At 39.2% G+C, this 144179-nt stretch overlaps 3 protein-coding genes across 8 annotated transcripts; 1 reads left to right on the forward strand and 2 right to left on the reverse strand.

Moving 5' to 3' along the window:
- Positions 1 to 395: 395 nt before the first annotated feature.
- TMEM67 (transmembrane protein 67) lies at positions 396 to 35439 on the reverse strand. 2 transcript variants are annotated; one of them, XM_056332590.1, is made up of 28 exons: positions 35085 to 35437; positions 33014 to 33102; positions 31476 to 31569; positions 29887 to 29986; positions 29358 to 29427; positions 29193 to 29267; positions 27900 to 27962; positions 25329 to 25483; positions 25100 to 25208; positions 23413 to 23499; positions 21367 to 21432; positions 19248 to 19404; positions 18736 to 18859; positions 17487 to 17592; positions 15453 to 15509; positions 15265 to 15363; positions 14679 to 14777; positions 14227 to 14313; positions 13394 to 13493; positions 13153 to 13292; positions 10549 to 10689; positions 10009 to 10089; positions 8716 to 8832; positions 7442 to 7558; positions 7255 to 7359; positions 6801 to 6903; positions 4109 to 4251; positions 396 to 3621 (listed from the first exon to the last, which is right to left on the reverse strand). In XM_056332590.1, exons 1-28 carry the CDS (start codon positions 35284 to 35286, stop codon positions 3541 to 3543), a joined length of 2967 nt encoding a protein of 988 aa, XP_056188565.1. In that variant the 5' UTR covers positions 35287 to 35437; the 3' UTR covers positions 396 to 3540. The 2 variants fall into 2 exon arrangements, with proteins under 2 accessions (XP_056188565.1, XP_056188566.1); XM_056332591.1 differs by lacking the exons at positions 396 to 3621; positions 4109 to 4251 and adding an exon at positions 4263 to 5510 and having other exon boundaries at positions 35085 to 35439.
- Positions 35440 to 37252: 1813 nt separating this feature from the next.
- RBM12B (RNA binding motif protein 12B) lies at positions 37253 to 43871 on the forward strand. 3 transcript variants are annotated; one of them, XM_056330257.1, is made up of 3 exons: positions 37253 to 37392; positions 40408 to 40453; positions 41153 to 43871. In XM_056330257.1, exon 3 carries the CDS (start codon positions 41181 to 41183, stop codon positions 43278 to 43280), a length of 2100 nt encoding a protein of 699 aa, XP_056186232.1. In that variant the 5' UTR covers positions 37253 to 37392; positions 40408 to 40453; positions 41153 to 41180; the 3' UTR covers positions 43281 to 43871. The 3 variants fall into 3 exon arrangements, with proteins under 3 accessions (XP_056186232.1, XP_056186235.1, XP_056186233.1); XM_056330260.1 differs by lacking the exon at positions 40408 to 40453 and having other exon boundaries at positions 37286 to 37392; XM_056330258.1 differs by lacking the exon at positions 37253 to 37392 and having other exon boundaries at positions 37399 to 40453.
- A 3856-nt stretch (positions 43872 to 47727) lies between these two features.
- On the reverse strand, positions 47728 to 69343 carry CIBAR1 (CBY1 interacting BAR domain containing 1). 3 transcript variants are annotated; one of them, XM_056330263.1, is made up of 9 exons: positions 69247 to 69343; positions 67010 to 67244; positions 64384 to 64452; positions 59974 to 60075; positions 56252 to 56356; positions 54978 to 55091; positions 53259 to 53378; positions 48445 to 48540; positions 47728 to 47864 (listed from the first exon to the last, which is right to left on the reverse strand). In XM_056330263.1, exons 1-9 carry the CDS (start codon positions 69276 to 69278, stop codon positions 47859 to 47861), a joined length of 879 nt encoding a protein of 292 aa, XP_056186238.1. In that variant the 5' UTR covers positions 69279 to 69343; the 3' UTR covers positions 47728 to 47858. The 3 variants fall into 3 exon arrangements, with proteins under 3 accessions (XP_056186238.1, XP_056186237.1, XP_056186236.1); XM_056330262.1 differs by having other exon boundaries at positions 48445 to 48543; XM_056330261.1 differs by having other exon boundaries at positions 47728 to 48540.
- Between the last annotated feature and the right edge of the window lie 74836 nt (positions 69344 to 144179).

Here is a 144179-nt window from a genome sequence, read left to right on the forward strand (position 1 = left end):
CATTAAGATGCACGCTGTAGTAAAATACAAAGTCCTCACTAGTAAATGAAATTGTGAATTTAAGAAGTATTCTTGAAATTACTGCAGCTTGCCTGTATATACAAGTTCTAATTATTTGTGGAATTAACTGTTTTGGTATCTGACCCCTAAGACACTTGGCAAAAAGCAGCCATCTCATTCCATTAGTTGTGGCTATCCAAAACCATACCCTCCATCGCCACACTGACTGCAAAATCATTTCCTTATACTTGTCCTGACAGAACTTCTCTGGACTGCAAAGCCAGATCCAGCCTCCTGAGGTTCCAGAGGTTACTCTGAAACCCCTCATGTTCATGGACGGAAAAGGGTGTTGCAGGCTTGGGCGAACTGATTTAACAAGTGCAAAAAACCTCCAATCCTTGAAAATTGTTTATTGCCCAGAGGGACAGATACAAGAGTTTGAAATACCATGTAATTAAATAGAACATTTAGAAACTTGAAAGACACTCGTATGAACAACACATTGTAGCTGCATATTAATTTTAAAAAAGGAAAAACATTAAGTTTTATCACAAGAAGTATTATCTTGAACAATATCAAGCAACAGGAGAACCAAGTGCAGTCAACCCAGTTCAAGCGTTCAATGGACAGCAAGAATGAAGAAAAGCTTCTATGAATTCCTGGAGCTTTTGACTCTTATAATTATTTCCTAAATCATGTAGAGTGCCTACATTAGCTGTATTAACATTTTTAGGTAAATGACCTGGAAAAATAAACCACAACAGAGTAGTGTGTGCACCGAGGAGAAAGAGGGGCCCAAGTGACTGAACTGTTTTGACAGGACATTTTTAGATTAATTTACCATTTATCTGTAATGAGAGTTGCCCTTAGCAGTAGTTCTTGCAAATTGCAAGGTCATTAGAGCTTTCACATGCCCTTCTGAGCAGCAGATAATTAAAGGCACATCTAAAGCAGACTCAAAGCGTGACTCTTGCATGGAAAGGTGTACCTGGTTAGCAAAAGCATTGAGAACAGGGTACAGAACGAGCCCACATGCTGAAACATCTCCATTTCTGCTGGTACTGGTCTAATTAAAACTACACGTCTGTGTCTAAAGATGGCACAACCGCACCTTCATTTTGCTTGCAGATATTCCCTGGTTTACCTGGGTCCGGTTACTACATTTTAGTTATTCTGAGTGAAGTTGGGTCATAAATCAGACTGTTCTGGAGGAGGGGTGTTTGAAGTGTGGTTCCATTCCCTACAATAGCTTCATGATATGAACAACACATCATCAGAATTCACGCTGAGAAGAAGATTGTCCCTCTTGTTATTGAGAATGACGCACAGTACTACTGCTGGAAAGTGACAATAAGAAAAGTCCTGTATTAGGGTGAGCCGTTAGGGTCATACTTGCTCACTTACGGACCACAGCAACTTTCTATACCCCTTTAGTCGTATCAGTCACCTTACATAAATATGGTCACATGAGAAAGACTGTATTACCTTGTGTACACTGACATTGCAGTAGGACTTGTGAGATCTGGAAAGTTTAGTTAAGTTTAGTTAAGCTATGCAAAGATATCAACCAAAGAAATAACACGGGCACCATGTAAGCCTAACACTGCCTTGCAAATGTCCTACTGCAGACCATTTTTCAGATGGCTCCTTAGCTTAATTTACAGTTTTGGCACTCAGCAGATTACTGACAAGAAACATGACAGAATCCTCGCAGCTAGTGAAGTCATACAGTTGGTACTCTGTGGAAATACGATTTTTGGTTGTTTTAACAGATCCAGAACCTAATGGACACTCTAATTACTACATTTACTATAAAGGCAACAACATTGATTTTATTTATAGTGGATGTTTCACTCTGTTGGAAGTTTTGTGTTCACACCTTTTTTGAGGCATAGTGTGTACCAACAAACTAAGAACTGTGCACATAAGCAGACAGAAGTAAGGAAAGCATGACACTGAAATGCCCATGTTAAACCGATTATTAATACATGGATGTCCCACTGAAAATCAACTCTTCAGTTATCTACCTTCTCACAGCCTTACTGGCAGACACGTTCTGTCACTTAATAGCAACTACATTGGACTAGCAAGCCACACAGGTTTTGCAACACCAAAAGCAAATGCATTACAGCAATAGTGACCCTGAGATTTATGTCCGTGTTACTGTAAGTTTAATACCATGGTACGGTATGAGAACATGTTCGTCTTTATGCAGCCAAGAAACACCTGAAACAAAAAGCTTCTTCAGCGCAGATAAGCATGTCTGCACTGCGTATCTGCTAGGTCCAACTAGTTACGTCCTCAGTCTCTGTTTCAGAACAAGCTTGCTAAGCATGACTTACATTTTTATGGTGTTTTTGCTGGTGAAAGTCCCTTGTTGAATCATCTAAAGACAACAGCTATAAAACTAGCAAACACTATTCATGTTTGACCATTTACTGAAAAACATGATTTTAAAAAGGTAGGGAGACTTTTCTGAGATACAAACGGGAGGTAAACACCTCACTATAAGGTGTTTTGAAGGCCATTCATAATCTCCCTTAATACTTAATAAATGGCACTTGTATAACTATTAACTTGTCTAAATTCCAGAAATAGGATGATGGCAAAATTATTATGGTCTCTGTGTTATATCTAAAGATAATAAAGCCAGAAAATTAAGAGAGACAGAGGTACATGAGCATATATAGGCACCTGTGAAGACACTTCTGAAAAGATAAGAACAATGGCTTCTATTTCACTTGTGTGGAAACAGCACAGAAGAATTCCTGTTGTTTCCCTGGGCACCTCGCATCAGATGACAGAAGATCAGGAACAATCCCTAAATACCTACAACCACCTCCTCTGCTCTATCATAACTAGCCCATTTTTCTGCATTGCTGTAACGCTACTGTATCTCAAGCGCAAGGAAACTTTGTCATGTGTAGTCCACACCCAAGAAAAACAATGATAAACTCCAAGAGAAGAGACAAAAGCATACAACATTATGACACAATAAAGAAAAGTTAAAATTTCAAGTTGGAATCACTGTAAATAAGTAATCTCTAAAAAGTCCTCTTGAAATATTAACTTAATTCAGACCAAATCCTGTGCTGAATAAAACCGGAAAGATGTTTGCTAAACATTAAACTTCAAAACAAATTAAAAAGAAAAAAATGTAAAGGATTTTCAAGAGAACTTGAGGTGACAACCTCTCCTGCCAACCAGAATCGCCTCAAAGTGAGCAGTTCCTATCTTATCAAAAGCCATTAAATAATTTTTATCTTATTCTAATAATAACAACAGTAAGTTTACTTCTGTTTTATTTTTGTGTACCTTTCCTTTTAAAGGCCTATGGCTTAGTGTTCACAAATTAAAAAAATGTTTCTAAATACACAATAATAAAGCTTAACAGCATACAATATAAAAATGATGAATTTCAAAACCATTACATTATTATTATTGAAAAGTGCACAAGAATTAATCTGTGGGTCAGAGGTGCTTTGATTATGGACATAATTTCCACATTTAACTTCTCAACGAAGCTTTTCATCTTCTTAATTAAATGAGAAATCTTTCATCCACCAAGGTTTTGGATGCCAAATTCTTCTGCCCAAGTGTATTACGAATAAACCTAAATATCTAAGAACATTTCAGAAAAAAATGTTTTAATGAAGAAATACTTAAACTAGTATGTTTCAGTACCTAACATAAAATATTATATTTTCATAATATCTTTAAAATCATATTATATTTAAAATTAATTTTATCTTAAAATCATAAATGAGTGACTTAGGGGCTTAACTCCCTTTAGCATTTTTGAAACATTTTCCAATATTTTTCCACCCTGAAATATGACGTAATTATGTGTGATTAACTGTAACAGATATTTGTGTTTTCTTTTGAAAGTTATTTGTAGCTTCTTTATTCATGACAGATGTGTGAATAACATTTATGCCTCACAAACCTATTTGACAAAAAAAGGCAAAAAACTTATTCTATAAGCTCAGTATAATCTTCTGTCACCACATACAGCTAACTTACTGCTTTAAATATCTAGTTATCTATATAAACTTCCATACTAACCCATATTTTCAAAATATTACTTTGTCCTTAAATTGAAATTTACCTCTTGTTGCAAATATGTTAGAATAGCTGCTAAAACAAAACTCTGGGAAGCCAGATCCACAACAGAGAAAAACAGGATATCAAAGATGAGCAGCGTTGTCTCATTGCCATAATAGAGAACATCACTGAAAGACTGTCCTTCATCTACAGAAAGAAAATAATTTTTGAAAAATAATTGTTTCTGTGAAGTGCAAGTTTGTAGAGCTCATCAGTCCAGCTGAGAAAACTGGTAAGAAAAAGGAAAGTCAGAGCAGGATCTAGTTACGGCATTCTATTTAAGCAAAATAATTTTTTTTGTGATTTGTGATAAAAGTGAAAAAAAAACCTTTTCATTTATAAAATGGCTTAATACTGAGAGAACACAATTGAAAAAGCCCACGTACCACATGCACTCATTCTGAAATGCATTCATTTCTGAAATCTCAATCAGTTTGTTTAAAAAAGGCTGCTTTGAACAATAAGCAGATATAGCTTCCTTGTCACTGAATTTTTTCAAGCGTTAACTCTGGCCCAAACTCAACAGAACAATAAAACCCATATGCTTTAAAGCCTTACTTAGGAGGAGCTTCACAGCTCATCATTATCTTTGTACGCTGGTTAACAGTTTCCCAGAAAATGGGTCTTTTAAGCTGAAAATATCTTCTTCATAGTCAAAATAGTCTAGACCACTTATCCCCTTATTTTATCAAAAAGCACCACTTTCTAAAGAGAAAAGAACACTTAATTACAGAAAATAAGATTCTTGTCTCTTTTCTACTTTTCCAGAAAAATGTCTAATGCAAGTTTTATTTGAAACAGCCTATTTTCATTACAAATTGTATACGTCCTAATCTAAACTTTTGGGAATTATGGCAGTCTAAACCATCAAACAATATATTTATAGCAATGCTTATGATTACGAACTTTGGAACAGTGGCAGTCAAAAGCCCAGACCATTGTTGAATACTGCACAATCTGGAGACATCACATCATGCTTATACACTTAATTCTAACTCAGACATCGCATACCTGACAATATTTATGGCTGAGCAGACCCAGGGTTTAGAATAGGGTTTTGGAATGACTGATATCACAAAGTGTGGAATCACCGACTGAGGCTTAAGAAAGTCCTAGTTACAGTTTTAAAGCAGGTACTGGCTATCTGGCAACATTTATGACTAAAGCTAGTGCTTTGCCATGACAGGAGGAGAGCCCAAGCATTTAAGGAATTAGGTGTGGCTCAGACATTTGGACTGAGCAAAAATATCAGACTACAACCTTGGCTAGCTGGAAAGCACGTGCTGCATTCCTGATTACGTAAGTAAGGTTTGAGACTCAAATCAGGCTTCAGCTTTTGCAGTCCTGGTGTCATAGAACAGGAAGGGTTCTGCACAGCTCGGTGATGTCATCTGTGGATTGCTATTCTATAAGAATAATGACATATTTAGGATGTGTAATGGTCATCTGCTAATATCTATAGATTGCATTACAGTTCTGATAAGGTTTAGAGTTTCTGAACAGTGAGGCTGGAGAGCCAAGTACTTGAGGAAAGAAAATTGGGGCTTGCAGCATCTTGGATTGCTAGTAAATGTTTAGTTTTCATGTAGGTGATGGCCATGTTTATGGCTAGGGGTAGAATCAGGATCTGAAGTAAGGTTTTCAAAGATAATTTTTGATGGATTCTGTACAGCTCAGGGACTGACAAAGCAGACTGGTAAGTTCACAGCTCGTATTTCATTGCAGTGTGGATACTGGTCCCCAGACTGTACCTGTTAACAGGAGGAGACCAGGACTCAGGGTTTCAGAACCTTGGAAATCGAGAAAGTAGAGGACCTAACACCGGATGAGGAGCCCAGTGGTGCAGATATTGGTCACCTGGCAGTAATTCTGAATAGGTTAAGGTTTTTAGAGCCTTAGTGTTCCACAGCACCAATCTTCCTGGGATTCTGATTTAGGAACTTAGGTTGACAGTTGAAATGTAGTCAAGAACTTTCACTAAATCTATTTTTAACACATGTACGTGTACTGGTCACTTGGAAATATCTATGGCTAGGTTTAGCATGGGCTTGGGATTCAGTATGATGCACTGGAGAACCCAAGTCTGACTGATTTTGCATAGTTCCAGGGACCAGAATCAGAACTGGTGTCACGCCTGTTTCTGCTGGAATACTCATTTTTGCTGTAGGTATTGGCAACACTTAAAAAGTTCAAAATAAAAAATTCAAGAAAACAAATGACTTAGTGGAGTCTTCATAGATGACTGGTGTATTAACATCAAGTATTCCCCTAAAACATCCTCATTGTGATCAATATCCTCTTTAAAGAAATTGCCTTTCTGTACTTCTAGTTGTTTCGTAAGAAATTTGGTTCTGTATTAAAAAAAATAAACAGCATGGCACTATTTAAATATTGTGGGTCTTCCTTCCATTTACAAAGTGGATATTGGAGCAAAGGAGTACTTTGTAAACTCATGCACATCTCTACACAGTATCCTTTCAGTTGCCTAAAAGAAAAAACACTGCAGTCAAGTGACAAATTACAAATAGGATTTCTGTAACCTGAAGAACTTCTCTTAAGTACCTCCCTCACAAGCGGTCATTTAATGACCCCTCCTGCTGTAAAGTCCAGTTTAGATTGTACATCCTGGAAAGAAATCTACACAGAAACCTACATACTTATCACAGTACAAATACCGAGTCACAGATCTTTTTTACCATTGTAAAAAATGCTTTTCTCTATTGGTTCCATGAACTCCATGCCAAGAACCCGTTCAAGCAGCAACTTATCTTTAACAATATAATCCATTTCTTTATGAACCTATAAGAAAAGGAAAAACAATACTTCCTGTTTTATGATTTCAAAGAAAAAGTACTTGTTACAAAGTAAAGTACAGCTACTTAACCTTTATGAATGAAAAAAAGCATTGGTCTATTCCAAGACAAAAATAAGTACATAATAAAGGATTTGTCATTTTTAATAGGATACACTGTTGGACAGTACTCCTATGTTTTTTTTAAAATGAAGCACTGTTCCAGTTGCCATACAGTCTTTAACAAGTTTTTAAGGACATATGCCTAATGAGAAATTACAGTCTTTCAGATTTACAATTTCTGTTCTCTAGTTACAAAAATTATATTTTCCTTAATATAGTCATGTCAGTATACATACGTGATCAATAAAAGAACTGAGAAATTTGTTCATGGCATTGTATGCCCTTGTGCTTTGTTCAAAAGTATTTGCAGATGAGTCCAAAAGCCTTGCAGGACCACGTTTCTGAAATACAATATGACCACAACTTCAGTAGGAAAATTACATATTTTAAGTACCATTATCAGAATACAAATATCTCACTTACTTTTATCAGGGTTTCATGAATCCTGTCATAGTGCAGTCGCATTTTTCTTGAAATGGAAATCTGAAATGTCTGGCAATCTGTGTTTGGTATCAAACCTCTCTGACTACATAGATTTTCCTATATAATCAAAACAATTGTAAATTAAAATTATTAATGTCATTCATAGATCCTCTCTTTCATCTACACTTAGTATCTCTGAATATTTGAATCCACTGCACTCTGGGTTCTAGCATAGCAAGATTTTCTTAGGACATGAAATCCTGACCCCCGCTGTCACAAAGTCTTACTGCTCTTTTCAGCCGTGTTCAGTTCATTACCTTCTAATACACCTTTTGACATTCACTCTGAAGCCCTTTCTTTAATGTTTATAATTTATTTTTGTGCTTTGGATTCCTGACTTTTTCCATATGTTTTAAGGTCACATTTATTACATCTCAAAACTCCCAAGAAAACAGAAAATTCGACATCCTCATAGGGAAAAAACCTGCTTTTCCCAAAATTGCATTAAAATAAGCAATTAGCAATAAATTACATCAACAGATAGTATTATTCAAAATAAAAAATATGATTCAAAAGACTCCTCTACATCTCAGTGTTTGAGATTTAATTTTCACATGGTTATGGGTTTTTCTGTACACTTATCATTGAGATAACAATATCCTTTGTTTAAGGTACTTTCTTCCTACTTGTTCCTACAAAGACACAAGCTGTCATGAAGTTTAGTGCAATGTGCTGCAGTCTTATATTAGACATTTTACTTTTGCCTGATCTTGCAGCAAAGATACAACATATGACAAACTAGAAAAAATACTTATTCAAATTAATTTCTGAAAAGAATAGGTTATATCATTACAGGAGAAGAGATAGAATAAAGCAATTTATTGGAAGAGTAGATGTTTATTAGGAGTTTTTCAGATCTGTCTCTTTGTGAAAGCTTTTTGATGCGCACCTTTTTGAACGTGGCCATGAGCTCATGAAAAGCTTCAATATCAAAAAGAAGGTTCTTAAATACATGAAAAAACTTTTTAGAAAACCAGGAATTTTATACCTATGAAATCTGAAGACATAACAGAGAAGACAGGAAAGAAGAAGAAAGATGAAGAATTAGTTAAAAGAAATACTGTCATATATTTACACACCAACAGCTGGTATCTTTTAAGTACCATAATTTTGTGCAATGTAATGTACAAGTGCAGATCCATAATGCAAAGGTGTGGGATTTTTTAATAAAATAAATAATCAGAGCAGGTATAAACTTTAATACTTTCACTTACAGCTTCCCTCTTTAGGTTCATATTAATTTCTTCCATATTTGTATCTGCATGTCCATGCACAGAGCGACCATGGATGTAATAACCAAAGCAGCTGTGTGACAAGAGAAACACTGAAATCTAAAAGAGATGGAGGAAGAGAAGGATACTTTAACAAAACATTATAATTTTATTTTTGAACTTTTGAATTCACAGTGGAGATTGGCAAGACCAGCCCTTCCACAAATACAAAGTAGGCAGGTCCAAAAATAAACATGGCAGAAAAATATTTAATAACTCTTTTACTGATTAGTTTTTATCTATGTTTAACTAGAAACATATACCAGCTTTGTTTAGTTTATCGATGGCAAGGATCACTACTTAATTCCACAGAGCCAAAAAATTAAAGCAAAGTTATTAGCTTTTATTTTGATTCAAAAGTTATTTCTGTGATATATAATACATATGCATGATTCCAGCTGGGTTCCTAGGAGACTGTATTTAATAGAATTTCATTCAGTATCATACAATGCTTATATATCACATAAACCCCCAAATTAACTCTCTCTATAACCCATGCACTACATGGGTCTTTCACGGGAAGAGGAACAACGAAGGCTGGAAAGGCTGATAAAAGGGGTTGATCTCTGTATTTTTTAAAAAAAAGTTCTGGACAAATGAGCTAATCCAACCAGTTCTGATCGCACTCTGGTTAAAAAGGAATTCCTGAAGTACAAAGTTTGAAGACCCATATTTAAACTGGAGAAAGGGAAGTAATTCAGATATAAGTAAGTGAAAATGCATGGAAAAGGTGGTAACTGTCCAAGAGGGACAACCACAAAGTTCAGCAGTTGAGGGACAACCACAAGGTAGGAGCAGAAACTGAACATAAAAACATTAAATAAAACGAAGATAGCTGTGTCTCTAAGACAAAAGTACTACAGTGCAGCAGACAGAACAGCAGCAAATGGTTCCACAACAAATTTCTGTCATGATTTGTTACTTTTTAATTCTGTATGAGCATATGTAACCAATGTAACTTCACAAAACAACCTAAAAATCATACGTCTAGAAGAACATATTGACACCTATGGTTCCAGAATCTTTTTACCATTAAAGCTTAACCGAAATCTTCTTGTAGATTGCACCAATAAAGTGAGCTGAAAGAAACATTGGCCTTAGCTGTTAGCCAGTAATCTGTTTTTAATTAAATTAAATTAAATTACATGAAAAATTATTACCTAATAATCTAAAAACCATCTTACGTATTATTCTATTAAAGATGCCACTGTACAGATGAGACAAAGAAATACTTACATTGCTCATGCAACACAAATCAACAAATTGGCTTATCTTATCTTCAACAAATCTTTCATAAAACACAGAAAAGACCATAATCTGAAATAAATCAACCAGATTTTTTTTTTATTAGTTCATCAGATTTCATTTTATTAAGCAATTAATTTCACAGTGTAACACCCACAAATTACAGACTTCTGTAGTGGCCACTATTACATTGGACTCTATGAAATGGGACTGACATCTTTCCTCCAAGTTGTAGCGATAACCTGCTTTTCATTTTGAACTTGGAGATGCTTCAAAGTTGTTTAAAACAAAACAAAGTAGTTGCATAAACTCACATCTTTGAGAGAATTAAAATTCTGACTACAAAGTAAGATGTCTCACAGCTCAGAAGACACGTTTTGAGTTCTAAAGCAGCTGAAAGTCTAGATCCAGCAGAACAGCTAAGACTATACCCAATGCCATGATATGTGGTATAGATGGCCTAGTGATACATTCTAGCTTCCATGATCCAGCCTGAAAATGGTAATTCAGTATGTCATGTGTTTCACATACCTGTAAGAAGGCAATGGCTAGCCAGAGTGCAGCAGACACACCGAATCTTAAAATGCGGCTCCAAGGAGCTATGTAACTCTCACTGCTTCTCGTAAGGCTGGAAGAAGAATCCATTAAAGCGAGGTTTGAAAATCCCACCACCTGAAGAGATTAGAAAGTCAATAGAACAACATGAGGCAATGAATAATATTCACGATGTCCATGTTTTTTCCATCATAACAGGAGGTAAGAAGAAAAAATTAGGAAAAATGGGCGTGGGAATAGTAGCATGTTCACTATAATTAAGTCCAATTGTGTGATCCAGTGTTACCGCTCAGAAACAGAATTAAAAACATAAACTGTACCTATATGTGTTGATACATAAATTCAAAACCGTATGTAGACAAATCTCATGAAAAGTCAACATTGATTTTTACTGAAAAACTCCAAAAGTCACTACAGTTAGTCTGCATAATGGCATTATTTCTGCCAATTACCAGCTTTTTGGTCCAATAAATATATTCCAGTGATAAAAAAAAAATATCTGTTTTGCAGTGTAAGAAAATTATTTTTTTTTGTTTTATTGCGCAGAAATACATTTCCCTCCACTGTCTTTATGGCCCAATCTAATTTAAATAAGCAATCTAGAAAAAGTTTCCAAATAAAAAAAAGATGAGAGAAACAGTATGTCTTGAAACACTTAAGAGGTGAAAATTGTGCGGAAATCATTCAGAACTGAAGCTGCACCAGAAACATTTGTGGTGGGTTGACCTCCACCACAGGAAAAATAAAAGCAAGACAACTTGTGGGTCAAGATAAAGACAGTTTAATAAAGCAAAGAAAAGGGAAGAAGGTGGTGGAAAAAGCCTCCACAAGTGAAGCAAAGGCAATCACTACCTCCCTCCCACAAGCAGACTGCTGCCCAGCCAGTCCCCAGAAAATTCCCTCCCCTGCATTTTTATTGCTGAGCATGATGGTATATGGTATGGAACACCCCTTTGGTCAGCTCTTCTGCTTGTGTTCACTTCCCAGCTTCTTGTGCAGCCCCAGCCTACTCACTGGGGGCCTTGATGCTGTGCAAGCGCTGCTCGGTAACAGCCAAAACACTGCCATGTTAACAGCCCCTTTTTAGCCACAAATCCAAAACACAGCACCCTATGGACCGCTATGAAGAAAATTAGTTCCATCCCAGCCAGATCCCGTACAGTATTGAAAAGCTCCGTTTTGCTGCCAGAGCGCTATCTGCACCAGCCAGGTAAACAACACTGCCATGACGGCCAGTGCCGGCCAGCGGCTGCTTCCGTGCCAGACGTGAGGCCTGAGGGGAGGGAGACTTCTCTGCTTTCCAGCTTCCTCCAGCTATTACTTTTCCTGGCTCGTTTTCTACTACTCTGCAGCCTGTCACCATGACTAATGAGAACTGAACAGTCACTTTATCAAAATTGCTAACCCAAGACACAGGTTTTGAGTCATGCAGAAGTTCCCCCTTGTAGCGAGCTGCTGATTGCCATATCTGCGTGCATTCCCTTCCAGGGAAACTGCATTTCAAACACCAGCATGACAATGAAAGTTACAAAGATTATCCAAGGTTTTCACAAACACCAGTTTTAGCCTATTTAGGTGTCTTTCATGACTTTCTCCACTATCAGGGGCAAGAAAGGGCTTCTCCAGAGGGAAACTGACAGCAGAAGTTGTAGAGCAAGATGTTAATCACTCTCTACTAAGAGCAGTTTCTCCCTTCTAGTAATATCAGGAGCCTATGAAGAGTAACCTGAGGAGATTAGTTAGTTTTGGGAATACGTGCTCTCTTTTCCCCCATTCTGTCCTTGTAACATGGCACCTAAGTTAGTCCTGGTCCATATTTACCAACAGCAGAAATACTGATGTAGTGAATGAGGAGCCTGGGGTTTTTAACTGTCTTTAATTTAAAAGAAAAGTAGGAAACTTAAAAACATAAATATAAAAATTAATAAGAGTATTAAAAATATGTAAAAGAATGTCACAGAAACAATTATACGCTACACAATTTAAGAATACTTCCCAGAATAGAAGTACTTACCAAACTACATAAGAAACAAACCAAAATGTTTTTTAAAACCTAAAGTGTAATTTCTCACATACCCTTAAGCTGTAACTGAAGGCACACTGCCTTGTGTTATGTCAACAGGAGCAGAACTGGCATATTTCATTTCCTGCTTTATAAAAGTCACTTATAGCAAATTAGCAGGAAGGAAGCTCAGTTCAGAGAAATATGAAACCAGAAATAAAGCTGTAGACTATGGCAGAAGGGAGCCAGTAGGCAAATAAAGAACTGTGTACACAGATTTATCGATCTATTAAGCTATTTAGATTAAGTCATTCCCTTAAAAAAATCCCCCCCCAAATTAACAAAGATCTTTAAGGTACTTGTTTTTTGTTTAAGTCTTCCTTAATGAAATATTGCAATGACCTACACATACATACATATAAATTTAAAAAATATTAAAATAATTATTTTACTAAATTACATGTTTTCAAGTGAACTTGAAGGTCATCCATTATTACCACAGAGAATACAAGAATTAAAAAACAGACCCTTATGTTACACTATGGCTGTTAATCATAAACAATTAATAACAATAATACCTCCAGAAAAAAAAGAACTGCAAGCACTTGAAAGAGGGGATTTATCTTCCTCATTGTCTGAATTTCATTCCATTCATTTGCTATAAAATATGTTCTCCATATGCTCACAGGTGCAGCAGCACTTTTAATAACACCTTCACCTAAAAAGAATACATACAATAAAGCCCTGAAATTTAATACTTGGGAGTAATATCCAAATTTAACCAAAACTTTTTATACAAGCAAGCACAGTTTGAGTTACCTTCAACTGCTTTAAGAACTTTGCCCTTAGGTCTTTCCCAGTCAATAAAGAAAATATCTATACTAAGTTGTGAAACCAGCAATTGTAAGAGCTGTAGAGCCTAAGAAAGAAAAAGGAGAAATATAACAAGGATGGACAGCAACAGCATATAGACAAAGATGAGGAAACAGTCATTGCACATGTCATTCATTAAACATAACAAGTAATATATTTGACTGTAATTGAGAATGCAACTTTGTTACCAACTTTTTATAGTTTGGTTACGGTTTTTTTTAAATTTAAAAGCTTGGAATAATGGTAAGCCATGTGATGATGTCCACAGTTATAAAAATACGGCAAAGTAACAAATTCCAAAAAATGGCTAGAGTATTTTCCCATAAGATATTAACCCGTATTATGAATACCAATCCAATATAATACGGATAATTAATAAAATAATCGTATGTCCCATAAAGACAGAATACTAATCTCCAAATTCTAAAAGTATATTTGAACATAATTATTTTAATCTGTCATCTTTTTAATCAGGAACTGACAGCAATTACATTCTGCTTCAAAAGAAAGCACTTGCTTTCTTGATATGGTTTTCTTTACACCTTTATCCTTGAAAGAATAATTTTCCATAGATCATCCTCCTTAGACATTTGTTTCCCTATAAACACTCCACAAAATAAATTTCTACGGAAAAATTACTTAGTTTTTGGAATACAATAATTGTTTCCATCTCTACACTAATAAAATGAACTGTACTAGATGTTTAAAAACAAACCAACTAAAAATACACAAAAGCATATGTTGAAATGTCTTTAATGCCTGAGGAAAAAAATATTTACCTTTAAACTAAACGCACATGCTATGTACGTAACAAAATCTTCTTCCTGAGATGGAAGTGGTAAAAGGACTGAGACAAACTGCTGAGCCTGTAATTGAGAAATTACATTGAAATAGTATGAATGGCATATGTAACAACATATGCTAAGTGCTTAAGAGTGAATTATGTTTTGCAGAAAACGATCAGTATTTAATGTGCGATCAGTTTAAATTTGTAAAATATTTTAAGTGACTATTAAGCAGACTGCAAGTACAACGAATCCTAAGGAAAAGAAACAGGTGAACACAAAAATCTAAGCACACAAAACAAATACGATACAGAACTTGCCTCAATAGACTGACCAGAAGGGGCGAGGGGGTGGGGGAGAAAGAAAAAAGAAAAATGAATTTTTGTTTAAAAATGTATGCAATATTAACAGGTTTTCATAACACCCAAATTTGGAAAAACACTTACTTTGAAGAACACAAGCCAATAAATCCCTTTGCCCACTGTGACGATAAAGAAAACGTTGGCAAGGTCTCCAGCATAAAACAGTATGAACTTCAAAACTGTCTGCAATTATAAAAACACACTGTAGAGATCTGTAAAACTAATTATGTAGTACATATATACATGCATATAAAATGTTATGCAGCTCACACTACAGGAACCCAATATACTGAAAAGTAGCCTCAAACAAAACTTTTCTACTGTGGTCATGTATTTATGGTATATTCAGTATCTGAAACTTCTACTTGTTAGTCTTTGTGCAAAGGAGAATTAATCTGAAAATTAAGTCCACTTAACCAATCAGAACAGCTCTGTAAATACCTTTATTTTTAGCAAAAGTATTTCCTAAATGACAACGTCAGAATCCCCCCAAAATGCAAAAAGCCTACTTCTTCAAGTAAGCTAACTTCAGGTCACAGTTCTATGTAGCTAGGCTAGAAATTATTTCAGTTACCTTAAGAAACAGAATAGTTACATCACAAGGAATGATAGCAAAGGTCCCTTAAAGAAAAGAGGACACATCCCTTTTTAGATTGCCAGCTGTTTATACCTGCAAGTCAATTATAGAGCTTCCCGTACGCCTCTTCCAGCCTGCAGTCTTGAGAAGGGACCATAATACTGCGAGCCCACCCAACACACCCAACGTGATCTGAAGAGAATGAAAAATTATTTGCAGATATTTTTAAAAAACACAAAATAAATCATTATCTTGACAAATTCAAAAGAAATAAAACTTACATCAGTCTGAATCTGAGCCTCTGACTGATTCATCTCATAACTGACTGAGAAGGAAACCTGAATATTAAGACAGAAAAAGTGAATATGCATAGTAATTCTGAAATGCTACAACCATTATAGATAGTAGTAGTTTTCCCACTTTTAGTGGGTAGGAATTCCCATCAAGGGCTACTACACAAGTACATGTACCTTCTTCTACCGTACACATCTGACCTGGTGTGCCACAGTGCCAGGCTTAGTACTAGCACAAGCTCTGCTAACCTTAGTGCGGATCTTAGCAACTGTAATGCTGGGAATGGATGCCTGCTATCTGCAAGTTACTCGCTGTAACTAGCTGATTATAATCTTTTCAAATGTGCATAATATTTTTCCTTCTGAAAGAAGAGAGCAAATGTTTGATACTTTCCCCTTTATCAGTGTTGATTAAAAGGAACTTTAATGTAATTACAACAATATGCAAAATCATAAAGTGAGTTCTTACAAAGCTCAGACACTGATTTTTTTCCCCAGCTTGAATAAAATAAAAATTGTCATGTAGGATCAAAACTGCTCCCTCTAGCTTAAATATCTATCTAACCTAAGACCTATTTTGACTTTTGTCTGAAAGATTTGTACAAGGAAGAGAAAATGTTTGTCTCTTTGTCACTGCAAGGCTAAAGTTAACACAAATATAAAGAACAGTATTTTTTAAATTGAGTTTAAATAAAGGACAAAACCCTGCAAAACCAACCCTTCCTCCCCCTACCTTGGCTTCCCAAAATGTTTGTTCCTGCTAGAGCTCATTCTATCACCTCACCTGGATTTAAACTGAAATACGCTTAGTCACTAGAAGCTCAGTGTTTACAACACTTGGAATGAAATTCAATGTTTCTTTTTACTTGCATAACATTTGTTAAAGACAACAAACAAAACCACCCAAAACTGACAGCACCTAAGTCCATCAGATGCAGATTAAGAAACAGTAGAACAGAAAATAGAGAAACTGAAAGCAATTGTTCCTGCCATCACAATTGGAATGAATTATTTTCTAAAAGCAGTGCTGTTCTGTGGTTAAATAAAGACATCATTTAGATGGGGAAGAAGTGTCTGACTAATTTTTCTATCTTTCTAATTCCTTGTCTCTTCCTTCTTTTCATGCAGCTAATATGGAATGCAAGGAATGGTTCCACCACCAGAAATTTCTAGCTAGATACCTATCTGTACTGGAAGCCTGAACTGTTGAAGGTTGATAAGCAGAAAACGTTAATATTATATTTTTTTTTAATAGCAGATGATTATTTTACTACATTAAACTCCAATTTTCACTTTTTAAGGCAGTGTGATCTAACAAGCAAACAAGGCACAGGAATGGGACATCTGAGCTGCTGCCTGTCACGGCAGGGAAAAGGGCAAGTAGGAAATGCCCCTTTTGCATCTGCTACGGCAGAATTCAGTGGCTTTCAGTAGAGAAAGATCCTCCAAACTGATCTCCAACCCCTCTGGCTACAGATTTTTGGATTATTTTACTTTAATTCGTAGAGATGTGCTGTAAAATAATACACAGCAGACAAAACACTAAAGGATGTTTTAGAAATATTACCAATATTTTAACTTAAACCACAGGTGACCTGAGATGCCTGTGTCATAGCAACCTTCTCTTAATGCATTGTTTTAAATAAAAACATTCAATTTCTTACATAAATTGCTGCTTTCAGTGCATTACACAGAGTACTTTTCCTGTTATTTTTGTGCGTATTTCATTTGAACTACAGCCTAATTCAGTATTATACAACCAACTGTAAAATTCTAAGTACTTTAATTTTAAAGACTCAAGATACAAACTAAATACCTTTAACTGCTTTGTTTTAAAAGCTTTAAATTTTAGTGAAAACTTGCAACTTCATAACTGAACAGAACTGGAAACTGCTTATTGATTTTTATACTCCACCCTGCCACACGTTCCTACGTCCTCAAATGTTCACTCAACTGGAATTCCAACGGAACTAAAAGTATGATTAACAAAGCAGATCAAATACGATAGCACCAAGATCTCACCATCACACTCTGGGTTTCAGGGTTCTGGATAAGCACATCTGTGTAAGCAATAGTAATTAGAGGAGGGTAGATAGTTCCTCTCTGAGTATGGGATACCAGACGAATACTGCAGAAATAGAGTAGTATTTTTAATAGAAAAAAAATTGATTAATTGCTTGGAAAGTATCCATTGAAACTTTAAGAAAATACTAAATCAATGGAACAACCTGATCAGTAAAATATGAGTTTCAAACCCAATGACATGGCAATTCACATTTTAAAAGCAACTGGAGTTTACAAAGGCATGTACACAAATATATAAAAAGAAAAAGCTGGGATGGATTGTTTATTTGTAAGAAAATACCTAAATCAATCTTTACGTACTGCTCACATTAGTGAAAAACATTTAAATCAATTCCAAAAGGTAACTTTCTCAAAACATTACAGAATGAATAACGTTTTCTATGTGTATTTTGAATTTCTGACATTATCCCTTTTTTGAAGGGGGGGTGGGAGGGTGTCCTCCTAAGACACATAAGCTAATTTGTATTTCTTGTAACGGAGTTAGTACATTACATTAAACTTCAGTTTGATTACTTGTATGGATCAGTACTCAGTACTACTCAGCAATCTTTTTAACTAATAAGTTCTGAAGAATAGCTAAAGGAAAAGGGAGAGCTCAATTTTTAGACAATCATCTCAGACGAAGACGTTCCATAAAGAAGAAAAAAATGTTCTTCCAAAACATATTTCAGCTGAGATTAACCACCAGTAATGACCCTAAACAGGTAGTCGCACAATTTCAGTTAAATGACTACAAGCCTACTCTGGATTGTGTAACACAATAGGCAACAGGTTGTAAAAATACTGCAAAAAATAATATGGAGTATGAAATAGCATCCTTGTAGAGTCAGCAACATGCACATCAAAAAAGAATTAACAGGGGAGTTTTTAGGTCTTTCTAGATGACACCTGCTTCTAAGAGATGGCTGAATGCCTGCTAAGTTGCATTATGCATACATAGTCTCATTCATTGTACCTCGAAAGTAACAGTAATTTTAACTCCCACAAGCCAATGTCATGTTTTCTCACTCACTCATCAGAACGACCTATGGAAACTCTTGCTTTTTCCAAGTATGCAATGGAAAAAGCAGCACAGGGTATGTTAGAAACAACATAATAAACCAACTTTATTTAAAAACAATAAAATGCAGACTGCACAAAACTGGCTTTATTTTCCATGTACTATATATTAAATGCAATTAATCACCTGATTGTTATTTTGCTAGCAATCCGAATTACTCTGGGTAGTTTTCCCAAGTCATTTTCTTTTCCGCTTAGTGCATCCACCAAAAAAAATCGACGAGTCAAAAGCCAGTTGTTCATATTACTGCCTTTGAAAAAACATGACAGTCACATAATAATCAAAAAACTAATTCAACACACAAAAAGAATGAAATCTACTAGAAATTACATATATAATTGCATAATACATATAACTGTATTTAGGATGTAAAAGTATTTATTTTCAACTTAAACAAATACATAATGAAATTAGATTACTTTATTTGTGCATATTATTGATTGGGCCGGTATATGCAACCAAAGCTTGCACTTAGCACTATTAGAATTTGCCCACAACATACTAAATTCTTAAAATAGCAAGAAGTTATAATGTGTTGTGGCATCTTTAAAAACAACTCAGTAATTAACACAAATTCTTTCTATTTGAAGTTATTCACATTATTTAAATTCACAGAAATGTTGCTATGACAGTCTTACCTTGATTAACAAACATTTCACTGTATTGGAGATTCAAATTTAAAACTGGCACGGCCCAAAGATATTGTTGTCCATTGTCATCATTATATTCAAGGAATAAGTCATAAAATATTGGATTAGCAAAATCCAATAAAATCTTGGAAACCGAAATTTTGCACTACAAGAAAAAAATGTTAAAATACAAAGATCACTTTAGCCATGTAATGATTTTATCAAGCTCTGGATCCTTCCCCTTCAAAATTATTGTGAAATCTGTCCCACTTTTTCACAAAAGACATGGCATTCCAGCAATTTGCAAGCAATTACAAAGTACTAATGATTTTATACAAACCTCTTAGAAACTGCAATTGACAAGAATGACTAATGTGGAGAATGAAGCTCTGCTAACAGTTTTCAATAGATCTACGGAGTGCTGTGTTTGATTCTGGGCTCACCAGTACAAGACAGAAACAGTTACTTTCTATAGTCCAGCGCAGGCCACTGAGGTGATGAAGGGACTGAAGCATCTCTCTTTTGAGAAAAGGCTGAGAGAGTTAGGACTGTTTTGCCTGGAGGTGAGAAGGCTTGGGGCAGGGATCTTATCAATGTGTACAAGTACCTGAAGGGAGGATGTACAAGACAGAGCCAGGCTTTTTCCAGTGGTACCCGCTGACAGGACCAGGGTAATGGGCACAAACTGAAATATGGGAGGTGCCCTCTGAACATCAGGAAACACTGTTACTCTGAGGGTGACCAAGCACAGGCACAGGCTGCCCAGAGATGTTGTGGAGTCTTGCTCCTTGGAGATATTCAAAAGCCTGGGCAACATGCTTTAGGTGGCCCTGCCTGAGCAGGGTGTTGGACAAGATGACCTGCAGACATCCCTGCCAACCTCAACCATTTTGAGATTGCGTGAAGAAATCATATGTGTAAGTAGGTAGTTCCACATGCGTATGTGAACAACCATGCAGCCTCTACATACTCGTATAACACATCAACTGTGTTTTATCCAAAGCTATAGGAAAATAAAAGTGATTCATACAATCAATGAAAATAATGACATTAAAAAACACTCAGTAAGTCAATATTTCTTAGTATTTGTATTTAAACCCAGTCATATTAACAGCTGTTAATACAGGCTCTACAGACTCAATATATCAAATACATAAGATTTTAAAAAGCACAAAAAAGACTAACCATACTTCACTAGTTCAATGATCCTAAATAGAAAATAAGTTTCCATTCTGTCTGAAATACTGAAATATGGATTAAACAATATTAAACAACAAACTTTACACCACCCAAATAGCAACCAGCCTATATATTTTTACTCTGCAACACATAATGTAGGAAGTGATTTTGCATGTAAATAAGTTAATAAATAATAATTATAGATATATAGGTAGTAGATGCTGCACACACATATGGAGCTTTATAAAAATAAACACGTTATTTCTCTACCCCTCTGCCAAAGACCACCACCTTCCCATTTAACACATAAGTGACCATACTGGCAGAACCATCTAAGTATACACAAGTGCACGTGCTCTACTCCTCTCCCTTTCCTGGCACTTAGTAAAGTGTGAAAACTCCAATATTTTTTTCTGTAGTTAAGACAGCTAAAGAAGCTTTTCTCTGATGAGTCATCTGCTTGGTTAAAACTTGCCTTCAATTTCTTTATTGAATTCACTGAAATCAGGGCATATATTAAAGAAGTAAGGGGGAGAACATACCGGCATGGCATTATTGCGTATGCCTTCTTTCCATATGAAACCTGGCCAAAGATGAAGGCAGGAAAACTAGAAGTTACGATGCAAAGCACGTGACTGTCAGAATTCAGGCATTGTGTTTGTCCACTGATAAGGCAGCAACCTCACTAATACAATTGCCAGTTCAATTTATTTTGTTAATCCTATGTAGTAAACAAGCTTTGTGCTGAACAGTTAAATTATTCTAAAAACTCCAATTTTTATTTCACTAAATAATAAAAAAATTAAAATAAGCAACAATTTCACAATAAAGAAGTCCATGTTGCAGCTAATAGCTGAACTCCAGAGGTCCTTCAATATGCACTGAATTGCTGATGATGTATAAAGCAACTTAATTCAAAATTCAGAATAACATTTTATCTCTTACTTACACTTTGTTGGTAAGTTGTTCCAAATGTGTAAGCTGCATTCAACTTAGTTTGGGTATCAGGACAAAGCTGAACAAAACATAATTATAATCAGGTTAATTCAAAGGTATCATTTTCTCACATGAAAGATATTTACAGGTACGCAAAGCAGTTTATGTATTCACAGTTCTCACTAAAGATATTTTCTTCTATTTTTTAAGAAAAGTGGGACTGATCTTGAAGACTAAATTTGCTTATTTATTGTACTAGTATCAGTGTTCTTAAAAAACTGGTTTAGCTTATTCATATTTGCATAGTATTTTTCAGTTCCATCACTGGTGTTGAAATTCATGGACAGCACCATCCAACCAGGCAAGAATGATCTTTTGGGGGACTGAATGTTCAACGCACTGTGCTGCTTCAAGCTTTATTAGTGGGTTCTGCTAAATCAAAGAATCCCATGAGGAAAGAACTCCACATTTATATTGCTCCCTTTCTCTTAAGCTAGCATTCTCAGAGAATCAAAGTTATCATGACAAGTAACAGATATTTTTTTCCTTTTTCAATGTAACTTTTATATTTTCTGCAAAGAACAAGTTATTCTAAGCAAAACCCAGAAAAATTTGTCGAATTCTAACTAAATGAGCATGGTAATTAGTGGAGGGCATTGCGATTTTCCCAAAATTAAAATCAAGTCTAAATTTACATGAAACACAATTCTATTAGTGTGCAACTGAAATTACTACAATTATGCACTGAGATTGCTTTAGCACCATGATGTCTCATCATCATGCACAACCTATTACATTAAGAGAGGCTTTGAATGGAAAAGCTATTCATTTCCCATTGATTTTTATAGCTACTAAAAGCTCTGCATTTAGGAAATTAAAGTGTCCCAATAAACTTTAAAATCTGTCTCAGAATATATAATTTTCTATGCAGAGTAATTGGCTTAGTAACCTGTTTTCTGAGACACTAGTTTTCCTTAAAATTTGAGGGGCAGGTGACAGACATTTCATTCTGAGACCAAAAAAAAAAAAAAAAAAAAAAAAAAGAAGCAGCAGTCATTCTCTAAATCCTGAATGTTGGCTCATCTTCTGTAGATACTGGAGCATTTGAAGTGACATGAAGAGCCTAGAAAAGGGGACAGACAATTCCCAATTGTTCTTGCTAATGTTCCTATTGTTGCCTGCTGAAGGCATTACTGAGACTGCCTAGATCACCACTGGACTGCTAAACAAATTCTATTCTGTAACATGTTTCATAGCTGCCAATTTCTGCTGTTAAGCTAATGACTACTGCACTTTCTACTTGCTGCTTACTTGAGTTTTCCACACCCTATCTATACAGCATGATACTGCTAAAGTACAACGTATGTGTGCCACTGAAATCTGAGTGTCCAAGGGTACTGTCAATCTTATAGCCAGTGTTCCCTATCTCTATGTAAAGTCTCCCAGCAAGTTTTATAACTTTCCGTTATGAAAGATAGGTGCTGGCCAAACTGTACATTTTATATTTAAACCCAAAAGAAATACGCAAACAAAAAATCCCAAGAGAACTGAAAGAAAATGGGGTGGTAGATCAGTTTTCCTACTTTTCTTGACAGTGAAATAACCACTGATTTGCTTGGCATCCCCACAATGTGTGAAAACAAGTGACAGCATCTAATAGGGACATACTCATAGAGTATCTATAAACATATGTGTACTGAGAGCTAAAGAACACACTTTGCTCAACAACAGGGCTAATAATGAATTATGTACATGGGTAACTGCATGGCAAATGGAAGAAAGAGATGGTTGGTTCTAAATGACTAGTGCTGTTTTTCAGAGTTTTCCAATATTCCAATTTTATATTGGTCCAATGGATGAAGGCAATATCGCTGAATTTATACTCCTGATTTTGTAGACATCATCATGAGCAAGAATCAAGGACTATTTTCCTTAATCTAGCTTGTTAGTTATGAACTGTCACTAATATAGTAACCAAACTCTTGGCTTTGGTCTTAATTTGGCTAAAGGCAATCAGAACATTATGGTATCAACAAAAGATAATTAAAATCAACCATACCTGTAAGATGCCTCCTTCCAAACTTTGCCATTTAAGAAAGTTTCCTGCTGCATCAAATGAGGCCGCAATAAATTGCAGCTTTACATCCTGATGATGAAAAAAGGTAAAGAAACAATGAACTGCCATAAAGTAGACATACACGTTAGGGACTGCTGTCTCTTCTTTTGATGCTTCCCTAAAACTTTCAGCATAATGCTTCATTTTTCCCCCCTCTGACTTTACGTTTTTCATCTTGGTTTTGGTAGTTTACTTTTTTTAAAAAAAGCAACACAAACATACTTCACCATTCTTCTACAGCTTCACTGGTTATGTGGAAAAAAGTTCCAAAGGAACTTCTACACAGGTAGACATGCCCTAAACTAATCAGAAACCTATGCAGATTTCTAATGTATACAAGGTTGGGATCTTGAGGGCTTCCAGGACCTTCAGTGTTAGGAAGACTAATGGGTATTTCAGTTGTTGAAACAACTGCTTCATTGCAACATTGTTTAATTTTAAACACAAGCTTTCAGAATACAGTTGATAAAACCTATTATTTTATTTTCAGTCAATAAGAAATCTTAAGACAAATTTGGCAGTGTAACTGACAAACAGGTTATCACTACCACTGCTTAACTTTCTGTGATCAGCTGAACTTGAATTAACTATTTCAGTTATTCTAATTTTACAATGAATCTGCAAAAGAAAACACTTTACTGTTTGATTCCACCAGTTAACAAGCTACTGAAGTAGTCCATGCCTCCCAGAGACGAGTATCTGGCTTTGTTAACATTAAAATCACTGGTTTTCCTCACCTCTTCCCCCCCCCGCCCCCTTCACTGTAGGAAAAGGCTGGAGCAACAGACTGAATCCATCTCTGATACAACTCAGCTTGTAGAGATTTGTAACAGAAATATTATGGGTGGTATAAATGAAGTAGGGACCAAAAGTAAGCATCAGAAGCAACACAAAGAAAGGGTTAAGGGTTAAACACCACATAGCAGTAATGAAGAACACTGTTCCCAGCAATAAAGGTGAGAAATGGGTTGTGATAAAACCACAGAACAGACAACTTGTCAGCAAAAGACCCTCCACTTTGGCACCAGGAGAATGGCAGCAAAATTACAGCATGTCACATATACCCCTGTTTTTCCAATTAGCTCACCAGGAAAACTGACAAAAGCATGTATGTATTTAAAATAAGGGAAAAAGACCAACTTTAGCCTCAGATTTATGGAGACTGAAGTAAACAAGACTCTGAAGCAAAGGACAATGCCAAAACAACTATTAACTCCTAAGGGGTATAAAAGATTTGTCTAATTCCTAGTTCATCACTGCCAGCCCAGAAGAACCTCTGGGGACACAATGAGGATTCAGTAGTTGGCATCCCTTGTTCCTTGTGTCACACACAATAGATCCTGGTCAGGCCACTCAAGCAAGCACATCTTGGCCTTACGAGAACGTGGGTATGACAGCATGAGCAAAGCAAATATGTGAGTGAGTTTAAGTCAGTAAAATCATCTTACCTAGAGATATTTTATATAAATATTTCCTTCCTCTTCCGTAAGATCTCACACTGAATTTTGTTACGCTAACTGCCTAAAAATTATCTTTAGTAGAGCCACACCTGTAATAAATCTAAACCTCTTTATGTGATTTTTACCTCTTTCTAATGTCTGCTTCCCCACGCCTACTACCCAACACCTACCTTATCTGTTCCTTTAAAACTGAAGATTGTAGGGAAATTATTTGTCTCAAGCACTTGGGATGCTAATCCTGGTTGATCACCATAATATAGCCATGGAAGATTATGCCTCCTGAAAAGAATTACAATGTTTTCTCTAAAGAAACATAATGTTTTTCATCAAAGAACATTTAGAATAATAATTTCCATACAACACTATTAAAGATTGGAACTTATGGAAAAGGCAACTTACCAGAAGGCTATTGAATGAGCAGTGCCTAGCCTTGCTGTATTGACATAAATATATTGAAATAAACCACAGGCATCAGTAATTGAAGAACTCAATGAATTCATATTCATCACACACATATTTCCAAGAGCTTGGCACGCTGTTAGATTAGAGTACAACTGCAGTGGAGAAATACAAGAACACAGAGAAGGATTTATTTACCCCTCCTTTTGGTGAGGCAGTCATAAAATTAATGTCATCTTTTAATAAGCCACTCCTAAACCCTCATTTTTACTTGAAAGTAATTTTGCATTGTCAGCTTCTAATATTTTCTTCCAGCTATTCAGGTTCCATGTTTTTATAGGTCTGCAGATGGCAGCATGAAATCAACGTGCTCACTTTTTCAATCTATTTTAGTTGCATCAGCTAGATGGTATGACGTGACAGAAATGTCAAAATCTGCATTTAGAAAACTAAGTAAGAATCAAAATGTTTAACACCATTCAGGCCTTATGACAAAGATGACTCCACCAAAGACCCAAGAACGACAACTGTAGTTGCCTGTATCGTAAATATCTTCTTTTCAGTTTTAGTACTTTTTTTCTATTCTGCTGTTCCTAAACTATGTTGTATTTATACCACTGCTCAATTTTGGCAAAGAAATCACTTCCATGTGATAGGCAGAAATGATGCCTGGCATCTGTGTGCGGCGATCACTGTACCAGCATTAACTGCCACAACGTATTGCCTTTGTGTGAGTCAGACTGGTGTCGCACATTGCATTCAGGCAGCACCTCTGAAGAGCTGAGCATGCTGAGGCAGACAAACGGGATAAACTGATATAAGTGATGAGGAGAGTCTCAGTTTGTAAAAAAGAATGGGATAAGTAGAAGAATACATCTCAGGGCTGTATTTTATGAGATGGTGATGGGAGCAGCCACAAAGGTGATCTGTGAAAACATGGAACAGAAGTCTGCTGAAATACTGATAGAAAGAATGCCTGACAGCCTGGGAACTGCCAGTGTGGGAACCAGGGCTGGGAGTCAGAAACATCCCTGAGAAGTGCAGCTGCGTGCCTAAAGACCAGGGACAGCCTGAGATACCATCAATAAGCACAAAACCAAGGAACTATAACAGCAACTTATCATCTGGAAAGGTGAAAAATAGTCTGGAAAAGAAGGAAAACATTCTCAGAAAGTAGGAATTGGCAGCTGCTATTGGCTGTTCCAGCTGAAAGAGCAGAAAAACAGTCTGGAAAAATAAAAACTGTTCTGAAAGAATATAAAATATCATCTATTGGCTGCTCCAGGTGGTGCTTTCCTACACTGCCTTATGTCTCTGTGACATAAAAATGATTTACTTTTTACCCCAAACGGAGAGTGAGTCTGTGTCCTGTCCCTCCCTGCCCCCCCACCCCCGCAACACACACACACAGAAATAAACCCCTGCACAAACTTTTCTATGAGCTCTCCTAGGCAGGTTACCAGACTGTCCCTGGGGATGCCTTGCTGACTCCAGGCTCTGTGACATTGATCATCTTTGAAGCGAGACTTCATCTGTCATCAGTTTTGAGGCCCCACTCCTGGGAGCAGTTTGGTGAGTACTGTACTGGTACTATTTTGAATAATATATACACATAGGCATGCATACAGGTAACTGATCATAAGTATATTCACTGCTTTACTAGTGATAATCCTGTAGTAACTTGTAATATTTAAATATATGCTTGCTGCTACTATTGATTGCTGCTACCATTGGAATACATATATATGTGCTTTATTAACTGTACGTAGACTCATTTTACTCGGAGTAATTTGTACTAATCTGTAATAACAAAAGATAGGAAATAAAGACACTGTGTGCTTGTGTATTATGGAATTCAGCAAATCCACTGTTGTGGTCTTCATACATCTGCAGGCCAGGTAACCCTTTGGGTCATGACAGACTGGGATAAAAATTAGGGCCTGAGAATCTAAAAACTGATTTTGAGGAGAGGAATATGGAAGAGAAATGAGGATGTGGGATAACAGAGTTGGTAAGGAGGCAGCAGAGGCATATCCTCTTCAGAAGTGTGCATGATTCTGTTGCTGCAACCACTCTTCCGCCCATGGTTACTGCCACTCAGAGCAACATAATGGTAAATAGTTTTTGCATACATAAAGTAAAGGAAAGCTAAAGAGGATGGCTCTATGGTTTTCCTTCTTCATCACAAAACAAAATGAGTTACTGAAAGCCAAGTAAGAGCTAAAGATCAGTTGCCAATCAATACTGAATATGTAAGAAGTTAAATTTCTGAGTGATTCCTTACTGGATATACATAATAACAGTTCACATATGTACTGACTTGCAGGATTTTTTCCTTAACACCATTCACCTTGTGAAGATTCCAACCCTGGAGGCTTGCATTAACATTAACTAGTGCTTAACACTCTTTCTAAACATTCTGTATATGCATTTCTTTCTTATCTACTGTCATCTCAAAATAAGATTCTTTAAAAATAAGCAAGCTAACTTCCAAAAATTAAAGTGCCATGCTTTTATACAGCGTTTCACTTCTGTATTAAAAAGCAAACTGCAAACATTAATGAAACTCACCCAACAGGCAGAGGCTGAGGACTGCAAGTTTTTCAGGAACCACGCTGATGTCAGTGTTATACCCTGTAAATAAGGAACTGCTTCACTGTCTGTTCAGAACAATTTGTCCATAACATAACAGTCTGGAAAACTATGAAAGCTAAAAGATGCTACTTATTTATTCTAAGAGCTTTCTATCCTTTGTAAATGTCTCAATCAAACCAGCTCAGTTCGAAGCACAACCACAATGCAGTTATTTCTTTCACTTCAACAGGTCAGAAAAAATACATAGAACAAGAGCAGAAGTACTTAAGTTTTGAATATGGATTCTGTAACAAAGGAGTTTTCTTTACTGCAGAACTGAAATACTAGTGATTTCAAGGGTAAGGTGTTTACTTGGTGGTAAATTTAACTCAGGACCAAATTTGCCAAATGAATTATTTCACAACCTGCTTTTTATAACTACCTGTATTTGAACTAAACATAGCTTGCGTACATACTGTAAGCAACTGAAAAGACATGTTTTCAATAAAATGTTATTTAGAAGATGGCATTTTCAGAAAGCAAGACCAATATATGCTATCAGGAAAAGTGAAGACTTTCTTTCAAGCAGTAGCCTTCAACATTAATTCATTTAAAAACAAACTACGTTTATTAGCCACATAGCATTTCCTGAACTTGGAACTACTTGGAAAACGGTCCTAACTTACAACAGATTTCAGAACTAATAAAAGTTCAATTGATAAAACAATGAAAACACCTTCATTCTTCTAAATAGAACATATTTTAATTAATTAACCAATTCAAAGAGTTCAGCAATTTCATACACAACCTCAAATTTTATAGATGTCCATTTTCTTCTATCAGCTGTAACTGTCTGACAACCAAAAAAGTCCTTTCAATCCTCCTACCTTCTTTCAAATATTTTATATGAACAAGTTTACATATTAAAAAAAAAGAAAAAAAGAGCCCAGAGGTCCGCATGAATTCTTCAGCATGTTTTTGTGATACAAGAGTGTGGTTTTGAATACATACAATTAATACAATAGACCACAAGTTACTTGTTTTGATACTAAGTTAATGTTTCAACTGTTTTTCAGTTCCCAAGAGGGCATGAACTTTCTTAAACATATCCCATTAGCACAATGCTTGCCCGGTCTACCTGTTTACACTCTATCTTGATGCAAATTACCTTGCAATCACTGTGATCAGATGACAAACCACCACCTTTGTTTTTCAGGAATGGAATTTAAAAGACTTCCTGAAAGTAAATAATGAGATTGCTTAAAAATGTTTTAGAATGAACACACTTACTAGCTGTGCAAAACGAACAGTTGCAACTCCCTTTGGGGGTAAACTTTCAGTAGCACTGAAACACAATCCCCCAGTCTGAAAAAGAAAAAAATTTAAAAATGGAAATTTATACACTTGTCAACATCTTTTTCTGAGCTTCAACACAATAAGCATTATTATACTTACTAAAATGTTTGGACTGCTGCACTCACAATACTTGCTTACATTGATGAATGTTTGTTCACATCTTACACACCTATGGATCACAAACATGATGAACTTAAAATGTAGTTAAGTATGAGATTTAGTACTTAGTGAAAACTGATTACACAGTATGCCTGATAACACAGTTAGCATCCTCACTAGTCCAAACTGAAATCCGAAAGACATTACTGATTTTTATTTACTGTCAGTGAAGAAGAAAAGAAATAATTATCAAAACAAGAATTCTGTTTCTGTTTCCAATCCAAAGCCTGCTTTTTAGTCACACTAAAGCAAACCAAAGCAAACCAACCAACCAACCAACCAAACCAAGCTGCTGATCATAGAAGGGCTTCAGTGAACACAAAACACAGTTTGGTATGGGGTTAAGGATTTCCAATTCACTGCTTTTAAAACTGTCATCCCAAAGATACAGAGTGTTCCTCAAGAATATTCCATTTAAACAGAACATGACAGGTTGAAATTTATCATCTCAAAGGCAAAGAATACTCACCTATTTCCTGACCCATCTGAAGCAGAGAATGATTGCTCACTTCCATTACAATGTACGCATAATGCTTCATTAAGCAAAATGCCATCGATACTTCTTTCCACTAAGTGGAAGAGAAAAGCAGCTGTGATAAAATTGCATGATTCACAGTATGTCACACAGGTTAACAAAAGCGTGAAAAAATAAAGTCTCTGCAGATCTAAAATAATGCAAATATTTTATTTTAAAGAAAATCAAGAGCACAAATTGCAAATAACATCCACTATAAATGGACATTCATATATGAATACGTGCATTGTTTATAGCTATGCAAATGCAGTTTATTTTTAATGGGAATGCATTAATTCATGTCCAGTTTTGCTATTCCTTTGTTATCTGTTCTAAACAAAATTTCAAACCGCAGCTTCACTGTAAAGCTAAAACTGAAAACATCAAGTTTACAAATCAATGGAAAAAGTAGTTTCATTTTCCTCTGAAATGATTAATGCAAATGACACAAATTCAGAGTTTCAAAACTGCATCTTCCAGCAATTAAATTATTGGGCAAGTGATTTCAAGTCTAATTATATATCCTTATGAAAAAAAGGATACAAAGAGAATCAAAAGAATTACAGTGTTCTGTCTTCTTGTATAATTACAGAATCAGCTTTGCTCTCAATATTTTAGCATAATGGATCGGAATGTACTTTTTAACTCCCATAACATTTAAGGGAGATGATTGGTATTCAATCTTCTACAGATTCCTAGGAAATTTTAAAATTTATTATCTGGAAAACAGTGATTCTGCAGTATCCTCTGGCAGAAATGTAACCAAGTGGATGTTATTAATACTTATTCAAAGAATAGCAGGCACATGGGAAGTGTTTCCCATCCTGTGTCTTTGAAAATAATGAAAACTCAGACTCCCAAAAGCTTTTTTGTTCTATGCCCTTGATGAAAATTATACTTTGCTCTTAGTTTTTTACTATGCAAGATAGGCAAAAATATAGTTAAAACAGGCACTAAAATTAACATTAAAATTAAGTTCCTGTATCTACTGAAATTCACCTGCAACTATTAGAGAGCATGAAGTAAGAGGCACAGATACAGGGAAGCATGTCACAGGCAATCACAGATACAGACAAGTGTCTCAGGGAAGCATGAAATCCACTGGTACTAATCCACACTAGTTGGCTTGGCTTGCTCAGGCTGTTCTGTTCCATCTACTCATATATGTGTAATTCCTGTACTGTGAAATACATTACATACTATATACTTCAAAACATTTTAATGTTTTTTCTTAGTTGCTACTGGCATTGGTTTTATTCCAATTTTAATGCCTCCACCCAGGCCAATGAGCTTAAAGGAAGTGATACACCAGTACTGATCTTTTGAATGTTTGCATAATAGTTTTTATTGCAATGAACAATGGTACATATTTCCCTATTGACTTTCAGGAATGAGGTTTAAGATCAAGAGGTATGTTGAAATTTTACATTATGTATGTAAACATACCATAAATTTCCTTTCTTATTTAAGAGGAAATCATGTCTTAATAAACTCAAATATCTAAACCAAGCACTAATACTTTGTAACTTGCATGTATTTCTTACCTAATATTTCATTATTGAGGCATTTACACTTTCCTTCTGGAGTTAGGCCTTTAGGGCAAATAATACAATTCCACCCATCTTGAGTAACTCCACTCTAAAATAAAATGCAAAACTATTACAATTATCAAAAATATAGACATCATCCAATATCTGTGAAGAATGCCCGATCCAGATATTATTTACAAGAAAATGTGTGCAGATACAACACTGATAACATTAATAAAACTTTTAAAGGAAAAAGAAAAAGAGCTGAACAACCTGGCAAAAGTAACTCCTGTGCAGACATAAACTAAAAAAGAGTGTTAAGTTTTTCTGAACCCATTAGCTAACATCCTTTAGTGAAGGTTAGAGTTGATTAAAAGTGGAAGGTTTAAAAAAAGATATAGAGGTTCTACACTGGAAAAAAAATATCAACAAATGTAACAATACATAAATAGACATTTGCATATAAATATACAGAAGTAAAGGAAATGAGGGAGTTTTAAGTGAAGCAGCTTATGTAACTGCATGGAATTTTGCACATACCCAAAGAGTTCACATCCACACTTATTTTATACTATGAAATCGCTGCACTACAGATCAAAACCAATGAGGAAAACAAAGATAACTGCTCATCCTCAGGTGATACTGGTGTTATTCCCTTCTCCGCTATCATAACTTTATATTGCATAAGCCTTGCCATAGGATCAAAGGCAAATGCCACCATTACAGGAAAGACAAAGAAATAGCAGAATGACCAAAACAGCAGTGGATATTTGTCAATGTCTTTGTCTAACTAGCAAGAAGATGGAAAGAAGAGGGAAATCACCTAATTACCCATTACCCATTGAACACTTTACACAACTAAGCTGGTCTCTTGAGAGGTCTTCTACAGTTACTGGAGAGAAAGAAGTATTCAGGAAGGTTTTTAGCCTGAAAAGTTTTTGCTGGAGAACAATTATTTCTCTATTTACTACAGTGGGAAAAAGCTGTGTAAGCCTGGTGCCTCTGACTCAATGCTGTGAATATGACCCAAAATTATGGCTTTATTTGTCAAGAAAGGTAGAAAGAACTGACCAAACTACAAATATATATATAATTAAATTAATACAATAGCAACAGCTCACTTTGAAGTAAAAAGATAAACTATCAGGGCCTATGAAGATATAGCCTAAATATTACAATAATAGAATTTATATAAATAAATAAGATACTTATGAGCTGAAAAGCATCTTTGGCATTCTATAAAACAGTGATCTCCTGGCAAGGATAACATAACATGAAGCAGAAAAGAAAAGCAGTGGAAGGAAATTAAACATTTTAAATACTCTTATTTTGTCTGTGGGGTCAAATTTGTAATGAAAAAATGCCTGCAAAATAGGAGTAATAAACATTGCTAAAAAGATAAAAATTGCTACCTATAAGCATGGTTTTAAGAATTCTCAAGCAAAGACTATTATGTAAAATAATTCTAAATTAATGAAAAATAACTTCAGGTGGAAATTTAAAATTAAAAAAGCATTATTATTATGGCAAAGTATGAAAACTTCAATACTTACCATACTTTCTGGGCATTTTTCACAAACAAGGGAGGACCCTCCATTACTAGAAACCATCCTGTATCCTGGCTGACATACACATGAAGTACCTGAAGAAAAAACACAAATGCACTTTCAATCTATATAAAACTGACCTTTTTTTTCCCCCTCAGAGAATACCAAGAACAACTGCTATTGTTCCCGAGAGATCAATATAGATTATTAGACAGACAAATAAAGTACCTGAGATGTGTATGAGAATCACCTTGCTTTTTTAAAAATGTTCACGTTACAGTTTGTACAAAAATGTTTTAGGAAAATGTTACTAGGCTGACTGATACACCGGGACAGAACAGGAATCCAGAGCTTGCGGTTTTCTGGGTTTTTTTAAACTAAACTGACTCAGTTGGTCTAATAACAGAAATAATCTCTCCCTCTAAATCTTCCCACAGTGCCATTCTTAGCCCATCCTCTCTACAACACCAGCATTATGTTTGAGTACAGTTTTTATGAATATGAAGTCAGCCCTACAAATAAAACAAGTTTATATGCAAAAGTTTTTCAAAATATAACTGTTGTTTGTAAAGCTATTTTAAACTCAAAGCTTTTAAAATTGCGGATGAGGATCAAGCTTTATACTGAATGGTTTTCAGTGAGTAACAGAAGATAGTTAACATTTAGGATGAAATTAAAATACACACTACTTTCATGGCACATCACTGCACACATCTGCTAGTGCTCAACAACTTCTTTTTCAGAAATGTTTCCAGTCTCACTGTCATGGACCTCTCTCCATACTTTTAGACACATACTACAATCCAAAATTTATTCTATGCACTAATAAATCGTATTTATTATTATTTAAGCTTATTGAACTGTGCATGTAAAAATAATGTAAAATTATTTGGAAAGTTTTATAACCTTAGAGTACATCCTCATGAAACCAGTTTTACAGAAATAACATTTGTCAAAATGATCAACCATTCATACTTATCTATATAGAAAAAAAAGCCCAATAGGATTAGATCAATGAAGAGACTTGAGTTGTGACATTCACTGGTGATACCTAAATTTTTAGGCATGTTACTTGAAAGCAGAATCCATAGTGATGAGCCTAGCCATGGAGTGCATGGGCAGACTTGTGCAATGAAATTTGGACAGGATGCAAACAGCAGACTGAGTGGCAGCTACCTATGCTACTCCAGTCATATGCTGTGGAAAAAAAAAAAATCCTTAATCTCTCCCTGGAATTTCTCTCTCCTTGATGCCCTTGAGTTACAGAAAGGAGGATTCAAGCCTAAAAAGGTGATACGGATCTAGATACCCACATTATCAGGGAGTCTGAAAACTACTACAGTGCATTTTTTCTGCAAGTAAACTATGGAGTTGCTGTTTTTAAGATAACACGATGGTGGTGGAAGAGGCAACAAGCTTTTACGCAGCAGCTGTTAACGCAGCCATCCGGATCACTGCATCTGACCGGTTCTGGAGACAGTGCTGTTGGGGCTTAGTCTTCTATTTGTTTCTGTAAAGACAGCACTTGACTCCCACTTCTCGTGGACTGCGTATTTATAAAAGATGGACACTACCATACCACCGTATCTCCCAAAGAAAGCAAACAACCATCTGTATTTTTCATTTAGTGCAGTCGAAGTGCATAGCGTATGCTTGGAGCTCCCACGTGGGCCTTGGATGAGTCCGGGCACTGCCGAGGGGCTCGGGCACTAGACATCTCAGACATCCATGCGTTGACAAGGAGTTTCAAGTTATTGCAGTGTTCGATAACATAAATTCGGGGCCCTATAGAATTCTGCTGGTGAAAACGTGAGTACTTATAGCTACTCAAGCGCCCGAGGCATGAAAGATTATAAAATCAGGTCAGCGGAGGGTTCCCTGGGATGCGCCTCGGACACGGGCATGGCTGTGCTGTGGGCGCTGAAGGCTTCGCGGGAGGGGTCCTACCGCCACCGCCAACACCCGAGCCCCGACTCTGCCCCCTCCGCTGCCTGTTCCATCGCGGAGCTGCGCGATGCCCGCCGGCCCCGCGCCCGGGCCGCCCGCCTCCCCCGCGCCGCAGGGCCGGGTCGCTCACCGCCGGCGCTCTGTCGCTGGTGGGCCCCGCAGGGCCCGCAGGCCAGGCGGGAGACGTCGAAGTAGTGGGAGTCGCCGCAGTCGGCGGGCCGCTGCAGCGGGAGGGAGAAGCCGCGGGCCGGCGGCGGCAGCACCGCCAGGGCCAGCGCCAGCACCGGCAGCAGCAGCAGCGCGGCGGCGCCCCGGCGCCCCGGAGTCGCCATGGCTACCGCGGGCTGCCCCCGGCCGCCCTCCTTGGCCCGCGGCCGCTCGTACGGCAAGCGGCAGGGGCCCGCCGCGGGAGGCAAAGCGTTCGTGGCCGGGGGGCAGCAGCGCCGGGGCGGGCTGGCAGTGCCGGCCACGGAGGGGGACGCGGGCGGGGCCGGGGAGCGGCAGGGATGGAGCAGCTGGAAACAGAGGTGCGGCGAGGAGGGCTTTGTTCGGCTTGTGTTAGAACATGGAGCTGGACGAGACCAGTGGGAACAAACAATTGAGACAAGAGAGCGGTCTAGTTTGCACTTACTGGTCCCTGATCTCTAAAACTGTTACACAATGTATAACGCAAGTTTATATGTTCATGTTATTTTGCCCTGAGAGGAAAGCGGTAACAGGGCAAGCACACAAAATGCCTAGCGGAATGGATGCACAGCCAGAGTCACTTCCCTCTACCTTTTTCACCTGCCGGGATGCTCTTGTTCACATTCCCTCAAACATTACCAAACTTTTGCAGGGCACTTCATGTCCTGGATTTTAGTTACTCCTCGCTGCCCCTTTCCTGTGTGCTAACATTACCATGTATTATAGTTTGTTTTAGTTCTGCAGCTATATTCCTATTATGCATTGCCGCTTGTTTCAGTATGATCACTACGGAGAGACTGCTAACCGACCTTAGCTGTGTAATTTCGTATCAAGGACAAAAAGAGTCGTCTAAAACTTACGGTCGCTGAGGAGACTGTAGGGTAGCTGAGGAGACTGCTGTAAAGGTAACTAATGAAACAAACATGGACAGCCATATAAGGGAAGTAAATTGAGGTTCAATGTTTGGTCAGCTGTAACTATAGAGTTGACTATTGTTTCAGACCCCTTAGATGACTCTAAAACACCTATAAGGGGCCTATTGAATGAATATGTGTGATTTTTATGAGAAACATAATGCACAAACATATGCGTGGACCATATAATCCTGCTTGAGTGAAACATGGCATGCACATTAGGTGCAGTGATCCCCTGAGCATCCAGTGCTGCAATAAAGGAATGCCTGCTTCTTAATGCTACATTGGTGGTGTTTTTATTCCCTGTTTTGTTGACACCAATTGCCTAACTATTGCAATTCTCTGTAGTAGCATTGCTTGGACGCCTATATACTTATCACCAAATGCTTTTTTCCTCATCAGGTTCCTGCTGCTAGGTTGAACAAGTTATTAAAGGCCAACCATAAATAATACAGATTTTTGACTCTCAAAAATGGAGCAGACAGGTATAGAATATGTCTAGAAATACAGGGGAGAATATGTAAAAGACAGGGAAAGTCAAGTGGGATAAACACCAGGATAAACTAACTACCCTGCTTGCACAACCAAAGTAGCCTGCCCCTGTCCTCCCACATATGTGGCCCTACACCTCTCCTCTTCCCCCCTTCACAGCCTGCCTGCCTTTCCTCCCAGAACCCCGACTCGAGCCGGCCCTGAGCTAGGTTACACAGCATCTCCGTACTCTCGGGCAGAGCCCCTCGGCGCCTGAGGCACCCACCGGCTCAGGCCAGTCAGCGCTGGCCGCACCAGGCCTGCCTTCCTCCCGCCCCTCTTCTTCAGCCGGCCAGCCGCTAGGACTAACGGAAACGAGGGACTGCAAACAACGCTTAACACGCCCAATCAACAGTAATCTAAGCGACACCGTCCCCTGCGCACACTTCGCTTTTACACGGCCACCGCACGGACCGAGGCCGGCCCGACAGCGCATGCAGACAGCCGGCGCGCGCCCCCCCGCCGGCGCCGAGCCCACCGCGCGCCAACGGGCCGCGCACGCGCACGGAGAAGGGCCGGGCGAGAGACCGCGCGTGCGCGCACGCGGGGGGTCCCGCCCCGCCTCCCGGCGGCGTCCGGAGGTTCCGTGTGCTCCGAGCATGCGCCGCGCCGCGTGCCGAGAGCGGGCCGGAAGGACTCGTGCGCCTTCCACCGTAGGGGCGAGGGGGAGGCGCCGGCGCAGGCGCAGTTCAGCCGCTGCTCGGAGTGTTGTGGGGGGAAGCGACGGGGGACGCCATCTTGGTGGTGCTGTGCTGGGAACGGCGGCGAGCGGGGCTCGGCGCGGAGCCTGTCCTAGTGGCGTGTCCGGTGGGTGGATGGCGTGAGGGAGAATGCCCGGCTCTCCGGGGCGCTGCGTGTGGCCGGGGGCGCGGGGTATGCGCCGTGAGCCGGTTCTCGGCAGCCCGGCCGTCGCGGAACCGCTGCGCGGCCGTTCCCCGGGCCACGGCCTCCTCATGCCGCCCGGCTGCCCCTCACCCTTCTCCCCAGCGCCTCCCTGCAGCCCCGTCCCGGTGCCGTGGGGAGGCCGGGCTCCGCCGCGGGGTCGGATCACACGCGGCTTTTGGCGGTCCGGGCCGTGTGGCGGCCTTCCCTCAGCCCGCTCCCCTCCCTCCCTCCCTGTTCCCCTTCCCGCCGCCCTGGGCTTGGCCCGCTGGCCCCTTCCGGGCCTGTGCCGCGCCGTCGGTGCTCGGGGCGCCGTGGGCTGTGGCGGCGGCGGGGCGGCTGCCTGGCGTTCTCCAGCTCGCCGCGCTCGGAAGCGGCGCCGTGCCCGAGCCGGGCGTGTTAGCGGGCCCTGCTGCGGAGCTCACTCGCCCCTTCCTTCTGCGATGTGGAAACTACCTTAGCAACAACTTCCTTTGACTCTTAAAGCTTATTTTGAAGACTAGAATGAGAAATCGTCTTCTGATCACCAGTTATGCTCACAGTGGTCTAGTTTTATAGTTGGGGTATTTCTGTGGGTGTTCTTTCTAGTTTGCATGCTCACTGCGTGCAGACTTTGTAATCTCTAAACGTTGTGGTAAAAACACTAGTTCAGGCTTAGCTTTCTACAATGTTTGCAAGTTGGGTTTTTTTTTTTTTAGTGAAGTGTTAATGGTATTTGCAGTTTTCTGAGGCTGTGGTAGTACTGTTTTCCAGTTAACTCAGTTCAAATATAAAACTTCTGTGCTTTTTAATTGGTGGCATGAAATTGTCAATCTGTTACTTAAGTCCTTGCTCTCTGAAGTTCTTGCTCAGTTAATGAACTGATCTTAAGTTTTGTGTGGCACTTTAATCCTAAAAGTCACTTTTTTTGGTCATTCACTTTAAATCGTTGGATGGCTTGTCTACACTTTCAACCAATGCTTGATTGTTTAAAATACAGTCAGTAAAAGCTTGTTATTTGAACTTGCGTTTCTGTTTGTGGACTTCTTAAATATCACAATATGATCTGGAATCACTGTGTCTAGTTTTCACCACTGAAGGCTGTGTGTTGTGTCCATGGTACATCGTGGAGAACTTGCTGTTTGTCACCGAAGAGATACTGAGGAAATCTGTTCTGAATGCTGTTTAAAAATTGGGATAAGAATGCAGAGTTGTGAAATTGAGAAATACTGCAGATTAAATACATCATGAAGTAGCAGGGCAGTGGATTTGATTTTCAAGACACGAATGTCCTATAAGAAAGTTCTGCCCTTGAATTCTTCTTGCTTTTTGGCATTGTCGTCACATCAGTTGAGAAGATGCATTAAAAAGTGTACTGGGTCTGGCTGGGATGGAGTTAACATTCTTCATAGCAGCCTGTATGGTTCTGTGTTTTGGATTTGTGGCTAAAAGAGTGTTGACAACACATCAGTCTTTTGGCTATGGATGAAGAGCGCTTGCACAGTGTCAAGGCTTTCTCTTTTTTTTTTTCCCTGTTCTGCCACCCTGGTGATTATGCTGGGAGTAGGCAAGAAGCTGGGAGGGGACACAGCCGGGACAGCTGACCCAAACTGACCAAAGGGATATTCCATGCCATGTAACATCATGCTCAGCAACAAAAACTGAGGTAGAGCCAGAAGAAGGTTTTTGTTTGATCATTTTGTTATGTTTTGGGGGTAATTTTTTATTGGCTTCCAAGGTGGTTATTCAGAGGCAGGCTGGACATCAGTCACCCTGTGGGAGATGATGAGTGATTTCCTTTGTTTCACTTTTTTCGCTTCACTGATTAAACTGTCTCATCTTGACCCACAAGTTTTCTTGACTTCGTTCTTCCTATTTTCTTCCCTGTCCTGCTTGTGGGGACAGGGAGTGAACAGTCAGCTGTGTGGGTGCTCGGCTGCTGGCTGGGGTCATGCCGCCACAGAAGTACAGAGAACAGATGATCTTTAGTTAAGTTACTAAATAGGCAGTTGTTTTCAGTTTGTTGTGTTTACAGAGTGCTGATGTAGAAGTGACGTAGAATCAGTCAGTAACAGAATTTGGGCTTTGCTCTTGTATTGCTAAGTCAGGTGGAGTGATAGTTACTGTTATAAATGGAAAACTTGCCATCAGGATCTAGTGCTTTATGTTTGTTAGTGAGCAAGGGGTTTGTACACAAGGGCTGTTCTCAGTCACTTGTCATTGGAGCGTTTGGCTCTTGTTTTTTTAACAGGGATGTAGTCATTTGCTACAGAAGCCTGTGTTTTGTTCTGAGAGTACTGTGCTGTGTATTGTGTGTTGTTAGATAATGTTGAAAATGAGGATATGTTTAAGTCAGCGTATGAAAGTGATTCTTGTTCTTATGCTTGAAAGGTAGTAACCATCTAGGGAAAATACTGAGGTTTGCTTTGTAAACTGAAGCGCTCCCTGAGGTTTCTCCTTGTTGGATATTTTTGCTCTTTCATTTGATCGTCTTTGCAGTTTGTTAGGTGCAGTGCTGGACTGGTGAGTAGCATACTCTAGTGGACTTTGAAAGCAGGTGGATTTCAGAAGAATGGACGCATTCTGTAATCTTGAGATGGACTTACGCATCTTTCAAGGACTCAAAATAATTGGGAGTTTTTCCCTCGATATACTGTCAGTCTGTTTCATTTCAACAGTTCAGTGTGGCACAATTGATGACCAAGTAATCTCATCGTGTTTTCGTCATTTCCAGAAGGCAAATTTTGAATATCGTTTGCTTCTAAAATGGAAACACAAAGGTGCAGTGCATGGCATCTTGGAACATGGAAGGAGTTCTTCATAGTATCCCAAATTATGGGTTCATTACATGCTTGGCTTTAATACTAGCTGCTGCTATGGATGAGCTGCAGCAGTGTAGTACAGTATGTAAAGTGAAGTACAGATATCAGCCATTAATTATGTTTCATTTTCTTTCCACAGTTAAGTTGATTTTACAGAATTTATCAGGTCTTCAAAACAGAAACAGGTAAGCTGCCAAAAGCTTAACACTTCTCACTGAGTATTGTGACAAGATCACACATGGCCTTTTTTTCCTCACAGACTTGTGGCTGGGAACTAGGACAAGCTTTCCTGAGTGCATGTGGCTGCTGCAGTTAGTACTCTGACTACATGAAAGAGACAACGTTATTGAACAGAACTGATCACTGGGTAGAGCAACTTGTCAAAGCACTAAAGTCATCACTGTTCGTGAATAACTTCATTTTCTAGTGACATAGTTAGCCTATTTCCTGTCTCCTTTTATCATCAAGTATTTTCTGTGTTACGGTCACAAGTGTCCTGTTCAAAAGTAAACAGGATTTTTTTTGTTCCTCAGGACTAGGCAGAGATCTCTGGCATACAGTAACTATGCCTTGGAAGACTTTAGGTGTTCTTCAGGTATCATGGATGGTGAGGAGTGACTTAGGTGGATTTTGTTGCCCTTAGGACAAGGGACTATTGATAGACTTGTGCACGTGTGCTGGTGGAGTAGCTAATTGTTCTGAATAATGAACTTTGAGTGAATCTTGTTTTAATCTTGTTCTTGTGAACTTGTGGGTTTTTTTGATACCTTCTCTCTTGATTGAGACAAGGACATTCATTAAAAGGCTCTAGCTTCTTAAGTGTTAAGATACTGTAATAGCTGAGTACTAAAGACGTGCTATCATGTGTACCTTTTTGTCTGCAGGTGATTTTTGCTGTGGGTTGAGCTCAGCATGGCTGTAGTCATCCGTTTACAGGGGCTTCCTGTTGTTGCGGGTCCTGCAGATATTCGTCGTTTCTTCTTGGGATTGAATATTCCTGATGGAGGTGTTCATATTATTGGAGGAGAGATTGGGGAGGCTTTTATTATATTTGCAACAGATGAAGATGCACGGCGTGCCATGAGCTGTTCAGGAGGGTTTATCAAGGACTCACGCATAGAGCTCTTTCTCAGCAGCAAGGCAGAAATGCAGAATACCATAGAAATGAGCCGGAAACGATTTGACCGTGGGGGACGAGAAACTATGTCTGGCTCTAGAAGAACAGGTACTAATGGTTCTGGTGCATCAGGTGTTGGAGATATTCCACATTTAGTCACGGCTTTTCCAAAGGGAATAAGTAAACCTGGTTACTGTCCACCAAATCATCCGGAGGCTGGTTTCCATACCAATGGCACAAGACATGGTGATATAGGTATACCTAAATCAAGCTATCAGTCAAGAAAGGATTCTCATCCATTTAACCCAGATGATCTTTACTTATTTCTACGTGGTATACCTTACTCTGCAACAGAAGATGAAGTACGTGCTTTCCTTGCTGGGATACACGTGGATGGAGTGATACTGATAAAGCATCGCAATGGTTTAAACAATGGTGATTGCTTGGTAAAATTTGCTACGCCTGGTGATGCCTTAGAAGGACTTAAACGTCATAGACAATACATGGGTCAGAGGTTTATAGAAATTAGCCCATCTACAGAGGAACGGTGGATTGAATATGGTGGGAGGGTAGACATGCCAAATGAAATCGATGACTTTTTGTGTGAAGACCATTCTCCAAGAAGTTCAGGCTACATGCATTCAAGGAAACGTTCTCATTCAAGGTCACCAAGGAGACAAAGAACACGTTCTCGTTCATCTCCCAACCAAGAATATTACATACACCTAAGAAATCTATCTACTAATCTGGAGAAGAGAGATTTGAGGGCTTTTTTTCCTGATCTGGATATATGCAGCAAACAAATCAAGCTTCTAACGGATAAGCATCAGAGGAGGACTAGAGATGCCTTTGTGATGTTAAGGAGTGAGAGAGATTATCAGGCTGCTTTGGAATGTCATAGAAAGGTTCTTCTCAATCGTCCCGTTTACATTTTTCCAATTTCAAGAAAGTCAATGTTGAAAATAATTGATTCTTGTGAGAGGAAAAGATCACAGGACAGAGATCATCCTGGACAGGCCATACCAGAAAGAAGTTATCGGGAAGGTCATTCTGGCCCTAAGATGTGTGTTTATGTAAGGAATTTTCCATTTGATGTGTCAAAAATTGAAGTGCGGAAGTTCTTTGCGAGATTTGATATTGATGAAGATGATATTTACTTGCTCTATGATGACAAAGGAGTTGGGTTGGGAGAAGCATTAGTGAAGTTTAAATCTGAAGAACAAGCCATGAAAGCAGAAAATTTAAATCGTCGAAGATTCCTGGGAACAGAGGTATTAATAAGACTTATATCTGAAGAACAGATGCAGAAGTTTGGTGTAACTGTACCACTGTCTGCACCAAATGAAATGCAGGGTCATTCACATCCGTATGAGAGAGGTGAGCTTTCCCGTCCAGTTGGTTCACCATCTGGGCCACCACAAGGGCCACCCACACATTCATTTGGTCCCTCTGGGAACTTTAGGCATCCTCCTGAATTTAGGCACCCCCCTGAGGACTTCATGTGCCCTCCTAAGGATTTTAGAGGTCCGCCACCCCTCATGGATTTTGGTGGTGACAATGAACCTTTTGGCAGAATGGAGTTTGGGAATAATAAAATGGGAAGTTTTCCTGAAGGAAGATTTATGCCAGATCCAAATTTCAGTGGTGGTTCTGAACGCGTTGTTCCTATTCGATTGAAAAATTTACCTTTTAAAGCTACTCCTAATGAGATTCTGGATTTTTTCTATGGCTACAGAGTGATACCAGAGTCGGTTTCTGTACAGTACAACGAACAAGGATTACCTTCGGGTGATGCCATTGTTGCCATGACAAACTATGAGGAAGCTATGGCTGCTATTAATGAACTGAATGATAGGCCAATTGGTCCACGGAAAGTTAAGTTGAGCTTGCTGTAAAGGAGACAAAGATGCTCTAGAATAAAGCATTCTAGATTTGACAGTATTGACAGTTATTTTTCACTGTTTTATTTACTGGAAGATGCAGAAGAAACAGTTTCCGTCAACGGTTGTAAATAATACCTAGTTCAGAGTTTAGCTCTTGGTTGAAATAGTGGTATGGTTAAGGTATGGGAACTGTATTGTGCCTACTTCTTGTGGCAGAGAAGAGCCCAGAAATTCTGGAGGACATTGAATGTCTTACATCAAGGTATAAAGGCATGGAATTGTAATGCTTTGGGTTTTGTTTGTTTTGTTTTTTTTTAGTTTGCTTTAATTCCATGTCTCATGACTTTGCATCAAATAAAAATGTAAGTGCTGGTTGATTGACCACACAAACAGTTCAAATAGATGAACTTCAGTGCTACCTGCATTAGTAAATAAAACTTCTTACTGAAGTTAGCTTAATAATTTTTTTTTTTTTTTGTGTAAACTGTTCAGGTTTTCTTCAGTTTCATGTGTTTGCAGGCATTCGTATTAAAAGAAGAAAAAAGAGTTTCCTGTTCACATTAGCTGCTTTGCAAGTTTTTTTAAATAAAGAAATTGCCATTACATGTGTGTCTTATATTTAAAACTTTTATAGTTAATGATCTGAACTCTTATGCTCAGCATATGTGGGTTTTGGTGAGAATGATGCTGGCTGCTTTCTCTGGAAAGAGTGAACTGATAGTCAACACAGCAGTGAATAGGTAGTTTACAAAGACTATAAAGTCTGTATTAATAGTTGGATAGGCTTTCTCTTGTTCTCACTTGCTGCTATACCTCGAGGCGGAAAATGAGTGTTGGAATTAGATCAAGAATTCTGACTTCAGCCTGAGCTTTCCGAGTGCTCTTTGTTTTATTCTCCACATGCTCATATTATGAATATTAACTTGTTAATGATGTCTGGATGCATTCCAGGTCAATCTCTGATTAGTTTTAACTAACATCTGCCACTGGCAACCAAGCTGACAACCAACTATGTTATTTTCTTCTGTAAGAAAATAAATGCTTACATCAATGTTTAGAATGCTTTGACTGGTCTGGTACCGGTGTATTTAAATTTTAGGAAGAAATAAAAGCTAGCCTGTTTGAGGGAAAACTGCATTACCAAAATTCAGGCTTAGCAGGGAACTTGATTGTATAGATAAGGACTTTGTTGATATTGCAGCTGTACTGAAGAGTACTTGGAGTACTAAAGAATTTTATGAAGTCTTAGTCCCCTCTCAAACTAAGACAACAAAGCTGCAACTTGGTGATGAAAGCTTGTTTTAACTTTTGCTTGGGCAACACAAGATACTTATAGGTTCGTAGAGTAGTTGAGATTGGAAGGGACCTGGAGGCCTCTAGTCCAACCACCTTATCAAAGCAGCATCAACTGGAACAGGTTATTTAAGGCCTTGTCCATTGGATTTTTAATAGCTCTATGGACTGAGACTCCACAGCCCTCTGGGCAGCTTGTTCGAGTGACTGATCACCCTCACTGGTAGTCCAACTTTAACTGCTTTGTTTATGTAAAACTATCGTTGTTAAACTTCCATCTAAACTCAAAGTAGAAGCAAACAATTTTTTTTTTTTGTTCTATAATTTTCAAAAGGCTAGCGTAGCCTCATTTCTTCTGCATATTATTTGTCCTCTGTTTTACGTGCTAGGAAAAAAAATTTTGAATGAGAATGCCCAGTCTGTATATGTAGATTCCTCTGAGCAAAGAAACTTAAATGTGGCTAAATTTTCATATTCTGAACACACATACTTTTTTGCTGTCTGGTAGGGAATAACTTCCAACAGTGTACTGTTCTGAGTCATCCCCTGAGTTTAAATGGAATTGAAATAAACCCCAACAAATTGGTGTTTCTATTTCATAGCTGCTGTAGAAGAGATCAAGGAACCGGGAGACTTTGTAGGGAAAATAAAGATGTATTTTGAGAATCCTCAAAATAAACTTGTCAGACCTAATTATGCTGTTGGAAATTTCATCATGATATTTTTGTAAGATAACGTTATTTCTTCAGTACTAATTCTTGCCTCTGTATTATCAGCTGTGTTGTAAATGTGAATGCAACTAACTTCCAGTTAATCAGCTTTAGCTGATTTGTTGGTTTTGAAGTTCTTCTAGCTAATAAGCAACAGGAGATTTCAAACACTGAAAATAAATCGGTAAACTTTCACCGTGTCTCTAGATTAGTGTTGCACACACACGTGAATTCTTGTAATGAAAAAAAGGATTTGGAAGCTGGAAAGATAGGGCAGTTTAGTAGGCTTTTTGCTAGTTAAGTGTGAGATTATCTTTCAGAAAATGCGTTATCTGTTCTCAAGAAAGTTAAGCGTAATTCCTGGTAAGATACCATTAGTTTTTGGGATGGAAAACTTCATAATCAAAGCATTTCAGAATGGTTTTTGTGTGCCCTGTAGCTGATTTGTCTTTAATTTGAAGCCAGATTAGAGTTTATGACTACTCTAGGTTAATCTGAAATGTCTTGATTGCTAGGCCAAAGAAGTGGGTTTTTTAAAAAGTCTATAAAGATAGAATTTGTACTTCAAAGTAAGCACAGGTGATCTGAAGCATAGGGAAACTGGGAAACGGATGGGAGTACATCAGTTAATTAATAATGTTGATGAGACAGTTGAGTCACACTTCATAGCTGTTGTCTTGCTAGTATGTTTTGGTTAGTGTTTTGTGTTTTTTTCCCCTCACCTGGGACGATTATATGTGTAGCTGATTCTGCCTGAATAGGTGGTACAGGTGCATGGTGTGGTGACAGCATTTCCTGTTAATAGGGTTTTGTAACTTTAGATGTTTAATGGTTTGGAGTTGTTGTACTTTCAGTATAAAGGACAAATCAGAGACTGTCTATAATTACATGGCTTGAGTTGCTGCCCTTGCTTTTTAGGTACCATCCATATAGCAAGAGTAACTAACAAATGAAACACTGCAGTTTTGGTATTAATATAAAATATAGCTAGTCACCTTAATAATGTTTACTCTGACCTTGCTTTTTCTACCATTGTCCAAAAATTATGATTTAAAAGAGAACAGTCTCTGTTATCAAAAACTAGTAATAGTGATCATGTGCAGAAGCAGCTTGAGGCAGTCAGGAAAGCTGTAACATGACAGTCTGAGGAGTACAAGAAGATAATCCTTACTCCCAAAGGGATGGGGCCTGCGAGTGGCAAAATACTCTGAAGCAAGAATGGATACAAGCCTGCAACATCTAGGTGTCGGTATACCGTCAAAGATACATATGAGCAAATGGAGTACTGTCAGTCTTCCAGTAAGCACTTCTGAGAAAAATCTTTGCAAAAGTATCTAATTCTGTAATTACATTCTAAATTCTGGCTTTAAAATAGTTTCTTCAGTGACTTTTTTTTCCATCTATAGTTTCAGTGTCATACAACTTCCATCCAACATGCAAATTTGAAACATCGTATATGCAGGACAAAGTTGTTCAACACCATGTTGCTCCCTTTCTGTAAGTTTTTCTGTAATTCCTAAAGTCCACTTCTTTTGTGAGGTAGGGGAGGAGAAGGAATTTGAACCTGCTGAGGAAAAAAACAATTTCTTTTTCTGTACCCTAGCTCCTAATCTTTTAGTGGGAATTCATCTAAACACTGCTTCCTTCTTTATTTGGAATTCCTTTTTAAAGGCATAGTACAGAAATAATTGCTATTTGCAGGTGTGTATTATGAAAACCTGGTATAGTCAGGAAGTTAACCATCTGTTTTGGAGATGGACCACGTGACTTCACTGAATATAAAAATGGTAAAGTGGTGATAATCATAATTCTGATGTTGTGATTTAGGTATCTACTGAAGTGCCCTACTTGCTGAAATAAATGGGAACTAGTTACCTAGGTACTTTGAAAGTATTGGTCATTAGTATTCTACTCCTTATCAACAGTAGTTCAGTGTCAATAGTATGTAATTCTGGTGCAAAACTTTTCTGAGTTTAAAACAACCCTATATTTTGACACTTGCATTTACATTGTCATCACCACAAGTTTTGGCAAAACCTGTTTTTTCACCTGTCAAATCAAGCATGCATTGCATATTTCATATCAGTGGACAAAGGCAGCATTAATATAAAAACATGCACTTCCTGATTTAGTCCTGTAACTGAAAGAATATTTGGTTATAACTTGTTTTCCCATTTACAAGTTTAAAATCTAAATTTATGCATATGTTCTTTCTTTAGCAGATACTCAATAAAGCTGGTGATAAACAATATGGTAGCAGCTTTCTAGCAGACAATTGTATGCTATTCAAAAATGAACATATATAACCACCATCTCCAAACAGTGTAAGAAATGACACTCAAAACGTGCAATTTCTTGTATGTTTGGTGGAATCAGTAACTGAATCAACCAGTTAAAACACATGAAACTTGAACTATATATAGCATGTCAACAAATGTAATAAAATGTCAACTGTATAAAATATCAGCTAGTTTTATTATGAAGGCACTTATATAAAAGCAAAGCAGCATTAAAAGTAGGTACTGGGCTAGATCCTTATTTGTGAATGTTCATTCTGTATGTGTAAAGGAATCAAAAGTCATCTTAGTCAAGCCTGAGGAAAACGAGAATGAGAAAACAATACACTTCACCCAGCCTTCTGCCATCCAAGGTGAGTAACAAAATGAAATTTAACAGGATCGTTGCTGTAATCAGTTTCTTGAGGATTACAGTCACTTTAGGATGTATAAAAACAATAATTACGACAGGTACAGCTAGAGGACTTAGTAAGTCCAGGAGGTGTGTATCTACAGAATAAGGTAATATATTGGCAAAGTAACAAGCGAACCCATAGGTTCATGACTGCTTCTCAGTTTAGTGCAGTTTTTGGACACTGTTCATCATGTAGTTTTAAGCTAATGTGACTACAGTATAACATCTATGCAAACATAATACAGGATTCTATTTAAATATTTAATTTTCTAGCTACTGAAATTGTACATTTTAAGCAGATTTTGTTCCGTTCTTTGAAACTGGTCATTTGTTCTCTGGCACTCTACTGTTAGTGCCAGTTCTTGTGGCTCTTGGAGTTTTGCAGTGAAGTTTTTGATTAACACACAAAAGCCTTTATGTAAAAGGATATTTTTTTTTTCCAACCAAAAAAAAACCACCTTAGAACAGTTTTGTTATCTCACTTCCTTAGTAGCATCTAATTCCTCTTCTTCCTCATCTTCTTCCTCTTCATCTTCCTCTTCTTCCTCTTCATCTTTTCTTAGCAGACTGCTGGAAATCTGCTAAAACAAAAATCGAACAAAAGTAAATCAAGTTCTCCCGAAAGAAAAACATTCTGTTGGCATTCCCAGTCTAAGTACTTGTGGGTTTTTCATTTGGGGAGGCGGGGGAAGTTGTTTATCCCTTAACTCTTCAACTTCCAGTAACATGCATAATGCCAACAGAAAGATACAGTGCACAGAATGTAAATACAGTAATGATTTCTAAAAACCCTAAAAAATAAAATCCTCATAGTCCCGAGAACTATTATAGGATAGGGAAACCTATGCATTGATCGAATTGATATTAAAAATGAACACCGTCTTAAGGTAGTTTTTTTTCTGGGTTGGCTGTTGAGGCAGTAGCAGGCTGAAGATGAGTATTAATGCATAATCTTATCTTGAAGACATCAAAGCTCTTCAGTGAAATGAAAACACTGTTACTCTAAGCTGTTTCTGAGAATAAATTAGACAAATTTTACTAGAGGAGTCTTGATTCATTCATGAACTTCTTTCCCTGCCCATCAGAATGATACTGTAGTCCTTTTTGGTTTGTCAAATATTAAAAACAAGTGCCAGCTGCCAAGCTTTCATCTCATCTGATAGATTCTGCAATCTATACTTTTTTCTAATAAGGGCTCAATCTAATTTCTATTAAAGATAGAGTCTTGACAGAAGATGCAACATTTACAATTTAAAGTAGAATATATGTATTTTTTTTTCTTTCCCCATGAGAAAAGGAACATTAAACTCAATGATAGTTATCCAAGGCATCTGGAATGCTTTTGAAAAATGATTTTAGGTTCAGCAGCTCTCTTAAGGGCATCTGCAGCTCTAATTTTGGTTATATTTTCTGAGTTTTCTCACATACAGTGATATAATAAAACTTCAGTTTATTGAAGACAAAACTTGAATTTTTTTTTTTTTTTTAAACAACCCACTATTTTAAAAGTCCTTAAATGCTGGTTATTAAATTGACTTCTGAGATTTCATAATTCATACAGCTATGTATGTAACAAAAGTTTTTTTGTGTGCATAAAGCAAACTGCAATCATTGAACTAATGAAAGCAGAAAGATCCTTAGTCTTGTTGATGCTCACAAAGTACCTAATTTAGCTTGCAGCAAATGCTTGCTTACAATTCTCTGAACATAACAGAAAATGGAGTTAATCATTGGATGAAGCTGGGTTAACTTGAGTATAAATGCCTAAACCAGCAGTCTTTCTGTGAAAGAGGAAAAAGACAATGACACTGATTTGTAATTGGAGATTAAGGACTGCTGCAGATTGAGCCTGTTAAGGTAGCTTCATTTCAATGGATAGACTAATTTTCCAAGTTTTTTCTAGTTAAAAACATCTGAAATTCTTAAGCAGAACTTCAGTTATTTTCTGAGTATAAGATCCCCCCCCTTCCTGAAATAAGAGGTGCTGTTTTGGCTCTAATGTTTCTTTTTCTGCTTGCTACTTGAGTACCTTTGACCATGGTGTAATTAACTAAACAGTAAATTAAATATTATCATTGGTGGTGGTGAGATGGTGGTAAGACTGCTATCCAAAGAACCAAACCGGATCTGAGTAAGGAAAAGGAGAAAGGAAATTAGGCAGTTTAAATCCATGTTATTTTGCCATAAAGCTAGAACATGCCAGTAACTTGAAAATTTAATTTTTGATTACTGCATGCTGAAAATATACTTTAAAAAGTTTAATGGAATCTGATAACTTGTTGCTCATCATAAACAACCTTATGTGAAAATAAATTCTTTTGTAAGTTTGCACATAGGTGATGACTGTCCTTGCTTAAGCTGTTAAGCTGCGTATTTCACTGCATGTGCTACTACAAAAAGCATGGCAATTCTCACTTCATGTCTTACACAGTGGGCAGTGTTGGAACACCTGGATGCAGACATTTTCAACCACGGTTAAAATCGTACTTTGCTGCCTTAGACGGCAGGTGTAAAACAGCTGGCTATATTAAATATATGTGGATAAAACTTGTGTAGTTAAGCTTCATTTAAAGTATCTGGAAAACATCATTCTCTTCTGCAATAGTTCTGTCTAAAATATAGCATATAAACCTGAATCAGTAAAATTAAATGGTGAAGATAAACTGCCAAGTAAAGTGCAAAGTGAAGGGATTTACGAAGGACTGTCATGAAAATTTAAATAGCGTTTTCAGGACTTGTGTAAAACTAAGTATCTGCAATAGTCATGTTTAAAAAAAAAGCCTGGAACTCTCGAAGAGGTTTTCTTATAATAGGGAGCCATCCTATGAAAAACAGCTTTCCTGGCACATAGAAGTTTTCTCTCCTGATAATATTAATTGCATATAAATGAAAAAAAGTGCAGGTCTTATTGTACTGCCAGTACAGCTTGCGACATTCTTTCCAACAGGATTGCCCGTTACTCCTTTCCTTGTGGTTTTGTAGTACTGCCTGTGAAATGAGGCCTGGCAGGATGGAGAAACTAGTAACTCAATTGCTTCAGCTAGTCTGAGTGAGAGTTGAAAACACCTATGAAAGTCAAGGGGGGGAAAAAAGTAGAGGGACAAAACTATTAAGATGGACACAAAGATAGTGGTCTTTGCAAATTCCTGCTTTTTGTAATTTAGCATACAGTTTTTCTTCCAGAATACTCATACCAGGACTGACAGGACACACTTGGATTACCATGTTGTTTGACAAAGCAACATGACATCACGTTAAGGCATCAGAACTTTAAAAGAAGGTAGCTCTTTGTGAAAAAAATGAATCAAGCTCAAGGAGTACTTTAGATTTTTAATACGGAAGCAATACAGAAAGGTAGTGCACAGAACCAGAAATGAATTCAAGGATGTATGTGCTAAATCCTCTAAAACACAAGTGGTGTGTTACTGGCACAGCTTATCCCATCTGGTATGCAGGGACTTTCTGCCCCACCCCCTGCCTTCTGGGTCAGTGTTTGTGTCGTGTGTCCTCCCCCCCATAGTCTTGGTCTGTGAGATTCTGTGAACTACGGACCATATTATTTGTACTGTTTCAAATTGAAAACTCCAAAGTACTGCACTACAGTCAATAAATTATTATCATGTAGAGTGAAACCAGACTTGTGAAAACTTAGGAGTGAAGGATCCACTGAAAGATAAAACAAGTCACCTGAAGATTTTTCTGAATGCAGCATTTTTTGCTAGTGAGATGTCTGGTGGGTTCCAGAGATGAGAGCCCTTACTGTAATTCAACAACATACTATCTGCAGAATCAGGAAGGGCAGCATTGGGGCTGTGGGTAACAGGATGCCTGCTGCTTCTTTACTGCCCTATAGCAACTGCATTAGTAGGTGTTCTACCCCTTTTTTCTGCCACGTGATCCCCCTCTGCAGACTCTGTATAACCTAGTAAGGTGACATTATTTTGAAATGCACTGCAGTTTCCCTCTGGGTCTAGATGACTTGCCATTCTTTTCAGATATTCCAGTGAGGGGTTATGAGAACATTTAACATCTGAAGATACAGATAAAAGACAGGTCTAGAAGAGTAAGGTAAATCTGCAAGTTAGTCAAAATGGAGTTTCACTCCATCTTTGAGAGAAATCACAGGGTACATACATTCAGTTTTCTCTTGTTTTGGAGAGTCAAAAACATAGCTGCCTGTGGTATCTCAAAGGAATTACAGATGCTTCTATACCTTTGATACAACTTTACAGCACTGCAGGAAGTTCTCAAGGAAGATGGCAACAGATGTTTGACAGCTTCCTCTGGTCTTCAAAAAAACTGAGTGGGGTAAATACTTTTCTGAAGTAGCTTGAATGTGAAATTTGCTTGTTTGATAGGGAGGACACCAACTTATTCAAAGTCAAGGGTGGCCTTCATGCACTGAATCATTGGGTTCTTTTATCTTTTTTGGATAGCGTGACTCCAACAATAGAACAACTCAACTGTAATAATTGATTATTTCTGCGTTAACAGCAGAGAATGGTAATGGTGTGTATGAAGTCAAGAAACCTTTTTAGTATTACGGTATCAATGCATGATTCTATCCAAAGAAGAAAAGTGGGATGCGCACGTTTTCAATTTGGCTATCTTTGCCTTTAACCAAAACAGCGATAAGAATCATCTTAGTTACATGATTAAGGCTGCAATAAAGAAAGAAAAAATTTAGCCATTTTGCAATATCTGCAAGTTTACTGCTGAAAACCTATCAAAGATTTTTGCAGGGTAGCTGGTTCAAAAGCAGTGGCACTTTCTCAGTTTCACTTATTTCATCCTCCTTTTCCTCACCTGCTCTGAATTTTCAGAGTATAAAAGGGAAGGTCTGTTGGTCATGGGTTTGCTCTGCTGCTAGCAGGTATCACTATTTGAGTTAAGATCTGGCAGAGAATTCATACTCTACTATCTGGATACTGACACTAAGAATATGCAAGTGTTATTTAAAGAATGTCACTTCTGTTAACAATGAGCTCTTAAATCTTTTCTGTGCAAGATACCAGTTTGTTGATGAAAGAAATAGTATCGCTGGAAATGGCACTTTTCAAAAGTAAACAACACAGCTTTAAAAGCTGATTTTATTTATTCCGTAAATAAAACTGGTATTTAGAAGCTGTGTTATTAAAAGCTTAATGTGATCTTTATGCTCTTGGAAGTCTCTTTACCTTTTTAACTGTCCTGAACTGAGTAAAGGTAGTGGATCCATGTACCTGTACATTAGCTAAGGCTCTACTTAAGACATTTGTTTAATATAGTGATGTAGCATTTAATTTTTCTTCCTTACCTGTACTGTCCTCAATGAAGATTTTAAGGAGCCAGTTCTTTGCAGGGGGGACTTCGAATTTGCACGAACTATGTCTAAGCGAGATTGATAGTCTGGTGGGTAAAGTGAGCTCCGAAAAACCTGTTCAGATGAAGAAAGCTGTGATGTGGGTGCCATGATACAGCTTGCAAACTAGCAAGCATCAAAACTGAAGCTAACAAAAACACAGCATTAGACAATTAAACCTGCTCTAGAGATATGCATCAGCTGCAGTTTGGATTGATCACTCTTAGCTAAAACGACATCCTTGCTCAACCTGAGACATATCAACACCCTTACGTGGTCAAAGTAAAAATTCATCAGAGATCTGAGGGGGTTTTGCAAGTGGAAAACTGCAGTGGTTTCCCACTAACATGTTGCTGAGTTTCAGGCTAAGCTACATGTATGAACCCCAGCAACTGCCTTCAGGCTGTCTGTTTCTTGGAGAGATGGACACTTAAGCCCCTTCACAAGCAGATCCTTGCTGCCAGTCACAGCTACATAAAAAAAAAAAATATTAAATCTTCAGCTCAAGAAAAATTTGGGAAAACCCTTAGAATACAGGGGACACGGTAATATCCATTATATTTACAAGTTCTTTCCAATAGCCAAAAGAGTAAATTATAAGACCAACAGCCTGATACTAAAAATAATAAAGCTCTTAGTAAAGTCTTGCACAAATGAAGTCAAGGAAGATGGTAGAATTATGGTCAGTCAGTATTTTTATGGAAAGTAAATACTACCCAATTAACAGGAAATTTAAAATGAGATTAGAAATTTTTACGTGAAAGATAAAGTATTGACTTAGAGTTTTTAATTGGTGCCACCTGACATTTTAATTGTGAAACTAGCATAGTCCAAAATTGCCATGACACAGTTTAACTGAACTAAAAATACCAAGTAGTCTCAATATGACTTGTGCTAACCGAATACTGCCATCCTTGGTCCTGAGCTACGTTATGGAAAAGTAAAATTAGGACTGTTGGTAAGATTTGCAAAAAAAGACCAAAAATGATCTGACTTTCTTGACAAGCTGAACACATACAGAAACATACGTTTTAATGATTGTAACTTTGAAGGCCCAACATCCAGAAGAACTGCAAGAATAAATAAAGGACTGAAAAACATGTCTTGGGGAAAAAAAGAGTAACTCAAAGGGAACAGAATTGATGACTTGAAGCTGTAACTGTCACAAGGTAATTTGGTAACAAATGTCTCTTAATTCTAGAACAGCCTAAAAAACCCAATGACTGAAAGATGAAAACAAGCAAACAAAACTCAGAATGGAAAGGAGGGAGAGATTTTTAATGAAGTAATTAGTTCTTAGAACATCTTACCGGAGCAGTGTAAGATTCTTTCGACTATGCATCTTTACAGTGAGATGCGCTGCAGAGGTATTCTCTAAGAACTATGTTAGCTGAGTTTGGAGTGATACTTAATTTCAGAAAAGTTTCTAATCTGTATTTTGTGGGAAAGGTTAGATTGCCACTGCAATTGTTCTCTGTTTTTAAAATCTCTGCAGTTTATAAACTTGAGTGTTCTTGCTAGAGAAGTGCAAAAAAGGGCTACAGATACACAAGAAGTTTGTTCTGGAAATCTGAAACATATGTTGCATTTTCTGCCTGGGACATGTAAAGCCTTGGTGTGAAAACTGTTTTTATGTAGTAAGTAAATTGAAAAGCAAATCTTAATCAATCTTACCTCTAAATCTTCATTTTCATCAATATTTTGGATATTTTGGTAGGCAGCAGTATATATCTCTAAAGCTTTCCCATGGAATAACATTTCAATAGTTATAAATTCAGAAAATATGTTCTAAAAGGAAATGAAAACAAGATTTTCTTAATACAGTATAGTACATTTCCACTTCAAATACATGAAAGTACTGAATTCTGTACTTGGTATTTATATGATACAAATAACTGCACAATACCTACTACTTTTAAGTAGTCGGACCTGAATTTTAGAAATCAAACAGATATGCTGGCTGGGCTTTCACTTACACAGTTGTCATTTCATACTAAATTCTAAGTAAACGCTTGAATAGTGAAGAGGAGACTCAGTAGGAATAAAAATGCCATGCTGAAAACTCACTTGCTATTCCCTGATAACATACTTGCAAGATGTAGTCAGTGGATTTTTGCTTTGACACCAATCTTTTTTAACAGGCTGGGGACAAGTTATCTGTAAATTCTATACATACCTCTAATTTACAGATAATTATATATTTTATATAATAAAATATTATTTATCTATATAAAAAAAATTAATGATGACATTGTCAGAACTCACACAGTCTTCCTCATAGTACTCTTAACACCAAGCATTGGTTGGCTTGGTTGGGGCGGGGGGGGAGGGAATTTCAACCATCTTTCATTCTTTGCTTAGTCTGTCTTTTTCTCCCAATAAAAAAGTATCTCACTTCAGCAATTTTTTAATTAAATTTGAGATTACATAATGCAAGTGTTTTTCAGTCTATATAGTCATTGTGACTTAACCAGCTGAATGTCTGACACTAAAGAGAGAAATGAAAGCTTTGATTACTTGCAGTCACTGAACATATTGTGCTTTCTTCATCAGTAAAATTTTTAACTACACAGATTTCAGCATGGATAAATATATTCTTTACTTATCACTATTTCTGTTAATTTTGCTGATATTAATCCACATAAAACATTCCACTAACAAATGCAGCTACCAGTGAAGTAGAATACAGCAGCTTTTGCAAGGTACAGACGCTAAACAATCAGATACAGAAAATTCTGAATTCAGTAAACTGTAAGAATAATGAACTGATTTTTTAATTGCAAAGTTCATGATATTTGGATTATGAAGCATTTATGAATTCCACAAGATTTGTATTTATGTAGACTTAAATTAATACGAAATGTTGCTAATCTTGCCAAAGAGTAACTACAGTATTTATTATGCAAGATGAAATGTGATGTCACGTACTGAAATGTGAGCATACATACTTTTATGTCCTTTATTTTCTGTTTCTCAAAGTTATCAATGGTTTCCTCTAATTGCCGAGTTGTTCGAGTTGCATCCAGTGAAGCTCTCTGCAATTCACTTTCAGCCTGGTTAAGTAAACACAAAGGTGAAATTAGTCCTGTATTTGATACAAAGGTATTTGCCCTAATTGCCATGAAAACATTTCAGTCTGGGTTTTCCAAATACAACACATCTGTGTTACTGTATTTGTATATTTGTTTGTAGCTTAATAAACAAATAAAAATGCCTTCTACACTGTCATGACTTTGATCTGAAACATGAAAAATGACTAGCTGCAGCCAGTAGCTAAAGTCCCACTGCCCTAATCTATTTTCTGTAAGTCATCTGCTAATTCCACTGAGCCAGCCCAGACACTACACTGATGACACAGTGACTGGGTTCAGGGAATTAACCCAGCACACGTGTTTACTCTTCAGAAAAGTTAATGTGTTTTTTTTTAAGCTGGTGTAAAGGAGAGGGCAGGAGTGCACAGGCCAGAGCTGCAGATGAGCAGGAAAGATCACCTTTCATTTTCAAGGGCCAATCAGCCTGCTGGGTCTAGAATAAATCTTTTCCAGTCACATGCAGAACCTTGTCTTACTAGGTTTTTATAAATTATTTAAATAGACAATAGAGCAGCAGCAGGAACTAATGCATTTCTCCCGTAAGTATCTCAATCAGCAGACTAGAGTTAGTATAATTTTGAGATCCAAAAGCATTTCAGGTATTTTATATTTCTAGTATTTTTATATTTTTAAAATATTTTATGAAACATATCTTCAAAAGGGCACTGGGAAGGTGACACACCAGCCAATCCCTAATGCATCAATACATGTTTTTCTTACTTTGTTACTAAAAAAAGCATTTTAGATATGTATTTTAATTAGATAAAACTATGAACTGTACAAAAAATGCGTATTACCGTTTAAATAAAGGTATTGAAGCTACTCTGGTTAAGAAGAATTGTGAGAACTGTGTATTATTACAAAATAATGATGTAAAAGATGCAAGAGCTTGCACTTGACTGCAAAATTTGGGACTAACTTTAATTTTCAATAGATTATTGGTCAAACATTATAGATTAGTCAAGACAGTACTTACAAACTCTGTCAGTGAGCATCATCAGGAATCTATTCTGTCCTGGGACTTGGAAATAGTGTATCAAACAAGTAATTGTATCCTACACTCAAGATGTAGGATTCTTCCCATTTCTACAACACTGCAACTTCAGAGAGAAACTTTTTTTTTTTTTTTAAAGATGGAAATAGACACCACAGGCCTAGTTCCCATGATCTAGTTTTTAGTGTTACATGTATATGGAAACCTACAGCATAAGGCATGCTGTGTCACTTCTTTTTCTTTGGTTAAGAACTAGTAAACTTATATTATGGGATTATCAGTTTGAAACAATCTCCTTAGAAAACCAGCTTAAAAGTCATAGATGCAACTCTGCCATTACTAGGCTAGCAAAATTGGTAATGATCTTTAGTAGTACATAAGATCACATGTTCATCTGCCTTTCATCTAAAACACAGAAGGGAAACGGAGTAAGACAAGACATTTTGTGTATTCTCAATTATTACAATCAGTTACTCTCTGTAAATGAAGGCAGCTGTCATGCATAAGCAGCCATTACACATACAAATACAGTTATGTTATTGCTCGATCCATCTTAAATAGACTGGCCAGATTTTGTGCGCAGATGCTTTGGGAAAGGAATTTTGTTTGTTGTAGAGTGAAATGTCTAAAGTTGCAAAACCTGCATAGTCTGCAGTTTGATATTTTCTCTTCTGAAGGCTCACCTGTGACTGGAAATACTAGTAAAGGAAAAAAAGGCAAAATAATAATATTTCATAAAAGTATGTTTTCACTTCTGGTTTTAATATTTCAAAATTTAGTATTTCAAAAGTTCTGTATACTTTGGAGGGCACTGTTATTATGTTGTCTGAAGCTTCCTGCTGTAAGACATTACTTACAGCGTGTAATAGCTTTGCTAGAATTCAGGTATCCAGGCCAAAATATTTCAGGAAAACTGTTTGTTTTGGACTGGGGTTTGGTTATTTATTCATAAAAAACCCCACAAACCGAAAAAACCCCAGACAATGTAGGTAGACTGTTTCAGAAAAAAATATCAATTTTGATGTTTAAAAATTCATTTTTGTATTTTAAAAAATTCTGGTAAGGCTTTATTTTCAAAGCTGTATTACCCCCGTGTTTCATAAGATGGACTTGAAATCTGGGAGTACAGAACCTTTGCTACTTGTGGCCAAAGTTGTCAGCTGGTGAAACATCACAGTTCCTCAAGACTGGAGCTTAACAGCTACACTAATAAACACGGTGAAGCCTCTCTCAGACCCGAAAGCTGACCTGCATACATTCTCAAAAGCAAATGAACATATTCCTGCTCCCAATACTTTTTAATGCATTTTGCGTTCATCACTTTAAAATGCAGACACATAGTGTTTGGCGCCTTTGGCCATATGCAAAACCAGACTGTACTGAGATTTAATAACTCTTCAGGCAAAGTCTTAAGTACAGAAAACAGGTGTTGCAAGAATCTAAGGCGCAGAAGGGTGTTTGGGATTAGCTTAGTGCAAAGAGACAAGAAGAAAAAAAGCTAGATGTCAGCCATATACCCATGAAATCAACTGGGAATTAGTGCAAAAGGGAGAAAAATGGGACCAGTCTCCCTCTGGGGAGAATAGCTGTTACGATTTACTCCTTTAATTGTAATGGAAGAGAACTCTGCATCACAGCTCAAGTTATAACCCTATGGCTGACATCTGTGTGTCTATTACATGAGGAATTCTAATTAGTCGTCACTTTATTTAACCGATTTGATTAATATTAAATGGGAATTCTTTGGCAGAGACAAAAATAAAATGTCATTCTCCTGGGTGGCATTTGACCATCACAATTATTTTCACTTTCTGCAGTCCCATGCCCTAGTCACTAGAAAGATCCTAATTTCTGAAATAAAGTTGATGAAATCCTACAAATAGGACAGCTTCACAGCTGAATCCAATGCTAAAGCATAACAAAAAAATAAACAGCACATCATCATGAATTTAAATGCTGTATATAGGCATAAAGGGACTGAAGATTGCCTTGATCCCCTTTATTTTGCTATTTCCTAGATTCAGATTGCTTCAGAGTTTACAACTTCAATGAGATTTTAATGGTAATTCTGTGGAGGCTTAATTTCTCCCTCTATAATACAGAACAGCATACTGGCAAGGGTCACTGTCATTTGAAAGGAAGAGTAGTCTGGTTGAGTATTCTACTAACAGAATAACAAATTTTCCTTTCATACTTTGTCTCACAGCTGGAGCAAACTCATGCCCCATCTAGGTACAAGGAAGCACAACACCTACCAAAACAACAGGGAGAAAAGCAATAAAATAAAAAAAGGAATTGTCTGATTACGCTCATTTTTCAAACCCCCCAAATTCCTAGATGCAATTTATGCCTCCCTTTCTTGCATAAACATATCAAATAATTCATAGTTTCTTTTCAATCAAAAAGGGAGTAACGAAGCAGCTATTAGAAGCTGTAACTCATAGTAAAATTTAAGAAAAGATTCAACATAGGAAACAGTCTCTCTCTAAAGACCCTTCTTTTCTTGTTACTTTCTAAACACAATAGTTTAATTCATGAGAAGTTTTAAAAAATATTTCTTATAGCCACTAGAGATACAGGATACAATAATGTGTCGATCTGATGGATTCCGCTGGCGTGTCTTTTCCAGTTGAGATAACTGCTTGGCTTCTCGGTTCTTTGCTGTTAAAGTTGCTTTGAGATCATCCTGGAAATAAAATGTTTTAGACATGATTGAAATACATCTACGATAATACCAAATGCACTTTTCTTCACACATGCATTGCCTAGAAAACATGAACAAAACTTCTGCTTTAAATAAAACCAGGTTTACTGATCTTGCCCTTAAATGTTCCCCTGAAAGAGAAATCAATGGGGGCCAAGAGAGTTTAGCACCTTTAACAACACTCTGTGGCACATACTATAACTTAAAATGTGGGGGAAAAGAAAAATACATTTACAGCTTTTCATGAAAAGTATAGATGATCAAAAGCTGAAATCCCTGACGCAGTAAGAAGATGGGCCCATTCCAGGCTTAGCAGTGGAATAAAGGTGGTACTTAGAAATAAGAAGTAGTATCAAATAAATTGTTAAGAGAAAACTGTAACAGGCAGCAGTCAGTACCAATGAGAAGTTACGAAGAACACAAAACTGTACACAGAGATTATGGTGTTTAAATACATTTGGAACAAAATATCCTACTAATGGTGTAGCTGGAGAAGATGAAACTTACTGATCTAGAAAAGGAAGAAATTGTGGATAAATATTTTTGCTCCTCATTTCCAAAGGAGAAGTAGGGTGTACATCTAGGAAGGTCTGTGACCATTTAAGAATGTTTACATACTGCTCTCAAATCCTTGTTCAAAAAACCTGTGTTTTGCAAATAGTTTGGCATACAGGTAATCTAAAATTGTCAGTCAGATATTTATCACTCCATTGATGCTGGTATGGGAAATGACATTAATTTTGATGGCTCTAATTTAAAGGAGCAGTACCTTAGAACAAGCAGAAATACAGCCCAAAAGCATTGTCTAACAAAATCCAAGGCAAGAACTGGGCATGCATTTCAAACCATCATTTCCTCTAAAAAGACCAGTTCCTGTTTCTCTACCAGTCCAGAACAGAGTGGATTAAGGCTAAGTTTTCTGTGCTCCTTCCTTAGATTTCAGAATTTTAACATGGTTGTAGGTCTCCTTCACCCTCAAAGACATGCAATAAATAATGTGTCTTCTTCAAAAAGTTTTGTGATCCTGTGACCCTGATCACTGGTCAATGACAAGCACAAGCGTGCCAAGTTTCAAGAGTGCCATTTCTTCAATAATGAATCTGAAGAAACATGCAGTTTCTTCCTTCTATCCTTTCTGTCTGTTTGTATGTCCTTGTGTATACCACTGTTATTTTGCTTTACCTTAAGGGACACAGAGCTGGCTTCTGATAAAACAATTGCATCTTTAGCCCACCAAAACTATTTTTGCTGTTGTTTTTTTGATATTTGAAATTAAATGTAGAGAAAGAGAAAAATGTATTTATTTTTGCCACAGAACAAAGCAGGTTTGTATGGTCACAGCTGCACGTTTAGTGTTACTTAATGACTGAGCCCTGCTAACAGCACTCTTTCTAGCCACCATTTAAAACAGTCAATCAGATGTAATGGTTGGCTGAAAGGGTTCTGACTTTCATGCAAAGTATCCTTGAGAATGCTAAGGAAACCACTGCAGTTGCCATTGCAAAATTTAGTATTTTCTTTCTAGCCCATAGTGACTTTGGAAATATCCACAGAGACTGCACTGTTCTCTTCCCTACCTCTGTTCTCTGTAGCAACAGCAGCCATCAAATAGGCCTTTCTGCTAGCCAAAGCTGGGGGAAATGCCATTATGGTGAAATAATTAAGGTCTGCACTACTAGCTAACTGAAAAGAATGAAAAATTGGTTTTACTAGCATCTAAATACCTTCATCCAGAAAAAAATAGCATCACAGAGCTCTTTGATCTCAGTGGAACGTATAACAAGAACCAAAAATTGGGTGAAGTCTTTCATTTTAAAAAAAACCACCACAAACATCAACTAAACACTAACTACCACAGACTATCCTATATTCCCCTCCAGTGTCGTCAGAGCAAGATTTGGTATGGCTTTGGAAAATACACTTTAATTAAACCCACGGAGAAACGGAATGGAATGTAACAGCCAGTGAGAAAAAGGACAGGTACAGAGAATACAAAATTATTCATAGTCCCCCTGGCTTTAAATTATGAATTCAAGATACACATAAGAACTCTGGTCAACCATCTAATTTCAAATCATACAGAAGTACAGCTACAGTCTGTCCACCAAACAATGAGCTGGCAGATCCTCATCACTGTACTGTTACCTGCTCTAGTCACTGAAGTTAAAGCAAACCAATCCTTTCTTCTGCAGGTGGATTACCTTGGTTTTATGATGTCCTGTTTTATATGAAGAAAAGGAACTGGGAACAAGAGTTGCCAAAAAGCAGAAAAGTGAAGATTGATATACAGAACAATGAAACAGAAAGAAATCCTAAAATCCTACAATTAAGCTGCATTACAGGACAAGAATATTACACTAGATTCCACTGAAGGTGCAAAATCCTGCCCCAGTGAGCTACTTAGCATAGTAAACCAGGGCATGTGAATGAAACTATTTAATTGCATTAGCAGTTAAAGGACAACAACAGTATTCTGATTGACCTGGGCCACTTTAAAGCATTTGGTATCACAGGACATTGATGTCTTACCCCACAGAAATAGCAACAGTTCTTTTTAGATGCAGCACAAAAGTAGCTTGTGTATATCCTGGAACAGATCCACTAAGTAGCAGTGAGAACATCTCCTTTTTTATAGAGTGCTATAATGACATATTCTACCTAGTTTTAACTTAATCAGCTAATGTAGTTACAGGTAAAGCAGTCCTACAGTTAGCACCCTGTGCTAGCTTTACATGAGTAACAAACCTCGAATGTCGCAGTATTAGAGATTATAACTGAAGACCAGACAGTTGAAGTTTTAATCAAGGTTTACTGTATTGGGCAGGGGAAAAAAAAATAATGGGCTACATCTTTACTAAAGTCTCTCTTAGTTCAAAGGTTAAGTTGATAAAATAGTTAATCCCATCTGCAGCTGAAGAATGCTCTTGTACTCCTGGCAGTCACCAAGATAAACATTATGTAATGCTTTCTGGCATTCTGAAAGGCAAAGACAACAGAAAATGCCATTCACTGTTGCAAAGGATGACCTGCCTTCAGTTGCTTCTGTCCTCCGCATTTACTGGCTATCAGTGGCAATGCACCTCAAGACGGTATCTTCTGGAAGCCCCAAGCATTGCTGTAGTGCTCTGTGTCTCCTCAGCAATGCCACTGCCTACAAACACATGAAACTTGTCTTCTACCCTCAACATTTATATCCTATAATACTCAGTTCTAGGTCTCACAAACTGTGTTCATGGTGAACTATTTAGATACCAAAATCTAGGATACAGGCTCTATAGTCTACAACTCTGTTAAGGACTACCTCACGTAGTACCACTCAAGTACAGGATGCAATTCCTTCATAATTTGTTTCTCTAACAATTGAGATAGCTGTGCAGTAAGTTCCAAATACCATACTCTGTTCCTCACGGTACTGAAAAGACACAAGAACAAAACCATGAAAAATGCTAGTTTGAGAGGCAATGCCACAATGTACTCAAATTAACCCTGATGAACACATTGTAACATTTTTGTTTGTAAAATACCATCAAATAATGATACAGATATATACATTAATTACAGATTTGAGTTTACAGGATGAAGTTACCCTCTATATAATATACAAGTGTTACAATGAACTATTTGATCCTATAATTCAGTATCTGCTTATTAAAATTTACTTGCTTAAGCTTATCCCTCCTGGAGGAAATTTTCAGATATTTTGTGGGAATATTTTCAACCCCTATATACACTGTTTCCCGAACACAGTGAATCAAGAGACCTCAGGTTTTTTTGTGTATCTTCAGGTCATCCTGATGACTCTGCAGGACAGAGGGATTCAGGCCACTACCTATTTATCAGTTTCAAAAAGTGCCTTCTACGTTATGAACTTCAATGTAGAACCTTCCAAGTCAGAAAAGCTGTTAAAGGCAGCATACAGATGACTAAGAGCCAAAAGCATTACATGTAATTCACCTTTTGGAACTCTGAATAATAATAATAGAATGGCATTATTTATAAAGAAACATGTCCTGAATTTGCACTATCCAGAAGTTTCACACTATCCTGAATGCCTTTTTTTAGCATTTGATTGTGCTCCAAGAGTCTGAATATTCTTGCCTTCACACCAAAACTTTTTCCTCCAACATATATATAGCTTCAATTCAGATGTATTACTATATAATTTTGACCGATTATTGTAATATGAAAAATTGGAACACCCCCCACCCCCCCTGCCCCAAAGTAGAAGTTTTCAACTGAGCGTCCGGAACACCAAAATGTACCTTGTGGGAAAACAGACATTTAACCTACCCTTTTAAGTTTCACTATGGTCCCGTAGCTTTTCAGAGGTTCAACAACCTTGGCTTCAAGCCTATCAACCTATCAAAAAAAAAAAAAAAAAAAAATCACGTCACTAAAATCATCCATATCTATGGTGTGCAGAAATAGGAATCAATTAATTTCCTAGTGACTCATCTTATTAGGAATTTAGTCCATATATGATGAAAATATAGTGAGATGGAGGTTCAAAAATATTCCAAAAACTACAATATATTAAATTAACCAGTAGATCATTTGTATTTTGAGCAGCTCAAGCTCATTTCTAGTAGAATTCCTTTTTCATCATTGGCAATACATCAAGACAAATGAAACACAGAGATTCTAACAACTCAGTACTAAACACATCAAACACTGCATCTTGGAGATCTGTAGCTTTCTGTCTGAAGGCAAAGATCAGTGTATTTGCACTACACTTGATAGATTATGGACTAAGCCATCTGGTATCAAACATACTGTTAGAAATGCAACACTTCAGTTCTTAAAAATAATGGAAACAGCATTGTAGGTATTGAAAATATTAAAAATACCAACAACAGGTTGTGTAAAATGCATGAATGCTCTCACAGATGAGTGCATCTGAATTTTTGCTTCAGTTCTCCTAGTCAGAAAAACAGCTCCATATGGCCAGACAGATAATAGGATAAGACCTGCCTGCTTGTCGAATTGACAATACTGCCCAAGTGGTCCCAGCGTAAGCTGCTGATGACTTTGGACCAGTGAGTCATCTGCCCCATCGCTGCTGCATCCAAATTAGGGCAAGGTGCTTACCTGTACTAGAAAGGGGCAGGCATTACACTCTCCTCTAAACTGGCAGTCACCAGTCAGCCAATATCTATGCCAACTGAGCAAACGTTTCTCCTCTACTGCACTCTATCAGTGCACTGTCAAACAATTTCACCTAAACTACCAATAGAATAGAATGGAATAGGGCAGTAGGGCTCTACATGAAGCAGATGATATAGACATACCAAATAACCTGCCTGTCTTGCTTGCTTACCCTTCCACATGTTCTGGAAGTACCTCACACCTCAGCATTTATGTATCTAGCACTGCAGTTGAAAACTAGAAATCCATAACCCTTATAAGCTAATTATCTCTTGCCCATACTGTCAATATATATGAAAACTCTTAATTAACCTGATGCCCAAAAGAAATAAATCTGAGATGATCTATTTGGTTTTCATAAGCAAAGGAGAATTTGATTTAAAGGCTAAAAGCTTCTCTTTTCCTTTGCTGCTTCTGCCTTTTCTCCCTCAAAGGGCAGTGGTGGTTTGTGGATAGGCATGGTATGAAAATGTAGGCCAGACGTCAGCTTTTAGAACATGATTAAAAGAAGCAAAACTGAAGTTGTTATATAGGTACCTCAAAATTGCAGATTCACAGTTCCAAGGTGGAAAAAAAGATCACACAGTCTGACTTCATGTACAACTTTGGCCACCATATAAATTTACCCTACTAATAGAGGGATAAATTGCTATTACATCAATTAAAGCATAAGGACCTATGTGTGGCTCAGCTGGAGGCAAATGCCTAAAAAGCATATGAAAAAACCCCACCATTTTGCACTATCCACACTCTTGGATTTCTTACTACTTAAAAATCTGGCCCTAAATACACTGTTAAAGATCCATGTGTATTTCTTGTTTTTCAAACCCTCCACTTAGTAGACCAGATACCTCATAGATTAACTACTTCTAAAAGGTTTTCTTTCTCTGCTTTGTTAATACAGAAAGATGACTGGTGTTTCAGGGGTTTTTTTAAGTCCTATCTGAAAACATCAAGAATGTCACCTACTTCAGTCTTTTTAAAATTACAGTTCTTAGCTTTTCAAAACTATAAACGGGAAGTTTCTATTCCTACTGAAAGAATAGATATGTACTCAAAAACCTATTTTGAGTACATGTGAATGAATTTACTTTTTCCTAAATCTCAGCATTTGGAATATTGAATCAGAAGTTACAGTTTGACTCGCCCCACACATAGGTGTGTAAGTGGCATAAACACCTTTCTTTACACTCACTTATCTAGCAGAAATGTGACTGTATTGTCACACGTGGTCCAAATCAAGTTTGTACTTTTTGTGTTGAACTACAGATTTATGAAATGTACAGTGGACCCTGACAGTACCTCAGAGAGGCTGTCAGTGCCCAGTGAAGGATTCCAGTTACTATTCTCTTCAATACTGCTGCTGGTAACAGACTCAGCAAAAGGAAAATGACTGACTTTACCTCAGCTGCTGCTACAGAACTCAAGCCACAAAATTAAAAGAACATTTTCTTAACCATAAATCATAATCCAAAGCCTTAAGACCAGCAAAAGACTTGCTGTCTCAAATTCTGTGGGTGCTCATATGTATAGTTTCACTGACTTCAACAGGACTAATCACTGGCAGTTTTCACTAAGTTATTAGCAGAGTGAATGATGACAGCTTTGGCAGCCTATCCTGCTCTGCCACTAATATATTTAAAAGTGCCACTAATATATTTAGAAGTGTTTTCTCTCATGATTGCAGAGTATATCTTTTCCCTTTTAATCACAGATAAGCAACTGAAAAGTTCAGATGGCAAACACAACATGTACAGCTTTAATTTTGTACCTCTGCCTGGCGATAATCCTGAAGTCTGGAAAATTCATCTGCAAAGTTTTTCAGTCCAACTTTTAAGTTTGGTGTCTCTGTGGCTGCATATGCATATATTTCATTTACTAGAAGATCTGCTTTGTCTCGTAGTCTGGCAGTTTTACGTACATATCCAGCAAATATTTGGCACAATTCACCAAAATGTTTTTCCACATTTGAAACAGCATCTTGTATTTGTCTAGTCTGATTGTCCCTGGGTACCAAAGAAAAATAAGTAGAAAATAAGAAGGGTAGAGTTGTTTACAAGACATACAGGAAAAAACCTATATAATTATAATGTTATGAATTTATGCATTATTTGGACATCTCATTCCAGTGCAAAATAGAAAGCTACATGTAATACGTGCTTATTTACAAATGGATAACAAACAAAAACCCCAGGATTTATAGTTAGAAATAAAGATCCAATAGAGGAAATCCCAAATCACAAAAACCAGGTCAGAGGTTTTCCTCCTGTGGTTAAGCAAAAGCTCACTATTGCTGTTGGTATTAATCACTAACATAGTGGTAATGCCTTTGGGTCTCAGACAAGACTGGGTCATACAGCTCCTGCCGGAGTCTTGCAATCTAAACAGACAAGTCAGTAGTTGGAGAAATTAGGCAGTAGAGGGCAAACACATAAAGGTATTAAATGTTCTTTAAATTGTGAACAGGCACCAAACTGCTCCTGGTCTGCACTACAGAGGATAAATATCCCTGAGAATTAGACAAGAAAAGTGAACGGACACAACTACAGCAGTGAAAACTCTAAAAGCACTGAAAGGACACTCATTACACCAACAAATTATTTTCTTTTAAATGATATTCTTTTTTTTATTTGAAACAACTGCCTGTATGTTTCATTATTAATGATCTACAGAAGTAATTCTGAAATTTTAATTCATATATTTCACTTTATATTTTGCCTTCCTATTCCTACATCATTTGATCTTGCTTTAGCTATGCTTCAGTGATACTATTAAACCAAATCAGTGTCAGTGAATTCATGCCAGTTGTTGATCTGACTGAATCAACTACAGGACAATTTGGCTAACAGAAATTGCCAAATACTGGGTTCTAAGAAGTCTCCATGGTCTGCATGAGGGGATGCATGCGAAGCGCTGGAATTCTTAGCCAGACAATTCACTCGTACCACTGTCTTGGTAAGGAACAGAAACAGAAATTTCCTTCACATCCTTAAGCTATCCCAACTCCAAATGCTGACCAATGCTTAAATATTGACTTAATATCAGGGCACATGAACATCAGAAAAACTGGAAGAAATTTAATACTTTAAAACTAAACAGCAATGCAGTCAATACAAATGAAAACCACCTTTTTTCAGGAACTCTTCAGAAAAAATATTTCAGGCCAAAGTTCTGCTGCAGGCAAAACTCCAGCTGTGTTGCTTCATGACAAGCAGTCTAGAAGACTATTCAAAAGAGATTTTGTTCCATGAAAAAATAAAATTCCAAGTTGTTCAGTCCTCTAGGACATGCTTGAGCATAGAACCATTTGAATAGGAATGGTTTCAGCCAGTGAATGGGCCAGTAAGAGTCTCATTAAGTATTAATAAAGTTGGTTTTCAAAATCAATACTATCTGATAAAGTCTTCAGTAAAAGGTACATCTTTCCTATTTTACTGGAAGGTGTTAATGTCAGCAAGTGCACCTCTCCCGGGGGAAGCCTTAAGCACACTTCCCTCCCCTATTTTACAATTTTGATCTCACAGTACTCCCATGCAAGTAATATTTAATTTTAAGGCATGCAACACTACATTTCCTTAGATGGGGCTGTGAAAAGCTGGGTTTTTTTCCCCCCTCCTAATTATTTGTGACCGCTTAGAGGCGGCCACAAAATTATCTGCCAGAGGCCCGATTAAACTGGCAAGTCTTCATCTTTACATAGCATACTAAGCCTAAAAAAGTTTTGCGGCCTTTACCTGAGGAAAACAGAGGCGGATCCCCCACGCTCAGGGACGTCAGCTGCCTGACCTGGGGGTCTGGGGGACTAGGCCCGCATCGCCCCCAGACCGCCACGGCACTCCCTGGGTACCCTGACTGAAACAGGGCCTCCTCCCCTGCCCGGCACGGCTACGCGACGCCGCCAGCCGACGCAACGCCAGCCCCCGGGAGCACAGGCAGAGACCCGCAACAGGCACCGAGGCGGCGGCACCCCAGGGCCTCCACCGCCGCAGCCCCTCACCGCCCCGTTACCTGGCGTCCAGCCCGCGGCCCAGCAGCATCATGGCGGCGGCGGCCCGGCGGGAAAGAGGGCGGTGCTCCGCGTGCGCTCCGTTTCCATGGCCACCACCCGCCGCCCGCCCTCCCTGGGCCCGGCCCCGCCCCAGGCCCGCCCCGGCCCCGCCGCCTGCGGGCGGGCTGCGGCCTCTCCGCCGCCGCGGGGTAGGTAGCTCGCCGAGGGGTCTGGTCCGAGTAGACCTGGCGGCCCTGGCAGGCCGGCTGCCCACCGCGGAACAGCCCCGGCCCTGCCGGCGGGGGCAGGGGTCTCCAGCTCCCGAGCTGGCTGTCCCCAGGAGAAGTGCAGCGCCAAGGCCCTGACAGGCACCGGAGCAGAAACCTCGAGCCTGTCTCATTAAACAAAAAAAACCCCAAAAAACCAACCAACCGACCAACCAACCAAAAAACTCCCCAAAACCCCCAACCAACCAAACAAAAAGTCTGAAAACTCAATTTGTTTTGTAAATGCCCTTTTTGTGCAAATCTAGGCTTGGCAAGTGAGAGGCAGTGCCAGGGCAAGCAGCCTACCTGTCTGCCATCTCTGAGTGGGAGCTGCTGAGGTTGGGCAGCTGTAGGGAAAAATCCCATGGAGCACCAGGAAAGGTCTTTAAAGAAAAAAAAAAGGGGGGGGGGGGGGGGAATCCACTTAAAAAACCCACCCAAATCTCTTCTCTGTAACGACAGTGTATTGGGAATGTGACTTAGGAACTCTGTGGGCAGCATGCTGCCTCAGCACTGAAGAAAGGCTGCTGGCACAGTCCCAGCAAGGGGTGTGCAAGGCCAGCGTGGAAAAGGCTCCTGCAGGGAAGGGAGGAATTGTGTGGTGTCCAACACAAACCCACTGGAAAATACAGCAACACAGGAGAGAGAACTACTTAGACAAGTGTTAGCACGCATGAGAAAATGCATAGGCTTGCCTGCGCATGTGGATAGATACTGCTTTAGTTACGATTTGGTTTTTAACTTTTCGTCATTTTTTTTCCTGTTAAAAGCAGATTGATTAGATCACTTAAACCGAAGCTTTAATTCACCTAAAGCAAACTACGCTTCAAAGAATGCAGATCTCTTTAGATCTATTTAGTGGTTCGCACCAACTAATCTAAAATGAAATGGTGCCATTTTTCCTTAAGGAAAGTTTGTAACATCACTGGTAAAATTTGCCCCGAAGGCTTGCAGCCCTTAAGGACTTGGCAGACTAATACATCTAATCCCAAAATGTTCTTCAGAGGATGCAGGGGTGAAAGGTCAGCTGTTACCTGAAGTTGTTAACTTCTTTTGACTGCAGGCTTGAGAGGCTATAATGTTTATTGTTAAATCAACCCACTATTAATAATATAATAAATCAGTTAAATGACTTAGCTAATAATTACGTCTCTATTATTAATGTGAAATTCAGTAATTCTTCATACAGTAGCAAGATTTGAATTTAGCATTCAAGTCTTACACATTACACATAACTACCATGGAATTACAACTCTATCATCCGTCTCTACCATGTCACACTGTTATCGGAGTGCAATATGATCTTGTCTCTGGGTAGATTATTTTGCAGGAATTTTTTTTCCCCAAAAAAGCCCCCAAAGTCCCCTTCAGTTATCTAGTTCATATTGTCTGCATATTGTTTACTTCGAACACTTTCTGAGACATACCATTCCCTTTTAGTCTTGATTCTTCTGCCTAGCTCCAATTATGTCTAAGCACTTTATCCTGTATGCAAACAATTGACATACCAGAGCAAGGCTTATCCTGTTGAATGTTGGCGGTTTTTTCCGCTGTTTTTTGCTCACTTAGCATCCTGTTTTTCAGTGCTTAATTACAAATCATTGCCCTTGACATGTGCTTTGGGCAGTTTGGTCTCCTCAGTGTTGTCTTGTCATGGGGGCCTATACTCCAGCAGGACCTCTAGCTCACCAATTGTGACCCATTTCTGTAGCATTAAGAGCTCTGAAAGTTGAAAACATCTATTCTGCTACTTAGAGCGTGTTTAGACTTGGTCACCCAGGAAAGCTCAGACAAAGCAAATACCAGAATATCCAGAAATTCTTAATAAACAGCAGAATGGTGTTGTATGAAGTGCTATATAAACATCATAAGAAGAAGTACAAAGTCATTTGCTTCAAGTTATGGGCCAATGAGAAACACAGACTGACACTTAGTGAGAAGGTAAAAGACTTTGAAAATAAGGAAAAGTTACTTGTGATTAAAATCAAAGAAGTAGTTGTCACTGGAACAAGCCACAAAAGAGGAATGACAGCTCATCTTCAGCTATAGCAAACTAAATCTACTTCAGTCCTGAAGTATAGGACTTCGCATAGACATTAAAAAACTTAATTTGTATATGCTGATTTGGCACATGACTTGACTTAATAGTTCTTAATATGATGCTGCAGATAGTCCTGGAATGTATGGCCCACCAGCTCCAGCTGCACATAGAAAGTTGAAAATAATTTCTTGAGGGCCTGTTGAAATTTTGAGTCATCAGAGAGTGCACAAGAGCACAAGCTGCATAAATCATGGAGTGGAAAAATATTTTTGTACTATGATTTAGAAATAATTATAGAGAATTATGTTGAAAGTAATGCCAAATTTCCTGCTCATTACCTCTAAGTAAGTTTCCAGAATAACATACTAAAGATGATGACATCTTATAAATGACAAAATCTGCAGATAAGAAAGCTCTGAAATATCCAATTGGCAGTGTTTTCCAATATTCCTCCAGAGCATAAGCAACAGAGTCCTCCTAACTTAAATGAACTTGAGTAAATTCTCTGTACTGTTGTATTGAACAACATTATATAACTCTAGCAGTTTTCAGCAGCAGTAAAGAATTGCCTGTCATTGCTGGGTAGAAAAAACAGGGTATGCATGAGTCTGTACAAACTTCAAGAACACAAATTGGCATAGAATTTTTTCTGTAATGTTTGGGGCACACTTTAGCCATTGGTAAGGTAGAGCCACCTTTCTGGGTTGGAATTTCACTTTTTGTCAATGAGTTTGTCCTAGGTATATATGTAAAATACCAACACAGTATTTAGTCACTTTCATTAAGTTAACTGCTGTTAAAGTATATGGTACAGTAATTACAAACTGATCCATACAGGTCCAGAGGTTCATCTGTGCCCTATGGTTTGTGTGATTAAGTCTCTGTATGTAACTGAAGAGCTGCATGTATTTTTATTTGACTACTACTTTTCTCCTGGTATGTTTTGTAACTTTAGAATATTTTTTTGGCAATCTTTTACCTTTTTTAATAATTTTCCATTTTTATGTCCACCTATGCTATCAAATCCTAATATATGTATAGAAAGGCAATCACTGTAGACCTTGGATGTCAAACAACATTAATTTTAGCATATGATTTTAGCTTTTAGTGAACTGGGGAATGTTCTTTGAGATTTAATAATTTCAAGTGTTTTCTTCTGCTGCAACCATTCCTTTCTTCCTGCAATTTCATTTCTTCGGGTCTGCAGTTCCCTTACTTAATGCAGGGATTAGACCACTTTTTATTCCTAGCTCTGTGTTTTCTCAAGAACAAGAGGCAGCTTGTGGGAACCGTCCTTCCCTGATGCCCAAGTCTCCAATACCAACTTCCAGATATCTTAATTAGAAATCAGTTAGTTTGTTAGAGAAAAAATTGACAACATAATTAGAAAAACAGTAAAACATTGTTTCCTCAGGCTAATACCCGCAGGCCGGTATAACCTTCTGTCATCCATTTTGTCAGTATTGGTTAGAGCGTTGAAGCCTCTTGATGATTTATGTGTTTGCCTGTTGTGTTCTTAGTTCTTTAAAAGAGCTTTGGGCACTGTCAGAGGTAGGATGCTGGGCTAGTGGGATCTTTGATCTTGTTCAGTACAGGCTTTTATGGTGTTATTTTTTTTATAAACTAAGAGGAGTTCTTTTGTTTGCTTCCTTGCTTAAATTTGGATATTTCTGCTCCTGTGCTTTTCTTTATGCAAACCAAGTTCAAAAGTGAAATGCAGAATATGTCTGGAATATGCCACCATACAAGTTTTTTTGATGTCTCTTGTTTTCAGTGATCTGTCAGAAAATAAGGTTTTGTCTCAGTCTTACTGCCACTTGTTTATACCATGTACGCTTTCAGACTTGTTTCTTCCAGATTCTCATTTAGGTGGTAGGACCCTATCTCCCTGAGTTGTTTCCTCAGTCTAGCTAATCCACATTGTTTCTGGTTTATCATGAAGACTTACTGCTCAGATATTGACAAATGAAGATGTTTTGTGTTGACGCTGTTTTAGTTTGATACTCTATTTAAGGTAATCACATTTGTTGTGATGCAGACCCTGATCTCAGTTACATGTAGTGAGTACCGATACATATGCCAGGGAAGGTGCTGGAAAACAACTGTTTCCTGGATCCACAGTCTAGATGGTTCTGAATGACATTAGTGTCAACAAATGGTGCTCCAATTACTGTTGGTAACACTGTAGAAAACCTAGATTAGGCTGTCAGAGTGGTTTACTGGAGCCTGCTCGAGGTTCCTGAGCTATGTAGGCACGTTGTGAACAGTGTTGAAGGCAAAGAGGCTATGCCACTCTGCTGACGTTGCTGGGAAGATTTCTGCATAGGAATCTTTAGTAAGAAGCAAAAGGTTTATTTGAAATTATGGTATAGATGGTGAGGAAAAGCTTTGGAGAGTGGGCGTGCTACTTGTTCTGCAGCATTGTCCCTCATTCCTTCAGTGGTGGTAGCACAGAAGCAGCCCACTCGGCTTTCCAGGGCTCTGATTGATGAAAGTAGGCAGTGAAGCCGGGCTTTTTTGCCATTCCCCTCAGGCTAGTGCCAGAAGCAATCTAATATGCCTTCTGCTTTCAGATAACTGTGATAATACACACATTAATTAAATAGACACTTGTTTTATTAACGTAGTACGTAATTTTAATTAGTAAAGTTATTTTCCAGACATATTTTATTATTGAAATGAGTATGAGTCAACAAGAACAAGTAAGTCAGAATTACTCTTTTTCAATTTCATATTTATGACAATACAAAACTGATGGCAAGTCGCTGCTGCCTGAGTAGATCAGAGAGCAGAGGGTTCCTTGTTGCCCCATTCAGCAGGTAGGGAATTTCTGCTAGATCCTCCACAAGTGAAGTGAGTGAGGTTGGAAAGAGTGGTGAGGTGGAGGGAGCTCATGTGTTTGGACCAGGCGTCTGCAACACGTACCAGGTGCAATACCTTTGATGGAAGTTTCTTCATGACTTCTGTGCCAGACTCGTACTGGTGGTCATGGCAGGATTCCTGAAGGATGTCTATACTGCTCTTTAAGAATTGCAGACAGGACATGTTTCTAAATTGCTTCTCATATAACCAACTGCTTCCCAGAGAGCCCAGCCCCAAGTGGCAGGGGCTGTATTATGCCCTTACTGTAATTACTGGCTCAGTACTGGTAGTAGGGCAGGGTGGATGCATCTGTACTGTATGCCTGGATGTCTCCTCTGGGTCTCTTGCAGTGCCACTGTGGCTGAAATAAATGCAAAGGCATGAAATAGCCCTCCTGAGTGTTTTTATAGCATGGAACTGAGGCTATGTATGTCCTGGGGTGTGGTTTATGGGATATCTGAGGGGCAAAATTTGCTGCAATAATGTTGAAGAATTGGTAGAGAACGGGGGGAGTCAATTGCAGAGCGGGCGCAGCAAACCTGGTGCAGTTTCAACCAACTGACTTTTGTGATTAGTCCTTGGAGTAAATTGTTTCCAGCACTGTGCCTGTGCTTTGTCTGAGAGAGAACAATTTGGAACTACCAAGAGTAGCAGAGTGATAAAACAGTTTATCAATATGTGGTTTTGTTTGCTGGCCCTATAACATCTAGCATTGTAGATGCACCCAAATAATCAGTTATACTCAGAAGTTCTTTTCCAGGTGCACCGAGGGGCTCTCTTGCAGGTTTGCAGCCTACATGAACTGCAGATTTGCTCATTTGAGCAACCTTGTATTTGCTCTCAGAAGATAGTAAGCATTTTATAAGGCTTCAAAAGGAAGTTGATATTGGTTTCATTGAAGTTCACAACAGTTCTGTCATTAGCAGTAAGAATCAAATTTTATCCTTAGCGAATTGTTTTCCTCTTTTTACGATAGTAGTATTCTGTTCCCAGCAAACTGCTATAGCAGGAATATTTTCTGCAGCTGAAGTGGCAGCCTAAAGTGAGGTCATCGTGAAGATACGGTTACGTGATAACAGCTACCACTTGGTGGCATCCACTCCATGCTTTATTTAGCTGAAAACTCCACAGCCAGCAAGCTGAGAAAACTTTCCCAGTACCTGGCTTGACATACTGTAAGGGTATTTAAAATAGTTAACGCTAGTCTTGATTGGTATCCTCAGGGCTTAACATATGCATGACCCACTTTCTGCTCATTTTAGTTTGGGAGTATACAAATTTACTGACCTTGCAGTTGACTCAAATAATCAAAGTTATTAAACTCTGTCTTTGTCCTGTTCTTTGGAAGACTGTACAAGTATTTTTTATTCACAGAAAACCTGTTTAAACTCTTGGATGCTTGGTCTTGACCTGTGTACCTCAATTTGAAACAAGCTTTGATTTTAGATAAGTCAATTAGAAGCAATGAAATGAGTTCTTGAATCTTTCATTTGCACTTTTAAAAGGAAAAATATTCAGGCTCATTTTGGAAAGTGTCTACCATTAGCATTACTAATACATTAAGGTTTATTAGAAGGTGTAAACAGCTACAGATTTGCTTTACCTCACTTTTGTTATTTAAATGAGAAGTCAGAAATACATTTCACCAACCAAAATCTTAGTTTGTAGGTCTCTGTGTCCAAAATGGTATGTGGCACAACAATCTCATTCAATTTGACCCTCATGAGCACCTAACTTTAAAGTTAAAACATGAGCACTAAGATTTAAAGTTGCAAACCTGTCCTCTTTGTATTAATTGTCAAAGTATGGTGAAAAGAAGCAAGACAAGATTTTTTTAAATGTCTGGTAAATATGAATACATCAGATTTTTGGTAACTTAGTGCAGATATCCTTAAGCAGGCAGTTTTTCTGATAGCATTAGTCTGATGTAAGGAGAATCAAGAACTTTTCAGCTGTTCAAAACTTGGCCTGCAAGTCCTTGGTCACTTCAAGGAACATAATGTAGTAATGAGCATGGTGTGAGATCTAAATAAATGGCATTTGGCAGCTTGTGGAATGGTACTAGAACAATATTTCTACTTTTGAATATTTCACCCATAAAATTCACTTGTAGTGGTAGTGAAATAATAATAAAAAATTTACTTAAGAAAACTGTATACTCGCCATCTAACTGCATTATGTGATGACAATTGAATGGTAGATGACATTTGAATCTTGTCCATTGCTTCCACACCTAGTTTTTTTGAGGTTAGAAGGTTTGAGGGTTGCCTTTTATCTTGAAATTTATAGGAAATTTCATTAGCTATTCCTAGGTTATTGGAGACTTAGTGGAAACCAGACACTTCCCAGCACTTCTTAGACTTTTTATTCCTAATAATCAAACCAAAATAAAATTGAACAAAAATGTTGAAAAACTCAATAAACAAATAGTCGTTATTAATAATGAATAAGATCACTACCACTTTTAGACACAATAAAAAAAACCTATTAAAACATTACACATAATTGCAACTTGCTGACTTATTTTGTGATTTTTCCCCCCCAGCATAAAGTGATGGATCTCCCGTTCCTCTCTGTGGTCTGTATCAATGTGGTGAGAGTTGTGCTTTAAAAAATGCAGTAATGATTATCTTTTGCTAATTTGCAGTTTTATTAAACAGGCTAAATAAATAATCTGAGTTAAGTTATTGTTGCAAGTTAACTTTGTCTGGTAATCCCAGGATCAATACGTGACACCATTGCACATTTCTACCAGAATAATCAGTCATGTTGTCAAATGACTGTGAACTCAGGAAACACTTCAGAATTCTCAGTACCTTGTAGTTCATCACATCACTCTAGTCCTTCAACATTGCTCTGCATTGTTATATACATTTAAAAAATTACAGCTAGGAACAGGCTTGTATTGAAGAAAACCAAAGTATATGCATCAGTCTGCTTCTAGAGGGCAGCAAATGACTGTGTTTTAACCACAAGAGGAAATCCAAAATTCACAATACATTTCTGCCAGCAAACCAAAGGCACAATCCAGCATCTTGTGGTTAATGGCAAACTTCCCATTTTCTTCGATGGGAACAGGATCAGGCCCCTGTTGCTTTCTTGCTGTCTTCCCACCCCCACTTTTAAAGTAGGTAAATAGTGTGCATAAAATACACTGGACTCCTGTTATCAGGGTTTTAAACAGAATGAACTATGGATGCAAATGTTATGGGTTTTATTAACATTTGAGGCTATAATATAAAAAAGGTACATGACATAATTGTGATAGTATTTATCTAAATATTAGATCATTAAGTTTTTAAATCTGTTTTGTTTTGTGGTATTTAAAGGAATGTGAATGATTTTTTTTTCTCTTCCCACACGTGGTAGAGAATAGCGGGGGGTGCCCCTTCTTTTGGACCTCCCCCCCCCCAAGAAATTAACAAGTGTTGCTTAATGCAATCAAAAGAAAGAAAGATGGTAAGTAAAATTTTAATTTTAAATGTAATTCACTTTTATTTATGCATGCATTTTTCTGTAGCCCACCTTACCATAGCACTGGTATATTCACATGTATGCTTATACCAGTAGTGTAATGTAAATGGTGATAAATTGCCTAAACATCTCATAACCATTATATTTTTCTTGGTCAGTGGTCTATCTCTATAGATGTTGTTCTAACTTTGTAGCCCCCATGATCCCTTCAGCTAGACTTCCTCTTCCTTTTCTCTCAGAAAAAATACACATTTTCTTCTCAAAATTGCCTTAGTTGAATTTATGCAGAGCGAGAGGAATGGGAACCAGTCAGCAACTTCTTTAGAGAGTGTGTCTTGGCTATCTCTTTGGCCCTTTACTTAGGAAGAACTTTTGTGCCCCACATACATAGGGAACAATCTGGCTGCAGATACAAGCTGGTGAAATTAAAGAGCTCCTCTAATGTGTGATTTATTCCTCATGGCTACCTATGAATGCAGAAGACTGAAACCAGCCGCAGTTCAGCACACTGCGATAATGCAAAAAGTGGGTGGTTGGCCGGGAACATGGCTCGTATATCCTCTGGCCTAAAGGGCATTTTTACCAAGTATCAGAGTGTCAGAACTAACAGTTCCTGTTACAGAATCAGGCTCCGACTGTTACAATTTCAGTGATATGCAGGTCAGGAACTGGGATTGTTCCATTACAGACTGAGAAACTCTCTTTTAGCTGAGAAGCATCCCAGAGCATCAGATTGAATGCCTCTGGCTGAGGGGGAGCCGCGGTGTGTTCACAGCAACCTTGCCAGTGGTGGCCTTTCTGGGGGTAGTTCGTTCCTTTGAAGGTGATTGTAGTCCAGAACTACTGGGAGGAGGGTATGTGCTGTAAACCGGGGCTCTTCTGGAGTCTAATGAAGCCTACAGCTATTTTCTGTGTCTCAGAGACAGCCTGTACCTCTTTCATCAGTGAACAATTCCAGTGGCAACTCTGGTGCTAATCAGATCTCATTTCAGCTGCATTTTAAAAAATTGTACTGGAACTACCTTTCCCAGGTCTGCGTTAGTTCTTGCTCCATTTTCAGTGCAGGTCCTGGGTGTCTGTGTCTGAAAGCATTTACAGTCCTGATTCAATTTTCTAATAGAGACAAGTGTAAAGAGTGACTCTCACCATAGTTTCAATTTTTCTTTTCAATGCTTATGAATAAAACATAACAAGGGAGGAAAAAAAAAAGCTTTTGTTGTCTACTACTGAAGTGTACAAAGGGAACACAGAATATTCTGTGTGACTTAGTGCCTGAAAAAAATCACAGCAAGGTTTCTAGAAAAGTCAAGAGGTGAAATACTTTAGCTAGATATGATATCTTTGAGATGTCTCAAACAGGGAAATACTGTAGAATTTTGCACCCATAAAAAGAGTGGTTTTGTTCTTCTCTGAGGTTTGTGTTTCGTCTTTGGCAGTTTGTATATCTAGAAATGATGATGTTTGCAGTGACATAGTTGTTTCTCAGAACAATTATTCATTACTCATTTCTGTAATATTTGCACAGACACTGGCCCACAGCATGCTCTAGTTTAGGCTACTAAATGTATTTCTTCTTGGCTGCTGACACCTTCAGCATATGGTACTTTATTGGGTTGGCCACAGAAACGTTCTATAGTCTTGCAGTAGCATTGAGTGTGGTTCTGTGGCTTTCAACTTTAATTATGCTTAATAACATAATACATATACAGCAAATAACATTTCCCATATTTAAAGTGTGGTTCTACTCTGAAATGTGATGATTTTAAGATAACTTAACAAATAGATTCCTTGTGCTAGTCAAATCATAACTGACTACTAACAAAAAAATATTTAATTATCTACCCTTCTCGTAGCAGGGCAGAACCAGCAGTTGGTGCCCATGCCGATACATTTCTCTTCAGCCTCCCTGCAGGAAATGCATTTGGTGTATTCAAGTGTGAATATACTGCCCTATGGCAGCTCTGTGAACTCCTCCCCTGTTAAGAAGATACCTTTTTAGGATGTCTGCCTCCACCCAGCTGAGTTTTTTGTACAGTTATTATTTTTTAAGCTGTCAGTGAAGTTCTGAATAGGTCTCAGTAAACAAACTCTATCTTTTAATCACATTTCAGCAATGTCATCGACATGAATCAATAAGGATAATTTAAAAATCTGGGAATTGCTGTCACGTTTTTCTTTCTCATGCTATAACAGTGATTATGCTGAGGTAGGGGTGGTTCTTTTTGTTGTTTTGCTTTCTTTCATTCAGTGTACAATATTTGTTGTCAGCGCTTTTAAACTAGCCATGCTTTCACTTTGATACAGAAGATGACAAGTAAGCCGGCTTGCAAAGCAATGGGGATAACCAAGGAAAATTCTGAGACGGAGTTCAAAGCTGTCAATACCTTCCCAGTTGATAGCTATATTGGGGTATAACTATGCTGTGGGCACAAGAGACAGCTTTGCTGTGTGAGCCTTTGGAGCTGGAAGTGCAGTGGGGGATATGGGGGTCAGCGCTGGCTCCCAGAGCCAGCCAGGTGAGGTGTGTGCTGGCTGTAGCGGCTGATGGATGCGAGCTGGTGTCAGCACAGCAGTGCATCATGCACGGGGCAGCTCAACTGGAGGCCCCTGTAACAGGCTGCTTTCTTTGGACAGCAGATAGCTTAATTTTCCTGCAGAGAAATGGTTATGATTGGTTCCCAGTTTATTGCTCAAAACCGAAACAAAGCAGGAAGTCAGTCCTTCTGCTTTAATAAAAATGGCCATCTTTACAAGCCAATAAAAAAAAACCCCTTCTCAGATTGACAGGAGTGAAATAAGTGAAATTAGCCTTTGTTGCTCCTTTAAATTTCCTAAAAAATCCATCCAATATCTCACTCAGAGCACATGAGGAGGCAGTCTTGCTGTACTATAACATAAGCTGTAATAAACTCATCCCAGTTTGTCTGTAATGTACAAACTATTCATGTGTATGTGCTGGAATTTCACACACACACACATACATAAAACTTAAAAAACCCCCACCCTTCCAATTCAAGCAGAAATTTATAAAAAATAGATATTTTTTCTTAATTGCATTGAAAATACTTTTGTTTTGTACAATCTACAAGTTTTCATTTCAAATTCTCCTAGATATACTGCTATCAGATGAAGAAGTCATGCTACACTATCTTTTTCTATGGGTTCCTTACTTTAAAAGACTTATTGTATGAGTAAGGTAAAAGTTGACTCAGTCAAGCAAACCTTTAAAAAGCAACACTAAGCAGTGGAACTGTGGCTTAAACCATGTTTTCAGTGACCAAGGCAGCCCAAAGAAACAAAATATTTTGACAAAATCTAAACTCAAAGCTGAGAAGAAATACCCTAAAAATACCATACCCTAAAACTACTGTAATTAAAGATTTTCCTTGTGTCTTTAGCTAAGGTTGCAGGAAAGTTCACACAAAAAAGATAAATGGTTGTTCATTTCTGCCCTTTAAAAGATTGTATTAACCCTGGCCTCTCTGCTTTTTTAAACTTAGGGAACTGACGCTCAAGAAAAATACCCCTGGGAAGGTGTGCTAGTGGCTGTGTGAATAGAGACAAGACACGTTTACTGCAGAGGTTCATCTAGTGCTTTGCTGCTTTGCCACAGGGCTTGGAAATACAGTGCCAAAGGGTGTTCTGGCTAGGCCTGGCCATCTCAAGGTCATGCTCTTCCCAGAGAGTTTGTCATCCCAGCTGCACAGCTAGGGAGCGCCTGGTTGTGTCACCTTCTTGCCCTGATACCAAACGCTCAACACTTACACTTTCTAGAGGGAAAGGAGGAATGAACTGCTTGGTTCAGTGAAGACAGTGATGGAGCGTGTCACTTCGGGCTTGCTGTAGTTTATGCAAAAGTTTCTCAGCTAATCGTAGTTTTGCCTGCCAGATGCAAGGCAAAAGCAGGTCTTAAAAGTTTGAGCATGGCTTCAAATAAAATGTACAGAATTTTTTCTTAAGGGCTATAAAAATAAAATTGCAATGTTATTGCTTAAGTATTAACAAAAAAAATAGTATTTATAGTCACCTGCAGAGCTTGGGTGGTAGTGATGACAAATTTGTGTTTTTTCTAAGACGATCTTAGCTGGAATGGTAATTCTTGGAATAGCAGATACTCAGTATATTAACAATATATTAGAACCTTTTTTCAGTTGAGAAAATGAAGACTTGAGTTGGACATGTTTTTTATTTTGGACTCATTTAGTGGAAATATCAAAATGCTTCCCATAATTGTTTTTAACTACACAGTTTAAAGCAGAATCATCCACAATATGCATGATTTCAAGACATTAATAATACCCCACATAGTAGTGTCTCCAGCTCTAAGAGATATACTCCATCTTTGAACTTTGATAATAAATCATCATGATAGTGTATCATTTGTAACAGATAATGCTGAAGTGAAGTGTATACAGATTAATGGAAAATTGGAAAGTTATTTGTTTTCAACTAATTGTTTAGTTCATGTACTACAAAACACAAAAATCCATGTGATAGCTACATTATTATTTATTCTTGAGGTGTAATTTAAGTTTCCATATACTGCACTGCATCTGTCTAGGAGTTTAAGAATTACAAGGGAGATTTAATTTTGTCAGCCTTGAAGATGAGGAAATAATGAAGCATGTCCCCACAAGGTGCTTAGTCCTATAATGCGCAGTTGAAAGAAACTTAAAATGCTTTTTATCTGATATAAATTACTGTTAGTTATGAACTGCACAAGTGCAATTTTATATTCTCTCAGGAAAATGAAAATAAGCAAAGCACAGAAATATTTCCAGTGACAGTTTACTAATATTGTTTCAAAATGTGCTAAAAGTTTCCTGTGGATACACTTTTAAAATTAAAAGGGTTTGTTTTTGTGTATGCTGAAGCTTAAGAAACAATTCATTAATTGAATGGTGAATTACAGCGAAAGGCTTGTGGCAATTTTTAGCCATAGGCATTTGTACATAAAGCACGCTTTGTGGAAAAAGAGGAAAAAAATGAAAAGTGACGGTGAAAAAAATGCTGTTATTTTAGTAAATTATAAGCATGGTTGGAAAAATAGGGGGTTCTGAGAGATTCAGTTGAGTGTTTGTGCTTGTTTTGGGAGTCAGAAATTCCCTTATCTCTAGTATGGCAGCAGGAGGATACATTCCTAGTGCAAACATACTTGGATAGTTAACAGAAATCTGCTAAAGACTGATTCTGCTAAAGCTGAGCTTCAATTAAGTTAATTTTGGCTCTGTATGTAAGGGGTTCTAAGAATTGATTAGAAAACCAAAAGAGAGTGAACTACATTACAACTATTAAGTATAATTTAAATAATAAATTGATGATTGTGTTAATTTAATGGTATATTTGATAGCAACAGGAATACATACTTAACAGGAAAATGCATGATATGCTAAAAATAAATTACAATTTTATAAAATTTCCTGTAAAATAAAGCAGTGTTCCTTATTTTCTAAATGAGATGACACTGCTGGTTTTTTTGGCCATCTCAGCTCACAAGTTCTTGATTTTCCTTTTTAAAAAAAATTCAATAACTTTTATTGGTGTAGCACCAAGTAAAAGTAGAGAGGACACTTCCCTAATAATTAAATTATAGAAATGACACTTGATGCACCGAGTCTACTCTTCTGCTACAGAAAATGCAAATGGAACTAGACAGGATTTTTTCTCTTGTCCACCTTGCACTCTCTGAGTAGGCGCCTGGTATTTTCACTCAGGTTTTGAATAAAACTAACTGCCTGTTTCATCAGTACACTTAGTTTGGTGTGCATGTGTGTGTATTTTATTTTCAAATTGCAGCTGTATGACCACTTACTAATATTTGTCTTTGTGGATGGAAGACAGCTTCAATGACCACAGAGAAAGTGCAATGAGATGCTGGTGAGTTGTCTGTAAAGGAGCAAGGGGCTTTGATGGGGAAGAGAGGATAAAAAGTCTTGTTGGATGTAGAAGTCTGAAGGCATCAGAGAGCTCCAGGAGGCAGCTTGCTCCTTGGTGAACCATGTTGTGTGCAAGGCTGGGAAACTTCTGATGGGATCCCACCAGTTGCCCTTCTGCCAAGGACTCACCTGATACTCCTTTTTTCTTCTGCTCCAAACCCCATCGGTCATCACATTTCTGAGAAGTATCATTGAGAAGCCTCCCATGGGCTTTGCCTTTCAAGGCCGATAGACACAAGGCTGAAACCCCAGCTGGCCGAGGAGTGCAGCAGGAAAGCTGCCTCCAGCAGCTTGTGGGGCATCCTCTTGGTTCTTGGAGGTCCCTAGCTAGGCCTGAGAGTTTTACACCTGCTGAGCATTGGCTCATTGGCTTGGTCATGCATGTCTTTTCAGGGGAGAGGCCTGCCTGTGAATATTAACCTCACTAGTTATAAATTGTCTGGGCTGGCACAAATTGAAGGCAAGACCTAGTGGGCAGCCAGCCGGCTTTGCCTCAGCTGAGTGCTGCACAGGAGGCGTGCTGGGTAGCAAAGGAAGACTGATGGTTGACATTACAGCTGAAAGTAGTCAGGGAAATACATCCAATTCCTGAGAATTCTTTTGAAGGCAATAGGGCAAAGGATAGCTTTGAGAGTGAAAGTTGAGATTTTGATTTCCATTGAGTTTCTTGTGTATGACTAGTGTCAGTGACAGTTTTGCAGCAGTGGGAAGGTATGACCAGAGACCCCCCACACCGGAGCTTGGCTCCCTGAGATATTAATGAACCTACTGAGGCACCCAGATCCTCTGAAGGTGCAGCCCTTGTAGTAAACTCTTAAGTTTGCAGGATACTCCCATGGCTTCTATGAGATGCAGGTGGAATGGCAAGCCTGGTTGCTACTAGTGGTAGAATCAGGCCTTTATATGGTTAATAATATGCTATCTGCAGCTTTAGTAATCAGTTGAGCAAAATTTTGGCTTCTTTTGAAAAATAGGAATGATCATTAACTTACACTGAGCTGACACCAGAAATGAATCAGGAAGGATCTTGATCTGAAAGCTTCCCTGTAGGGCATGTACATGCATCCTCAAGCTTTTCTCTTCTTTCCCCGGGAGGGTTTGCCCTCATCCAGTTCATAACACTTTGACTTTCTGCCTGATGTTGGTAACTTCTGAAAAGCTGACAAGAGGCAGAATTATCTGATTCACAGGAACCTCTGCATGTTCTAAAAAATAAAATAAAATAAAATAAAATAAAATAAAATAAAATAAAAATTGTATTTCTCAGTAAGAGGGATTTTTGTGAAATTTCTTAGTAAAGTGATCATCATTTCCTGCTAAGGCCATGAGCAAAGAGTCAGTTTAAGCACTTAGTTCATGTATAATCATGATTTGTTGTACTGTCTGGAATCTTTCATCGAAGTAGATGAAAGAAGCAATGCTGAATCAACAAAAATTTGAAGATATGGCTTTCCAAAGTGAATTGATCTTGTTATGTCCCAGTTTCATAGGCTTTAACTGATATGTCTCCCCTTGTTTTCCTTAGCACTGCTGTATATACTAAAAAACCCAGGCAGAGGGCCAGAAAAATTATGAAGCAGTTTTGCAGTGGAAATAATTTTGCTGCAATGACTTCTAACAAGAAGGAGAGGTAATGAAATAGGAGAGCAAAATGAATCAAATAAACTGCTGGTTTATCCCAGAAGCTTCAGAATGTTACTTCTTGTAACACCATCAGAAGCTGTAAGGAGCAAAATTTGCATTTAAAGGCCCTCCTTGGTTTCCAGGATAAGCTCTGCAGCATAAGGAGAGGGATAGTGCAAACTTTATGCTCCTCTCCATATTTGACTTGTGAAATATTTGAGTGAAAAATGAACTTTGCAGCCAATATGAAAATAATTAAAGGGAAAGCAGGACATCACCTTTATTTTTGGCATGTATCAAGTGTCTAGTTTGGTAACTGCTGGAACCAGATCCTTGATTCTTCCTCTGTAAATGGCCTCTCATCTTCCTGAGAAATCACATTCTGCAGTTCACCATCTCACTTTCCACTTGGAAGGAAGAACTTAAGTCATCTCCCTGCATGACAGCTTTTATCTTCATGATGTCCTGGTCATTGGTATCTGTGATCAGATGTCAGATTCTCTCCCCAGGGTAGGCAGGCTTACCGCTCCTGTCCTTCCACAAGAGGATACTTTCCAAAACTGGTTTTCTGCATGTGTGTGTGCATGCCTTCTCCTGAACTCTCTCAAGAGCTATTTGAAAGCAGTTAAACAAAGTTCTCCATCTGAGACCAAACAAGTCTGTTGCTGAACAGAATTCCTCTACCACAGCATCACTTTTAGAAAGAAAGAGAGAGGAGCAAGTTCAGGGCAGATACAGACAGCAGCAACCTGGCAGATTGACAGAATCCATAGTCCTTAAGCTAAAAGTATCTATCTTGTTTTGAATCATTTGTATCTTCTTGTAATCTTCCGTGGGAGATTTCTTTTCCCTCACTATCTAGTTTCTGGAATGTTAAAGGTTTAAGATATGCTGAGGCCTTTTTATGAGACCAGTACCCCAGCAGAAATTTCTGTTTGGTTGTAGAACTTGTTACAACGGAGAGATGGGTCAAGGTGCTGGACTGTCCCTGGCTGAGGGAGGTGGTTGCTCTCAGGAACTGGTCAAGTAAATCTGCATGATCTTGAAGAGAGAGGGCAATTTTTAATAAGTGACTGCACATTAAATCCTCCTGTAGCAACCCACTATCCCCTTTCTTCTGGTTCTAGTCTTCAATTTCCAATATAAATGTGTTCATGGCCATTTGTGTTGGTGTTTTGCTTTGATTTATATAGCTCTTTGCAGCCCTGATGTCACCCCTTTTATATTTCTAGAGAGGAATCATGTCTCAGCTAAGTCTTGCTAGGTTAATAATCTGAGCTCTTTGACTCTTTTTATTTTATTTCCCAATTGTTCTTTTAGACCATCCCAGAATCTTTTCCAATTTTTGTGAAAATGGGTATCAAGTTGATGCACAACATTGCAAATCAGGATTTACCATTGGCCAATGGCAGTAGTGCCAATCCTCTTTTTGCATTATCTGATTAATCCTAAATTGCATGATTTGTCATACCAAAATCATCTCCAGGGTTGACACTTTTGATTAGGATCAACCGTATAATCAATTAAAAAACCCTTATTTTTTTCTCTCCTTCCAACTGGTAAAAAAATTCTTGTTATTATCCCCAAAGTATAGAAATGCACACTTAATACTATACCTGTTATTCTCATTCCTGCTATATCAGGCCTAAAGGATGCTCAAGATTATCATGGGCACTTCACTATAGAAAAGAAGACACGTTCATTGTCATGAGGAACCTGGAAACTTATTCAAAGCATAACACTCTTTGATGGTATCAAGAGTGAGGCTGAGGTAAATCAGTAAGCTCACGGTATAGCTCAGAAAGACTAATATGTAGCATGATGGGATTAATAACTTTTTGTTTAATGACTAAACCCAGTAATGTTATTTACTTATTGGATTAATGTGCAACAGCAAAAATAGCTGATACAATGTCAGAAATCATCAGAAAAGGTATTCAGAATAAGGCAGGAGGTGTTATTTTATCACTATATAATACCTTGTAGCATCCACATCTTGGGTTCTGAATGCTGTTCTGGTCTCTGCATATCAAGGACAGAGTGAAGAAGGTACAAAGAAGACAGCTAAGATGATTAAGATGATGGAATAGTTGCCTATGAGGAGAAACTATGAAGGCTAAAATTCTTCAAACAGGAGACAAGGAAACTGTGGAGATGTTGGATAAGCTGAACACAGAACTGCGTTTTAGCAGATTCCTCAGCATTAGAAATGCAAGGAGCTTGGTGAAGCCAGTAGGGGGCTGGTTTAAAACAGATGAAGCCAATACTTTTTTTTCACTTCTAAGACAGGGAACTGTTAGATTTACTTGCTACGGAAGTCTGTGGAGACCATACCATCAGGTTCAAAATAGATTAGACAAATTTGTGGACGTCAGGTCCAATTAGATCAGATTACTCAGAGCCACGTCCAGTCAAATTTTGAACAACTCCAAAGATGGAGGAACCATAACCTCTCCGGGTAACCTGGTCCAGTATTTGACCACCCTTGTAGCGGAAGAGGTTTTCCTAGTCTTTAATAGGAACATTGTATATTCCAGCTTGTCTCTGTTACCTCTGGTCACATCAGCATTCATTAATGAGAAGAGTGGCTCCATCTCGTCTGTATTCTCTCATCAGGTAGCTGAAGATAGCAGTAAGACACCCCACTGAGTCTTCTTTTCTCCAGGTAGAACAAAGTCAGGTTTCGCACCCTTTCTTCATGCATCTTACAGATACGGCCCCTGACCATATTAATGGCCCTTCACTAGCCTTGCTGAGTATGTCCAGTTTATCTATTGTTTATTGCACTGAAATATGTTAATTTGAAGCCATACTATTCTGAACTGGTGTCTTCCTTTTCATATTTGTTATCACAATGAATTTTTACATCTGGACAGACAATAATATCATACTGATTTCCAGCACCGAAGTATATGACATCTGGTCACTGATATTGCTGATCCTACAATTTGGGTTTTCAACATGAGAGTGCTGTAACTCCCCAAGTATTCAAAGTGACAACTGAAAATATTCTTCTTCCACCTTCTAGAAATAATGCCATAAACATTGTCAAAATTAATTAAGTTTAAAGGGCAGCAAGTTTTAATCTCTGCATAAGGGACAGGATGAAAGCCACAAGCTCCAGAATTTTAATGAGAATTCCACAGTTGACTTAAGCTGGCTGTTCCAGCAATGGACAAGTTCCAGGTATTATCTGCATCCCATGTACAGACTTTCCTCTTTTTACCTCTCAGACAGAAATCCATTGTGTAGCTTGAACAATGAAGCTGCTGATACCTTGGGGATTAAGGCTGTTATAATGATGGTCTAGTCAGTCCACTGAAGTCAGCAGAGAAAAAAATAATTAATTGTCCCATGAAATCTAAGAACAAAATGTGGTTCCTAAAGTGCATATCTGTATTGTACAGATGTAAAAGAATGCAGCAATTTGCAGGTTTTCCTCCCCCCAAAACCAGCAACAAAAGTCAGATATCTGCTATGTATTGATTTACTCCACTGCGCCTAGACCGAATCGGGTAATAGCTTGCCATTAGCTTGCAGTTCATCATCTGATGGCATCTAATCAATAGATCAAGTGGTAGTTGCAGTTAATCTTATTTCTACATATCAATGTGCAGATCGGCACAGAGTTTTGTTTGCTTCTCTTCAGCCTCTGCAAGGCTAATCCAAGAATTCCCATTCTTGATGACAGGTTGGATCCAAAAGCCTGCTGCATACCCTCCCTCTCCTGTGATTTCCCCTTAATGACATCCAAACTTGAACAATTTACATTGCATTATCAGTTCAAATTTAATCTTAACCTAAACTCAGTCTTCTCTTTCTTCTCTCTCTTCCTTCTTTTCACATTTCAGACATACCATCAGCTCTTTCTGTATCTGACTGGCACGTTAGGAAATTTCTGCACCTGCTTCTCATCAGAAGCCACCTGGGCTCTTCTGTCCAGCTCATTTGTGGAGCCCTTTTTCCAGTCCTCTCTCTCATGGTTTCCCACAAGCCTCTACTTGAGCAGCTTTTTGTCATTTCTTTAATGAAAACAGCAGACTTTCTCTTCAAAACATTTTTGTTCTGGACTGCTCTTTGGTGTTCCTGAGTTTCTTATTGAGCTATCTGTACAAGTCTTAATCCATCTCATACGGTTCAGTAATTTGGTTTATTTTTCCACTGCTATGTATAAAGTAATTGGTGCATGTGGAACAGCAGCACCCCTGCAGTCATAGTCCCCTGAAGGTTCAGGTCATGGATATATCTGACGCATGTATTTTGGCTTTCACTCCAGGGAAAACAGGGGATGTCAGAGTGAAGAAGTTGCTGCGTGTGCCTGCTCTTTGCCCAAGTCCAAATTTCTGGAGTGCATATTTCAGTCCAAGGGGGCTGGAAGCGCTCCAAGGTGCCCCAGCTTAAACACAGCCTAGAAGACCAGAACATCCAGGGTTTTTGTTATTTTGATTTTGTTACTTTTCTGTATTTGGACCCAAGTCAGACAAAATAGAAGGAAAACACAAGGCTGCATTTGTGTTACCTGCTTTGCAAGTCACTCCTGTTAGTAATGATACATTCAGGTGTATCAAACAAAGCAAAGAAATAATGTTCCTAGAAATAAATGTGTGGACTTTTACTAAGAATACCAATAAAAATAGCAACAAATCAAACATAAAACAATAACCTGTCTCATCTAAATTTGACATTTACAAATCATGAACTTCAGATTTGTGTTTGACACGTCTGTATTGATCCAGCAGAAAAAAAAAAGAAGTCTTCCACTGTGGAGGAACTGAGATAAAAAGTATTAGAAGAAGACATGTATGCCACAGAAAATGACTTTTGGACCCACAAATGAGTCACGTGGGCAAATTAACTGAGGACATGTGGCACAAGTTTTGAAATGACAGCAACAAAAAAGGAAGGATGAGGTGAGAGGAATGCAGTGAAAAGGAGCTGAACAGCAATGATTGTGCTTGCTTTGGAATGGGCTGCTAGCTAGTGGGAAAAATAATGGATGCAGCTGGATAAACTAGTAAGTTTTGGATGAATTTTGCAGCTGGGATGGTGACATAAACCACTTGTCACTAGGACTCTTTTCCTTGATTTATAACCTGGTCACCCATTCATCTCCAAACATCACTTTCTCTATAGTGTACACTTCTGAAATTGTGCCCCTCAAAACTGGAGAAGTCATTGGAACAATAAAGAAAAATATAGAGCTCTTTCAAGAACTAATAGTTTTGTTATCTTGTGTGAGTCAGCTTGTGTGGGAGTTGACGAGCTTTGTAGCACATTTGTTAACTGTGCAGCCAGTGAAGTTTAGTGTTTAAATGCATGCAATGCCTGTGAAAGTTGTCTTATCCAACTAAATCAATTTATTTTAAATCTTTGCAACAAATCTGTTCTTACAATCTCTTTGGTATTGGGTTAAATTCCTCAGCGTAAAATGAATTGCTTATCAGATTTTGCACGTTATGAAAGCTGTACCCACAATGTTTCCAGGCTTGAGTCTATTAATTGGTGGAGTTTAAAGATGAATACAGATGTTAAGCCCATTAATAAATGATGGGTAGGGAAGTACACACTGATTCTTAAAAAAGTACTATATGTGGAGTGTACTGTGTAGTTTAAGATAAGACTGATTTTCATCCCCAAGGAATTTTTATATATACTTGCAAATTAGACCTAATGTATATATGTAAAAGAAAAGAACAACTCTGCAGCAGGATGAAATTGCTCACCTTTAGTAAAAAGAAATAGTGTCATTAAGACAGAACATTAAACAAAAGAGAGAGTGAGCATCTCTTGGCTGAGGATAAGGAAAAAATATTCCAATCAAATATAGCATCTCTCTATCCAGTGTAACTCTGTGAAGAGGCGGTCCTGTAACATCCAAACATGTACTTACAGAGCTCAGTGCAGATGTGCATGTGCTTTGTGAGAGTTTATGGGCTGTGACAGAGACAGTGCAATATTTTATGAGAAAAGCGTGAGTGCAAGGACCACCGACGGCCCTCGTGATGCTGCGACAGTCCTGTCTGGTTGTGACCTTGGCCCCAGCTGGAGTGTGTGTGGGGGTGAGTGGGGCTGTTAGGAGCTGATGGCAAAATGGCACTTAAAGAAGCCTACTTTGGAGTGGGCTTTGTGTATGTGGCCTGGGGACAGTAAAAAGCTGCTGTGTTACCAAGGTGGTGCAGAGAAGGTGGTAACACATGGTGAACTCTGAACATCCTTTTGAGGTCTGTGTTACAAAGAAAGAAGGGTAAGCTCAGATCAGTTCCTTTTCAGTTGTTGGGGATGTAGGAGTGTGGAGCTATTGCAGGACAGTCCTGTGAAAGAGTTTAAACCGAAGGCTTAATCACCCCCTTCTTACCTCCTTATTTCAGCAAGCTTGTGTCCAATACGTGCAGAGCCTCCTAGCTTCCTGCACCTACACCATGGCCTCAGGGGAAGAGTCCCTTGTGGGTACCCTGTGGTAGGACCCGACCCGCGTTGCTCTCCATGCAGGACTGGGGACTCTAATTGGTACACAGTGACTTTTACTTCTGTGAGGCAGAGAAAGAGAAGGGCTTGAGTTTAGCTGCTTAAAAAGAACCTTTCCTTACTGAAACATCCTGCAGAAGTTAATCTGGGAGATAAAAGGAGTAAATTCAAACTAATAAAACAGAAGTTTTATAAGTGATTCTAAACACCGCAAAATGTAATAGGCAGCAATATTACCAGTGAAAAAATCTACAGGATTGGCTAAACTGTCTATAGACCATGCTGTGTTTAACTGCACCACTGTTATTCTAGTAGGAACAAACTGCAGATGGAAATAAATACTAATCAGTTATGAATAATAAATTGTTGTATCCTAGCCTGTCTCAAGTATCTTTCAAGTATTTAATTTAGCCTGGGAAATGATATCTGCTCCTATACTTGCAGTCTCTCTTCTGGAACTACTGTTGTCTGAACTAACTTCTGCAGTCCTTGTCTTAGCCTCATGGGCAAAAATGTTTTTAGCTGAGCACAGAGTGAAGTTACAGCTTTACTACGTAAATAATGACTTTTAATTTAAGATTTAAGATAAAGTAGCCAGGTATGGCTGTACAATACTATTCATATTTTTATAAGCATTTAGAATATGGTAGGCACCTTATGAAACAAGAATGTGTCCTTGTCCTAAGAGCTCCATTCGTGATGACACAGACGTCCACAGATGCTAGAAAGCTAGAAAACAGGGAATGCACGAGAAGAAAAAGGATATTAACGTGGGAACATGGGTATGCACTGAGGTACAGATACAACAAGGCAGCTTCTTTTCATTACCTCTTGCCCTAGACTTCTCAAAGGAAAAAAATAATGGAATTGAACTTTCAGTGTTGACTTGAGTAGGAGGGGGCTGATGGACTGAGGTAAGATTGGAGGAAGAACATCCTTCATGCTATGAAATTACAGAAAAGCAGATAATACAAGGTTAAAGTTACGTATGTACTGCTTTCATCCTGAATGGCAATGTGCAAATTTCACTGCATATTATGAATGTAGAACAAAGTTCTTACAACACTTAAGTTACCAAGCTCCCATTGGCATAACTGCAGCCTAAATTTTACTCATTTTCTTCCCTGTTTTAAAATCTCTTGATCAAATCCAAATCACCTTTTTAAGACTCTGGGATAATCCTTCAGGAATACCTTCAGTAGTTCAGGGCTTTAGTTTGTGCTGCTTTATGATCAGTCTTTTGTATTTCCTGTACCTAATTATGCATTTTAATGAAGCTTGGCTGTATAACTTTCATCTCCCAATGAGATGATAATTTTCACTTAGAATAATTTTAGAATTCTTTTAGATGATTAGTATTCTTTAGAATATATAATTTTTCTACTCTGGCAGTCAGAAAGACCATACTAGCAATTTATGCCTGTTCCAGCCTCAAAACCTACATGAGTTTAACCAAGCAATTCTAAGTCACGCTGTTAGATAATCTGCGGAAATCTGTCGGCAAATATCCTTTTATATTGACTAATTTTTGGTTTGGATTGATAGATACAAACAAAGAAGATGCAAGCTAGGTTTAAGTGCATCTGACTATTTGCAATACACATTTGCAGTGAGTCCCCTGTATCAGTTTTTACATCAGTTTAAGTTTTACTGCTGAAACGTGCTTCAAGACCTTCAGCTTTTTCCATTTTATGTGCAGAAGCTAACCTTTCAACCCCGTGCCAGCAGTAGGTCTGGTTTGTATGGATGTCACCACCCACGGTCTCCATTGACTGAGGTGGATGGTCCCAAGGTACCAGCAGCAAAAAGGTCAGGGCAGTGAGCAGGTGGTGGGGAAGATGTGGTGGTGGCTGAGTGTGATGGGCTTCTTATTTGCACAGTCACAGAAAAGACTGGAAATTACTGAGTGAAAACACAGCCGAGCAAACTTAGAGAGCCTCCCATGAATTTTTGGCTTAGAGCTGTCAATGTTGCCAACTATTTTTAATGCTTGCCTTACGGGCACAGCTAGAAGTATGAGTTTGATAGCAGGCACAGGTGGTGCTGTGGTCTATCCCATATTGTCCTAGGTCATGGGGGCAGAGGAGGATTTTACTGCCTGGAGTCATCTCCACCTAGGTGGGGATCTGCAAGTGAGGGTGACTGCAATGAATGTTGAGTAATTGAGAGCAGTGACTGCATGTGTTTGTTGGGGATGGCTGGAACAGCTGGAAGTGCTGACACAGGCCCTTTGTAATCCTGCTGGGATCGTCATCCCTTAAATGGATTTTCATAATTGGAAGAGTACGAATAACATAAATAAAAGGTGACGATTTACCTTGGTTTTCTTCTTGACGTTTCCTGGAATTTCATAGCATAGTTGTGTGCCATCTCTGTTAGTAGCTGGCGGGTAGTCTGCTCATATGAAATACTAACAATTGCGCCTAAGTTATTGTTTTGTTGAAAATAATCTTCTCTAATGAAAGCACTGAGGATGAGTATTATTCATTGGACTTTCTTTGTGTGTTTTTCTGAAGGTATTTTTATTTTGCTTGCTTAAGGAAATGAGACTTGTGTGGTAACAGGCATATACATGTGTATGTATATTATATTTGTGAAGGCATATGAATACACGTGACTTAGTGCCTTAATGCTTGCCTGCCCAATTAATTTTTCAACCTAATGACTGATTTTTACCAAATGAAGGGATAGAAGTTTTACAGTCACTGTTTTCTTATAGCTTCTGTAAAAAAAATATAAATCTTTGTAAAGGAAAGAAGCCCTTTTAGGGACCACACCAAAGGGAAGGCCACTGTCCTTAAAAGATGTCAAAGTATCCCCATGGATTCCAAGGTTTCCCCCTTGCCTTTATTCTGAGGCAAACACACCCCACCCCCACCCCCACCCTCCTTGTGCAAATAATAGGAACTATATGGTGTCTCTGTCTCCTCTCAAAAGACGATCAAAGCAGAGGGAGAATGGACGCAACACAAGAGTCAATGTTGTTCTCAGTTACCGAGGTGGAAATTTGTCAGAGTAACTCAGAAATCATGCTAGGGTGCCTGAGAGGAAAATTTCAAAATACAAGAGGAGTTCTGAATGAGACCTGAACTGTGGGAAGTAGAACTCCTAGAACTATGTCACTATCCCTCTATGCTTCTGCTACTGATCACTGGTAGTAGAAGAGGATGCAGGCTAAGCATAAATATCAGCTAGGAAATTTGATTGCTTTGCAGAAGACATACCCGAGCCATCTTTAGTTTAGGTACCATATATGTAGGTGCTGTATATAACAAACAGCTGCTGAGAAGCATCCAGCTTCTGAATCAGAGAAGTCACCTTCTTCTCAGAAGCTGTTGAATCATATTAATGGGGTGCACTGTCTCAGCTCTTCTAGCTCCTTTCTAGCACAGCTGCCAATACAAAAGATTTCATGTTACAGGAATGGGAGTCAATTGCAAGCTTTGGATGGCAAAGGAAAATCTCAGAGAAAGTGGAAACAGCCTGGGACTTATCAGGGTGGATGTATAATACTGATGGAGGCTGGCATGAAGGCTTGAAGGAGGTCGACTTAGATCAACTTAGAGCCACGTCCAGTCAAGTTTTGAACAATTTCAAAGATGGAGGATCCATAACCTTTTGGGGCAACCTGGTCCAGTATTTTACCACCCTTGTAGTGGCAAAGGTTTTCCTAATATTTAATGGGAATTTTGCATGTTTGAGCTTGTGTCTGTTGCTCTTGACTGCATTTTCATTCACTTCTGAGAAAAGAGTGGCTCCATTTCCTCTGTACTCTCTCATCAGGTAGCTGGAGATAGCAGTAACATGCCCCACTGAGCTTTCTTTTCTCCAGGTAGGACAAAGTCACGTTTCTCATCCTCTCCTCATACATCTTGTGCTCCAGCCCTGGCCATATTGATGACCTTTTAATGGCCTTGCTGCAGTATGTCCATGTGTTTCTTGTCCTGGAACCCCCTATTCGACACACTCCTCCATGTGTGATCTCATTAGTGCCAAACAGAGGAAGAACCACTTGATTCAACTGACTGGCTACACTCCTGCTAGAGCAAACAAGCATGTGTTGGCTGTCTTCGCTGCAAGGCCATGCTGCTGATGGTGTGCAATGTACTGCTCACCAAGACACCTGGGTCCTTTTTGGGAAAGCTGCTTTTTTCCATTTTTTTTCTCAGCTTGTACTGTTGCATAGGATTATTACATCTACATTGGAAGATTTGGCATTTGGCTTCTTCGAACTTCATAAGATTTCTGCCAGCCCTTTTCTCAATACTGTCGAAGCCTTTCTGCGTAGCAGCTCTGCCTGCAGCATGTCGACTGCTCCACTGAAACATGAGTTTGATCTCATCTGTGAATTTACTGAGTGTCGTCTAGGTCTTAAATAAGTTCATCAGACAGCACTGGCCCTGGTATCAGTCCCCAAGGGAGGCCACTAATAACCAGCTGCTGGCTGGGCTTTGTGCCACTGATCACAACGTTTAAGCCTGGCAGTCCAGACGATTTTCTGTCCATCATCCACTTATCCAGCCAATATCTCACCAGTTTTGCCATAGAAGACCATGACAAGGCCTTGCTTTATAGCAAGCAATAATATAGATTATCCTACTGCTTTCTCCTTGCCCACTTGGCCCATGATTTCATCATACAAAGCTATCACGTTAGTCAGGCAGAATTTGCCTGTGGTAAATCCGTGCTGGATATTCCTAGTCATGCTCTTGTTCTGCATGTTTTTGAACATGTGTTTACATATTTGAATTGTTTCCTTGTGTTGTCTGGAGTACATACTAATTGAAGACACTCCCCCCGCACCCCCCCCCCCCCCATTAAATGGGATATGGTGAATCCCTCTACAGAGGCATTAGCACAAAGAAAGAGAAATCTTTAAGTATATTAGGAACAGCAGACATATAAAGGAAGTGATGGCTTTTACCAGCTTTTGAAGAATTAAAGAAATGGTTATGACAGATGAACAGGCTGTCAAAAACCTGAATAATTTCTTTGTATAGGTCCTCCCTTCAGAAGATGTCAGGGAGTTCACTACATTGATCTTACTTGTGTCAAAGAAAGATGGAATGGTGTCAAGGAACAATTTTTCAAAGGAAGAGGTAAAAAAACTCCAGGATGGTGTGAAAGAACATCTAGGAATTGCAAAGGCACACAGTAATGAGGATATTGGTAAAAGCTTCCAGCACTGATGCATGACTCAGATTTAAACTGCCACTGATTAAAACCATCACACAAAGGGAGAGAGTAGTAGCAAATTTGGGGATGATCCTAGAAGAGCCAATAAAACTTACATTAGATGAACTGGATGAAATGCTAGCTAGAAATAGTTATAAAGCATCCAGATGACATGATATGACAGAACATGAATGATGCTTATGTAAAGGAAAATCTTGCATCTGTACAGCAGAAATCCTTTAAATACTTCGACAGAAAACCAGATGAACAGAATTCATAGCCACAATTTAATTGGATTTTAAAAGCTATTGATATCTATTGAAGTATTGATGAAGTAAAGAATTATTAGTGATGAGTTGGTGTGACTAGATTTAAACAATTAAAAGCTAAATTTAAATTAATATATAGTTTAAGTCAATAGGCTGTAAGCCAAGTAACCTGTAGCTGACATAAGAAACAGCTAACGTAATGAATTTATGGTTGAACCTTCCTCCCCTGCTCTTAATGAAGAGTGGCTCTTGCCATTGCGTTATCTAAGCCTCCCTAAGCAAAACAGAAGGAGATAAGGAAAGCCAAAAAAAGCCTTCCTTGCAAGATAAAAAAAGGAATGCAACAGCTGAGGGAGGAAAAGTGACTGCTGAGGTAAGCAGAGGCATTACCAGCTTTAAACAAAGAACTGGAAGAAAATTCTAAAAGGTGACCAGAACAGAGAACTTGTGAATGCTTTGAACTTGTGAATGCTTTGAACTTAAAGGACTTGAGTCTGCATGATCTCTGCTGTAGACCATTTCCAGATTCTCAAGACTCACAGAACATCTGGCCAGCAGACTAGTGAGATTTTATTAACAGAGGCTACATATCACCGCTTAGCTCTGCATAGTTGTGTATGTTCCAGTAAAGCTTGTCTGTTAGAGGATGGACATTTTATCTCAGCTGTTGACTGCCCGCTACTCACATTTATCATTTTGGTAATGGATTTGGCATTTCTTGGTGGGCTTGAAGCTTAAGTGAACTGAGAGAGATAAGCTTCTAGGACTAGAGGTTTGAAGGATCACAATTTCTTTCTCTGAATGTAAGGAAAAGTGCAAGTGCAAAGATGACTGTTTTGAAATAGAAGCAGTTATCTCCTCATATGTTGCTATAAAAGAGATTGGAAATAACTGGAAATTAGCAATCCATACTCCAATTGTATATGCCTCCCATCTGGTCACCTATGGCATGCCAGGAGGCGTACTTGTGGCATACCTGGTGATGCATCTGTTGTCAGGAAAGGCTGATAAGGGCCATGCATCAAACCCTGGGCTAAGCAAGTGGTCACTGCCTCAGCTGAGCAAAGGGGTCACAGTAGAGGGTCAGGATCTGTCTCCGTCTCTGTGTCTTTGATTTGATAATAGATGAAGAAAAAGCAACGGAAGACCATGAGGGCTTCCTACCCAAACCGAAACCACAGAAACAACTCCTTTTGGATGACACTGTTAAAGTGACAGAGCCAAAAAAGTAGAGGTCATATTGCTTGGTTTGGGCCAGATTACTGTGGAGGGGGAACACCTCACATGGGGTATGTGATGGTGAGTGTAAGTACTAGCAAAATGATCCAGGGAAGGTTACTCTCACTTTATGCCCAGGCTGACAGGTGGCAGCATTAGAAGATACACTGGTGGATCAGCCACTGCCAGGATCCTGTTTCAGACTGTGTAGTGAGAAACCAGCTCTTGATCTGGAGGAAAAGGGCATGCAGTCAGCAGACAGTACACCTCCTTCAGCTTCAGCATGCAAGGCCAAAAAGTCTTTAAGGGGTGGCCTGATCCATTGTCTCAAGTAAGAAGGATAGAGAGCTCAGATAAGATGGTATTGCCAGCACAAGATGTAACCCTCTCCGATTTAGTGGAAGAAGGGCAAATTTTGAGATGGAAAGTGGTAGAGTGTCACAAGTCTTTAGACTTATAGAACATCTGTACAGTGCCTAAACATACACAAATCAGGTTGAGTGCGTGAGCTCATCCTCAGGGAAATTCAGGAGTAAACAAAGCCTTGACAAGGTTGCAGAGTGGTGCATGATGGTCTAAGATAAGAGAAGATGTAGAGATGTGTGTTAGGAAGAATATAACTTACATGACCAGCAGTTCACATACAAAAGTAGTAAACTCACTAGAGGATTTCTAGACTATGGAGCAGGTTGTGAAATAGGCCTTTCTTATCCCAAACTTAGGATACTTTCACTGATTGACAAAGTATTTCCAACTTACAGCAAGAGAGCCAGCACAGCTGCTCGGGTGCCGATCGGACAGATGTTTCTCTGACAGAAACTGGCTATGACTTGGGCCTGTATGTCATGGGAAAAATTATAAATGATTGCATCTGGCATTAGAGTTTGCACAAAGGCTTCACATTGCTGGACATCCCCAGGGAGGACCGCTGAATGCTGAAGATGGCTCTGAGAGGAGTAGTGTGGCAGCAAGGGAAAGAGGAAAAGCCTAAGAAATGAATCTCCCAATAATCCTAATGCTGGAATGAGGAACTGCTGCATCTCCTGGAATAGAAGAGACTTGAGGATGCTCCATTTGCGATTAGGAGCATGGCTGCCAATAAATTACAACCATATGGTGCAACAGACAGATGGATTCAAGGCACGTTAAAGACAGTGTCAGCTACACACCACCAGGTAGCCAGGCATACATTAGAAGCAAATGTTCAAAAGATGGATAAAGTAGCATGCTTGATGCACCTGGTAGAATGAAATATTGGAGACTGAGTAACAGATAGCCAAAGGAAAAAACTGACATGCTGAGACTTCAGAGAGTAAGACCTCTTAGAAATACCAGGTAGGCCAGTCCCACCAGCTAAAAGTGGGAAGGAGAAGAAAGACCAGAAAAAAATTTTAATTATTCAAATTAAAGATACTAATGAAGCTGAGTTTTTTACTTTTATTTTGCAGAAAAATGAAAATGAAGCCTGACTGGGACTGAGAAAATGATAAACCTCACAGCATCTCTGATCTTGTTTGAGTACAAGTACTTTCAAATTGGTGTTTTCAGAGTTTCCTTTGGCTGCTGCCAGATGTATGGCACAAGTATAGGATGCACCTGACTAAACTTACACACCTGTGAGAAACTGAGAGGGAAAGGTAATAGTTCCCAGTTGGAAAGACATTCTTACAAAGGAGTCAGAGTCCAGCACATATTTAAATAAAAGACAGATAAAGAGTGGCATAGATTGGCAAAGGCATGAAACCCACATGAAAAGATACTGGAAATATAAAAATAAAATAAAAAAATATCTTAAAGTCATCTAGTGTTCAACACTCAGGTTACATGACATCTTTTCTGTCTACCTGAGACACAGAATAGTTGACTTGGCTTCGCAGCTGCCTTATATATGAAGTCTGGCTGATCCTACTAGCTGACTATGGCATTGAGAGGAGCAGGAATTGGGGAACTCAGGCAAGTCAATAGCGTGAGTGCTGGAGCCCTTGCCAGTTACCTGGAGGCTGCAGTGTTGTACAAGATCTCTTAAGTTCTCCTAACTGAACAATAGCCAAGCTGTAGTACTGGAACAGTGGTTGGCAGGAGATGTGTTACCTGTCTGGAAAAACACAAATGAAAAGATCAAGTGTTACTGGAAGTATTAGAAAGTTAAAAAAAAAAAAAAGTTCCCTTGTTCTTGGTTGCATACGGCACTTGCAGCAGATGCACTGAGATGGAGACAGTCCTCCCCGCCGAGATCAGAAGGGTAGTGTTGGGATTCAGTTGTGGGTAAAGAGTAGCAAGTACGGACTTGATGGAAAGGATTCACTTTTATCCAGGATCAAGTCCTCAGTTAAGCGATTGCCTGGTGTGTCGTTTTAAGATCACTCTGCAGAAGTGTAACAAAACGGCATTAGCTTATATATGAAAAGGATATGTGTGTTTCAGAACAATGTGTGAATATGATTTAATTAATGACAATTCCAATCAAATTTGTTTACTGACTCCAATGTAGCCATTATTGGATACCGTCTTTTTTTGTATAAACCACCTGCGTTTCCTAATTGATTACTCATTAAATACTGAACCCAGTCTCAAAATATAAGCCCAAATATAACTGATAAGGAATTGTCTCATGTGAAAGAAATATTAGAACACGTGAATTTTCAGTAACTATTAGAAATGCTATGGAAGCAGCCAGAATAGCCTTGATAATTGTATATCACAGTGGCAGATCCTGGAATTAATTGAAAGAAGTAAGAATTGTCAGTGGTGGGGTTTTCTTTGGATGGTCACCGACAACTGCTGGCATCCTAAATGCATCATTGTAGGATCTCATTTTGGTCATTACTAACAGTGCTGATAGTGCTAATAATGCTAATAATAATGTGTTTACTGATGTAAAAATGGCTCGTTACTTATTGAGCAAGCAAAGCATGAGAAGTGACAGCCTGTCGCATGAAACAAGACTGGGTAGGTACCTCCTGTCTTAGTCAAGGACAGGGCCTCTGTCTTGTCCGCAAAGAACAGTTGGCTCCATTACTGACCACCACCCAGTAAGCCTTAAATGGCACAGACATGTGCCATGCCAGGCCTTGATGTTAATAGTGTCATTTATTATGAGAGTACCTTCAGGGGAGGTAGGACAAACAGGTGGTAGCTGACATGGGTTATAGTTAGCATAATAACTTTTCTTGACCATTTTTCTCTTGCAAAATGAAGCATAGGTGCTAGCACATGCTGTTATGTGACACAGGGAACAGAAATCTGGGGAAAATGCCTTCAGGAAGGATGGGGGAAGTAATGTAATGGCTGAGAAAGGAAAAGCAACTGCTAAAGTGAGTCTCAGAGAAAGAATGGGGAAGAAAGTTAAAAAATGTCCAAAAGAAAGAATTGGTAAACACTTTGAACTTAAAGGAACTGAATCCACATGGGTCCCTGCAGGTGACCTCTGCCAGGCCCCCAAGACTCCCAGGATGTTTGAGTAAGGGACTGGTAAGATCTGAAACAACACAGTACTTGCCTTTGTATAGTTGTGGATGTATCTTGTGAAATTAATCTGTCTCTTATCTCAGGTGTGAAGTGCCTGCTACGCAGATTTATCACTTTAGCAAGAAGGGCTGATTATGCTCTCAAAACCACTTGAGTCTGTCGAAAAATACAAAACAAAGTCAAAGCAGAGTAAGTCGTATCAGAACCTGTGCTGCATCAGCCCTACTACCTTTTGTGAAACCAGGGATATTGAAAATGGCGTGAGTTTTCAGCACAGAATGCATCCATTTCAATTGGCATACTGGGAATGGACAGTTTATACTAATAAAGTACCTGTTAACTTACTGGCTGCTCAAATTAACTCTCTTGTATTTAATTGTTTTCTGTCTGCTAGGAGTTTTACAGTCTCTGATTTACTCTTGGGGTTACATCCCTTCTTGAATTCGTTTGATGTTATACCCATTACTATGTATTTTTCTCTTTCTTTAACTCATTATATTTCTGTTTTGCCTTTTAGACCAATTTCTTCCTGGGATTGTTCCAGCATGGGTTTTCTGCAAGTGTCGTCTTTTAAAGGTATTTTAGGGCTTTCATAGTGAAAGTTCAGTTTCATTGCTTAAAAAAGGCCTTGTTTTAGAAGAACAGAAAATGACTGATATGCTAACCTCTTTTTTCCCCTCACTTTGGTGATTAAACAAGTCTTCTGAGGGTTATATAAGTTCAGAGATTCTTGAACTTCTTCCAGAACCACGGTACACTTCCAGTGGGTATATATAACTCTTTAATGCCTAGAATGCAGCTGGATATGTTGGGTTTACACATACCCGGAGTCTAATGCACATTGTCTGCTCCAAATCCGATTCGCTCTTTTGCCATAACTCTTACTAGATTGTTACACAATAAAGAGCCAGGTGCCAACAATCCTAACAACGATGCCCCAGCTAAATCTGCTTTAGATGAAAATGCACCTGCTAGAAGTATTTCCCAGGACATGCAATCATTTAGTCTACAAACTGAAATAATACTTATTCTCTGGGTTAAATTACACCTAGAAGTCTAGTCAGATACATAAAGAAAACTTGGTAGACATGCCAAAAAATGAAAAAAATTGGAGCCTGTGATCACCGATATAGATTTTACAGCCCTGGAGCTCCATGAATTCCAGTGGAGTTGCTTCAGATTTATACCACTTAAGCATGAAAAGGCTTGGAATCGCTTGCAAGAATTTTCTATTATTCTCTGGGAAAATATTTACAAAGCTGCATTCTCCTGCAATTTTATTGAATCATGTGCAGTAGTAATGGGTATGTGGCTTCTGTGCCTGTCCTGAACCCTAGTTTTCAGATTTTGGGGCTGGGTAACTTTCTAACCAAGGATTGTTTCAAAGCTCAGTGAGTGAAAGGCTGTCTGCACTGCAGGGGGAATTTATTGCCTGTAATAGTCACAGAATTTCCCCACTGACTTTGCTGAGTAGCAATACCAGGTACCAAGTCGCCAAAGGTATTCTACCTTTTGTGAGAGCTTTTGTTGAATAGTTACAGCTTAGGCCTGGAATATAGCATGCAAAGCCTAAACGATCCTTTCTGTAAACTGGTGTAAATCAAACATTAACCCTCAGAAATCACCCTTTTGAAGAGCCCGTTTACTTCCACTGAATATAGTAGGAGTTAATCTGAATTTAGGTGGTGAAAGTACACAACCCCGTTAAAATCGGCTGGGGGAATAGGTGCCTTAGGGAATTGTAGGAGTACAGAGAACTTTTCAGATCTGTTCAAACCCAGATTCTGGATGATTGAAAGTTATTATTGTCACATAGCCATGAAATATTAGATCACCTTATGTCATTTCCTGCACAGGCTTATGCTAACCAGAGTTGTCTAATTAGGACTCCTGCCGGGATGTCCGGGAGAAAAGAAGAACTGGATGTCCTATGGGCTGGTTTAACTTCTTAAGCCTTATTGCCATCATGATGTCGGTGACTAAACGTATATTTATAGACTGTTATGGGAACCCTTCTCTGCCTTCGCCCACACTGTAGAGGAAGGCTGTGTGCCTCTCACAGGGCAGTCCTTTTCTCTCTGAATTTGATGGTTTTCCTCTTCAGCTGAAAGCCAGTTTTATGCTGGGTGCACAGTAGGTGATAATGGGTCTTTTTGAATGGCCTTAAGTTATCTAATGGCATAATTAGGAATTTTAACTTCAGAGATTATCCCCGTTCGAATTTCAGATAATTTTAATGTTTTATTTTTCAGACCATTAAAGAGTCTTCAAAAGTCTCTGCTTGCTTTATTACATTACGACTAAAACTTCTGTGTGAGGATGAAGTAACAATGTTTTCAGAAGTTGTGAACATGGTTTTTAAATAAAAGAGAATGTAAGTATAATAGATTTTTTCCATGATGACAAAGTACTAATTAAAACAAATGGATAAATGGTTTTTACTAGCATAATTTTAAGTAAGTGTGGAGTGGCTTGCTGTGATAGCCAGCAGTGGCTGTGCTCTAGAGACATGCAGCCTCTTCTGCTGAGGAGCTGGACCAGCCTGGCTTCTAATTAGTCTTATCCCAGGTTCTTCTTTGCTTCCGGTGTCTGCTTGAGTAAAACACAACTGCAATTTTAATCTTTAAGCAAACACAATGAAAAGTAACTAGTCCAATGGTTCCTACTACATGGCTCAGGTACTCCAGACCACGGTTTGTTATCTCTGATACGTGGAACTAAGTTGAATCGTGAAAACAATGGACACCCTTGTAGTCTGTAAAAAGCCTTGAGGGATGACTGTGCTCTGCAGAGCCCAACACTGGTGAGTGATCTCTGCTTTCAGCTATCATTCGTGACCCATCTGATGGACTACCTGTACTGCCAGAGGAGAGCTTGGAGTGGGTTTCTTCACCAGGGTCTGGGCACCTTACTTTGCCCCAGCAGCACAGAAATTGGCCCTAACCTGAAACGGCGTTAGTGGTAGAGGTGTAGGGTCAGCACACCCGATTTCAGGACAACCTCCCTCCTCTCCCAGAGACAGGATTAGGGGGGTCTGTGAATGAGGAGTCTTTGCTATGCTGGGGTCATCCTCGACTAGCAGATGTTCCCTTAGGTCTTAGACCAGCAAACAAAATCTGAGTGGCCCTAAATGTCTTTTAACAGAACTGGAACTGAGAGTGGGGTAGAAATAGGTCCAGAGCTGGGGGGTCAAAACTGATTTCTGTTCAGCAGCTTTTCCTTAGCTAGGCCCAGCAAATCCTGGGCACAGCTGAGAATATAAAAAGCTATAAACATGTTAATGCTGGTAATATTGCCTGTTCTTTTGGCACTTAGCTTCTCTCTTGGAGGAAAGCCAGCTCATCTTTTGATTTTTTTTTTGTGTTATAGAGTCTCCTGAGAGGCTACATGCTCAGGTCAGGCTTTTGTGATTTGTGTTGAAGTGGTGTAACTGAGAGTAAATCTATTAATTTATTGCAATGTAGGAAGTAAGAATCCAAACCCTTACTGTTATTGCTGAATCGGTAAACAGAGGTTAATAAATGGTGCCACTCTGCAGTTTTTTTTCTGCAGACAGAAACCCAGGAAAAACTTAAAGGTACTTGCATGACATTAAGTACAAGTGAATTCAGCGTAGTTTTAAACTTGCAGTCTTTCAAATGTGGAAGAAAACAGACATTATAGGGGTTTTTTATTGTAATTCTGAAGCTGGGGACTTGAAACTTTTTGAGTGACTAAGTTTTGCTGTGAAAACGAATAGGTATCAATTGCAGATTAGGGTGATTTTGAAAAACAAGCTTAGCAACTGCACAAAGGTAATATCTGCAAGTTATAAAAAATACATCACCTTTAGGAGACCAGAAGAGAAGCATTACAAAGGTGGGAAAGAAAACGAGTAAGCCAGGAATAAAAAAGGGTGTAGTTTGGCTGGAAAGTAAGTGTTGAATGGTCTAGGCATCTGCACAGCGCAGATGGGACTGATGTATTGTAAGCTATTGTACGTCTTGAGAAATATTTAAGATTAAAAAGGTTGCTGCTATGTATTTTTTTCTCTGTGTGCTGTTAGCAAAATTCAAAGCTGGATTGGAGGGAGAAGTAGATTTGCTCAGAGACAGATGGATGATGATGATGCGCTGAAAATTGTCTTGGTAAGGAAAAAACTGAGAGGAGAGACAGCTTACTGGGTGGCACAGTGTTGCAGGAGAGAGTAATAATTGGGAGGATGTCAGTTACCAAGAGTTAAAAGAATGAAGCTAAACACAGCATAAATTTTTGGCAAGACCTGTAGTGCCACTAATCCAGATCTAAGCCTGGGAGATTTCAGCCTTGTAGATCGGAGCAAAGGCTGGTTAACAGACCTAATTCTAATGGGACCAATGTAGAATTCACCCACTTCTTGTCATCTGAGCCTGAACACCAAACAGGTGACTGCACTGATTTTTGTTATTAGCTGCTACTGTTGGCATGTGGTTTAGATGGTAGCTCTGGTGAGCATAATAGGTCCTGATAAGGGTCATGTCTAAAAGAGAGGTGATGAGGGCAAGCAACTGGGTACTGTTATACAACCAACCACTTTCCCTTATGAAATAAAGCTGATATGAGTGTGATCTATTTGACTGCTCACATAATCTAAGCCTTGCTGTATGATTTGACTTAGAGAGTAGAAAAGGAATCAGAACTTAAAAAGGAAGAGAAAAAATTAAAGGGGAAGGAGCACAAACAATTCAAGATGTGGGTCTAGCATTTTTACTGCAAATTGAAACAAACGAAATGTCAGTCTGGCTTTTTGAAGGGCTTCAGAGACTTCTAAAAGTTGCAGAAAGGCAGGGTTTTGATTAAAGTAATGGGATTCCTTCTGGTGTGGCTCTTTGGAAGCATTGCTGACTTTGCTTAAGTATAGAATAGATAGAAAGGATGTGTATAATTGCTCAAAGAGGTCAACATTCAAGCAGTGACATAGGAGAAGCATTTGACTATCAAAATTTGTTAAGATTGTCCAGCTTTGCCAAATTCTACCGGTGACTAAAAGGAAAACAAGGAGGAAAAATTTTTTACAGCCACTTTTATACAGATGCGAGGCTATCATTAGTAAGATCACTGAAACTAGAAGCATCTGCTTGGAATGGGAAATACATTTGGAATGAGAGAGTTCTGTTTTATTAAGACATCAGCTAGGAGGTGGAGTTATCATGGCTGAGAGTTAGAAAAAGGAAAGACAACACAAAGGGAAGGAAAGGTGGTTTTTCTACATCAATATGGTTGAGTGAAATTGCAGTAGGGTGTTTAGGTAAAATAAAAAACAGCCTACAGGCCACATTCTGATCTTGGCTTATTTCAGAATTCTGTTACTGAAACCAGAATGTGTTCCTCCCTTTGAGTTACCATTTTTCATTATAGGCAAGCAACCAAAAGAATTTAAATTAGTGACTCATACGTGCAAAGTAGAATGCAACTGCAACAACTGACTTAAATGCAGACAAAAAAGGAACTTCGTTGTGCAGGAACATAATTTATTTTTATTTCTTTGCTACAAATAACTTAAGTATATGACAAGGTGTCACTATCAAAACCCACTGAGGGAATTAGGAAGTTATGGATCTCTTCCTGTACACAAATCTGTCTCTTTGGCTATCACCATGCTTGAGGATAGTCTAGACACTGCAGAAATCTTTCGCCTCTCAAACGTTACATGACCCAGTAAGAAACATGGAGACAGAAAAGGCCAATGCTTTTATACCCTAATTCTCTCTTTATCATTCTTTGGCAGTTGCAGGGAGAGAATTCTTGCTGTTCGGACAGTGTTTGCTGCCTGAACCTCCATCCCTGTCTTATCTAGGAAAGATACAGTAGGTTGGATGGAAAACACCTATGGACTGGACCTGAGCCACAGGCTGCCAGTTGGATTGTTGGGAATGGCAAGTGATGTGAAGGATATAGATAAATTCAGGAGACTGCTTGGTGGGACAGAGGAAAGTTAAATCTCATGGTGAAGATGTAATGATGGTGAAAAAATACAGAGCGTGTGGTATTGTGAAGATAACCTGTTGTTCTTGTGGTTAGAAAAGCAACAACTCCTGAAGCATTCTCACTTAGGTTAGCTGCTTATTAGGTATGTTATGTGCGGTTTGAGAAATATATCAGAAGAATTACTTTTCAGCTTCATAAGGTCATTCCCTTATTGTTCACTAACCCGTTGTCATCACTACAGGCTCCAGCCCAGCCCTCTCATTAATCACAGTTGGAGAGCTTTGTAGTTCTCACACGAGGGGAGGAAGCCAGGTTTTTAGTTCCCAGAGTACTTCTGTTGTTCTTAAATATTTTTATTAGTTTTGTGTGGAAAAACAAAATTATCTTTCTGTTTCTCTACTCTTGACCCAAAGATGTTACTTCTGGTGGAGTGCAGATAGATACCATCAGTGATAATGCTTGAAACTAAATGGGTAAAGAAACTTCAACAATTGTGTTACTCAGATTGGTTTTGTAAACTAAAAGAGAAAAATACACATTTGCAAAACAGAAAAGTACAAAAATGCTGAAAAACCTTCACTGATGAGACAAGGTAACATGCAGAACTAGGTACATTCTTCTCTCTGCTGCTCTGAAAGTCCTGGATGATGAGACTCACTTCAGGTTACCCTAGATTTTCTCGAGTGCAAGGAAAAGCAAAATCTAGCACATTTTTCAAAATCACTTGCCTTCCTTATGATATCAACATTTGAAGGGAAAAATGCTCTGTTTTCATATCTCACAAAAACCTGATTGTGCAGAATTCTGCATACTGAACTGCAACTTTGAGCATGACAGGTGCAGATTTATGCATCTAATAATATAGGGATAGTTTTTGCTGTTTATTGAATGAAATACTATTAAAAGATCATATCATTACATGTATAATACTGTTTATTTAAATTATTTTGCACTGCTGAGCTGAGATGTACATCGCATTTCAAAACAACAGTATTACTTTAAGACCCAGTTTAAATAACACTGGGGTATATAGAGAAAATAAAATAAACCATGTATTTTTCCTGAAAGATCTGCATTTTTTAAGCCCAGATCTGCAACTTTCCTGGAAAGATGTTTCCAAGGCCAATGACAAATTGAGAATATTCCATGTTATAAGAGGTCAGTTCTTTTGGTTGCATGACTGCTCCTCCAAAAATTAAAAGTTTCACAATAAACTCAATCAGGAGGCTTTTCTATTGACTTCTAATGCTTTCTGTCACATCCTTCGCCTGAAGACTGAGAACTTGGCTAACCATACCTGGAGGCAGGGCAGCAGAAGACATGTACAGTGACTGTAAGTGGAAGTGAATAACTGGTGACTGCCCCGGCATGGGATGGGTTGCTCAGCTCAGGCGGAGGCACTCTCACAGGGCTGTCTTGTTGTTCCCTGAAGATGTCCTTTGTGACCCCTCTTCTTTCCTCTCCCTTTTCCTGGGGCTAGAGGCCCTGGCAGGCAGGAGCAAGGGCAGGGAAAGACGGCAGAACCGGAGGCAGGGGCTGAAAGGGCTGTCCACACTCTCCCAGTGGCATTTGGGAACAGAGAAAAAGCTTTGTCTTGCATCTGCTCTTGGGGGGGGGGCTGCTTTGGGCACACCCGTGTGCACGCTGAGGTGGAAAGACATGCCCTCACAGGCAGATTAGGATGCCAGAGAGTGCTTCTGCTGTGGTCCCTGGATCCTCTGGCTGTCCGCGCAAACAACGGCAATTTGTCTGTTCTCCAGTCGTTTATTTATTGAGTGGAGAGGGGGGCTGAGCACTTGCAGGACAACAGAGTAGAGAAATTAATAGGATGCTCAGAGAATTGATAATGCCATGTGGAACTATTCCTTATTTAGTTACCAGATGAAAAGTGGCTCAATCAATTAAACAGCCATCAAACTGTCCAGTGCCTGGCTGGCCTCAGTGAATGTAGTTTGTGTGAAATCCAGTTTTGAGTGTACACACATCGCTCCCATTAAGATAATTTACCCAGCTAGTGCAGACTGTCCTTGTCAAGAATCAGACTGATAATGAAATAGCACCAAAGACTTTTCTATTCAGGCATCAAATTCTGGCAAATGCCTATATTTTCATGCTACACATATTACACAGGAAGGAGAGATGGGAATTTGTGGGTGCACATCAAGTATATGTGTTAGTAAGAGAGAGACAGCCGGTTCATCGCATAGGTGTCCGTGCAACACAGCTCTCGAGTTGGTGGAATCAAATGACATCTAGCGTTGTGCAGTGCAAATGAGCTTTTTTTTGCATGCAGTTATTTAAATGGGATTTTTTTGTAAGTCAAACCGACAGTCTGCCTGAGTGCAGGCTGAACAGGGGATGTGAGGTGCAGGCAGCAGCTGCAACTGTACTGCTATCGTTGCTCAGCCTGTCACCTTGCACGTGCCTACCGGATCGTAAAGGTAATTGTAAAATAATAATTTCTTCCCTCTCTTTCTTCCCCTGTAAAATAATGAGTGACAAAGTCGTGTGTGAAGAGCAGGCATTTTTGTGGTTGAGGAGGAAGAAAGAAAGGTAAGATTGGGAAAAACGCTGATGAAGGGACATATATCCCTATTTCACCTTGGTGTTAACAAAAGCCTTAACAAGCCTGGAGTGTGTGTGCAAAAAATATGCCAGAAGCATGTGGCTGTCCCGTGCACACCTGCTGCTGCAGCTGGGTGGGAAGGCAGGAGCTGATGGAGGTGCCGATGCACCCCTTGCATTGGTTTCCATTGCCGAGACTGGGGCTGTTGTCCTCCACAGCTGCAGAGTGGGGCTGGAGGAGAAATCAGGGTACCAGCAAGGAGCAAAGCCCTGGGAATGGTGGTGTGGTTTAATCCCAAGTAGGTAGCAAAGCCTACAGCTGCTTGCTCACTCTCCCACCCAGTGGGATGTGGGGGAGAATCGGAAGGGTAAAAGTGAGAAAACTTGTGGATTGAGATAAAAACAGTTTAATAATTTTTTTTAAAAAAAGGGGGGGGGGGGGAGGCGATCAATAACAAAGAGAGAGAGGAAGAGACATCAAGAAAAACAAGAGATGCAGAAGAAAATAATTTCTTGCTACCAACTGACTGGTGCCCCGAGCAACAGCAGCCCCCACCAAACTCCATCCCCCCAGCTGAGCATGGCATCATGTGGCACGGAATATCCCTATATCCCTTTGGCCACTGGGGTCAGCTGGCCCAGCTGTGCCCTCCCCAGGTCCTTGTGCACCCCCAGCCTGCTGGCCGGTGGGGTGGGGTGAGGAGCAGAAAAGACCTTGACTCTGTGTAAGCACTGCTTAGCAATAGCTAAAACATCCCTGTGTTACCAGCACTGTTTTCATCATAAATCCAAAACATACCCCTATACCACTTACTATGAAGAAAATTAACTCTACCCCAGCCAAAACCAGTACAAAGGGTTAGGGATGCTGTACTTCTGCGTTGGCTCCAGCCAGTGTCCCTGTGTTCAAGGAACAGGCTTGAACCTCTGGTGCTCCTGTTGTGTAGGAGAGAGAACGACTCAGTGTTTGAACGACACTGGTCCTGATCCTTCAGCCAGGGCTTGCATAAATCTCCTCCCCAAGCTGGTGAAATTTTTTGATGTATGCAGGCAGGGGGAGGGGAACCAGTGTAATTAGAAGAAAAAAAAAAAAAGCTGAAGGAGAACTAATTACTGCAGTCATTTTTTTCTGGCTTTGTTAACGAGGAAATGGAATTGGGAAACAGAGATACTGTATATGAAACACTTTGACAGTTTAAAAACTGTTAGCTGCATCTAGTGAGACTGCTTAATTTTTAGTACTAATAGCAGAGCCATTCCCAGAACAACAGTTCTCTGAGTTGTAGTGGTACTCTGGGGATGCTGCTGCTGTTTATAACAATATTACTTCTCTTTTTCTTTTCTTTTTTTTTTTTTTTTTTTTTTTTTTTTTTTTTTTTTGTGGTACTTGCTGCGTGTGATGAGAACATGGAGGGTTTGCACATTTGGAGCGGCTCCTGCACGTCTCAACACATCGTATCCAGCTCTCCCGAGGAACAGGCAGCTGCCGCCTCCATCCCCCCTCGTGTGGATGCTTCAGCAGTTACCAACTTTCACTCAGATCCGAAGGCAGGTGAGGGGCAGATTGCTGATGACTCTTCATGCAGTGAAAAACACCTAACAAAGAAATGTGTATAAATGACTGTCCTTTCCCAGTATTTCACACAGTGTTCAGTACAATAGTTGATAACATCAGGTGAAAGTAACACACTTGTAAAGGGAAACACATCGTTTTGTATCATTGACCTTTTTGCTTTAGTACAGGTTTTTGTAGCAACCTGATTGAAGAAAGCCGTTGATCTGCTTCTTACCCTGAAACAAAAATTAAGGGACAAAAGAGCTGGTACATCATTTTTCTTTTATCTTTATACTTTGTTATCAAAATGTTACATTATAATACATATCCACTTAGATTTTTTAATGCAAGCATCTTGACATGGATCCATTTGTAAACATTGCTTGGAAATGCCAAGCTCATACTGAAGGCAACTGGGGTTTGAGATGTATAGGATCAAGCCTGCTCAGCTGTTGTGTAGATTGGCTGATTTACATGAAAACTCACATGCATTTTTTCATGTGTTCAGCCACTCCCTTTTTTGTACAAAAATAAATTGTTGCTTAAGCACATATTTTGTCTTCTCTCATAAATCTACAGCTGTTGAAATCCAGGCTGCATCCTAATGCAGTCCTTACTACCTCATTTTTCCCTTTGGAATGGAGGTTGTGTTGTATAAACTAAATTATATATATATATTAGTTTATACAACACAACCTCCATATAACAACATACATATATATATATATATATAATGTAAGTGTCCACGGAAGAAGAAAACACAGATTTTTCCATTCTCTTACATTTACTTCGTACACTTGAGTATTTACTGCAAAGGGTGCTGTACTGGACAGCTTCCATTATAAACATGGACATTTGAATCTGCTCCACAATGGGCCAAGTTCAGAACTGGTATTAACTCCAGTTCGTCTGTTAGGTTTGGGAAGATGGTGATTTCTTGCTTTTTAGAGAGAAGCGGATTTACTTTCAGTGTAAAAATAGGCAGTGGCACAAATATTTCTTGAGCTGTGCTTTCGGCAACAGATCTGAATTTGACCTAGTGTGCAAACACAATTTTCACAGATATGGGACTGAAAGAGAAATCCTGGATTACTGCCTGCAGTCCCTTGCTCTCAGATAAAAACAGGTTATAAAATTTCTTTATCAAGCTCCAGTTTACCCTAATTATGATTTTTTTTTGCCTTACTGTAATATTAGACGACTGTTCAGGAATTCACTCTTCCAAAGGCTCAAAACGTTCTTCTAAATCCAGTCTTACATATTCAGGAACAATTTATACCCATTTGTTCTCATGCCACCATTTTCTTTTAGCTTAAATAGCTCTTCTCTGTGTGTTTACCTCCCACCAACATATTTATAAGCAGCAATCATAAACCTCATTGTTTATCACATCTCTATTTACTGTTTTAATTAGAAATAGCAGCTTTGATTTCTTCCTTTTTCTTTCCTTTATAAAATAAAAGATTGATTATCAGATACTTGATGCCGCCAATTTTCTTTCCTTTTTTGGGTGTTAATTTTAAATGGCATCAATTTATTTAACTTGCTGCTCATACGGAAAAAGAATGTTATGCCTAATTGGCTGCATTTTTGTAGCTACACAAAGGGGACATTGCATAAAGGCAAAGCAATTGGATTCGCTGTCAAAACAAATTAGAAAGTATATTTTTGGTTCTTATTAGGATAACAAAAACACTTGGTTCCCCTGCAAGCTGTATAATCATTTGACCTATTTATGACCTCAGGTGCACTTGGTTCACCTCCAAAGACCAAATGAAGTGATAACTGTAGCTAGTCAATAATCCAGGACTTAGCTGGCCCAGGAGACATTAGCGTTAGTGTCCTATGGGTGATGTCTAAATTAGATGGCAGTCAGGTATGTGTACATTAGAGTGGTCATTAGAGTGGGCAGATGTGCTCAACTAATGGCTTACAGTGGGGATTGCTGCAGGGGGAATTCCTCGAGAAAAAAGTGAGTTAATACAAGACAATAGGCCATACAAAAGGGTGCTTTTCTGTGAGCTGTGATGAATATTTTCAACATACGCACTTGTTACGATTACTTGATGGACAAAATATGTGAATTATTAATTTAACACGAAAGATTAAACTAATCTGGGTGCATTAACACTGGCCAGTAATACCATTCAAAGTAAGCTTTTCATTCTAAACATGTAAAAACACTGGACTAAACCAGGAACACAACGTAGAGCCCTATGCACAACAGAATAAAGCTCTACACATGTAAGCAAAAAATGTCTATGATCTCATTAGAGCATGGAGAGCTAACCAGCATTGCTCCCAGATCACAAAGAAAACTGAGTGCACAAGTGACCTATGTACCAGCATCTATGCAAATCTCAGGCAGATGCAGAGATTTATACACACTTTACACACCCCTGAGGAAATACCCATTTTATATTACTGATGGAGCAGATGTATTTTCCTCTGTGAAATGTGCATAGAATCTAATCAGAACAAAGTGTTTAATGTATTCAAAACAAGCACATACTATCCCTTAACTTTACTAGTAAACTGGAATACAAAGCGATGTCATATCTGAACTAATTAGAGGTTTTATTGTATGCTATGACTATACATTTGCATGAGTGTGTTAGCAGAACCTTGTGCCATCCCAACTGCACTGCAGATTCTTACCCAGGCAAAAATAATTTTTATTCTGATCATAATTGGTAGTGTGATGAAAAAGCTGCCAATGAAAGATACTACTCTCATTGCTGTAGATTTCCAGTATTTCCTCCTGCCCCCGTATTTCCTCCTGGCCCCCCCCCCCCCCCCCCCCCCCCCCCCAGCTCTTTTAATTTTGTGGATATGGAAGAAAGAAAAGTGAAAGCTCTGGTCGAAAGTCAGTCCCAAACAGAGCCTTCCGGAGCAACCAGCCCAGCCTTGCATCTGTACATTTTGCAACAAGGAAGTGAATATTACACTGCAAAATTTGAACTTGTAGACTCCTAACTGTTTTGGTGTCACACCATCAGAATAAAGGAACGTGGCGCAGTTAATGTCTGTGTAATCCTAAACAGTACAAAATGAGATGTATATTTGAGGCGTCAAGGCATTTGAATGTATCTTGTGCCATGGTCATGCACAATTATGTAAGGATCCATGAATAAAACATTTTTAGTACATAAACAGAGTAGAAACATAAGAAAAAAGGAACAAAATGTGCAATAGTGAATCAAGAAGGAAATTGATCCTTTAATCTTTTCCAGACTTTGGATCATAGCACTCCAAGTAAAGCAGAATTACTCATAGTAATGTCCAGAGAAATACATAATTTACAACCTATCCAGTGCAAAGACTTTAATCCTCAGGGTTTTTTTTGTGAGCCCTACAGATGGAGAAATTATTGTTAGCCTTTCTAAGCCTTTGATACTTCAGTGAGGAGATCCAAAAAGGGGCGCATTAGTGTCCATAGATTTAAACGCAGGATTAGCAAGATGTTAGTGTTGAATTCAGGACAATGAAAGCCAGCCTCACAAAGCAAACAAATCACTCATCCTGCTTCTGGCATCAGCTGGCAATAACGTTGCAAGGAAGACCGCGTCTTCAAAGGAACTTGTAGCTTATGTAGTGACACAGATATTTGTCAGTCTAATGAAAGCCTAGGAGAATGGAAGATACAATTTGGAAATGATTTAGGTAGCTGAGTTATTGAGGGGTTAAATATAATACAATTATTTCAACATGCCAGATGATATGGCAGCCAGTTTTGAGATATGACTTTTTAATGATAAATGAGTTCCTGCAATTATTGGGGATGTTATTGCTGAATGCTAGTGAGACAGGCTTTGGCATGTGCTAGCTGAAAACACAAGATCTGTCACAATCAGGGTACTAAGAAGATCATTTATATATATGACTAATAAAAATGAAGTGTTCTGGTTCTAGAACTGATTCTTATTAATATCATTTTGCAACCGGTGAAGTGGTATGAGGGACATATAAAATAAGGAATATCTTTCAAGGCAGTTTTGCTCAGAACAACCAGATCCTTCTCCAAGTGCAGACCTTCCTGTGTGAATTAGAAAATAAGCTTAAATTTGCTGATTGGTCTTTATTTGGATGATTATGTGGAGAGGTACAGTAACTATGAGCTAGACTTTCTGCTGGTTCATAGAGTCGACATCAGTCCAGCGAGTGAGCGGAGCTACAGTGAGCTCCACAGCTAAGAATCCACATCCCAAGCTGCATCTGACTGAGTTCAAATGGTTTTAAAGTTTTAAGAGCTTATGATTCTTCAAACTGTTTTAATGGATTTAATGCAGCCTTGCAAAATGTAATTCCCTGGACACAAGCATGAGTTCAGTGCTGCAGAATGATGTCTAATGGGAAAGCAGGGAAGGGTTAATTAGTTGATCAGATTTGTTGAGGGTGTTTGCCGTCTTTGAGAAATTCCAGGATCTGGAAAAATAACTCAGTTGGTTTTGAGAGTACAAAGAGGGAATCAGTGTTTCCCACTTAAGGGAAATTCTGAAGAGATTTTTTGAGAAAGAACAGAAATATTTTGTTTTAAAAATTGGAAATTTTGGTGTGATGAGACTTGCGCACAGTTTTATTAAAAGGCTTGCTTACTCCATACCGGTAAGAAGCCAGTTTGGCAAGACTCTTGAGGTCTGTGTGTTTGCATTGACTGTTTTCTACATTTTCTGGTGGTGAAACTTTCTGTCTGAGAACTTCTGACTGGTCTCAAAACAGACATAGCACTAAGGATGGTCAGAGAAACTAGACAGGGGGCACAGAGTCCCCACATGCAGAGCCTGTGCTGTGAAGAGGTGGAAAACTGGTAACGAGTTGCAAGAAAGAAAAACTGGCAGAGGCAAGATGAGAGTTTTGAGAAACCAGAATTTCTAATAGAGGAGGAGATGTAGTTTAAAAGCTTGAGCGTAGACAGAGAAGCATTACTCATTTTCACCCTCTTCTCCATTTAAAATGACATTTTTTGGGTAGTTAAATTTTGCCTGTTTCAAAAAGTTCACCAGTCTGTATTTTACCTGGTCTGTTATTCGACGGAAAAATCAGTGCTGACTGCATGTTTGCCTGCCTTAGCAGTAAGGACAAGGTCAACCCTATGTACTGCTATTTCTCCTGGAAATAGTCTTATTTTAGCACCAACCATTTCTAAATTGCAGCAACATTTTAATATCACTCTTCCTGAAAACCTGCAGATTCCTTGCACCTGTGTGGCAAACAGAAGAGGCACAGTACAAGGGAGAAAAGCGTGAGCCAAGGCTGAGGGGAATCGGTGAGGCAGGGCGGATGAGGGTGCTGCTCAGCTCCATCTCTTGGAGATGGAGAGAGCTGTGGCAGAGATGAGGATGTGAGAGGGCTCCTTCCTCCAGCAGGTCTGTCCAGTGGCAGCCCAGGGGAAGTGGTGATGCTCATCTTCACCTTCCCTCTCTATGGGTCAGAGCTCATTGAAACATGAAACATCAAGAAGGAAAAGCACAGAAATGAAAAGAGCATGGCAGAGAGAAAAGAAGATGCAAGCATGCCAGGAGGCAGAGTCTCCTGGTGGAGCAGGAGGTGAGCTCCTTGTCTTCCTTGGCCTGCAAGATGTCTGCAGATGAAAGGAGCTTGCTGGTCTGTGCTGGATGCAACAAAAACTTTTCAAAGTTTTTTTCTTCCGGGAAAAATGAGAGAGACATATGTGCCTGTGAAAGGTGTTTAGAGCACTGTGCCTGGCTGGGAGAAGCCCACCTTCATCCATCTGCAGTGCCAGGCTGATGGCCGAGAGCCTCAACTGTGGGGCTGCCACTCCTGTGCCAGTTTGAGGAGTATTATACACTTTGGAATACTCAGCCTTTTGTATAGAGATAGAAACATCTTTGGTGAGGCAAGCAAAGACTGTCAATCCCTGGGGCCACTCCTGGGGCATGAAAATTTCAGCTCTGAGGCTCTTTTTAAGTGCTTGTCTTTCTCCTGAGTCAGGCAGAGCAGGTCTGGAAGCTGGAGTGTTGCACAGTTCCTGGTGGCCCTGTTACAGGTGCAGAGACAACATCCTTTTTCTCAGTTTGATCAGAAATGATATCCTGCTGCTGAAAAGGATTTTCTGGCAGAAGTATTTCTGGGACTTAGATAAACTCCGTGAAAAGCTTTTATGCAGATATAGCAGTGTGTTTCAACTGCTTTGCCAGAAAACTTTCAGTTAAACCTTATTTCATAGCAACGTATCCTGTACTGGAGACTTACGGGGATGTTTGCAGATTTGTGCATGTGAAGCAATAGCAGAGACTGCATTCTGAACCTATGAAAACCCCCATGAAAAAAGTTCTCCTTTCAGCTTGTCTTACCTTCAGTGCATCTTCCAGGGTACTTTTGCTACACCGGCTTGGTGGGAACTCAGAAATTCCCAGTTGCTCTTTAAAATCTCCTTCCCACAACAGATATGGTTTACTTGGAATGAGTCAATTAAAGTAGCAGTTTATCTCAGCTAACTGCCTTTGAAACTCCTCAGCTGTCTTTGCAGTCCCTAGGGCTGCTTCCTAGGTACTGATCACAGTGGACAGGAGATAGTGATGTGGGGGTGGTGGGCAGTCCACGCCAGAGCACAGCACCTAGCTCAATGTGTCAGCATTTTCAGCCTTGAGGATGAATATTATTGCTGCAAATGCAGCAGCTCCTGTGGGAAGAGTTTTCTTCTCACTGGAGGCTCTTTTAAAATTAAAATTCATGCTCCAGGGAGACTATAACAACCCACAAGGATACTGAGGAGGAGAAAGACTATAAAGAAGCCCAGAGAGGAACTGTTTTACTAATGGACACTCCTTTGTCTGCACAGGCTGCAGGTCTGAGGCTGTGTGTGACCGTGCTGACCAAGGGAGGCTCAACCAGGAGCTCGGAAGCCACCAGCTCTCCCTACAGCTGGCTTTCCGTGCAGTGTGAACTTCAGCACGTGGCCTCTGCGAGCACTGCCTGTGCTGTGACATCAAACGGGACGTGGACGTAGTGTTTGGAGAGCAAGCACGGCTTTACCACCTGCTTTGTCCTGTCTTTGCATTGGGAATAGGAATGAAGCTTTCTGACTTGGGCTTGAATTTCTGGTCTAACACCAGCTTTTTCTCTGTTTCTCTTGTAATAAGTCTCACTGAGAGGTGCTGGGATTGTTGAGAGGGTCTTGGAGGGGATAATGGTGTGCATATGCCTTCTGCCCAAAGCACAAGGAGAAAAAGCCCTCCTGTGTTGGCATTCCTGGAAACATGATCTGAATAATTCTTTTATGTGTGTTTGGACACAAATGATCTTTCGAAGCTTAGGACATCCAAGGCTACCGCTACTGATTTTCTGTGGGGGCTGTGGACAAGGAATGACAGGGTAACTAGAGAGAGGGCATTTGGAGCTGACTGCAGTCCTGGGACCTCTGGGAGCATGTTGTACCAGGAGCTTGTCCCACGGTAGTTCTGCATCTTTTACCTGTTTCCAGCACAATTACAATGGATTTGGAGGGACTTTGAAAATTCCCCTCTACGCTTGCTTTGGGGAGCCCTCTGATCGCAGAATTGATTTCTGCCTTTCAAAAGTTTCTTGCTGATCATCCCATTAGTTGAAGTGGGTGGAGGATGTGAACCAGGAGCTAAGAAAACTAGGCAAGCCGTGTTCATTTTTTGCTCCTTCTGATGGCTCATTCTGCACCCTCTGTGCACACACAGCCTTTACACTGGCCAGTTACAATCTTTAGAGCGACAATAATAATTCAGGCTGCAGCCTAACAAAGCATCTATAAACATTCATAACTTCTGGCATGTGAGTAGCCCCTGTGAACACCAGGAGTTTTATTACCCTTGCTGTTTTTGTGAATAAGAGATTTTCCATGTATCTCAGCAGATATGAGCAATTAAAGAAACTAATGAGAGAAGTGAAAACCGGTTTTGAAATGGGTTTTGTTTCTCCAAGTGGGTAAAAGATACATGTATCCATTTGATTTTTATGCTTTAAAAGGTATTAGCAATCAATAAAAATATTAGATATATTTGTATTAAATGTATTTATTTACATGCTCTAAACATAAACCTAAAGGGAACGTTTTGATCAATATTTCCATATGAATTTCATTAGTCACGGAAACCAATTAGTTTTCCTAGCAGTATCTCTAATACAGATGCTTTCCACTGGGAACTCAGTGAAACTTAGCTCATTTCTCATAGGTCCCTTGACACCCATGAGAACAGGAACATCTTTCAGGACCGCTACTGGTCCTGAGTGGCAAGGTCGTGCTGCAAGTTGCCACCTCCTGCTTTGTCCCATCTTTGCCCCATGAAGAAGAATGAAGGAATAAAGATTCAGACCTCTGGATTTGGCAGTCCCTGGAAATGTCCTGTTTTCCCATTATGAAGGGCTGTGAATAGAACACAATTTAATGACAAATGAATATTAGGTGTAAATATATTTTCAGCCAAGGTTTCCTCACAAACCCAGTTTCTTGGAAATGATGATTGACTGACTACCTTGCTTATTTTCTGTAGTGCTAGTTGAGCTTCTTTTTTAGCAATTGTGTGTTTTTATTTGAACTACAAGTAATTTCTTGCCAATTATGCTGATGAAGTGTGAAGCTCATTCACAATTCCTTTTTCAGATTCCAGTTCAGTGCACAATAATGTTCAAACTACCTACGGCTGGTTGTCAAGGTGGAAGTAGGTTATTTGCTGCTGACATGATTTGACCTACATTAGGAGGAGGAAAGAATGATCGCTCCCCTCTTTGTTGGTTCTGTAAGCTGTATCTACAAAAATGTGCAAAGTCCAACTTCAAGGAAAGAGTTTGGTATCCCAGGCCAAACAGTGTCATCGTAACTCCAGTTAACCGATATTGAAGTGACTTCACTGCAGATGTAAGAGGAAATAATTTAGTCTAGTATTGGCAAAAGCACATTTTAATTTGAAATTTGTGTGTGCACGTGCCCTTCAGAGGAGCTGATTCAAAAGAAATAGGTGAAGACTAGTCAACAGCCTGAAGGATAGGGGATTCCCCTGGGGTGGTAGCAGCCATGGGTTGAATACTGCAGACTGGAAAAAGGCTCAAACACAAATCTCTTGCTATTCAAGCGAATGCTTTAACCATGCCTAAGGTGACTGGTGCTGGCACTTTTTACCCCAGCATGTTTTTCAGTGAATGTGCCCAGGGCTGGTGCATTCAGGAATGAACCTGGTGTTGCTGCTGCCGCTACTGCTGCTGCTGCTGCTGCTGGGCATTAGGTGTGGTCTGTTTGACCGATGGAGAGGAAGCCACGGTACCTCTTGCACCATCTCTCTGAATTACAGCCATGCTTAGGCAGGATGTAGGAACGAGTCTGTTCAGATCTTGTGCTTCTGAGTGAGAGCAACTGTCTGTGTTTAGGGGTCTGGGTAATGATATAGTTCACAAAGGTTTTTTTTAAAAAGTGTGGCCAGAGCTAGAAAGCAGAAAGCAAGTCTTTTTAATCACCCTCCCAGGCTTATGGCTTCCTGGGTCCCAAGCTTCGCTGAGAATTTTATCGTTTTTATCTACATCCTACAACTGAAAGTTATTGTACTTGGCTTTGTGTAGTTGTGGGTTTGGACTCTATTACATTTACATTATGAACTGCTTGAGAATAACTCCCTGATAAAAATCTGTTCTCCCTACCAGCAAAGTTACTCCAGGTGGACATTGGTGTGACTGAGGTCAAAATTCATCCTCTGGGAATTTAGGAGCAGACTTTCTTTGCAGGGGAAGTCAGAGTCAGTTTGTACTCTGGAAGCTGAGAAGCTGATGTAGAATTGGTGCTTTAGCAATCAGTTTTCTGTGGCTGGTACCCAGCTGGGTACGAAGCCAGCCTTAGCGCTAAAACCCACATGAAACAGTTTTTGCTGAAGTTCAGGTTACAATCATCTTACCTTGAATAGTATTTAACTCCGAAGACGAGCCTGCTGCAAGCAGTCACACTGTTTGCAGCCTAAGATACTCCTCAGCATCAGCGTCAGAAATTTGGTCTATACTATCGCACTGAGTGTGATACTGAGACAGGAATAATTCAAGAAGAAAAGAATTAAAACTCCTAAAATTGCAGTACCACTTTCTCAGTCACATAACCCTACCTTTTATGTTTTTTGTGGACTTTCAACTGGCAAATGAGGCTACATGATCTGCTAAGGGGTTAATCAGTCTGGTTTACTTAAAAATTCTTAACCACAATGAAAACATTTTAGCACCTAAGAGGAGAGATTGTGGGTGAAAAACTGAAGATACATGATTTATCACTCCCCTCACAAATAAAATTTATTCATTGCATCCACCAGCCATCACACAGATGGTCAGAAAATTGGCTTTGTGTAGGGATGTGGATTCAGGCATGAATATTAATATGAGACAGATGTAAACGCATATTAATATGCATTTGCTTTGCATGGACTGACATTACAATATTTTCATTAAAGAAGCCGCATTTGAAATGGAAAGTATAGGTCACCTTTTAAAAACATAAAATAGTAGAGTACAATGTATTTGCACTTTCCCAGAACAACAGAAACAACAAAATAAATATATTTTTTAAAAATAAGAGTGTGTGACATTTCTTGTAGAAAAATATGTTGGATGCAGCATAATAATTAATAAATCAGGAAGACATCTCTCACTTCATGGTTAAAGCACATTGCCTCCTTTTTGCTTGCCTTGTTTCGCTGGCAGTAGTGCACACCATAACGTTTGGGTGATAGATGCAGGGCTGCAGATCAGCATACGGTGAAGTTAAGCTAAGTTAGGTAGACTCACTAAACTCATCCTGTCTCAAAATGCACCATTCAATATGTTGTTGTTTTTGCAATGGTGGCAACGCATAAAACCTTAAAGTTTTATTAAGATACAGTACTTTGTGTGGTTTCTTTTTTTTTTTTTTTTTTTTTTTTTTTTTTTGTCTTTTGGAGGGGACAGCATTGGTGTTTGCAGCAGCGTTCACATCTGTGCACTGTTAGTATTTTCTTATGGTAGTAACATCATGCATTTGCCCAAAGAGAAATGCGGTGTCATTATATATGTCATATTATAAAAGACAATTTCACAGATATTTGCTAAGCATTTTCTGCAAAGGCTCTGCAACAGAAATATCATTTCAAGGGGGAAATTGGATTAATTTTGTTCTTATATAAAACATTCAGGTGCTTTATAGCTGGTAGCCATAACGCTTGAGTGTCTGAGTAAACAATTTTATAATTGTAAATATTTTTGCAAGGAGAGGTTGTTGAAGTTAAGATGAAAGGCATCAGCAGGCTGTCTGGTGTCTTGTCAGATCCCAAGCACCCTCTGAATGTAAAGGTGGGGTTATAAATCTGTGGACGCACCTGGTCTGGCCTCTGCTCACATTGCAAGGCAGGCAGGTAGCCCTCTGCATCCTGGATGTGCGGGTGTGATCACAGGGTGGTGACTCACTCCTCTGCAACTGCGTAATTTAAAGATGGTGTAAGTGTTGGTGTAAGCAAGACACAGCTTTTTGTCCATGTCTGATCCCTGTGGCTAGCGATGATAACCCTGTGTATAAGGTGGGGATAATAATTACACTGCTGCAAATTGCTTTGAGTGATGAAACACACAGTATATTACTGGCCAAGCCGCGCTGCTTGCTGCCAAGTGCAGGATGCAGCCCAGAAGCAGTAGCCACATGGGCTCCTCGTGTTCTTCCCTGCTGTGAGGTTAGTTGGTGTGGGGCAGAGGAGCCCTGAGCTCTGCCCTGGACATGGCACGTGTCCCTGTGTGGGGAAGGGGTTTGGAAAAGGCCCTGTAGAGGCAGCCATGACACCTTCATGTCGCCTGCAGATTGCCATACATAGGAGGCATTTTTAGCTAGCTTTTTAGAGCAACCAACCGTCCCAGTTGGTACAATACAGGGGTAGCATCTACCCCCGGGGTAGAAAACGGGGTTTTCTACCTGGGGGTGAAAACAGTAGCCTGATGGGTCTTTGTGCTTCCAGAAGCCAATGGAGCCTTTTTGTATTTCTTGCAGCAGATGCTGGGTAAATAAATGTGGACTCTGTGACCTTTGCTCCAGCCCTCCTAGGCACTTGGAAGACTCTGCATCTGTGTGTGCATGTGTATGCCAGTTTAATGATGGAAGGGAAGAAGGAAAGTTTATATTAGCTTTACTTCTTTTTATTTTTTTCTTCTCCTTTTCAGCTTCCTAAGTTTCAGAAAGTTTCACACAGAAGACTGCTCTGTAGCTCCTGAGAGTGGTGCTGCCCTTGTTTTCCCTGTGGCTGACTTGCTCCAGCTCAGCTGTCAGTCAAACGGAGCATCTCCAGAAAGGTAATGCAGAGGGGACCTGGCTCCTGTCTCATTATACGCTTCTGTCAATAGAACAGAAGAGATCTCATTCACATAACATATTTAGTATCACAGGTAACTTCCTCAAATTCCCAGTCATAAATCTTACTAATTCAATATTCTGTGGTCTGATTCATTTGGCAAGCTAGCAGAGGTTTCAGCAAATCTGGCAGCTCCCTGCAATGCTTTTCTCTCATGACTTCCCTCTCCAGCTCCACATGCAATGTGCTGCTTCTCTCTCTCCCTCTTGGGGTTGTTTTCCCCTCACAAAATCCCAGAGAATCAGTGTTCTTATTCAGCAAGTTTTCCCAGAAATTATTTACAATGGAAAAATACATATTAAAAAACGTTGTGTTTTTTTTCTTAAATTAAAATATTTGAGTTTTTGAACAACCCTAGCTTATTTCTGGCTCAAATCAACTCAACATTCAATTAGATCTCCCTGGGACAGCTGGGGAAGTTGTTGTCAGGGCGCCCAATTCCTTGTGCCTCACACATGACAATTCTGGCCAGACGAACTGTCACAAAATAAGGATGGTCTCCCCTTATTGGCATTTTTTTGCTTTCCAAAAGTGTTCAGTAATCACATTTCCTATCCAGATTCAGGATGAAATGAAACATGGAAAGTGCTAGTTGTCACTTAAGCGTAGCACAGGCCAGTGGTTGAGCAATGGAAGGTGGGACATAGGCACGGGTGTCGGTCCCCAGAGAAGAACTCATTCTTAGGTGACAGGAGGTTTTGGTAAGAAGTGAGGCTGTGCTTAGCTTTATGAACCCCCAGCTACAAGTTTTCCCTTTCAGGATGTTCTTCTGAGGCAAAATACTACATGTGCATAGGCTGGAAAGCTTAATGTGGATGGCTTGTCATCTTGAGATGTATACTTGAAACAGTGAAGTGTGTTCTGATGGGTACCAATGTGGACTGTGAAAAAAAGTATCAAGAGTGTGTTAGGTCTAGGTCATGGTACCCGTGTTGTTCCTCTAGGAAAAAACAGGATAACTGAAGGCCAAAAACATGAAATGTTTTTTGAATATTTTTGTCTATTTATTTTTTATTAGTAGATTAATTCAATGAAAAAGAGAAGGGAGCTGGGATCAGCCTCTGCATTTGATCACTTGTTTTACTTTTTATACTGCGTGAAGAATTCCTATCAGATCATTTTCAGGACAATGGTGCTGAGACCAGCTTAACTGGAAGTTTTTTGATTTCATTGGATCAGATTGCAATATCTTCATCAAGATATTTTCTTTCTGTCCCAGCAGCAGTTTGGAGAAACAGGGACTTCAGTGTTCACCTCCATCCAGAGAGGCTCTTCAGGCTCTTCTAGGCTGTCTGTTGGCTTTGCCCCTGACAGAGTAGTTTTGTCCTGTCCTGTTCAATCCCCTGCATGTCTTGCAGCTTCTGTTCCTTGTGCCAGTTGCTTGTTTCCTACTCGTTTGCTGTTCTTTGGAGTATTAATTAAGAAGTCAAGCTCTTGGTTTTTTTGTAGAAAATACAGTTTTTTTTATGAACGGTATCATTGTGAGCAATGCCTTGGGGAGCTTACGGGGTTCAGTGACTCCCTAACATCCTAGTGAAGGCCAAGGGTCCTCCTGGGGTTGTCACTGGCCATCAGGGGACACTTCTGCCTCAGTGCTGCCCTCTCATTGCCAGCTTCTGTGGGGCTCTGCATTGCTTTTTCCAGATACTCTGGGGAGTGTGCTGGCAAGATAGGACACTTCTTCAAAGCCTCAGCCTTTCCTTCTGTTTTATTGCCTTGAAATCACTCTCAGCTCAAGCCAATTAAGCAAAAATAAAATATTCACAGCACCCAAAATGTATAACGTACTTACAAATGTTTATAAAATAGTGGTGTGCAATTGAAAAATGTGAAACAATATATGCTAAACTTACCTGTGTAGGGTTTAGATGGGGAGAGCTGCCCTGAAGGTGAGCCATGGCGTGGTGGCTGGCACCAGGGGGTTCCCTGAGGGTCTGCCTTTCACCAGGCAGGCAGTGCCGCAAGCCCTGTTAGTGCCTCGTCCCCTCACCTGCGGGCATTGCTCTTTAGTCTGTCACCAGGGTCAGGGTGATTCACCTTCTCCCCCAGACTTGTTTCTTTCTGAGAAAACAGGCAGGAGGACTATTACGTTTGCTAGAAAACGCAGCTGCTTTTTCCCTACCTGAGAGATGCTGAGGCATCATCCCCATTGCTTAATTGATCACTGCTTCTCCCTACGTCAGTGAGAGTAAAACTTGCTGCTTTTGCTCCTCTGCACACACCACTGAGCAGTAATAGATAAGTTTTAATATAAAAAAATACGACTTTGACTCAACCTTACATTTTAACTCCATCTGTACTTTGTCATCCACGCTCTTACAAATGTCTAAATGGGGTGTAGCCATTTCGTGTTGAAATAGTCTTGGGATGATTTGACCTCAACACTTTTTTTGTCAACGGGTACTGAAATAACCCATTTATTCTGGTTCAAGTCAATAAGGATTGTTTGCTGTCTGCATTGGATTTGCGAGGACAGATAAGTTCCAACACGTAGAGCTCAATCCAAGTTAAAACTAGGGGGGAAAGTAGTTTGATTCTTTGCAAGAATTACTGTCTAAACAAAACCTGACTTCAACAGATTTCTGTGCAGAACCCTTTGATTCCCATTTTCCATCTGTGAGAAATTTGGGATGTTATTGTTGGATTTGTATCTTTCCTTTGATAAATATATTAAAACATGGTTCAAAATAGGTTTTTAACTTCCAAAATAGGTAACATGAATTAAATCCCCTCTGACTCCTATGGGCTGGGAAGCAGTTTTCCTGCTTTTGTTACACTTGCAGCAGGTTTCTGTAGTTCTTTTCTTGTGGCTCTGCTCTCATTGCTAGTGCAGTCTGTGTTTGGCTCAGGAAGCAGCCCTAAAATGGACTCCATTACCTGGAGGTATTTATAATTCCCTCACCTTGACATTTCCCCCATTTTTTGCCTTTGATTGCTACCTCCACCAAGAGTGAAACACAGAGTCTTGGCAGCCAGCTGTTGGGAGGGGTGCTGAATAAATACCACACTTCTGAGGTCAGGCTGAGAAAGCATAGGATTTAGCTTCCAGACAGCAAGAACTCAGAGCTTTCAATCTTTAATATCCTATATCTGTATCTTCCCTCATCAAGGAACCTGTAGCTGCAAAAAAGAGAAACACAGTTCCCAAGAGCTTATGGTCCATACCGTGATGGTCAGTCTAGTATAAAAGTTACACCTTTTTTTCAGAGTAGCTTGGATACCTTAAGGTGGTTACTGGTAAAATAAGGAACACTTCCGCAACTCTGATCTACACAAGCTTAAGCTGTGGTCAGGTGTTCCCAGTTCTTTCCCTGTTTTTAACCTTCTCTTTACTGGTATTATTACCAGTAAAGGTATCATCTTCATTAACAGTAATAGTATTGTTATTCTCTAGCAACATCTGTGTAGGTGATGAGTCCAGTAATCTCAGCTGTTGGTCTGCAGCTGGCAATGATGCTCTGTTTGGCTGGAGCAGCTGTGGGTGTCCAGCTTCTTGAAGCAAGCAGGACCTGTGTGCAGCAGCATCTGTCCCTCTTTGTGCTGCATTGCTGTGCCGGACCTGGGCACTGTGGCTGGGTGCTGGGGGCTTTTGTTTTCTGAAAGCCCCTACCCATCACCAGACTGCATTTCTACCCATGCTTTCCTATGGTTGTCTGTCTGTCTGTGGATGGCAAAATGTGAAGATCATTTTCTTCTACACCTTTGTCCATTACAAGGGCTAATAGCTTTAAAATAAAAAAGGGCAGATTCAGACTAGATATCAGGAAGAAATTTTTTATGATGAGGGTGATGAAACATTGGAGCAAGTTGTCCAGCCATGTGGTATGTGCCCTGTTCCTCGGAACATTCAAGGTCAGGTTGGATGGAGCTCTGAGCAACCTGATCTGGTTGAATATGTCCCTGCTTGTTGCAGTGGGTTGGACTATTTGACCTTTAAAGGTCCCTTCCAAACCAAACCAAACCAAACCAAACCAAACCAAACCAAACCAAACCAAACCAAACCAAACCAAACCAAACCAAACCAAACCAAACCAAACCAAACCAAGCCAAGCCAAACCAAACCAAACCAAACCAAACCAAACCAAGCCTTTCTATGATTCTGTGATTCAATGATTTTCTTTCAGTCCTCCTTCCCAGTCTATGTTGTTGGGACAGCAGTGTTGAAACTGTTACTATATTCTCTTGATTTGAAAAGCATCATTCATTGCTTCACCAAAATAAGAATATAACCCTAAACCAATTAATTTAATAGACAATATTTCTCTTGCAAGATATTTTGACCCATATCAAATACTGAAGAGTCTTTCCACTGGAAAGGTGAATTTCTCACACATCTCCTATACTGAGAATCAGAAAGATCCCCCAGATCAATTCCTTCTCCCCAGTGTAGGACCAGGCAAGGTCACCTCGGCATGGTGAGGATGAAATGCTGCTGGGGCAGCCCCAAGATCAGCCACAGGACTGTGCTGGGCTCAGTGAGGTTACACGATCCAAATGGATCCTCCAGGCTGTTTACTGTCCTGCTAAATCTGGGTTTGAGAGTCGGATTCAAACCCAAGCTGAGCAGTTTTCATTTTATTAAGCTTTTAGTTGGTGTTGACACACTGTGTAATTTTGCTTCAGTTAATGGGTTATTTCTGTTGCACAGGGAGAATTAATTGTACTGTGCTTATTCTACAGTTAGTATGTCATGGATATTAATCAATCTGAGCCTGGAAAAAGATGAGTATTGATCTGTGATATTTGCTGGAAGTACACTGCCACATTTTTGCCTGAGAGCTCCCTTACGAAACAAAGCAGAAGCATTCCCACTGAAATAATTTGGTTGTGCAAGCTTGCAATGAAAATTCAATCATGAGAAGAACTAATTAAAATAATTACTTGTTACTATTTTAATATTTATTCACTCTTCAGTCATTCATATCACTGCATGCCTTCCTGTGCTGACCGTGGGCCCATGGAATGAGGTGATGGGGTGGACTGGAAGCATGTCTCCGAGTGCCGTGCCTAAGAGCCCAGGGCAGAGGCAGGCTGCCACAGGCTGGGCACCCATCCGTGCCTGTGTGGCAGAACTGCATGGGACTCGGGCTCTGAATGAGGTGCCAGGGACCATGATGCAAATCTGCATCCCCCCGCCCTGTGCATCCTCCATCCCCATAGCCTGGGGGTCCCCTTGGCCCATCTGCCATCAGGGCGCAGCTCTGGCTGCTCTCTTGGGCACCTCTGTTGGGGGGCCACCTGCTGAGGCTGCCCATGACCTTCCTGTGGGTCAAAGGGAGGCACGCTGTAGATAACAACATGTCAGAGTTGTGACTGAGGCCACCAACTGTTATCGTGAAGACTACAGCAGAACTATGAGCTGTTGGGAACAGCTTTTGGGCATCACCAATCTGGTCTGAATTTAAAAAGAAATCTGTCTCGGTGGTTTCCCTCCCTCCCTTTACATTCCTTTTTTTTTTTTTTTTTTTTTTAAATCTTAAACACTTTAGAGCCTGTTTTCTGGTCTTTGGTTTGAGACAGATGAACAGCAGGGCTTTATAAGCTGATTGTGTTCAGATGTACATCTGCAGCAATAATTGGGATACACAGGGAATGGTGTCACTATAGCGTTTCACAATAGATGTTGGAACGAAACCGCAAATAGAAACCACATTTTGTTGTTAATTGTTTGATTTAAGCCTACAAACCCAGAAAAACTCGAAGACATAGAAAATAAAATCACATGGTGCTGATAAAAGGCATGCAAGTTTTGGGACCAAATTCCTGTCCCCAAATTAATGTCAGCTCATGCACAGGTCTTGTGAAGTAGGCTAGGACGGAAAGTCTTTCTTTTCAGACTCCTCTGAACAGAGCTGTGGGGAGACACTGGGATGACCTGAATGTTTCAGGAATACAGGTGCATCCTACCCTCTCCCCTTTCTTTCCCCCTCCACCCTCTTTCGTGCCCCTTCTCCCTCTGGGCACCTCCTGTGGTAGGTCTTGACTTGATTCACCCAGGCTCTTCTCTTAACCACTGTGTTGTCCCAAGGAAGCAGCATTACGGAGGTTTACAGCTCACCAGGCAGCTTTCTTGAAGCTGCCTTAGACCTCAGTGAAAATCCAGGTCTAGTAGAGAACTTACCAGATTCTTTACCAAAAAAAAGGTATTGTACAGCTCCTTCCCAAAATCCTAAACCTTCGAAACCTCTTAGCTTAAAGGATGTGGAGTTTTTCAGTAAAACTTTCCAAATTTAGCCCACAAATAAATATTCCCTGTGGTGATCTATTCAACTAAAAAATTACACTTTTTCATAGGGAAGAAAGTAATCAAATTATTTCAGTCACTCATAGGTAAGGGATTGTCCTAGTTTTGACCTTTTTTTTCTTGGAGAGAAAAATAGAGGGTCACCTTTTGTTCAGTGTAGCCTAAGGTGCCTGGATGTGGTCCTGTTTTCCCTATTCTGACTATAATGGTGAAAGCAAAAGTTGCTTCTCCCAGACAGGAATAACAAAGCATCAACAGAGCTGGTGCCATTGGCTTTTTTTGCGCTGAGGCAGACTTTCTGTCAGTTGTGTGTCAGGGAAAGGAGGCAAATTTGCACTGTTCTGCACAAATAAAACTGGTCCCAAGTCTGAAACAGCCTTGACTAGGATTGATGAATGTGCTACTATAAGGACAAAACCATATGGACTTGGCCCAAAGCTCATCTGAAAGTCTTTTTGGAGATCATAGTATATACACACACATATATACAGGACAGCATGTGAGAGGAGGTATAGAATTTGGTTATGTGCATGTGTTTTGCATTCCACACCAGGAAAGTGGGAAGATGGGGTCAAAGCAACTCTAAATAATCTGAAAACCACATTAGAAGCTACCATGCTGAAGACTTGTTGAAATCAGGTCTGTTAAAGGTAAATAAGCCTTCCACATCTCTGAGTTTTCAGGTAAACAGTGAATAGGTAATACCCTCACCTTTCCTTACGTAGGTTTTAGCCATTCATATTCTGCTCAGGCCCCTGTTCGCCAGTCAGTCCTTCATTTCCAAGCCTTTCTATTTTCATTTATCACCTCCTCTACTCTCCCCCCAGCCCCAGATCATATTCTGGTAGTTCACCTTTCTGGAAAAAATTCCTTGCTGCTTCTCTAGATCTTGCTTCTAGCATTGGTTGAAAGTCTTTTTCTCCTTTGCTTACGGAACATAGATTTTCCCATTGTTGTTCTTTGTCATTTAATTTGATGACTGCATTCTTTACAGCATTTCTGTCCCAAAGTTTCAGATGCAAGGCAAAACAAAATACAACATTAAATCTGCCTTGCTGGGCTGAATTCCAACCTGATAGCTACTCTGGGGAAGAAGACAGCCCTTTGCACTATGGGTGGCTGTGGCTGGTCCCCGAATGCTGCTGCTCCCAGGAACTTCTGCCTCACCATGCCTTGGTATCGGCAGAGATGCTGTTGGGATTTAGTCACTTGTACAGAAACTGCAAAGCAGGCGGTGTTGACTGAATGATGAATACCAATGTAAAGTGTAATTAACACAGACAGGCATTTATTGCCAACAATAGTAGGAAACAGTTTTATTCCCTTATTTGCTGCCAGCTCTGGCAGGTTAAAGAGCCAAATGTCATATCAGAACATTGCTGATACGTGGGGAGTTTGGTCCGTGCTTCTAGGTTCAGTTCAAAAGAAAAAAAAAAAAGAAAGGAAGAAATCAAAAAAGAAGGATAGATTGGTGTCACTTTTGCTGGTGTGGGATTTTGTTGGTAATATATTCCTATGAACTGTTACAGGCTGCTTTCCATATGCTTTTACATCGCTGAAGTTCCTTTTGTATGCAAGTGAGCATTTTATGATGAGAAATTAGTGAGGAGTAACCATCGCACCGTGGGAAAATGTACAGTAAACAGAATGCTCATACTATGAATTTGGCTTCATTTGTTCAAGGAAGAATAGGTATATAAAAATAAATAGTAAGTCATGAAGAAACATGTTATAGAAATTACATTCTCCTTCCACCTAAATCTCACTTCACAGGAAGAAAAATATTATTTTAAGAGTATTATCAGCCTTCAGGAAAGATTATTATGCAAAAATGTGGCAACATTGCACAGTGTCTTTTTGAGATGTGAAAAAATACTCTTATAAATCTGCGTGGAATAACAATTTATCACCTTTTTCTGAAGTACAGTTTTGGAAGACTACCCTTACATTTCCAGGTTTGTCACCGACATTCAGTGGACCTGAGAATCCATTCCCTAAATTTGTTGTGGGTGGTTTTTTTAATCTACACTTCTGGGTTTGTAGGATGGAAAATTCTAAAAGATTACCAGCGAGCTTTTGATTACTTAATTGTTGTAAATACATAAGAATGATTTAAATACAATAATCAAATAGAAAGGAACAACAAAAGATTCATGCTTTGTGCAGCTACCGGCATATGTCTATATAGTGTTAGCTGCAAGATTAAGGCTTGGGAAATGAGCATCACTTTTCCTTTCTGAAGAAGTAGTGGGCTGTATTTTCTTCTTCAGAAGATGGAAGGGATGAGCTAGCTGACATGCCAAACGTGAGCCCTGTTTCAAAATTCTTTGAAAGAAGCGTACTGAATCAGCACAGACGAATTAACTTCTTTCCTTGATGCTAAATTCAGGGTGTTGGGTGCCAGGCAGGCTCAGTTTTACTCTGGAAATGATGGAAGCCCATGTATTTCTGGGTACTTCCATGTGCTTTGCGTAGGGTGGGTGCCAGAATCAGCATACGCCTGTGAGAGTCTGGGCTCATGCTTTCCAGTAACTGAGCTATTGGCATGAAGCAGCTACACAGTGGTTCATCCGCCCAGGTTCTTCCAAGCTACCGCTTTCCAGAACCTGCATGACAATATTGAAAATTAAACCCAGTTAATAGAAAAAAATGTTAAATCAATGGCCATAAAATTTAATGGGTTTATAGCAGTCTTAACACAGTAGGACTGAATTATCATGTTAATTTAATTTCCATTTCTAAATGAACCAGAAGGCACAATAAAGGTCAATTAACCACTACCTTCCTTGTCTTCTTTTTCCTTTTACTGCCACTTTTAAATCACAGTCACCCCCAAAGCATTCAAACCTTTTCTGGAAGTTCACAAGTTTCTCTTAAGAGGCTTCCTATAAACAGAATACAAACTAACAACCCATTGTGTGCTCAAACACCTTCATTGCTTTACCATGTTATATCTATATCTGTCATTGCATCAGAGGTAAATAGATGTTGCAAAGAGGTTTTTTTTCTGGTATTCATTGCTATGTCATTATTTCTGAGGGAGCTTTGGGTTTTGGCAGATTGTTGGTAGCTCCAACCTCCATCCTTACAAACAAGTAGCGTGTGTGCATCCCTCCCCTCCTACCTCCTCTGCTCACAAAGTGCTCGCCATCGCTGTTTGTGAAGTGTTATATCATAATAACCCAAAGCTTTCCCTAAAATTAATGTGTGTGGTGATGCCTCAAAAAAAAACCCAACCCAAACCCCCAAAAACAGCAGTTAGCCTGAAAGACTGCTTAGCACATTGGCCAGGTTTATCTCTTTGCCATTGCTCCTGTCTACAGTCAATGACCGTCTCCTACCTTACAGCTGGACTGCAAGGTCTCTAGCTGCACCGTGATGAGCTCATCTCGGTCCTTTTCCATAGAAACAGAGACTGGGCACTTTAACAGGACAATAATAATTAGTGCTCTAGGTTGCTTCCTGTGATTTCCATTGAGATGAGCATGTCAACTATGTGCTTTCTGGTATTTGGTGTCATGTCACTCTTGCTAAATTTATCCATATGTTGTTTGTGTGTGGTAGGAGGGGGTTGTGGTGCCTGATAAACTGGTGGTGGTGATAAACTGCAGGGCAGCTGAAGTGCAGGAGGTAAGGTCTCAGTAACGTTAATGGGAATTCTGCTGTTGATTTTAATAGGGGCAAGGTTATTTTGAAGGTGTTTAACTTCCTAAGTCACACAGAATCTTAGTGATCCAGCTGGGGATGTAGTCAGATGTCTTGGTCTTCACCTTAGCTACAAAGGAAATCTTCCCTCCCTTCTGAGGAGTCATGTCTGCACATCTCTCAAGGCTTCCTCTGGAATATTTTTCTTACATGTTCTTGGTTATTTCCTTTCTGTAAAAGCGCCACCCCCCCCCCCCCCCCCCCCCCAACTGTTTCCCTTATTTCTCTTTTCATGATGAAATGGAATCAAATGAATCATGATTAGAGCAACATACGTATCCGAGTAGTAGTTTTATTTTTTATTTATTCATAGTTTGTTTCTTAAGGGATTGGCAAGCTTTCCTGCCTCAAATTTAAACATTCTTGAAGTAACGATCCAAAGAGATGATCAAAAAAGATAAAACTTAAGTTTTACATATTCTGCTGGCTGGAATCACACAGAACCTGGAATGGCACTATATAAAATAATGCCAGAGTGGCTGTTGTGGAACCTGGAGCAAGAAATGAAGAGGAGCCTCCTGCCCAGCCGACTGGGGATGCTCAGCCCTGTCCCCTCTGGCATGGGGGCACAGGGCAGCTGCGTCTCCAGTGTATTTGATAAATCTGCCCCAGGTCTTGCTAAGCAATGTGGGTTCTGCTGGGCTTTTAAGGAACGTGGCAGGTGAGTAAGGTTATGTGTTACTTGGGCATTGCTTGAAAATTCAGCATAGTACCCTGAAAGTTCAAACTTTTTCCTACTTTGGGAAATGAAGTAAATCATGCCCAGTGGGTTTCTTAAAGCAAAATGCAGACTGCTGTTATGGCAATGTAAAAGAAGAGTAAAAATAAAGATAGAGAACTAAAGTTTAAAGAGATTTCTGTAATTGTCGATTTCAAATGCAGAAGCCCCTTAGGCAAGTGTCAGGCAAAGCTGGTAGGAGGAAAACCAAGAATAGTCTGTAGAAATAACTCCTAAATGCCATAGAAAAACAGAAGGAATGAATCAATTATATGGAGCTTTTTAAGCCATCCATTAGAGAGAAAATTCTCTGCTAAATGCCATAGGATGAGGCAAAAGATCTGGAGAAGTCAATTTATTCCTATTAAACACTAGCTTGTCTTCCGTAAAGACAGTAGTGCTGTCTCTTGGCCTGTATGAATTCTTCAAGATGTATTTATAAACAGTTTTTCTGCTGAAACAATACAAACCTGTATTGATGGTTTTCTAGGTAGGCTTATAGCAGTGATTTTTCCGTCTTTTTAGCTTTGTGTGTCAGATCCACTGGTCATCGTATTTGTTTGTGTGAAGGCTCGTGCTAGGCATGCCTTTGTGGCTTTCTCAACATCACTTTGGTTCCAGTTTGTAAAGGCTTGTTAGACATCTGGAAATGATAGCTTATGATTTGACCCAAGGAATCATATACCACACCTATCAGGAAGCAGCCCAATGGCCAAAGGGAATAGCTCAGGGGCTGAACAAAGTGTGCTTAGCTCGATGGACAATTCTGAATAATAAGCCTGCGAGTTTCAAACCTGTGCTGGAATTTCCTGAGGAGAAGACAGATGTTGGAGAAGTTATATGATGTCCATCATTCTAAATTTTCATTCCAAAGAAGTCACAGTGGAATTGCACGAGCTGAATATGTCCAACATATTGGGAAAATAGGAAAAGATTTTTGTTAATAAAAAGTGTGGTGAGGAAATCTTGGGTTCTGGAGCTGGTGGGCATCATATACCACCACATGACTTCTCTGTGTAACTCCTAATTCCAGACAAGGGTTAGGGAAGTTATTAGTTGGAACTTGGGGACATTAGCTAGCACTAACTGTGTACATCAGGATTTTCAACGTGATTTTGGATGTGCCACATTTGAGATATTTGATGTTTTATACACCTTAAAAGCTGCTTATTCTCATGAAGCACACACAACATGCGCTGACCACCTCCTCCCTTCCCCCAGCAAAGGTCATACCATGAAATCTCTGCTCCCCTTCTGCAATCCAAGTGCTTGAGAGCAAGCACCCACATAAAAGCTGCAAGGAAGTGCACTGTAAAATCAAAAGTCAGAGCAAAGTCCCCTTTGTGAGACCTTCAAGTAGACCAAAAGAGCTGCTGTCACTTGAGGTCCCTGCCAAGGGCACTACTGTGGAGCTGGGCTGATGGCTATGGTGACTTTCATAATGCTTTTTTTTTTGGTGATTTTTAAAATGACTTTGCTCCCATTTGGAGTTTTCACAGCACTGTTCCGGATGACAAAGAATCACCTTGTTTGCTTAATTCTTAGTGTCATGTTAGTTAAAAGAAAGAACGAAGCAAGATTCTTACTTGGCTCCCAGTTCTTAAATTTCTCTTTAAAGTTGATTTCACTGTGGGATTATTTTTTTTTTAAATCATACAAAAGTGCATGTGGTTAACTGCCTTTAATTATCTTTGATTTAGCAAAAGTAGCACCTTTGATAATAATGTCTGAATGTGTGTTTTGCAACATCTTTTTCTAAATGTCTTTTGTCGTATTTAACACAAGAAATTATTGTCCTAGCTTTTTAATGACCCTCTGTTAGAATTTTGTGTGAGACAGAGTATTATCTTACAAGTGTATTGATGTTCCTCTTTCTGTGCTGAAAAATAAACAGCCTTCAGGATTCTTTCCCCCTTTTTTATGGATACTTGTTAGTTCATTTGTATGACCAGAATGACTTCCTATGACCGAATTAATTTGTGTTACAGAACTTACAGTGGGAAAACAGTATCTTATTTTTCCTGTTCTTCAGACTGAAATGGCTGTTGGATTAAGCTGGAGGTGGCTTGAGCTACTTTTGGGGGGGTTGTTACAGTCTTTCATCCAATTAAAGGAGAAACTTAAGATACTGAATCATAGAATCATTTAGGTTGGAAAAGACCTTTAAGACCAGCCGTTACGTTGTGAGAAATGTTGTGAGAAAATAATTTTCTTTGACCGGTTTGGCCACTGAAAGGAAACTGCTGGTAACATTATTTCTCTGAGAGGAGTGTAACCTATGTGTGCATATGTATTTGTTTTCCGCTGCGTCTGCCAGGAAAGCTGGAGAAAGATGTTACTCATTACCTACTTGGAAACATCTGTCCATTTTCAGAGCGTAGCTTTTACAAGGCATGATATTAAACATTACATTTACACATCCTGAAAAGATTTACAAGGGGAACAAAACTGTTACAAACAGTGAAGGGAATGTGGTTAGACTTAGCAGACAGAAATGAATGAACGTGTGTTTGCGGAGGAACGCCCTGCAAAGCTGCTGCTGAAGGGTGGGGGGCTCCCTGCCTGGCTTGGGGACAGCCCTGTCAGGGGTCTTCTCTCTCTCTCTCTGATGCTCTCCCCCTCTTTTTCCCAAGCAGATCTAGCGCTGCCTACATGGCACGGCAGTCCTGCTCAGCAGAGGTACGAAAGAAGCCCAAGACCACCAATGTGTGCATGCAAACCTACCTACCTGTGCCCCAACAGGGTGCTCAGAGCTCGATGGGCTCCTGTTTGCAGCACTGGGACCTAGGTCAGTTGCTGGAAACGTCAAGAATAGGACTGTGATGTGACCTGAAGTTCAGCTACCAAAATCATGAATTACCCTAAACTCTTATGGTTCCTTTAATAGTGAAGTACTGTTTTATTTTCATCTCTTTTACTCATGAAAACTGAACTAAAATACTGGCTCAACGGCCATTTTACAAACCAGTGTCAGAAGGCACTGAGGAGTAAGAAGCCTTACTACTGACTGAAAAACAGATGGTATAATGTCTTAATGTACTTTTGTGTGGGGAGGTGAGCCAGTTCAGTGCACCTCTCCCTTGCCTTGCATCCCCTGCACAGACATACAGAGGAGGGACACAGATGACATCTCTGGGCCTAATGGCCCTTCTTCTATTTTTATTTCTCAGTTGGGGGTTGACTGTTTACATTTTTATAGTCACTTGTCCTTTTCAACTCATAGAAGTGTTTCTTTTCCTTCTTTTTTTTTTCTTTCCTTCTTTTTTTTTTCTTTCCTTTTTTTTTTTTTTTTTTTTTTTTTTTTTTTTTTTTTGTTTTTGGAGGCTAGCTGTCTTTCTCTAGAAAGCATTCTCCTTTCAGAAAATCTTTAACAGGATTACACGCATTATCTCTCTGTTGATAGTACCGCTTTTAGTGTTATACAACTGCATTTGTCTAAAGGAGATATTTATTAAATGCAGATCGACATTACTCAAGTATAAGTTTCATGCTATAATTTTGACCATAGCATCCTGCAATCCACTAGGGCATGCTTTGGTAGAAAAATTATGACTGCTTTATGAACTCTGGAAGTCCACATGTGTTACTCAATGCATAGCTCCATTCTCCAGAGAGTCCCCCCAGGTTTACACAATACCAGAATCAGATGTCTTTTTTTTCGATTTAAATTAGGCTCTGAAACAGTGAGATCCTTTAAAATTATCCACACTAAAAATATTTTTAAGTCTGCAAGTCTGTATCTAAGTAGCTTTTAGTGCAGTAAGTTGAAGGAAACAGTTTCCAGGATTTTAATTTTTGTTTAATGCATCCAAATATAATGTGGGAGCATGAAATAAATGGCAGTAATGTTTATAATTTGTAGGTTAACAATATATTATTACTTTAACAATGTTCTACTGTGATTATTTGATTATAAGTGCAATCATTCTTAAAATCAGTATTAGAAAAATTTTAAGCAGAATTAGTCTTAAATCTCTAATACGTTATAATGAAAGTCTATTTAATTTAGCTGAAGTTTTAAATTAACAAAATTATGAAAAACAGTCAACCTGCTGAATGTTTGCTTTTTATTTTAAATATTAGTATTTCAATTTTTATTTAGAAAAACATTTATTTTTTAAGTTTGAAATTACAGTGGTACGGTGCTTTTGAAAATAACTTATGTATAAGAAGACGGATACTGGGTACTAGTATTAGTGTGATAGGAAAAAAATGCTAATTGACTTTACAGTTTATATATCGCTTAATGTGAAGAATATGGCACAGGTCTTTGTTGCAGTCTAGTCGAATTGTCTACCAGTTTTTGGCTCCTGTAACACTAAGCATGCTAGTAAGCAAATACTTACTGCTACAGAGCTCCACTGGGCTTGGAAATAAAATCAAGCTTTGTTTGAGCTGGTGAATTTCCCCTCAGCTGAGACTCTTACCTAAGTTGTACAATAACTCAGTATGCTAAAATCTGTGCTTGTACCGGGTCCCAAACATCTGAGTGGCATAAACTCAACGTCTCCACCTGTGCTTATGTGTACTTTTTTGGGTGCACAGTTTTTAAGATTATTCACATGCTTAGGAGATCAGCTTATGCGGGTAGGGACAAGCTGCCCACTAGCTTCTCATCGCCAGTGTAGTTTATTGCAGGCTGCAGATTTTGTATATACATCTCATTTCCTTTTGAGTTTGGCATTCGTCTAAGAGGATCCATGGTTCACCACTAAAAGACTATGCTCTTCTCCAGACATTTAATGAGGACATCCTAGATGCTTTTTTACTAGTGTTGTTCCCATTTTAGATGGATTCCAGTATGTGATAACATTCTAGGTGACTAGAGTGCTTCTTTTTCCAGTTTCCATGCTGTTTATTACAGGGGCTTGCTGTACACCACAGTATCTGGGAATTATTTAGATACAGAAATTCAATATAAGGCCAAAAAATACCAGGCAGCCTGGTTTCTATCTTTTTCACCTGTCAACAAACAGAATCCACACAATAAGAAATGTACAGTTGGGAAAGTCGTATTTAAGAGATCTCACACTTGCAGCCCAAAGCTGGGCAGATATGGACCTTGTGAGGTCTCAGCAGAAACATGTTCTAAAGATAAGGCTGTTATATACAACCTCCCTGATTTCATGTCCCATGAATTAATGTCTGTGAGTCAGTAATAGAAACATCTCAGCATATTCCAGCTACCATACTGACACAGGGAAACACCTGGGTATTATATTAGGTGATCTAGAAATAGCTAAGCTGGACACATGAGGTAAAAGTGGGTGAGGGAAAGCAGTTAAGTTGCTTATTCATGTGGTGTTCAGTAACAGGTCCAAAGAGATTTTCACCCTGAAGTATCTGAAGATGCCTTACAGATGACATACTGTCTGGAAAATCCATGTGTCCTGTTTCTGGAGGACATCATCTCTGGGATGAGGCTTGGGAGCTGTTTCCTTCCTTATGCTGCATTAACACAGATATTTTTTAATAGAAAAGAGATTGTGCTGATAGGCTTGTCTGATCTCCAAAAGCCTTTGAGACACACGTGAGCACTGATGGCCCCTTTTATACAGAACCTGACCTCTCCCAAGCAGCAACCCTGAGAAATGGAGTGGACTCTGGTCTGCTGAATCCAGTTGCTGAGGTATTTCAACCATTGACTACAGTGAATTATGCTACATCTTATAATAGAGACCTTACAAAACTAGATATTTTATTTGCAAGGTGCGGTATTGACCATTAGCAGCAAGCCTAGGAGATTTCAAAGCGTTGCTTTCCTGTTAAGGCCAAGAGGAGTTTCACACTGTAGATCGGTCCTCAACCTTGCCAATCAATCAGATGTGTGTCTGCTGAGAATTTCCCCTGTAATAAGTTTTAGTAAAAAGGATATATGTATTTTTGCTGTAAATGCATTGGTCCTGTCTTGTGGAATTACATTGGTCCTACAGTTGCACAGCACTAAACAAATAAAATATTTTTTATCTGACAAGGTGCTGTACAAACTGAAGTTGTTAAATGGGAACAGCCATGTTAATTTTACCTTTGAAGAAAACACAGAGAAAAAAAAATAATCAGTGGTTGCCAAACAGAAAAGAACAAAGTGGATAGAGAGAAAAATAATGTTTTCCAACAACCATAACAGTGCTGCAAAAAAATGGATAGGAAAAAGCCCCTGAAGCAGTCAAGGCAGAACAGAAAAGCACAGTCAAAATATTTGTTTCTCCTCTGAAACAAAGGGATATTTAAAAAATCGTAGCTGCTCTTCCTTCATTTTTAATCTAACATGATCATGATTGAAAAGGTATTCTTGGATAAATTAACACTGTGGTGTTAAACACACCTTGTTCCTCATGGAGGGAGTTGCACTCTTTTTTTCTACTGCAAACTGCATGATAAGACAGCTAATGTTAGGCACTGCATCTGGGTAATGACTTGATAAATTACTTGACTTAGTGGTTGCTGACCTCGAGTTTACAATGTGATTTCATAAAAACCTGCATAAAAACCTAATGGAGATAGACATGGGCCTTTTCTAAATATAGCAGCAACTCAGAGAGCAGTAAAAAAGAGAAGTACAAAAGTTATCCAGCACAGTTCCTGAGATTCTCGTTGGCTCTAAGATGCCCAGCTGTGACAAGCTTCTCCCGCTACTGTTGACAACTGTTTTAATGTGTTTGAATATTTTAAAGTACAATCCTGTGAAGGTACACCAATAATAACTAGGATAACAGTATGGGCCAAAACATGTAATATCTGCCTTATGCTTATGGTATGTCATATTAAATGGTTTAATAGAACTGTGACCTATTGCTTAAGAGCCACAAGCATGAGCATCCATGGTGTTGCCTGTATATCCCTGCAGTCACGACAGCAACCAGAGCTGGTTATAATGAACCCCAGAGCTGGAGATCTGCACTGAGTTACCACAAAGTCAGACCTAGTGAATCACGTATCTGGGCCTTGGTTTGAAACTGGCTTGCCTCCATCGGGGAGAGATGCAGTGCAAGTCAGACAGGCCCCCAGCAACAGCCTGCTGAGTGGTCTTCAGGTCCAGCCCTGCAAGTCACTGGGAGCAATTGCTGCAGTGGCTGAATGCAGGGAAGGAGAAAAGCAGGGATAGGACTAAAGAATGGTGGGGGCTGGGGGCTGGGGTAAGCCTCCGTGTAAATCTGCTGGAAAAAATCCACCATCTGTGAGATATTTCAGCAAGAGATGGCAATAAATTACAAAAGGGTCAATAGCCCTCACATCCAAGATTTAAATTTGACAAACTGTGTTAGGTGGAGTGGTGGCAGGCTCCTTGGGTCAAACACATACAGTCAGTTTATTTCTCAAGGCAGCTAAATACATAAAGTGTCTTTATTTTATAGGGATCCTTAGATGTTTGGAGTGCATGGTGTGTGACAACCAATGAATATTTTCTGCCAAAAATGAGCTAGATTTCTTACAAAGGCATAAGCCTTCAATGAAGATATTGTAAGACTGCAGAAATGTGGAATTTTAATGCTGAGCCCAAACCTGCTAGTTTTAAACTTAGTGTGGTTCCTCTCTAATTAAAATAATTTCTAAATGCCCATCCTTGTCTTTTTGACCTATTGTCTCTCAACCTATCTAGTAAGAGGTAGGAATCTACATCACTAAATCAGGCCAAATGTTGAGATGTTCATGGACGTGGAATCTGAGTTTTCTTCCCATCATTGAAGTTGACATGTCTGTAAGAAGGCCAAGGAAATTTGCTTTGTCACTGTAGAGTAAAACCTAGTCTGTTTCTTGATTTTCAGCAAAGAGGAATTTCAATTCTATGACTGTTGTTGGTTTTATAAAAACCTGAAACTTCAAAAACATCTAAAAGTTATCTCTACTGCCAAACCCAAACCACTCTGCCAGCACGTCAGCTGCTGCACTCCACTAAGATGGCCACTCAGCCACCAAATTGGAAACTGCTGCAAGAAATTTGCAAATAAAGTTTCATTAGTATAATGATAAGTTACACTGGCTTGTATCTGCTATTGCACAGAATGGGTTTAAAGTTATATTATATTAAAATATATATCAATACAAATTTTTATTAAAAGTTTATGTTTATATTCTTAGGATATTATGATATTCTCAGAGTATGTACATGATCAACACCACTGCTAGTGGCATATTTATTTGTTCCTCTGGTAAATCAATTGTAAGTCTTTAAATATTCTCAAGTCTCTCTTAAATAGATAAAGATATCTAGTCTTACATTGAAAGCATATTTTAATTAAGAGTTCTGCTTTTTCTAATTTCTGGTGGACATTGCAGTAAATTTTTTACATGGCAGTTGTTGGCAGCCTTGGCACACTGGACCTCCTCAGACGAACTCGTAACACCTGAGTGACACAATTTTATTGTTACTGCTATTGAACTTTCTATCAAACTTTTGATATTGAACTTTCTATCAAATTTTTGAGATCTGGTTTATATAGGGCAAATGTAATTTATTTTTTTAAAAAAGACCACTCAAACTCAATAATCTCTGCATCTGCTTCCTTCCTTCTTTCTAAGAGCTCAGAGTTCATTATGGAAGTTAATGCTCACAGCACCATTATGGGAAATATTATTCCTTGTCTCTTACACCTGAGGAAGCAGGTATGGAGAGAATTTGAGATAGATCTATAGAAATATCATGGCTTAGACCAGATCTCCTGACTTTCACTATTGTCCTTTCAGTCTCAAATGGATTTTCAGATATTTCTACCCACTAAGGGGAGTATAGGAAGAAGGTTTATTTTGTTAGCACTTTCCATCACATCATAGGGAAGCAAAGGGACTCAGCTACTTTACAGCATGGATCTGTTGACATCTAATCTTTTCTTTGTGCTACTGCTCTTCGTCAGTGAAATGTGGACTGGTTTGGTTCTACCTGTGCCAGCAGCTCCTTTAAAGCTCTACAGGCTTTGAGGTGCAGCTATGCTAAATATGACTAAATTTAGCAGATTTGATTCTTCATAGAGGGTCCATGACAGCAGTGCAGGAGAAGCATTTTCTAACCGTGTGGGCCCTCAGCAGAGTAACCGGTGCATCATCAAACTGGAGCACGTTCTGGGGGCTTCCAATTGCTTTGGCATTCCCTCAGCCA

Source organism: Falco biarmicus, chromosome 3, assembly GCF_023638135.1.
Source record: "Falco biarmicus isolate bFalBia1 chromosome 3, bFalBia1.pri, whole genome shotgun sequence".
In the NCBI taxonomy this organism is placed as follows: Eukaryota; Metazoa; Chordata; class Aves; order Falconiformes; family Falconidae; genus Falco; species Falco biarmicus.

Bases quoted from the DNA above. Each gene is read 5' to 3' on its own strand.
- TMEM67 (XM_056332590.1), bottom strand. From the start codon at position 35,286: ATGGCGACTCCGGGGCGCCGGGGCGCCGCCGCGCTGCTGCTGCTGCCG. The intron at 17,593-18,735 runs GTGATTAATTGC...CTATTTCTGCAG, and splicing joins GCTAGCAAAATAACAATCAG to TATTCGTCTGGTATCCCATA. The intron at 10,690-13,152 runs GTATTATTGTTA...TAATCTCTTCAG, and splicing joins CAGTTCTTTTTTTTCTGGAG to GTGGTGGGATTTTCAAACCT.
- RBM12B (XM_056330257.1), top strand. From the start codon at position 41,181: ATGGCTGTAGTCATCCGTTTACAGGGGCTTCCTGTTGTTGCGGGTCCT.
- CIBAR1 (XM_056330261.1), bottom strand. From the start codon at position 69,278: ATGATGCTGCTGGGCCGCGGGCTGGACGCCAG. The intron at 56,357-59,973 runs GTATCCTGTATC...TTACTTAACCAG, and splicing joins CATCAGATCGACACATTATT to GCTGAAAGTGAATTGCAGAG. The intron at 55,092-56,251 runs GTATGTATGCTC...ATTTCCTTTTAG, and splicing joins AGAAAATAAAGGACATAAAA to AACATATTTTCTGAATTTAT.